We start from the raw sequence: 144,179 nt of genomic DNA on the forward strand, positions 1-144,179 counted from the left end.
CACGGGCAGGATACATTTTTCTCCACAGGTAAAGGGTACAATTTTATCTTTTCACACTGCTTTATTAACTCTCCGAGCCTTGGTCTTCGCGTTGAAATAATGTCTAAAAAATATAGTTATTTTTATCGTTTGTCGGGGCGAAACGAGCCCTACGAGCAGGAGAAAAAAACCTGTCTTTTAAGCTTGGAAAAGTTTTGGTTATGATTATATTTATCAATCACTGGTCAGTGCATTCCGGGTCACGCGATGGAAACATCTAGGGTAGTGAGTAAGACTAAAATGATTTGGTTTTATTTAACGGATATCGGCTATTTACTTATGCTCATTATTGTGCAGACACATTAGTCTACTAATCGAGAATTGAATCCATGTTCATCCAAATGTTACAAATGCGAAAGTGTGTCTATATGTTTGTTTGTTCCGTATTTTTTTTTTACCCGGTTCAACTTTTTTTTAACCTACCTACCTAATACTTATAAATTATAGATATTGTAGAATTGTAAAAGAATATACCTACTTAGTGTGACGAGGATAATAAAAAATTGTTCTGGGGTGGCGCACCTTTGCATGGCAATATATTTGACAGTAAAAGTGTTTTTGAAAATAATAGTTCCATTTTTAAACGCAATAGGGTCTTTTCGCCTTTTCGCGTCCGACGCCCAATTCGCGTCCAAACGACGGTACACTGTTTTACAACAGTGAAAAATAACAATACCGACACACCAATCTAAACAAGAGCGCTTCTATTGATGTTCGGACCTATGACAGGTACTCACACACAAACAAAAGATCTGTGCGTGCAACCCAAATTTAATGAAAAATAAACTAATCTTGCGTGTGCAACCAACAAGTGCTGACGCGCGAATCTGTTGTAAAAAAAATAGTAAGCAGCTGTACTTTTCACGGTAAGTATTTAAGGTGTTTATGTGAAATTTAGAATACTTTGTTATCCCTAGACCTTAATTGTGAACCACACTATAGGAATAACGATGTTTGTGCTTATATTTTTCTACTGACAGTTTTATATAAGGTGGACGCGAACTGGTACATAAAATTTATAAAAAAACCACTTTGCGTCCGCTGTGGACGCAGATTACTCTAACATTTTCTAAGTAAGATGTTTAATTAAATACGATAACATGGGAAAAACAATATAAACTTCCTATCAAGTTTAACAACATTAACATGCATAATATGATGGCCGATTTGCGTCCATATTATTAGAAATATAAAAAAAGATAATGAATGTCAAAAATCAGACTTGGACGCACAGTTTTCCTACATAACCCTATAACATTTTGCGTCCATCTTTTTATCACACGAAAATAATAGAGTTAAATTTATATAATTTTATTTAAACATACTCTTTATAACCTACCTAACCTAAAAATATACAATTATTATACGAAAATTATTTTATGTATTTGCCAATATTTGAATTTTGTTCCATTTTTAGGGATCCTTACCCAAAGGGTAAAAACAGGAACCCAGTACTAAGACTTCGCTGTTCGTCTGTCACCAGGCTGTAGCTCATTAATCGTGATAGTAAGACAGTTGAAATTTTCATGGATGATGTATTTCTATTGCCGCTATAACAATAAATATTAAAAAATAAAATAAAACACGGAACGCGCGAGTCCGATTCGCACTTGGCCAATTTTAAAGGCTTTGTACCGAAATGGTAAAATAGAATCGTATAAAGCCATCGACATGATATTCGAAATAATAGTGAATCTATTAATGGAGTTAGTTGGAGGAGAAAAAAAAAATATCCTGAAGTGCAATTTATGTTAACTTTTATGATATCAGCAATTAGGTATTAAATAAATGTTTTGATTAAAATCACAAGCTTCCCTTTTTATTTCCTATTTCCCTTCCTAATTATTTCTAAACAGGTGGACGCCAATTGGTCCACAGGCGGACGCAATCTGGATTTTGTGGACGCAAAATGGGAAAATCGCCTGTTTCAGCTATTTGTACCTGTGTATAATAAAACATCAGATGCGTTGTCCAAAACTGTGCATTAAACTTGACAAGACTATATAGGGACTACATTACAACCATATTTGATTAAAAAATACCGCACGGACATTTTTTTTTTCACGTTCAAACCTAACAACTCCACTAAGTGGACGCAAACAGGCGAAATTACCCTATGGCGAAGTTTTTTATTTTTTTTGTTCGGTCTTCTTCTAGTCTCAGAAACCAGCATGCCTAGATCTTAAGGGAACGGTTTCTGATATATTGCAGGAGACATTTTCTCCACAAAAGAAGCAAATGCAGTTTATTCACTTTCCAAGCATTGCCGCACAATAATATCCCAATAACATATAATACACTAGCTGTTGCCCGCGACTTCGTCTGCGTTTGATTTTGTTTTTAAAGTATTCAGTATCGCTAAGCCTTAAATGAGTATAGTTGTATATACATATAACATGTGACTGTCAATTAATTATAGACAAATAATTTGCAATAAAATAAAATAAAATGTGTGACTTTACTTAAAGATCTAGCTATCCTATCTCTTAAGTTGGACCAGACTGCTCACGGTGTGCCAATTTAATTTAAAATCGGTTCAGTAGTTTAGGAGTCCATCGCGGACAAACATCGTGACAGGCGATATATATATATTAAGATGTGTATACACCTGTGTAAAATGTGTGTATACTTATACCTGTTATCGTGCTATGCTTCATTAAATAAATAGAGTAGGTATTTCTTAAATATAGTTCAACGGGTACATACCACAATAATATTTTTGGATTTGTCGATATTTCAAGCCAGTTGCATGTACGATATGTCCAACTGGGTCGAAATATCGACAAATATACCTATCAGAATATTTATTAACGCCCACGATTATTGAGAATGAACCTTTAGAGAAAATATCTGGAAAATCTCAGTCGTACCTATTAACAACACTCGTAGAACGCTTTTCAGATAGCTCTGAGAAGGTCATCAGGTGTTTGGGTTATGTCTTTGCTATAAATAAACAGTGTGTTGTCTACAGGTGTTTGTGTTGCATCACTTTGTGTTATTGGGACCGACTAGGTTTATACATATCTGTCTAACTCTCTAGTTAATAGTTAAAACAACGGGAGCAATCAGTGCCAGTCCCACGCCTCGATGAAGAAGGAGGTGGGAACACCTGGTCTACACTCACAGCCGGTGAAAACCTTTTAGTAGTAGCTCGTCCGGGGTAGTACTACAGCCATACTTATTACTGCCGGTGTAATTACTACAAAAAAAGCGCATCAGCGTGAGGTACCAACTAATATCAAGTTAGAATGCGGGCGAAGCAAAACTTCACCACCGATAGTGAGTCTAGTTTATGGATAGCCCGAGATAAAAACCTACCGTCTAGGCAAAAGTCTAACCAAATCTAGGTCAAAGGTGGCAGCCCCATCTCCGAGTTTATGATGTAGGGAGCCAAACACTCGCTCATCTGAAACATATTTCATTATGACAGAAAAAGTCAAAGTAACCAACGGCCGAGGAAGACCTTGAGGTTCCGAACTACAGGTTCCGATGGAGAAGTTTACTCGACCAAGCCAAGGCCCACCCAGGGCAGTAGAGCTTTTGAGATTTGCAAACGAAATGGTCGAATGGGAAATATCATATTGCGACTGAACGCCTGTGAATGCTTAACTTTACTGTGCAAGAAATACGATTAAGTACCTACTTATGTCTGGATCGAGATACACAGAATTTATTTAAAGTTTTTATTACTCTGCGGTGACTCACCATTCAGTCACCTTGAATCCGCAGACATACGTACAGACGGGATTATAAATCACTATTGCCTAGCAGTTGCCTGCGACGTCGTCTGGGTACTATTTTTGTTTTTGTGAGACTAAAGGTATTTTCCTGCCGTAGTACTGCCTCCGCCTGCATTAGTTTGAAAGTTTACTTAACAACGAATTCAGTAGTATTTCAAGCTAAAACCGTCGTAATTTTCACTACCTATATGTATATTTGAAATAACTACTATTATTTTCTTTTTTTTTAATTTAAAATAATTATTGGTAACCTAATTAATTAAAATAATAATGCGGATATATTTGCGGAAAAAAATATTTTTTTCCGCAAATATATCCGCATTATTTAATTTCGCTGAATCTTGGCCATTTCAACCACAGGCTTTCACAGCTTCCTGTACCAAAATATAGAAGGGAATGAAATAACTTAATTTATGAGTTCTAGTTTTTTTAAGATATTATGTAAAATTCTAGCTAATATTTTTTTGTAAACAGGCATTCAATAAACAGACACTAGCGTTATACTTTTTCAATAGTGTAGACCAGTACAAACGTGTTATTGTTGTTTGTGGGGCGAGAAGCACGTACACACCTCGTAACGTGTGCTTTTTGTGGGAGTCATAAAATTGGGAATTTTCGTTAAAGCTGCTGCGTAGATTTAAACCCTGGCAACGAGCCAACTATAATAAGTTGGCCAGCCATAACAACCTATCAATATAAATCAACACAGGTACTTATATTTGTTATACATTTTTAATTATCATTATGAAGAAATAAACTACCAAATAATTAATTTAATATTTTATGATGTACTACTGGCTATATCTAGCTCAAAATATAACTAATACTATATATCCGCGGCCTACAATAGTCCACGGCTGGACTAAACGCAGTAGATCAGTTCCTGATTAAGCAAGCGCGGGGCCCGTAGTAAATTTTTTAAAAGCGCCCTTGATCTGTTATGGGTTCTTAAGTATAAAGTGGTAAAAATACAATTCAATACTCAATGCGTATACACATATCTAAAATGCAACACGTATTTGCTATCTATATAATTTTCTGGGTAATTAATAGTTTAGTAAATTACTATATGCGATGTCTGTATGCGTGTGCGTGTCTGTCTGTCTGTTAGTCAGTCAGTCAGTCAGGAAGAGATGAGCGGTATTAAATATGCGGGCCCCCTATCGCGCGGGGCCCGTAGCAATTGCCACTCTTGCTACGTGGTTAATCCGGCACTGCAGTAGATAGCATCAAAAGCATAGAGGAAGCTAGGAAACTGCTGCCCATTCTCGCGGGAAGATGAGATGAGGGGTGGTGACAATAGTATTCTGATCACATTCGGATATACCTATTCGGAGAAAACAATCTAGGTGAACGAATTTAATAAAAATCATTTGTTGTAAAATAAAACAATAATGCGAAACAAAAATCGGATGGTATTTGGTGTTTTTGGCAGACAAGACGCACTCAGCCTGCTTTTCTAAACGCATCCATAACCTTAATAACTTATAAAAGGCGATGAAGCATGTAGTCTCATCTGAGTATATGCTACTTCTACTGCTACATCTGGTAGTATAAAGAGAGAGTATTTTATACTCTCCCTTCTGCAGTGCCAGATTAACCACGTAGCAAGAGTAGCAATTGCTACGGGCCCTGCGGTACGGATTTAATATCGCACATCTCTGCCTGACTGACTGACTGACTGACTGACAGACAGACAGACAGACAGACAGACAGACTATAAAATACTCTTTATACTACCAGATGTAGCAGTAGCAGTAGCATATACTCATATACCTCATCTTAGGATTTAGTACTCACAGCATGATCTCTTAACTCCTACGGTATTTTATTATTGGGTAATGAGGCTGATATTGATTCTTTTTTCGTAATGCAGAAAAGTGCTGTTCGTGCTATATATAAAATGGATCCAAGCGAGTCATTAAGGGAAAAAACTAAAGAAATTAAAATAATAATATAACACAATTTAAAAATAAAATGGAGCGTAACGATAAGAATATTAGCAGTACAAATATAATCCTTGTGCAGTTTACTAGGCTACATAAAATTGCTAATTCATTCAAGGGAAATTGTATAATATTTATAACAAACTAGCTGTTGCCGCGACTTCGTCTGCGTTTGTTTTTGTTTTTCGAAAGACATGTGGCATTCAATTTAGGTGTAATTCTACTGAAATTTTTAAGTAGTGCATTCTTGTAAAAAAAAGTAAGTAATTAATCATTTAAATCGTTTTTCATTTGACGGCGTTATGGTGTAAAATCGTCAAACACTTTCGTCCCGTCTCCCAAAAGAACTGAGCTTAATTTCGGCATAAAAAGCTTCCTATCATCCCATTTCTAATACCGTCAGGAATATTTGTACACAGTTTCATGATGATCGGTTTCGTAGTTTTTGCATGAAAGCGTAGCAAACAAAATTACATTCACATTTATAATATTAGTAGGGATAGGGATAGGGATTACGAATGAAATCTTTGAGATGTCTCTCAATAAGTTAAAAGTTTATATAAAACGTAAGCTTATAGAAAATCCTATTATAATATAAAGGATTACTTAAACGAATAAAAAAGCTCGTGTATGAATAATTGCTCTAAATTCATAGCTACATATTAATTAATTAACAATGAGATGTTGATAACAAAAAAAATACCCGGCTAAGTTTGTGGTAGGCTCTTAGATCAGGGCGCTTTTGGGAACCGTCCGGTCCTACGTAGTTTTATCATCATCAGCTCAATTATATAAACATATATATGTATGAACGCTTCATAAGTGCCTGGGATATTTTTGATTTGAATTGATTTGAATCATGATCCTTCTTCATGATCAGCCTTTGACAAATGTGTAATGAGTATATGTTTGTACATAGGTAGGCTATATCGTAACACATTTATGCCAACTTTTAGTTATTTTATATATTGTTTTCTTTTATGTACAATAAAGACACTCACATTACATTTTATTTTCATAATTTTTAATTTCGTTATATAATAGTAGGCATTATTTTTATTCCTTTTATTGTTGTTTTAGTATAACTATTTACCTCGTACTTAGATTTGTCACATTTTCCTTCATACGTAGTTAAATGTTAATGTAAAAATCTTTCATATGTTTATATATTATATTTGTTCTGTGTTATTGTCCCTTTTTATAATTGTTTCGGATTCGGCGACGACGAAGATAGGGGGGCTGAAAACCAGTGCTGCGTTTTTTAATATGCAGCTATACTGAGACAGGAGCTGGCAGGAAGCTTGCCACACATTTTTAAACAAATGTATGATGCTAATGTAACATTTTGCACAAATGTGTGATAATAAAGACGATTTTCTTTACTTCAAACGGCTTGACGGCTAGAGTTTCATAGAACAACTACATTTAATCATCAGCTTCTACAATCAACATTTTAAAGCAGGGCTCGGAAACCGTAAAAAAAATTCAAACCGGTTTCGGTTATTTAGTATTGGAATAATTTCGGTTAACGTTTCGGTTTGGTTTTTATAACTGGTTAAACAGAGAAACCGGTTATTATATCTTAATATTTTTCGGTTTCAAAATCTTGATTAATAAGAATTGACAAAAAACTATTTAAAAAGATCGATAGTTTACTACTTTTGTGCTTTGCAGCGAAGTAGTACTCGCACGCGTTACGAACTAGGCTAAGCATTTGTTAAAAGGAACTAGTGCGTCTTGTATAAATCGGTTAATTTAGGTTTAATAAACGTTATGAAATCGTTTACTCAATTAGAAGAACAGCATTTCGGTTCCTTCAGTCATTTAAACGTTACACCGGTTATCAAACAACATTTTCGGTACATTAAAACAGAGTCCTGTTTTGAAGGCAGAAGTTGTTAGATTTTTACCGCCGATATAGGAAATAGACGAAGAGGCAGATAATTAATAGTAAAGGTTAATTATTATTTTTATCTACGCCAATTAGAGAGGCACTTTTGATACGTTCATACATACTTTTCCGTTGTTGTGAGGTGATAAGAAATTATACTTATTCGCTCATAGACAGAATAGTACAAACCAAGATAGTTTCAAATGCAACCTGTAACCCTTGCTACTAAGAAGACTTTACGCTCGCAATCGTAGCGAGGCTATACGAACGGCACAAAAACACTGCCTAACCCACAATTTTTAACTCGTTACGAGCAGGTTTCTTTGCAATTAATACCATGTTCCTGCTTTATCCCTAACTGGTCGAGCGATTACGTGTATGAAAACGTCTGTGTAAAATGTCATGTAAATAGGTCCCAATTACCCGACGTAACCCTAGTTACTGATAGTAGCTGATCCCCATTATTTCCTTGAGATAGGCTTTTATCACTTTGTTATAGATTGAATTTTTACTTCCTTAAAATTTTCAAATGACAACGTGAGATGGTGATAACAAAAATAACACCGGGCTAAGTTTGTTTTGGGCTTCTCTTCGACCAAAGCGCGTTTGAAACCCTCGTAGCTTTAGTTTTAAGTTTGCGAATGTAGTTATCGCCATCACTACTCACTACTATATACACTCATTTTGTATGTGATCAAAGCATCCAAAGTGCCATGTATGTGCCTAATTGAATAAAGAAATATTTGACATTGACTTTGACTTTGAAGCCATGTTTGCGCTGTAACTGTGTAGTTGTCGCGAAGCTGTTTTTTTTATTCTAAAATTTTAAGGGCAGGCAAATGCGCCATCTTATGGAAAGTGGAAAATGGTTACCTATTAATAGAGCAACATTTCGAAGGGCATGCAAAGGACCTCGCCCACCAAATTGCCGCTCTTTGTCCGTCAACCTGGGGCGTTGGTTAAGCCTCAAATGCCTGTAGTTACACTGGCCACCACGCCACTTCTGAGTGGCGTGGTGGCCGGTGTAACTACACCACCACACAGCACCACACAGCACCGCCACACAGCATTGCATTCATTTTCGACGGTCGATTGGCGCAGTGGGCAGCGACCCTGCTTTGAGTCCAAGGCCGTGGGTTCGGTTCCCACAACTGGAAAATGCTTGTGTGACGAAAATGAATGTTTTTCAGTATCTGGGTGTTTATCTTTATTTTATATAATAATTATTTTTGTATATGCCACCCGTTGCCATCTTAGACTGCATCATCACTTACCAGTAGGTGAGATTGCAGTCAAGGACTAACTTGTGTTGGAATAAAAAATATAAGAATATACTTAAGATGATGATCACCACTGGAGGTTACGGGACGAGGGTAGCGTTATTTTTTATTATTTTTATAAATCAGGGTTAATTGTTATTTATATCGTTTTCTAATGTCAGTAGGTATATATTACGCACTCCAGTGCACTTAATTACACAAAGCAGCCACCTGACTGCAATCGCTATTCTTGGAACGAACTCTGCGGACGCTGAGTATTCCACGGGCATGGATGGAGCACAATCAAGGTCATAAGACTGTTCTTACGCTTTAATTTTTAACTTCTCATTTTAAAGTAACATTAAAATTTATTTATCATAAAAATTTAATGAACTTTGAAAGGAGCACAATAGAAAAAAACCCCTTTTGTTACCAAGTAGGGGGTGTATGTTAAAATACAGATGCACTTACTATTTTGTGCCTATTTGCGGTGGCGTATTTAAAGATTAAACATAGAATGGATGTGGGCTAAACCACTAGCTGAATGGATACCAGTGAGAAAAGAAAAAGTCCAAAAAAAATGTCGTCAATTGAAATGGTGGAGAGATGTCTTTATGCAGAAAATTGGCACAGATTGGATGACTAAGTGTAGCGATCGGGATCTTTGGAAAAACTTGGGGGAGGCCTATTCTACTCTTCTACCTTAAATTGGACCTAAGAATAAGAGTAAAAGGCATCACAAAATGAACTTAATTTAATTTTTATCAAATAAATCCAAATTAGTAATGATAAGGAAAAACCTTACATCAGAAAAATGTAATAATGTGATAATTGGTAGTAGAACAAATGCTTTTTTATTTTTATTGTATTTTATTTATTTATTTAAAGATTGAGCGCCCTGTACGGTTAGCACAGGCAGGAGGTAAAAATTATCTCACCCGCTAATATCTCTCCCAGGGGATATAATTAACGTGTCTACCTGCTAAAGCACGGTAATCAGGGTGATGGAGAAGTTGTATATACACATATATTATTTGGATATTATTATCACTTGTGCGCCAGTGCTCTGAGAGTTGATAAAGCTGTGGGAGAAGACACATTTTTATCCTTCCACCGGGGAGATAATTGTCTCCTGCCCATGCTAGCCGTGCAGCAGGGCTAGCACGGGCGGGAGATAAAAAATGTATCCCCCGATTATATCCCCTGACAGGGGATATAATTAAAGTGTCCACTTGAGCGGGGATATAATTTTTGTCTCCTGTCTGTAATAGCCGTGCTGCAATCATGGCAAAAGGGAATAGGAGAACTTTTCCGCCGTTTATTGAATTGAAAACCTCTTTTGGGGCACCGCTTTTTCCGTAGGTAGTAAGTTAAGCCCTGAGGTGAAAGGCTCATTGGGTTAATTCGGGACCGCTGACTGTACTTGAGCGAGAAAATTGCATTCAGCTGCTCTTCGCTGTTGTGTCGTAGTGTTTAGTATATTCAATTCATGACTAATAATTGTCTTGTTTATTTAATAGTTATTATTGGTACGTAAGTACCTAATAATAATTATCTTAAGAATTATTTGGTTTAGGTAAATTGTAAGGTTCGTGTGTTCAGTGCGAAAACACATTATAAACATTAAAGATTATAAAAACTACAGTAATTGTTATCACTTCTGCCGTGCGGTCTTAAGTACTCACTCTTTTTTATTACACATTATTTGGATATTAGCTGTGGGAGAAGATAAAATGTTTTCCATTCCTCGTATTGAAAAATTTCTCCTGTCCAATCTAGCCGTAACCCCAAAAAATAATGAAATAAGGAAAATAAAAAAGACAGTTCTGAGTGAATTTATTCAATACGAGAAGCGCAGGCGCTGTATTATTCACATTAACTATAACCCAATTTCCCAACTGATGTTTTAAATGTATAATTTAGATTTATATTAAATCCTGTTTTAGGTAACTAATCACGATTTAGCTTTCGCCCATAGAAATTATACATTTTTCAAAGGTAAAAGCTCTAAAATTTTACTTGCGCCGCCCCTCGCAGCCTGCCGCCCCGGCCTCCATGGATGGTTCTATAGGTAAATACGCCCATACTTATTTGAGTCAAGACTTTTAAGACCGGTGGCTCAAGCTCTTTTCAAAAAGAGTTGTTATAATGGGTCAACGAGTCAACAAAATAAAAAAATTAACATTTTAATATTTTGAGGTTATGTCAATAAAAATGTACCTAAGTACGTAGTTGTGCAAAAGATTGACGAAATCAGATCCCGTTATTAAAGTAAGCGCAGGTTGGTTGTTGTATAGGGCAGATAATCAAGTCCGGTGGCAATGCAAGGATCAACACTAAAGATAAATAAACCGGATTAATGGCAACTTTCCACGGTGGAAAACTAAGATTCAGAATAGCCCTACAGGTAACCTCCACGCGTTGCACGCCTAAGTGTAGTAGGTCTCTTTGGACATGTTCAGGGGACGAGCAGCGTTAAGGTCTGTGGACCTTCAAACTATTTCTCTTATATAATATTGATGACCAGGTAATGACCTGACGAGATAAGGGTCCATGCGCCCCTTTGATTTTCAGCAGAGGGCACAGTTGGTGGAAGGAAGTAGGGGGACGAATGTTCTCGAGATGTGGATGGCTCGAAATGGGAATGGGATCCAGTCCCATTGTGGGCATGGGACTGGATCCCAGGTGGGCGTCAAAATCTAGCAGCTGGATTACGGAGGCGGGGTGCGGCTTTTGCTAATTGCCACTGTTGGGTATCGAACCAGTTTGGGAGGTTCCCTCCTTAACTTACCCATCTTACACACCGGGAATCTAAAAGACCACAGCGTTAATCACTACGCCAGGGAGGTAGTTAAAAAGTTCGGGCCCTTAAAAAAAGGTCAGGGGCGGGGCTAACTTGCGTGGGTAGATTTCACTTCCCTTGTCGGGAGTTCAAAACTTTACTATTTTTTTGTAAGGCTGTGTGACACGTGATGGTGCGTTGCTGTAAACTATGAACGGGATCTGCATGCACTAATGCTTCTGTACCTACCTACTATTATTATTATATATATATATATATATATATATATAAATGCACCAATTAAGTCCTAAATCACCTAAGTACTTGCAGGAAAGGTTAAACTTTCTTGGAGTGCTATGCAACTTGAGATAAGGACGTATGCTGACACTAGCAACATGCCTCTCCATTAGACGAAGTGCGTATTAGTTCATCACGTGCCTGTGCAAGGCCGAAGACAAAACCACTAGGCTATTACAGCCTATTATATATTAAAAATATACCTAAGAAAACTTAGTGGGAAAAAAATTAGTGAATTCATGAAAAACTTTACACTAAACTGATAGGCTCGCCAGTATTTCCTACATTACTGGCGAGTAACATTTGAAATGATCATCATCATTATTTTCAACCCATTGACGTCCGCTTCTTTTGTAGGACGTTCCAAACTCCACGATTCTGGGCCGTTTGTTTCCAGCGACTCCCCGCGACTAGTTTAATGTCGTCTGTCCACCTGGTTGGGGGTCGACCAACGCTGCGTTTACCGGTGTGGGGTTGCCAATCCAGCACCTTCGGACACAAACGATGGGATTAACAAGTAAAATCCAGAACGCTGAGGAAATCCGCCGCAGCTTTCTAAAGTTCTAACCATATTACCCATAGTTTTATATTCTTCATTTTTTCGAGGCTACGTAATTATTTGTCGACGCCCAGCTGCTGGGCATAGGCATTCTCGTTGGAGAAATCGTTTTACAGGATGAAGCCACCACGCGACTCCAATTTAATGTTGGTGACCTATGACAAGTAAGTTATTGATATCCCTGGACGACCGGCTTAACGTGCTCTCCGAGGCACCGCCGGTTGAAACTACCAGCTTTCTATTTAAGATAAAATATAGTTCTTTAAGTAGATAATGAACCTTCTATGTATAAATAAATAAATAAATAATAAATAAATAAATAAATATACTACGACAATACACACATCGCCACCTAGCCCCAAAGTAAGCGTAGCTTGTGTTATGGGCACTAAGATGACTGATGAGTATTTTTATGAATAATATACATAAATACTTAGAATATAAATATAAACACCCAGACTGACACACTGAAAAACATTCATGCTCATCACACAAACATTTTCCAGTTGTGGGAATCGAACCCACGGCCTTGCACGGTGTTGTGCAACGACTCAACGACTCAACTGCGCCAATCGGCCGTCAATATATATATATTGCAGTGATATATTTAATATAGCAGTTGCAGTGATATATTTAATATGGCCGTATATATTTAATGTTGCAGTGATAATTTACAACTTATATAATAATAATAATAATAATATCTTTATTTTATCAAAATAAACGTATACATTTCATGAGTGTGAAGCCCTTTCTCCTGCGGTAGTTAAAACTGTGTTACAGGAGACAGTGTCTTCCCTATATCTATGGTCTTATTAAAAAACGTTTGACAATTTTACAGGGAAAATTATATAAAGGAAAAAAAAAGAAATAAATAAATGAAAAAAGAGAATTATATAAATTTTTGGGGCGGGTGCTTAGGTAGGTACATTTGATTTGTTTGTGGGTGTGCGCGTGTTTGTATGCGAGTGTGTGTGCGTGTTTATATGCGTGTGTGTTTGTGTTTAATTTGTAATTTGTTTTAATTAAATTAGATATTCTTATGAAATATTTTCTCTCTGTGCCCTCATAATCGTAATCTTTTAGTCAAGATTAAATGTATGTCTTAATTTCTCTATTGGTCATGTCTTTTAAGGTACCTTTTTTTAAAAGGTTGTATAGGCAGGGTGCAAGGAAATTATAGTGTTTACGTGCAAAACTACTTTTTATAATAGGAATTGGGCATCTATCAATTCTCTTTGAACAGGTGGGTAGAAAGGGAACCGTTTTGCTATGGAATCTTCGCAATGTTTGAAAAATATACAATTTCCTTACTGACAGCACATCACATTTTTCATATAAGCGAGTCGTGGGAAAGGTAAATGGATAGCACATAATAACTTTAAGTAAAGCGCGTTGAGCCCGCTCAACCTCCAGCATTAAAGTTTTAGAGGCACAACCCCATGCGCAGATACAGTAACTAAGAATACATTCACCGAGGGTTTTATAAAGTTTAATTAGCATATCAGTATTGCAAACGGTACGTAAGGTTTTAAATATGTATATGAGTCTCCTAATACGCATACTGGTGTTAGATATATGTGAAGCCCAAGTCATGTTGTCGTCAATTGTTACGCCAAGGTATTTAACTGTGTTCGCTTGCATTAATGAACTGCAATCACAAGGAACGTTCAGAGTCTGATTACATGGGTAGCAATGTGCTCGTATTCCAAAGTCAATGGGGGTCTTCCTCTTTTTGTTTTGCTGAAGCATAGATATTTAGTTTTACCAGTGTTGAGTGCAAGGAGACTATGTTCTAACTATGAAATAATAATTCTAAGACCCGCATCAGCATGCTTATTAACCTCTTCCCACGTAGAGCTATGAAACAAGAGAACTGTATCATCAGCGAACATTATAATGTCACTACTGTAATTTGTTTATTACACAGTTCGTTAATGTAAATTAGAAACAGTGTAGGTCCTAAGGTGCTACCCTGTGGGACTCCATAGGAGCAATAATATGTATCGCTTATGGATCCTTCAACTCTCACTTGTTGAGTTCTATTGGTCAAGTAGTTTGAAAAGCAATTATGTGACAAACTTCTTATTCCACAGTTATCCAAACGAGACAGCAAAATTGAAATAGAAACAGTATCAAAGGCTTTCTGTATATCTAGGAATACGCCTACTACCAAATGCAAACTGCAATGGTACATTACCTGTACTGGCTCGATATCTCCTGCGCGCGAATACGAACCAGTGCTTGCCGACACGCCACAAGATTAGGACCATTGTAAATCACTTAAAAATGCAAGTCTATTAGTTTATATATATACCTTTATATCTTTTATTTGGCAAGCAGTCCCCTCAAGTCCCAGCTCTTACTGTTCTCACATATTATATGGCAAGCCGCCATACTGTTATTGAAAATTCTGTAACAAAAGCTACCTAACTATAATTTATTGATTTATTTATTTAAAGCACCACCAACAGAATCACATGCAATACATTGACATATGGGAATAACCTAATGTATTAGAAACACATATGTTTCAACTTATACAACATTCCTAATAACTATGTAAAAATAATAATCAATATAAAATCATAAATGAATAAAATCCACACCTACGGCTAAATCTGATTTCCAGCTAATATCTGGTCTGATCTGGCTATTAAGCTGGTATTTAACAATGTAGGGTTTCCACCAACGTAAACGCCCGCGGTGGCCGCTCTCAGTAAGTACATGATGACATGGAGTCGGCGTGAACAACTTCGTATTAGAAACATTAAAGAAAAAGGTTATACTGATAACCCCAACCTTACATTTCGACAACTTACTAGATTGTCTAGAGAAATGACGTACGCGAAATCTCTGACTGATAACGATATTTTTAACCCAATTAGAAAGATCTAGGTTTTTACAGATTTTCACATTCCACAGTCTTGTGCCTTGACGGCAACTAATCTCTGCGACTTGAAATAGTCTGTTTACCCAGACGTACACTTATGCTAAAATGTTTCAGGCTTACATTTCACGCGCTCATCGAAGACTTTGATTTTTTTTGATCTTCAGGTTATGTGGAATTTCATACGTATCATATATTCACTAATTTTGCGAACTAGTTGGATTAGACATTTTTGCCGTACATTTTGTACGGGTCCTAAAAGAAAACTGTTTTTATCATTCTTATTTAAAAATTTTGAAAAGCGAAAGTTTTCCATGAAGCATTCTGTGGAAAACAATCTCTTATCGTATTTGTTATACGCACAATATCTTATTAGTTACATTGACCCTTAATTAGATAGAGACTCCAAATTGTGGAAAAGGAAATAGCGTAACAAAAACTAAAACTTAGAACGCGTGGTGTTAATAATAGGTGGTGGACTAAAAACCCTCACTGCTGGCTGCTGCAGCATCGGTAATGAAAATCTACGTACGATTTTTCGGACCTAGGTGTAAGATCAAAGCTCCTGTCTACTCGCGTGATTATGATAAACGCCTTAAAGAACCGAAGGATGTACTAGAAAGATGGGCTAAGCACTTTCACGACGTTTTGAATCCGAGCACTCAGGTCGCCGCAACTTGCATACCTACATAAATTCGTTTCCGACCTTACTGACATTCTCAGAGATGGATGAATCTCCTAGTTTTAAAGAATTTATGTACGTAATCAAAAGCTTAAAAATAGAAAACACCGGGCTTTTATAATCTGCCCGCAGAGATATTCTAATATGGCGGTGCAAATATTAGTAAAGATTGGAAAAAAATCATCCATCCAATTGTAAGCTTTATAAGAAACGGCGATCTTTCGAAATGGTAGCTCTTACAGAGGTTTTTGTGTGCAGCTAACAAGGTTCTAGCTCATATAATTATTAGGCGCCTAAGCTCTTTGGCGAAACATATTCTGACGTGGGAAAATGTGGTTTTCGGCCCATTAGAGGCACTATTGATGCAATTGTCGTCGTTAACCAACTTCAAGAGAAAAGCCTTGAACAACAACATGACCTTTACATGTGTTTTATTGATTAAGAGAAAGCATTTGACCCAGGGACGCTTTATGGATTATTCTAGAGGTTGTTAATTAAATTTTCCAATGGAATGATGGCTCGGGTGCGGTGTGACAATAACTACTCGGAACAATTTCCAGTGACGGTGTCAAGCAGGGCTGCGTTATGGCTTAAGAAATAGAGTGCTATTTCTTTTGCAACCTTTATGAAAGACTCACTTGTACAACTGCTGTGATTAAATGACGCTAAATGTTAGATCGGATGGGAGGGTCTCTTGGGAATTGTCAAGTTTTAGAGAAAATGCAAAGTTCAACCTCTACCAGTTTTGGAGATTCTGTATGCTGCTGATGTTTGTCTTACGGCTGACTCCATTCAAACCCTACAGCAGTATTTTGACCATCTAGATGCGTCTTGTCTAAAGTTTGCCATAGTGATGAGCGTTTCTAAAACGCAGATACTGATAGAGACTGAGCTTAATGACACACGCGTTGGAGAAGTGTCATCCCTTCGTTACTTAGGTAGTATAATAAGAACAGAATCGATTAAGCACCTAAATACCCTCATGTATCACAAAAGCTGCTGCTTTCGGCAGGTTAAATGGGAGGGTTTGGACATCAGATAATTTACAGCTGAAAACTAAAATAGCGGTTTATGAAGCCTACGACCTATTAATACTTCTTTACGCTTCTGAAGTTTGGTGTTTGTACAAAACAGACATTAAACGTTGGACACTTTCCATCTCAAATGTTTAGGAGGTATAAATACTGCGAGTCAAGTTGCGGGCAATCACAAACTCTGAAATTCTGAGGAGATCGAGTATTGTCGACATGGAAGCTTTGGAAGGTCAACTCTGATAGTTTGGACACTTAGCATGCATGGATGACACAAGGCTACCAAAAGCAGTTTTTTTACTCTGACCTGCAATATACCTTGGAGCAATTATTAGGAGCAGATTGCCGTGCAGAGGTAAACATAGCGCAAAATAATAAGTGACAAATGTAAAACAAACGTCTAGAATACCTTGACTAGTACTTAACTAGTTAAGTACTTACTACGTCTACGTCTACACAATCCAAGTCAAGAATTGTGCTAAAAAAAACTTTGCCAAGTTTTTCATAAGTAAATTCCAAGTTTGATTTATACTCGTAGAATTCAGTTGCTATCCGTGGATTTATTAAACTTTCGTTCTTATAACTTATTGACTTTTTAAAAACATTTTTTTTTATTAGTACGTAGCGTTCAGACAGAAATGCCCCACCAATCCATACCTACTAATAACTGGGGTACCCGTTAATTTATTTAAAAAAAATCTTGTATTCAAATAAAGCGGGCAAAGTCAATCAGTGCTGGTTTGTCTACCACCATGCGGTAAATAAACGAGGCGGAGGGAGCGCGGCGTATGGCCGCTCTGGCAATAGATAAATATAGTATAGTATAAACCAGGCTCTGACTGTGTTTCGATAAAAATTGCGTCATGCAGCCCGAATCCTCAGACGCAATGCAAGTTCTAGTTTACTCATTTCCAATGCAATGTGGACAGAAAAAATAATACTAGGTACTTAGTTACTAGGTTAATAATCCGGGACGACATAACTACTATAGGACGATGTTTTAAGGTTCATATGGATCGTTTCATATAGACAATATCATGTTTCAATGAACATTCGGTGAGTTAAAAGTAGATAGACTATATACTTATAGCTGCTACTCCAGGTTTACATATTGGCAAATATTTTATCTTGAAAAACAATAGGTTTCGTTCGGAAAAGTGACGTACTTCAAATTCTCCTGCAAATCTCCAAAGTTGGCCAGTGTTTTATTGACTTTAGTCAACATTGCTTACCCAGCGTGGTATAAAATTATTTCTCAGTTATATTATATATATCTATATAGGTAGGTTAGGTACCCATAAAATAAGCTCAAACTCTCCCACAAAAATTTTGGTCCAGCAGTGGATATTCATGATGATACCTACCTATTGCAATGTCATATACGGAGATTAAGTGGTTTTTTAGTTGATTTTATCAAATATTACTTACGTCTTAATACAATTTGTGGGCGTAAGTATAATTTTAGGGCGTGATTGCATCATTTTCTTTTTGGAAAAGGTTACTACGTAATATGGTGTATATCGTACCTATTAATGTAAGCTTTCTTTAAATTAACAGTTGACTATCATTAATAATGGATTCTAAGAATTTAAGGTTATTCTGTTATCAAATAACGTAACTCATAGGGTAATGTTACATGAGAAAATGAGTTATACCTTGTTTACTTTTATATTTACTGAATAAGCGCTTGTAAGTATATAGGTATAACTGCGTCAATACCCATTGATTAGAATAGTCGGCATTTTTTTCACTAAGGTAGAAAGGTAGGCAGAGAATTAAGAACATGCAGACTACAAATATTAAAGCATCAAAAACCGCACTAGAGTCGCTTCTCGAACAAAGAGTTAGGCATTTTATGCCATTTAGCAGTTGAAAGTAATTTTTTTATCGGTCTGTGCGTTCTTTCCTGTTCTAAACGTTTACCATAAAATGGGGAGATGAGAAAAAGTTAGTTAGATAGCTATATTTCGCGGGTTTGAAGTGGGACACAACGTAGGTACTGCATACAATAATGGCTGAATGAGAATTATTTGTTTTCTTATTACAGTGTAGGTTGGGTTTTGACGACTTCCCTGGCGCAACGGTGAGCGCTGTGAATTTAAGTAGGAGGTCCCGGGTCCGATTGGCTGGGCAGATGGGAATTTTTGAGGTTTGGTCTGGTGGGAGGCTTTGGCCGTGGCTAGTTACCACCCTACCGACAAAGACGTGCCGCTAAGCGATTTAGTGTTCCGGTGCGATGTCGCGTAGAAACCGATTGGGGGTACTAGTACTCCCTAACAGGTTAACCCGCTACCATCTAAGGCATCAGCACTTACCACCAGGTGCTATTGCAGTCAAGGGCTAACTTGTAGTGGATTGAAGAAAAAAAAGGTAGGTAAGTACGTGCTCAAGAGATATAAGAGCACGGAATACATAGAAGTAGGCAGGTACTTATTAGGCTTTAGCGTTTATCTTATTTTTACTGTCTCATTGGTTTATTAGCATGATGCTATGAGACTATAAACCTACTAAACCAATGAAAATAATGAGAATGAGAATGAAAAGAAAGAAGATGACGCGATGATAGCCTAATTACAACCTGTCTAAATCTATAGAATAGAATAGAAAAACTTTATTGCAACGCAACACAATAGGAAAAACACAAGGAAAATAGTAATAGTACTTAAGGTGCAAAGGCGGCCTTATCACTAAAAGTGATCTTTTAAACGCAACCTGAGCGTGCGAAGCCGATAAAAAAGTAGAAAGTGGATGGCGCATGAAGTATCTAGCATGCTGGAGTAAGTATCACCAGGTCGTGGGTTAATTCTCAGAACTAGTGGAAAATTATTTGCCATTTGCTTCACCGGTCCACTACACGACACGGGTTTAGGTCGTAATCCAACACGCTGTCTGGCCAAGTTGGGATTGAGAACACGCTAGAGAACACTTTACGTTACATTACGATGCTTAACTTCACCGTTAAAGCAAGGGATATTTAATACGACCCAAAACGGAATGACTTGGTGAAAAATGGTTAGGAGAGCTGACCCCATAATATTTTCATATATATTCTATACTAATATTAAAAAGAGGAAAGATTTTTTGTTTTGTATGGCATAATTGTTTGAATAGGAAACGCAAATATAGGTTAGAGGTGCGTGCCGGGTATCGAACTCAGTCCCCTAGAAAGAGACGCTGATGCTTAAACCACAAGGTTATTTATTCTTAGAATTGTTTGTAAATTCAACAGGGTCTGAGCAGAAAAAAACGTAAACGTGTCATCTTACAACTACGCATTAAATTGTGCTTGGCAAATAATATATGTAGGTAGGTACTTACAAAACAACAACAAACATAATATTATTGTTATTTAAAAATTATTTAAGCGTTCGATTAGTCAACTACATTTACAATTACAATTCCTCGATTGTAAGCGAGCAAATCTTGTACTAATGCTCTGAGGACCATCGATCTCGTGGTAGCGAGAAGAATAACAAACAACACAATGTTTATTTATTGACCGCGTGCGTATTATCGGTTATCACTGGTTAGTAGGTACTTATGCCCACTTATAGGCCCGGCCGCTCGTTTCATTCATGTTAAATTGCAATAATAAATAATAATTAATGATAAATTCTTCCCATCACGTTAAAACTTGCTTACACTTTGTTCGTTCCTCGGACTGCGTTCTAGTACGTTATCCATACTACTTCTATAAAGTGTTTCTGTATGTCTGTTTGTTTGTTTGTTTGGTATCTATGTTTCGATCAAAAACTGCACTTATCTTGACAAAGTTTGGCACTGATATACCTAGTTTAAACATACGATACCATTATCTTTGGAACCACTGATTTTGATAATATTCTGCATAGCTCAGAACCTGTTGTAAACTTTTTATTCCGATACATCAACTGGGGACTCTTAACGCGTGATATAAAAAAAATGCCTTTAATCACTAATACCTATTACGGATATTGAAAAATTGAAAGGTAAGTAAGTATGTACCATATATGTATTTTTGCCAGGTTCTACTAGTTGGACCTGGCATAAATTTGATGCTTTTGTCTGGTGTATTTTCATATTTCATGCTAAACTGCATGCAAACCCGTACAAATGTGAAAACTGTAGCTCGCCAGGAAATACCAAAGGTTTTGGTTACTTGGCGAGTGTTACAAAATTATAAGTGTTTTCAGAAAGAAAAAACGCACGTTTTTTTTATTCCATTAAACTTTATGGTATCTATCTAATATACCTTGTGGTATTTGTATATATTAGTTAAACTGATATCAAAAACTTGTGCTAAGCTTGTACATGTACAAGTACTAAGCTACTGTACTGTCTAGTAGGTGCTCATCTAGGTAAAAAGGTTTATGACAGCAAATTCAATTTAAAAGGCATCCGTTTTTCCATTAAACACGGAGTTACATGCGGAAACCTAGAAGGCTTAGAAAAAGCTATTTCGAGATAGACAGGAGGCGTAATTATCAACGTGTTTAGATGATTATTAGTTTGATAGGGTCCCGTGAGGATTGACGACTGGCCCACATACGGGGGGCCGGTTTCAGCGTCGCTTATCTGTTTCGTTACGAGGTTCTGTTGATGTCGCGCGAATGCCTCTCGAAGACCCTCACATCATCGCATGAGAGACGTACCTAACTGCTCTATTAGGAAAATCTGGTGCGGGCCGCTGCGGCGGCGACGCCTCTCCAGCCTACTTATACCCGGACGCCCGCCCGCCGTCGCCACTCCATCACGATCCGCTAGCGAGAACACTGTACTGTGAACTGTTTCGTTTTCGCAACGTTGATAATCAACACGTAAATTAAACTTTGAGTTTCGTATCATTTGGTGACCATGACGCGGACACTGTTCATCATTTTGGTGGTCTGCACGCTTTCAGCCATGACTGCTGTTCCGAGACTTAGGGTGAGTACTTTTAAAAATAAGTTTTCCACCGGCAATTTTCAGTTTGTTTTTGTAACTCTAAAAGGGACTTGCGTTCAATTAGAGAGCGAATTCGATAAAAAAATATTCAGTGTTTATTAATCTCCATCTAGCCGTAACTAATTTTTGACGTTCTTTTCTCAATAATTTGGCAAAGCGAAGTTTATTAACCAGAAAAAATCTAAAATACCTTTGTTGATAGGTATTGTGAGGTGTATTTATAAATATTACAGGAAAAACAATTGTGGTTGACAGTTATTTAGAATTCCGTATTATGTAGCCTTTTACAAAAAAATAGTTATGCCCCAATATATGGAAGTAAGGTTATATTTACAACAATATATTAATAATAACCTAAAATAAACTATTTAAAAACTAAATAAAATCCAAAACGTCGTCGTAAATATATAGTATATAGTCCCAAACCAAATAGATTTATGAATGAAATATCGGGGCCCCGCGGTTTTAATTGCGTCCACTATAGCCCTCAGGGCCTCAGTTCAGCGTGATGCTTCATAATCTAGAACCTTTTTTCTTTATATAGGCTACCTAACGCTAAGATTTTTTATTAGACAGGTAGTTCCAGACTTACATAATTACATAATTTCCTGCATTTTAACACTAAGACATAACTTATCAGGGACGGCACAAAAATAAATAATAAATAACACCCATGCAACATTTATCAACATAATATTTCATCAATCGAGTTGTGCGCTTGTAATATTGGGAATTATGATTATATAGCTTCTCTGTTGAATCACTGAATGATAATCACAAATGCCTTTTCCGAGGATCTACTATACAGCTTTACCTTACCTTTTAATTAACACTTCTTCCTATATCACATATATCCGCAAATATTCTAGAGATGTGCGGTCAAATATCAGCATCGATAAATAAAGTGTCGATTGCACTGGTTCAGCAAGTTTGACCCAAGTAAGTAAATGTATGGGTGAATAGCTTTGGAGCTTAAAGAAGAATCAGGCCTCCGTTGGTAACTGAAATCACTCCGACTAACCGTATTCTTAGTTAACTCCGGGGTTCCGAAGAAGGTACCAACGGGGCCCTATTTAATATGCCTACTCATTATTTAAGCCTACACTGTCTGCCCGTCCGTCCTTCCGTTCGATTGTCTGTTAGTGGGCTGTATCTCATGAATCGTAATAGATACAGAATTGAAAGTCTTTATGTTTTACCCTATACCTTCAATTTATTTTATTTTTCACAGCAAAGTTTGTAAGGTTAGTATAGTTATTCAGGTATCCGTGAAAAAATCTGGTGAATATTATTGTATGGACCCACCAATGGACGTCCACTGCTGGACATAGGTCTTTTGTAGCGAGTTCCAAATACCACGATCTTGTGCCGCTTGGGTCTAGCCTATTCCTGCGACACGCTTGATGTCATCCGTCAACCTCGTCGGGGGTCTACGAAGATTGCGTTTACCGCTGCGAGATCGCCATTACAGCACCTTGGGACCCCAACGTCCATCGGTTCTCCAAACTATGCTCATAGCTCGGATACTTCTACACTAATTTCTTCAATTGAACTCTGAATCCGAAATTACAGCTGAAGCTCTGACCACTACTCACTAGGCTATCAATGTTACATCTCAACGATATTTGCGGTTATTAGTGAGTATGGATGACAAGTTTTAAGTAAAATAAACTATCGAGGTATTTATTATTGGTAGGGTGGCGGTATTAAGCACCTACGCTTCCCAAGTACCCATCCAAAAGCGCCTTACAACTAAACGTGGCATAACGTCGTATTTGTTACACATTGTTTTGTCACACATCAAATGCCAGCTCTTTTCAACTGACAGAGTGTTATAAAAAACGTAAAACATATATAACAAACCCGCAATATTTTTGTGGGCATTTACAAACACTTAGATATAACGGGAACTAGAAGTAGGAAACATAGACGTAACACGTAGACCGTCGGTACTTAGTAGGCACCCTATCTTTGCGTCATCGGTCATTACCATCATCTTTACATCATCATTACTATCATCACTGACCTACACCACAGCCTATTTTACAGAACTATTTCCACAAAGTGAAGAAGGATTGTCATAGTATATCTTCTTTACGCTGTACTGTTACTGTATAATATTATGGTCATAGAATTGTTATTTTTTCTTATAATATTACTTTTCTACGATCGTGTGCTTAAAAATTTTCGTTTTGGCTCTCAAAATTATGATCTTCTCTTGGAAGTTCTTTGTAAAACTACCTACACTGACAGAGATATTAATTATAATAACGTTTTAAAAAATTGTTAAAGTAGTCTCATTTGTCAACATGCCAACAAACGTATTCACCGCGCGGCGTGAAAATAGCATGTTTTGTTTGATCTTTTAAGTCGGAAATTAAAGTTCATTGAAAAATAAAAAATTCACAAGCCAATTCAAAGTAAATTAGTATTTTTAAGTCGGGTGATCGTCCGTTTATTTGTTTACAAAACCAACGCGTGTAGCACGCGTCCTCGGAAACGAACTGGTTTGCGTCCCGACCAATAAACAAGACTGTCGATCAGAAAGGAGCGTCTTGTGATTGGTCAGAAATTTGCATACAGTCGTTGTGTGTTTGCATGTTGTTCTCTTGTATTTTGAAACCATAGTCAGTATTGTTGTCTCTGCATATGTGGCTGTGGTAAATGGGAAATACTGCGAATTTTTGAACAAAGAAGCCCATATCATTAATTGTTTATTTCCGTAAGCCAGTTTTAAAACTGATTTCAGATTCTTGGTCATAAAAGAACCCTTAATTAAAAAGTAGGCATTACAACTTAACGAGTAAGTCTACCAACTTATAAAATATATGTACTTTTTGTTGTATGAATATTAAAAATTACTTTGAAGAAGTTGTTAGTTATATAAAATATCTTTTAGTAATAATATTCATGAACTATGTTAAATGATGGAAAAATAAAATGATAACATTCATAATTCCTAAACTATTTTACCTGATTTTTAAGAATGTTTACGTCCAGAATACTGAGATTTCTATTCCATTGGATAATATAATTGAATTGAATATAATGTTAAGAGTATCAAACAAAAAGCCCGCTTATCGTGACGGGCAATTAATTACCGATACGGAACCCTACAGAACACGTGGGTCTTAAACATATAAATCTATGCATGCCTTTTGTTAGGTTTAAATGTGGATGAGACGGGCCTGAGTTGAGTGGCAGTAGGTACCATACCTACGTGATGTCTGCCACGACTCGGGACAGCATCCCGTCATCAAACAATTTCTCCGAGACGATACCTACATGTACATATTGTTCCGCTCAGAAAAAATATAATAATAACGTATAACGTATATTCGGTTTACGGCCGATTATTGGAGTTGTCAACTACTAAAACTATTCTTCTCAGAACAAGAAGTGTAATCCCTATCCCTACTTCGCTATCCCTACTAATATTATTAATGTCAATGTAAGTTTGTTTGTTACGCTTTCACGCAAAAACTTCTTAACCAATCCTCATGAAACTTTGTACACATATTCTTGGAAGTGTTAGAAGTAATATAGGATACTTTTTTTTCCCGAAATTAAGCTCGGTTCCTTCAGGAGAGGGGATGAAAGTGTTTGACGATTTTACACCATAACTCCGACAAATTATAACCGATTTAAATAATTATTTTTGTACTATAGAGGTTATAACATGTGTTTAATTTTGCCCAAACTTTGTGTAGATCTGAATGTGTGGTTTCGAATAGAGGACAGAACTCCTCATTTAAGGCTTAGCGATACTGAATACCTACTTTGATTTTTTTTAGAACTACAACTAAATTGAATGCCACATCAAAAAACAAAATCAAACGCAGACGAAGTCGCGGGCATCAGCTAGTCTATTATAATTTGTTAAGGTATTTTAAACAGCAATTATATGGTTAAAACCTAATAAGTGAGCCATAGAAGGCATTTTTTTAATTATGTCTTGTCCGATTTCTGTTTCTCCGAAATTATAGCTACGTTCTCTATAACGCCTTGAAAAAAAAAATTGAAATTCTTCCACACGATAAGGTTTACCAAAAAGTCAAACATATTTATGATATGCGCAATAATACGTCACGTCGAGGTCGTCGGTGACGTGAACCCATAAGTTTTTCTTCTACGAACGCGGGTGAAGAAGTTTTCAATAGAAAAAAATTGGCGCTGCCACTTACCTAACCAGTATCGCCGCATTCTGTCCTGTCCTTTACTGAATTCTAAGAACTATATGTAAAGCCAATTATTATATTTTAGATTTTTGCTTTCATGATATATCCTTAGTAACCTCCACCTTTATGCAGAATTCTAAATTTACAGTTGGATGACCGCACCTGGACCTAAGCCAGATGCGTTTTTAGTGTTCCATTACAGGCGATATTGTTAACTTGTAAACGGAATAAGCAAGCATGGAGAAGCTTTATTAACACCGACTTTACGAAGCATAGATGTGCTTCGTAAAGTCGGTTGATCTACCTCGACCTTGGTTCGGGGATAGTAGATACTTTTGGTAGATGGTAGAGGAGTACAAACAGACTGACTTGACGTTTTAAAAGTGCTTATAAACTGTGCCTACTTGAAATAAATGAATTTTGAATTTTATTTTTCATGAGAGGGTAGACTCAAAATATAAGAGGCAGCGATCTAGCCATGCCGTTTTATACTAATAATAAAAAAAACTTTAACTATATCTTAAAATTTCGGAATGTGTTCAACAAGTTGAATAAAGGCCAACTGTGTTCACACTTACCTTTTTATATTATAAAAGCTAAGCTTAATTTGCTATACTCCGCGGAAAATAGGAGAATCTGTATGATGTAATTTAAAATTTCTACTTTCTTATTTTAAATCTATTTAACTTAAAAATTATTCATTCTAAAGTCAAAATCTCCATTCAATATCATTCATTATCGTTTAAATCAACAAACTGCTGGTTCTTATTGCAATTTTTTAATTTTTCTGGTATCTTGGCTCGTATCTCTTTGACACGTGCAAAGCGCGTCACTTCCTCGTTTTTATACAAACGCAGAGATATTTGACCTGTCCGACTCATATCTTCCCCGTTACCTACCGTTACCCGTTTAACTTTTTATTACTATAAATTCATATTCTCCCGGTTTTTTATCAAATATATTGTGATTTTAACAATACGCTTATAATTATTTAAATGATAAATATAACAAGCGGTGATAGCACATTACCCAATGCGCTATCACCGCTCGACTTCACTTTCGAGGGGCCGAGTTGCGTGCCTGAGAGTTCTACATAATGTTCTCAAAGATATGTAGATTCCACCAATCAGCACTGGGTGCACAATCCAGCGTGGTGGGCTACGGCCTTAACCCCTTCTATTTTTGAGAGGAGACACGTGCTCTGTTGTGATGAAATACTTATAGTATACAGATATACACCCCGACACTGAAAAACATTGATGTTCATCAAAATGTCAAAGAGAATCCAAATAGAAATTTGTGTCTCTGTAACAACAGACAGAAAGGGTGTACAGAATAGCTTTTGCATGCATGACGCTGATTTTCAGCTGAGGCCCGAGTGACATTACAGCAAATTAAATAGAAAAAATAAGTAAAGTGAAGCAGGTAATTTCCACTTAAGTAATACAACGCCGAACACACGAAGTTATAAAATCGACAATACTCTGTGTGTTGTGTTTTATCTTATTTCTCTGTACTTTTATTTGGTGTGCAATAAAAGGCGAGGTATTATTTGTTTTCTTTTTTGCCATATAGTATTTTTTTTTTGCGTACGAAACTTTCATTATAGCCATTCCGTAACATGCCAATCCATAATAATTGATTATCCTCAGTGAACAGTGTTTTGAATACGATACGAATTGGAATATAATACGATGAATGGAAAATGGCCCTTTCCTCTTAACGACTGAAGCTTCTTCATGTTATTGGTGATGATGGTATAAGCCATGCTTGCTAATAATTGATATCCTCGGTGAACAGTGATCCGTGACAGTGATGTCATCGTACGGCAGAATGCGACGCGCCCTTGAGCGTATCCGGCCGTCCGGCCGTCTCACGCCACATCGCTCTATTCTTGGCTAGGGCGCATGCACACTGGGAGCAACGACACGGTGGCGTTGCGATACACGTGGCCTCTTAGACTGTCCTTGATTAAACATATTCACTACTAGATGCAGATGCGACGATAGCGTAGTGTTTAGGAATTCGGCTTCACTTTTGAGGGGCCGAGTTCGAATCTCAGCTCACACCCCTTAATTTTTCTAAGTTAGGTGCGTTTAAGGCAATTCATTTATTACTTGCTTTAAAGGTAAAGGAAGAACATCGTCAGGAAACCTACATGCTTGATACTTCTTCATAATGTTCTTAATGGCATGTGAAGCTAGCACATACGAACTGCGCCAGCGTTGTGAACTACGGTTTAAACCCTTCTAATTGTGGGCGGAACCTCGTGCCCTGTAGTGGGACGGTAATGATGACTAGATGCACTGCGCCGCTGACCATCGTATCGCCTAAACAACGCCGTCTATTGAACCTAATTCGAAGTGGTATTTTTAATACAAAGTTACTAATTTCGTTTTTTTTTACTTTTCGGCATTTGTCTCTGGGTTATGTTTTCTTGCCTATATCATCTCAGTAAAAAAAAAGTAATTCAAGATGTAGAGTGATTTAGATTTTTAGCGAGACACATGCACTGCAATTAGTTTTTATAGACGGACACGGCAATCCATCAATCTTTTTGGAAAATGTAAATAATATTTTGAAAAAGTAACTTGAAAAACCTTGTTATAACCTATGTTATACCTTTAAATTTATATAGTATCTGAAAATCAGTTCTATAATTTATACGTTGCCAAGTCACAATCAGACAGTAATACATACTCTTAAGCTTTATAATATTACATTTGATGTGCACCTCAGGGTGATTTAAGCGGTTTGGTGTCAGTCGTTCCACTGTTCAGCGGACCTGGACTAGGTTTCAAGTAACCGGTTCTTTAAAAAGAAGACAGAGATCAGGAAGGAAACGATTTACTGAGCCCAGAGGTGATCGATATATTATGAGCCAAGCTTTCCTAAATCGGGAATCTACCAACAATAACATCAAAACAATCTTAAAGATGTTAGAAAGTGTTAGCGTATGGCCCGTCAGGAGAAGACTTCCAGAAGTCGATATACACAGTCGAAGACCAGCTAGTAGTAAAGTTTAATTAAGATCTGTTTAGCCGTTTAGTCGTGAAACATTACTATGAGCTTTTTTAGATATAGAAGTTAAGACCGACGGATGCCAAGTACTCCTTTAAAAACATCTTCCATCACTCATTTGAGTCAATGTATTTACGCTGCGTAAACAACTAATATTACAATAGTACACTGAACTCGTTAATTTATCTACCTGCTTATTTCTACACTTTAATGGTTTATTTAATTATTATTATTTGGATTCTTAGTCAAGCTTTTAAGCTTGCTTGGTGTAGTCAGGGCCGTAACTTAGTCATGAACCGAATCATTGTATGAATGGCGAAACCATACACATGGTCACGTGGACGATCGCATAACATGTAAACAGGAAGTTGTACCACTACGCAAAAGGTATTAGAGGTCGTTGACCGTTTTCATTCATAGGGTTCCCTTACCAAAATGGTAAAAACCCACACCTATGGTGCGACTTTGTTAATATTTCACTACCTCATATAAACGTCAGACTTTGTACTACTGGTTTTTTTTTCCAAAATAGCCCCGCATGATAAAAATAAAGTAAAGTAAGTATATCCCCGTTTGTAGTGAAAATAAAACTAAGTATTTTTAATTGAAGTGAAAACTTCATTAACCGAAAAACAAATGGGTTCACGTCACCGATGACCTGCGCCAGACTAGTGATGCTTAGTATAGCGTCATGTAACTACACATATATTCGCACATATATTTACACTAATACGTTGTATATACCCACTCGAATGTATCATAATATGCGTTTTTAACTTTTTAAGATTAACCAATAGATTCCATTTTTGATGTTCTATTCTTTTGAGTTTTCACGTCAAATCATTAACGTACGACGAGACAGAATATCTCTTCCTGATTATAAAATAAAAGCACACACACACACACACACACACACACACACACACACACACACACACACACACACAGACACACACACACACACTTACACATGCAAATACACACACCCACTCACATATTTGCATGCTTGCATAATTACATTACATATTTTATAAAAATTCTAAACATTAAAGAAAAAAAAAGTATAAAATTATGAAATGTGATAAATTGGCTAAGTCATGTTATCAGTAACTATATGTGTAAACTTTGTATCTGAAGGAGCGAGACCTCCAAAAACAGGTCTTCCAAACTTAAATGGAGGTCTTAGCCTATTTTTTTTGTAATGAAATTGAGGTAACAAATAAATTATTTTTTCATTTTCATTTTTTTCATTTTCACGTCAGTCCGAATGACTGCCGCTTTTTTTTTCAGTTGCAATAAAGTTGAACGAGACATCTACATATACAGATAAATATTTCGGAGGTGTTTGAACATTGAAGCCTGGCTTACTAAGTATAAAGTGCCGCTGTGTTTTTTTCGAAACAGCGGGCACCCTTGCAATCTCTATTACGTCTAAGTCTCTCTACTCAACTCTAATCAACAGCAATACAAATTTATAAAATTATACAAAAGACTTGTAAACCTGGCCACCTAACACAGGTTTCCAAAAGCTTATAAGTTGTCAAAATTATGCTGATATAAATGATTCAGGAATAGCCTCGATTATAGGTATATAGGATAATACACTGGACTTCGACGTTATGCCACGTTCACGTTTATTTGTAATGCCCTCAATGTTACAAAGCAAACACAATGTGTGTTACATTCTTGTCTTTTAACTAGGTCCAATTCATATTGCAAGTGGAATTAATTATATTTATATTAGTAGAAAATACCTACCACCTGTTGCATATCGTGTGGGGATATTTTCAAATAGAAGTCATGCCCTCGCATCGTGATATGACTATACGTCACAAACACCACCTTTAAGTATTAAAGCCTATACGGTTGAGAAATGGCGCTACAACTAAATTCGATAAAAATATAAAATAGCTGTAGGCCTCGCTCGCCTAGTTCTTAGAACTTATCAGGTTTGCGGATATATCACCAGGGGTGGCTATAGATACTTTCGAGTAAAAAAATCCAGTAAAAATGTATCATCATCATCTACCGCAGCTTTAGCGTCACATTGCTGGGCACTTTTCTCTCACAGGAGATACGGTTTTAGAAAAGCACCACGCTTCACGCTGCTCTAATGCGTTATTGATAGAAACCATACCGACGCCGGCACCGCTAATTTCCTCACTCCAGGCATGTACTGAAAATTCTTTAAGACAAAAAATAAAATATGTAACATAACCCCAAGACCTCGTGAACAAGTGAACCAAGAAGTTAAACATGCTAACCAAAAGATACGAAGCAGATAATAATGTATAAGTTTGCCCAGTCATTTATTTCATTTTAGGCACATGTGAAGTAATATTGCTTCAATGCTTATATATTCAAGAGTAGGTTGCTATTTGACGCTTTCAAAATAAAACAGTATGTTCTTAAAAGTTAAAAAAAAAAAACATTTTTTATTTTTTTATAACAGGCCCTTAGAAAAACCACAACAAAAATTGTAAGCAGTTAAATATCACTATCTGGCTTTTACAGCGTGCTGATGACGCACTAAGCTTTTGTTGTGCTCAAAGGAGACCCGTGTCTTGTAGCGGGCTGGTATTTGGAAATGGGTTTTGATGAATAAAAGATTAGTGATTACTGTCTGAGCTCCAGTGAATGGAAAGTATACACTAACGGCCAATAACCCTTAGATTAATCGGTGTACACGTATCCACTACACACACAAATATTATACGTAGGTAACTAATTAAAAACTGAGAGAACAATATTTTCTTGTCAAAGTTCAATAATTAACGTTTACGCTTCGGGTGAATTTGACGCAGTTATGCGACACTGATTAAGATTCTCCGCTTGCCCTTTGAGACATGCTTATCATTTACTATGTAGTTATCATATTCGTGATAGCTATTCAAATACTTACATACAAATACAACGTAAAAGCAAAAGGATAAAGTAATCTATATCTATCTATTAATAATGTATCTATATTAAACTGTACTTTTAATAAAGCTAAAAAATCCCTTTTTGTTTATTAGTACGCGTTATTTGTATCTACGCGCTATAACGTTCAGGAAGTCTTCGAAAAAAAACGAATATTATTTAAACTAATTAAAAAAAACAATTCTAGTTAGTATTAACTAACTAAAATTGTTTTTTAGTTTAAATAATAAAAAGAGATTTAAAAATATCATGAGTGTTAAAAATAGTCTCAACATTTGTCTATTTATATTCACTTATAAACGCAATAAAGAATAAAAAAAGTAATTTTAAGTTGGAGAATCATCGGTGTGCGTAAATTGACAGTAATACCCACCTCAACGCATCGCTTATGAGGCGTGCAAAAACAAGCATAAAAAATTGGTTGTCTGTAAAGTCGGCTTACTGACGATAGTTGAACGTGACAACGTCGTAAGAAAATACTGATGGAATGGTTTCATTTTTGACGAATGTTATATTTTAATACTTATTATCCTATTCCGGTCTAGAGGAATCAAAAAAATGAAATATAAAAATTGGTCCAGCCGTTCTTGACTTATAAATAGTGTAACTAACACAACTTTCTTTTATGTACTTATATAGATATATTTTAAAGCGATGACTTATTTTTTTGTTTGGTGGCAATCTATATTTAACGGCTCATCTGAGGTCCTAAGGTGGGGAGGGGAATATTTATAGTTTTGTATGAACTGCTTTATGACTGATAGTTTTGAGAGTGGAAGGGTTATATCCAGACCAAATTTGACTTTTGTGAGGTTTAATATTATTTCTTAAAAGAAAACTGATGATCTCCATAGTTAAATAATATGCAAAATTATAAAAACAGTCCCTAAAAGTGCCCCAGGAATTAAAAAAAATAGAGATGATTTCCTTTTGTTTGATGGTTATCGTTATTTAAATGGTTTAGGGTATTTCTAAGAATCTTACTGAGATTTATGTTTCTTTTTATTCCAGAGAGCTATGAATCCTGAGGAAGAAGAAAATGAAACACCAAGCTTCAAAAGTACTCGGGGTACGAGTATTATATGTGCACCGCAGACTCCCTGTGCGTGGTATATTTACAACGCGTATTCCAAAGTAATCTCCTCGAACATTACGAATTCATAGTAAGTATCAATTGGAAACTATGAAATACCCGGCTTCCTGGGAGTTACTAAAACCCTAGGTGGCCACCATCCACACACACATGGAATTAAATTCACCGGTGCTTTTCTAATGCAATGCCCATGTGGCTCATATCGGGAGAAACGGTTCCCCAACCTCGTTCACACGGTACCATATGCCACAACAAGCTGCAGTCTTCCCGGGGTTGCACAAAGAGCAAGCAGTCAGAGCCCTCACTCCGAGGTCCCATTGCCCGGGACAATTGCATAGTCGATTCGGGATAGGGTTTAGCGCCCCCTCACCATCTTCGTATTCGAAAATAGGAGAGAGTGAAATTGTTTTAGGTCACATGAGGTCACATTTAGGTTGCTGCTGTATTGTGAAAAAATTTTTGAGGGCCCTCTGTAATCGTTACTGATGCTATTTTTCATTTTTGTCTGTCTGATTGGCTGTATATCAAATGTGTTTTTTTGTTTGGTTCTAGTTGTGTTTGTGGACCTGGCACAACATGTGAGATAAGTGAAAATGATGAAACTGGAAACACGTATATCTACCGATGCCGAGAGACGCCGGAAAGCTAGCGAGTGCAGGAGTATAATATGAGGCATGTTTCTGTGAAGAAGAAGAAGACTGTAGGTTCTTATTCATCAAAAATTTGGTAGTTCAACAAGTCATATCCGTGGATCGAAACACTGTAATGTCAAAGTGAAATGGAGCTAAGGTTGCTAATTTTATATTCCTAAATTCTGTATTAAAGCTATACTCATTCTTATTTTGTAAACGTTCTACCGAGAGCGCTGATTTTAGGATATGACGAATTTCAGTTTAACAGCTAGGTACTGTTACAGTGTTGTTCCTTAAAATCGATTCTTGGGTTGCGAGCGTTACATCTCAGACAAACAAGCGAGAACGTCTTAGGTAGTTAATGGACAGTTTCGTTTATACTCAGAGTTTGGGATAAGTGCAATCTACAACTTTCAGGGTTTTTAAATGACCCTCGCTAGCTATCTACAAAATGGCCAGTTTATTGTGAAATCAAAATATGCGGAGCTATAAAAATTAGTATTAACTATAAGAAGATTTTTTTTTCCGTAGTGAATAGGACAGTGAAATATAAGCTAAGAATTTTCTATACATTTTATGCCCGGTTTTTTTATCGCTTACCTATTATTTTTTAACTTATTAATTTGACGTTTTCGCAGTTGTTTTAGAGGAAATCTGCCAAATTAATTTCAATGTTAGTTAATGGATATCTAACTATTAGGTCGTAAGTTTCATTATTAATTTATTTGATTAACAATATGTAACAAACCCTTGATACTTATATACTAAGTAATTTGAAAGTCTATTTTATAAATAGATACTATTAAGCCAGGGTTAAGTATCTACACGTGAAATTGTTGATGAAATTAAGGGCATGAAACTAATTTAGTAGGTATCTAATGTAAATCTGACTTTAGGCTAATCTGACTTAGGTGCTTAATCGCATTATCAGGTCACAATCAGACAGGAATACATACTCTCAAGTTTATAATATTACATCCGATGAGCACCTCAAGGTGATTTAAGCGGTGTACTTCGTGGGCATGGAATTCCTGATTTTCCGTGGGCTTGTGAAGATTCCCGATAATACATAATAGGTATGCCATTCTCCAAAAAGAAAGCTACGGGTACATTACCAATGTTCTTAAGATTAGTTCAAAAATTTATACTGTAGATGGCTACATGGCGTTTATAGTTATTTTAATATATTATTTATAGGATTATTACTACAACCGAAATTTCAAGGCATTCTGTCATCCCTCTTTATTCCTTCTTCTACCGGGCCGGTTTCAGCTTTTCAAACTTTTGCTCTGTTGTACGTGCATGCCTCATTATTAACCTAAATGCGAATTCCAGTGTCTCTAATTTCCAAAACATAGGACTTTCATACAAACATACGAACCCTGTTTTAACCCGTTTGGGGTTTGGAAAAAAATAAATTCTTTACTGATGTATTATTATGTACTCCAAACAAAACCTATTTCCTAAATTTGTCAGGTTTGTTGACTTAGTTATTAAAAAAACCTGTAGAAACCCCTCTTTTACTAGCCTTGAAAGGGGATATCTAAAAAAAAAGGGGATATCTAAAAAAAACGGCTAATTTGGGTGTCTCTAACGCTACGTTCTAAATTTTAGGTTTGTAGACTTAAGAATTAAAAAAAAGTAAAAACTCTCATATTTTAACATCCTTAAGGGAGGGATTTTCCAAAATAATTTACGCATTTTTTTATATCTAACTTCAAAAACAAGGACTATACAAACTTCCAACCCCTATTTCATAATTTCATATAATTTCTCAAAACCGTTTATTACCTGACACAACCTTTCTAGAAGGAATCTACCTTTAAAATTAAAAGTTTGTAGACTTTATAGTTCCTGAGATAGTTCCTAGTGGGTTTCTCTCTTATATATTTAAATAATTTTAATACATACTTAATTTAAGTTATTACAATTTATGATTAAGAAAATAATTAAATATCTGTATTATCAAATTGTGCGTAGGAAATGATTGGTAGGTACAACACACCGTACCTACAATGAACAGTCGGATGTTCAAAGTCCAAATTGGCATAGAATACAAAAATGGTTGGCTTTTGCTGGAAAATTGATGCTCAAAGTTGGTGAGCCCCTTTCGGCATAATCCTACCGTCGAACAAACTGTTCGATCTGCGGGCACCGAAGTCCGGACGAACGTTGTACTAGTAGTGAAAACGTCGAGCGATTCGTGCAACTTTAGACTTTATGTACATGGTGACAGATAAAATTATACACAGATAGACAGCATAGTATATAATAATAAATTCTTATACTATAAGGTGAGGTGACACGTCTATAGCCGTCATCATGGACATCTATGGACGCGTTATTCTCGTGAACTATGCTACTACTACTATATTCCGCCTTGAGGCCAAACGTAAAGCGAAAGCCAAACCTGCGTCTGTTCGAACACGAAGTTCGAAGACGAATATGTTTATCAACAAAATAACAATCTACTATTACATTTTACTTTATACTGAACCATTAGTAACCTTACTCTAAACTATTATCTGTTGTGGTGAAAGTTTGACATTTATAGTGGAAGTGATACTTACACATTTCTTTTACCACATATCAGCATAAATTGCCATGTTGTCTAAAGTTATTCAAAATACACAGCTTTGATCGTAGCCACTGTGTGGATAAGGAACACCCATTGGTACGTTATTACGTATTGGTAAAAAAAATTATATGTATTCACTAATATCGGACATTCACAGTAACTCTTGCGCATAATATCGGACACAGAAACATGTTTAATTATTGGTTAAAATTTATGAAGCTTTCTTCGTCTCTTTCCTATTCATTATTACATACGAGGCCTGCTGTATTTATTTAATAAATATCTATTTGTAAAGTAATTTAATTATTGGATACAATTGTCAAAAGTACTTATTAGATTTATAGTGCCTGGTTTTATACATACCTAATTAGGTGGTGCTGTGTGTTGAAATGCCAGGTTACATAGCCTTCAGCGAGCGTTCGCGATGGTGTGCTGGCGTTTTCACCTTGTCAATGATCGTAAGGCTCACCAATGCGTTCGTGGTAGGACACATTTGTTTGACCTTGCCATACTGAAAATATGTTGTCGGCGAACTCAGAAATACAATTAACTATAATTTTAAACTAGCTGAACTCTGAAGCATTTAGCTGTAGACCCGTTTGATATTCGAATTGGAACTCTTATAGAAATGCAACGTTCCTATATTAAAAATTCAGCTTGAATGAATGAATTTTTATACTTAGTTTTTTAGAAACAGCACCATCTTTACGGCATAAAGTTATCTCTCGCTTTACTGAATAATCTATTAAATTTACCCAGGCTGAGCCACACCAACACACAGTGGGTAGATTTAGTGTTTTTAAAACTTGTTAGTTTATATCTTACGCATGAAATAATATTAACCGTCTACGGACTAGTATACCTTCTATACGATATATAGTATAAGAATAGTACATTCGTAGCGTTACTATCCATTTCATTTACGAGTAAAATAAATAAGCACGTCATTTTAAAGTTCCTATGTTGATTGTTGTTGAGTGAACCCGCACGGCAGTGAAACATTGTTTTAAAATATTAGTAGGGATGTAAATAGTAAAGCACACTACTTTTCAAAAAAGTATTTGAATTCCAGTACTTTATCGATTATCACATATTAATACTAGGGTACTTAATAACTGAGATCAACAAAAAGGGAATACACCGGCATCAGCCACGTGTCCGGTGTCCGTCACTGAAGTGTCAATATTTTTAAATATTCGGTGACGTGGCAGTGACGTGACTGAACCGTGACGTGTGTATGAAATGTGCTTTCAGAAGGATGGGGATCGACCACGGCGATTTCCTAACTCTAGGCTGGTAGGTAACTAGGTATAGAGAATTACTTGACAAAATCCCAATGCTAAATAGAGTGTATGAAATTCATTTTTTGTAAAAAAAAATATATTTTATAAGAACAACTTAAATAATCGTGAAATTAATGAAAAGATTTTTTAAAACTATTTCATTTATTTTGTAAAATGCTTTGCGACAATGTTCGGCTTGTTTGTGAGAGCACCATACCTAATATTAATTTGTGTTTAAACATTATTTAAAGTATTCTTACTTAAGATTAAGTAGGTAAGTGTCTACTGTACACTAGTTTCTAGTGCTTTTGTTTAGTTTGGTAACATAAGATATAATTACATACAATGTTAAATCGCCGTTAGTGTTAGTATTTGATTTAAATAAAAACTTTTTAAAGGCTATATGTATTTTTTTTCTCATTTTCCATAATATTTTATCGAGCGAAGCCGTTGGTATTAATTGCATCTTGCAGGTCCGACCATCCGTCCGTCCGTCTGTAGAATTCAGAACTTGTGAACGTAGCCCGCGAAATAAAGGTAGGTACTTGAGTAAATAGTATCAGGGGTCATCACTATAGAATAACATACTGAGACAAACTGACAGAGTTCGATCCTTGTTACACAGCTCTCACTGCTTAAAGCAGTGCAGTAGCAGTTGCATAGCAGTGCAGTTGCACTGCTATACAACAAAACGTCGTGAGGAAACCGGTATTACTAAGAGTTTTTTATAATTTTCTAAAGGCGTGTGGAATCTACCAATCAGCACTGGGCCAGATTGGTGGACTTAGCCCTAAAATCTTATCATTCTGGTAAGTCCGAGTCAGACTCAGACAGACATAGTTACTAAAGTTTATTGTGGTATAATAAATAAATTAAATATACATAAAAATATATTTTTATGTGAGGTTTGCTGAGTATCAGAATCTCATGAGAGTAACATTAACACCGTATACATTTAATATTCGGATGATACTTTTCTACCAACAGAATAATAGTCATCCTACCATAATTGCTGTTACAAAGGCATATAGGGTACCATATGGGTATATATTATATTTTTTATTATTGTGGGTATATATTATTCCTTATGTGTGGGTGATAGCCTTGATTAAAAGCGTACATAACTCCCAAAAGTTAGAGGTGAAAGGGAAACCAAAGCCGTACCTCACTAAACTATCACCTCTTCAGGTAAGTTAAATGCATTATTATTTATTATTCCTATTTGATATAAAACTTCGGTGCATACCTAAACAAGAAACTAGGCCAGTAATTTTCCATTAATAGAATATTGAGGGTAGTTAACTTTTTTTTGTAACAAAACGCGAATTGTACAATGTTATATTATACAATGATGCGTATTTTCGAAGTACGAATCGTGAAAGAACTATTTATTTTTTCAACATCCGCCTTATTACTGTTCCGTAGCTGGGCACAGGCGTCCTGTTTTGGAACGTATCGTAGCGGGTTGACGGGGCTTTATTAGCGTTTCACTACTACTATTAGTTTGTGATATTAGTAAAAACCGAGGCCAATTTTGTAACGGGACGACCCACACCCAGGGCATCCGTCATTCGGAAATCCTACACAGGCGATGCCTTTTTCGTGTAAGTATGTCTATTTACCTAAATCGCATGCCATCCGGAATGTTTCCATATTATTATTCTAAAACTGTAACTGGAAGATTTCCGTACATTTAATACATTTTGACCGGGGGATTATATATAATCGATACCGAGTCCAAAACAGAATTTAATTTAATATTTTTCTGTCTGTCTGTCTGTCCGGGCATCACGTGAAATGGAATGAAATTTTTTATCAAATTTCTTCATAGCTCCGTTTAATTTGAACCGATTTTAATAATCCTTTTTTTTTTGACAGTGTGTACTATCAAGCATGTCTTATTTTACTTAGGATCTAATAAATATTGTCGGAAAAAAAATAGAAAATATTTATATGAAAAACAGTACAATAAATCTTTGGAATCCTGACCCCTAAACTAGGAAATCCCTATAATATAACAACTAGGAGATAAAGGCCTAATCTCTTCACAACAGCAAGTCGCAAGGCATCGACAACGATCGAATAATTTCGTACCAACCTACTAATATTATAAAAGCGAAAGTTTGTGAAGACGGATGTATGGATGGATATATGTTTGTATCAACTAAAATAATGACAATTTACTAATTAAGTATACAATGTAAAATAATAGTAGGTACAGCTAGCCACGATGATTATGATGTAAGCATCAGATCTATTCTAGCTTTTCGATTGACTCATACGCGGACGAAGTCGCGAGGGTCCGCTAGGTGTATAGTGTTGACTCGCTCAGGCGAGCAAGTGCCAATTCGTGCAAGACCTGGGTCGTTTCCTGGTTTCTTGTTTATTACCACTACAATTTAGTATTAGTCTGCAGTCTTATCCACTGGTAAGTGATGATGCCGTCTAATATGGTAGCGGGCTAACCAGTTTAGGGGTATATTAAATCCATACCTCTCAGCTTATATGCGTTTTCATAGCGGAACGCTATATCGCTTGACGGCACGGTTTTGTCAGTAGGCTGGTATCTACCCGAAGACCATACCAGGGAAATTTAATCAAACCCGAGAACGAGAACTCATGAGACCACAGCTCATCACTGCGCCTGGAATGTCGTTAAAATGTAATCGAAATGCTATTATGGAAATACGCGTTCTTGCAAAAATATTATATTTTGGGGGTAGTTTTCGTAATGCTCCTTTCAAGACACGATTCATTAGCAGATCTACTTTGTGTGGTCGTGGCTATATGTGTGTTTGTGTGTAGCTTTACATTGTTGTATAAATAGAGCCCCGCGCACTAGAACGTTCTTTTGCTTTTGAGTGAAGTTGGGCGGAACACGTCGGGCAAAATATTAAGTTTTTTAATTTCATTAAAAAGTATGGAAACCTATCAATTTAATTTTAATAATATGGATGAAGGAAAGTCCATATTTACGACGGCAAGTGATAGTCAAGCAACAAATACAGCGGCTACTGTAAGTTATTTACAAATACCTACATTTTAGTCAATCCCTACTAATATTAAAAAGCTAATTAATGTGTGCTTGTTTATTTGGTAGTTTTGTAGCAACAGAACAACGGCAGCCATTTTGTCGCTACCTACCAACTTTACTCATAGTTTGTCTTCGCCTACGTAACCTACTTGCGAATAAATAATTTCTGCGTTTTAAGGGTGGCAATGGACTTTTAAGAAAATGTTTTAGTAGATATGTTATTTGAAACTAGCGGTTTACCGTAAATTGGTCCGCCTACAATTTTTAACCAAAATCTAAGAACCATTCAACACATTTAAGGGTTATTTAAAAAGCACTTTCTACTGGACAGAGTGAGAATAGCACTACTAAAATCTGAACGTTAGGATTGGATTAATTATTATTTATTGCTGGCGTGACTCTTTCAAAATTGCTACTTTGCTAAATTCGGTAAGCAAAAAAAACTTTTCCTGCTGCATGCCATCTCGGTTATTTTTCATATCTTAAGAAAATACGAGGGTGCCGGATTAAGGAAATAGAACGATGTACTTAGTCTGAAGGGTTTGCCGATTTTAGTACTTGGTTTATACATAATGTGGCCCTATCTGACAATAGTTTGCCGACTTAAGAAGTTAAGTTTCTCATTTACTTCCTAAAAAAATTTAACGTTCTAGTAATGCTCTCATTCTCTATCCTATTATAATATTAAGGATTATTTAAATCGTTTAAAAAAGCTTGGGTGTGAATTGCTCTAGCTTCATACCTTAATATAAATTTACTGGAAGATGGTGATAACAAAAAAATTAATAAAATTTTTAAGTTTGTTGTGGGCTCTTCTAAGACCAGGGCGCGTTTTGAACCTTCGTAGCTTTAGATTTAAGTTGGCGAACGAAGTTATCACCATCCCGTTACAATTATGTAAAGAAATATGTATGAACGCTTCATAAGTGCCTGTGATAGGCCTACATGAATAAAGAAATTTTGAATTTGAATTTGAAATTTGCTGTAGTAAAACAATAGTTTATAATATAATAATGTACTTTTAAAATGAATTTAATATATACTTGCTTAAACATAAAGCAGGCATTAATTTTATTAAAAAAAAAATGATCAGAGTATTATATTTTTAGATATTTAAAGCTAAACAGTTTATTTGTATCCATATTTGGATGCGTTCGGGACTGGGTCCACCAGTTTGCGTTTTTTATCCCGTTTATTTAGATGGCTTATAAGCTGTTTTTTTAATTTAGTTTTACTTTTAGTTTTTATTGGTCGGAGTAACTAAGCACGGATGGGATAAGACGGACAACTTTTAAAGATGTTTTAAACTTATCAACAGGAGAGTTTTGCACCATCAGACAATAGAAACTCCGGCATCGGTCAAGGGAGCGTGTTTTCTCCGTTAGCGCCGCCGTTCCAGAGCCGAATTACTGAAGATCTCATTTCCATGGTGAATCCGCAGGAGCCCCGAGCGGGCGACATTGGTCAGCTATTTTTGTATTATTAGTGCTTGGAAAGGTTATCTTTAGCTTGAATGTACCACAACCGGGCATTAAGTCTTCTAGAGGGTCATAGAGGTTAAGTCCACCACGGTTTTCAAGTTTCGGTTGGCGGGATTCATGTTTATTCTCACAACCTCCCTGGCGGGCAGGTTCAGGGGCTATTAGAGATTTTTTTACTTCTGGTCTGGTAATTCTTCTCTGGTCATGTCGGGCAGGAGGCTCTTACTCATGGGCCATTGCTAGATACCATTCTGCCGATGAAGACGTGCCACCAAGCGATTTAGGGTTCCAGTACGATGTCGCGTAGCAACTGCTTAGAGGTATGGGTAGTAACTGCCATACCGCTAACGCATCTTAAGACTGTGTCATCTCACCCTCTAACAGACGAGATTGCAGTCAAGGGTACATTAGAAGAGAGTCTATATCTGTCAATGACACCCACTCTGTTCGGATGTGGGTTTGGTCGGCTTTAATGATTATTATCACATATTAGTGACGATAGCTGGCACGGGGGAGATACCAACAATTTCATATCTCCGGGCTGATATTCTCAACAGAAACATCCAATCCCTTTCTGACCCGGAAATCGAACCCATAACTTCTTCATTCGTAGTTAATTGCGTGCATAGAGGGTATGCAGATCATATAAAACTAACAAAATCTCCAATACGAGTTATAAATAAGGCTTAAGGGTAGGCTTTTTATAACTCTTACAATGCCTATTATTAAGTTTTTTTTTAACTCTTACTGGAGATATTCTTCATTTTATATCATCTGCATTCCCTTTGCATACCCTCTATGCACGCCACTGTAACCATTATACCAGCAACACAGGTGGGCAAAATATTGGAAGGAAAGTTAAACCAATTTTTTGCGGATCACCCTCGTAAAGAATATCCGACAACATAACTGTGTGACAATGACATGGCAGAAATGTATGTTTACGTCGAATTTCGTACGCAGGTGGGTTGGCAGTTCGAACACAAGCTCTTTTCTCTCACTGCCGGTAGCTATAAATTCGTGCGACATATTTGTTGACAACAATAAATATGTGCTAGTGATACAAAAATCCGAACGTCAACTTTATGTCAATACTCCAAATATTTGTGGTACTTACATAGTTAACCTTGTTTTTATATGTATAAATAAATTAATAAATAAACCTTGTCAAATCGCCGGCTTGAACATGATGTACCTACGGATGAAGTCGTGTAAAATTAGATTAACGTAGGTAAATACTGCTTTCTTTTGTAGCGCCGTCTAGCTCTGATATTGATGAAGTACTGATGAATCTACGCATCAACAGCTCTGATTCACTTTTCGAAGATCCAGCGGAACAGAGTAATCACAACTTTTTCATGGGTATGTAGATGCAGATATTACTAACAATAATACACCTAACTCTTACTCACGCAAAAATTCATTTTGTACCTAAACACCGGGGGACTGCGCGTTCACTAGGGGTGTAAATAAAATATTGTTATGTATATGTTCCTAGGTATAGCAAAATGATTTTTTTAAGGAGATAGCTCAAATCCTGAAGACGGACCGTAATTTTTACCGGGATATAAAATATCCTATTTTAAAAAATTACGGCTCCAAAGGCAAAAAACCGAAAATAGTCGCGGGTTATTTATCCATTTAAAAGTAACACTTCATAGGCAGCATTGTTTTAATATTATAAAGCTTTTGAGTTTGTTTATTTTTATCTTTTATATTAAGCATTAATTAAACAATATAAAAGCTTGGGTTTGAATTTCTCTAACTTAATAGCTAAATATTAATTGACTTACATGGTGATAACAAAAAAATGCCCGCCTAAGTTTGTTGTCGGCTCTTCTTAGACCAGGGAGCGTTTGGAACCCTCGTAGCTTTAGCTTTAAGTTGTCGAACGAAGCTCTCACCATTACACAATTATGTAAACATATATGTATGAACGCTTAAAAGGTGCCTGTGATAGGCCTACAGGAATCCTATTTGAAAAGCCCATTTAGGCTGTTCATAGGTCTTCTCTCCACACTGTTTTCCCAATGTGGGTTGATACCTACATATTATCTTAGTAGTTGTAACTTGGAATTAAATAAATAAAAAATAATAATTTGACGGCCGAATGGCGCAGTGGGCAGCGACCCTGCTTTCAGAGTCCATTTAAGTGGGTTCGATTCCCACAACTGGAAAATGTTTGTGTAATGAACATGAATGTTTTCAGTGTCTGGGTGAATTATAAGTATTTATGTATATTATTCATTAAAATATTGATCAGTCATCTTAGTACCCATAACACAAGCTACGCTTACTTTGGGGCTAGATGTGTGTATTGTCGTAGTATATTTATAACTTGGAATTACTGCTTAGCTTGCTATAAGCATGAAGTAAGTACGGATAATCTGGAAATATTTTTTGAACCGACTCTGGAATTAGGTAAACTGATGTGTCAAATCCGCGTGATCTGTATACTCTGTAGTTGTGCACTCTAACCACTACACCAACGAGGCTGTTTACTAATGAGTATTTAGAATAAAGTATTTAATTTTTTAATGCACCTATAAACGTTGTTTTGGTAAGTTTGTAGGTATCGAGTGCGAGCTTTTATTATTCTCTAAAATGTTGGCTTTGATCCAAACACTCACTCATTGTATTTCTGTGTTTTGCAAAACTTCCACCTCGCGTAGATAACTTGTCCCCAGTAAAATTTACGACTTTGTTGGGAAATAAATCAACTTTTTAATTTTATTAGGTTCTAGATCCGAGTCTGTTGCATCGGCGCCTGGGAATATTTGGTCTGAAAATTCCACTCCAAAGAATAACGAGATGTTTGACAACTTCGAATTTTTCCTCAAAAGTAAGTGGTTTTTCACAAAATTAACTATCTACCATTTGTAAACAACAGGTAAAGAGTTGATATTTTTTTTTTAAGCGCGCTAATGTCCGAACTCTGAAATGAAAAATATTGACCTTGATCATCATAATCATCATATAAACCCATAACCCACTAAAGGGTCTCCTCCCCACACTGAGAAGGGCTTAGGCCGTAGCACACCACGCAGACAGAGTGTGGATTGGTGGACTCCACAGAACGATACTAGGCATGCAGGTTTCCTCACGATTCCTTTCCGTTCAATCAAGTTAGAAAAGTCAGAGAAGCTGGTATTCGAACTCTGCCCTCCGAAATTGAAGCCGAAGACACCACTTGCCTATCAACACTCCCCTGATCTCCAGATGCGATGTGATTATTATAGCCGCCCATAAACATACGCCGGCCGCTTGTATCAGTGGGCGGCGACCCTGCTTTCAGAGTCCAAGGCTGTGGTTCGATTCCCAGAACTGGAAAATGTTTGTGTGAAGAAAATTTATATTATTTATGTATGTTATTCATAAAAATATTCATGAGTCATCTTAGTAACCATAACACAAGCTACGCTTACTTTTGGGCTACATTGCGTGTCGTAGTAAATTTATTTATTAATTGATTTTTCTGAAAAAACAGCTTTGCAGGCTTCGGTTCCTTCAGATTGAGAGTAAATAGGCATCTTCCTAGGCAAGTGCAGCTTGTCCTTCTGTTTTCACTACACCGTAACTGTTGATGCAGTCTAAGATTGTAAAGGGTATATCATATATGGTAGTTATATTACCTATACCTCTTAATTGCTTTAAGCGACTTAATAGCTTGGCGACACGTTTTTGTCGGTAAGTTGGTAACTAGCCACGGTAGAAGCCTTCCACCAGACATACCACTTCTGCTAGGTTGCCTGGTACATATCACTTTTAAGCAATAATACCCGCTTATACTCTTGTGTAATACCTACTTCCTATGTTATTTCTCGTTTGATTACTTTGATATGTTTGGTGTACAATAAATATTTACTTTCAAGATGACTGTTTCATCATCGTCAGGCTGCAGTCAAGCCTATCACCGGGGAGGTATATTTAAAAAGAAAACCGAAAGAAATATATCGGTAATATTATGATAATTGACCAGCTGTTGCAATGAAGATCAAAGCCTCGAGCTTGAGATTGCAAAACAATAAATTGAGAAACTGGTTCAACGTCAGTGTCAACTGTCAACATAACTGCACATAATTAATTATCTTTGGAAAAAAATTGGCGTCCTTTTTTCTCTCTGTCCTCACTATTATGGACTTAGAGATAAGTCCTACGCTGCTCCAATGGTAAACTAAAATGTATCAACTTCATTCCTTTAAAGCGTTGTCTTCAGCCAACACCTACGCGTCAATGCTGACTCGTGAGCAACTGTCGGTGCTACAGTCCATCCGCCCAAGCTTGCTCTTTGAGTTTCTGCAGGAAGTTGCCAGAATACGCACTGAGAAGCGGATGCAGAGGGCACTACCGCATGTACGTATGAAATCTTGAAATTTTCAATTTACCTTTATATACAACGTGTAAATGAAAACGAAAATAGTACTTCACAGGCTTTAGAGGTACATTATATACTGTCTCTGAAACTTACCTATCTGTGAAACCGAAACACTAGTTTTTGACTAAATCACTGCCGTAGTTTTTAATAAAAGAAATCAAATACATCCCTAACATCATATAGTAATCAAGTCACTTTGTAAGTACGCGTCACGTAGCGTAGGTACTATGAACGTGTCGGTATTTTATCTTTGATAGAGTTGTCATAAGTAAACACTTTCAATTAGTTTGTATGAAAAATAAATATGCTTTTTTCGATTTAATATTTTTTTAGGGTGATTTCTTATGCAATATCTAAACTTATACACACAGTATTTCATAATTCGGTTAACTTTGCATATTGCCTATTGCCTCATTGGTCTAGTTGTTAGCATGTAAAAATGTAATATGTACGGTGACATAATTATGGCATTAAGGCGTCTGTCCCGGTTATTATCACTCACTTTCGGTCATAGTCGATAAAGCCCACCAACCCCCATTAAAGCTAGCGTGCTGGGTCTACGCTCTCCTATGAGGTGATTATGAATATCTAGTATTTCAAAGGTAAGGGACAAGAAGTTTCCAACTTTATAAACTTATTTCATGTTAGGAGTGCGCATTCTGTAAGAATAATGGCGAGAACGAAGAGAATTACTCGTCGCACGCGCTCAAAGACTGGCGCGGACGCGTGCAGTGTCCCGTGCTGCGAGCCTTCCGCTGCCCTCGCTGTGGAGCTACCGGAGACCGCGCGCACACAATCAAGTACTGCCCGGCCAATGAGAATGGTAAGTCTCGCTGATAATCATAAAAAGTTGTTACGGTGTCACCAGCAAGTTGGGGCGCTAGCATGGGCAGGTGACATTTTCCACACGGGGAAAGGATAAAATGTTTATCTTCTCTAGGTTTTACCCACTCTCCGAGAATGGGCGCACGAGTGGAAGTAACATCCAAATTGTGTAATTTTAAACGCGAGTAGGATCGTGTATTGTTATGTGCATAAGTAATCACCTGTCTGAAGATATAATTGGGAGATAAAAATTTTGCCTTCTGCCCATGACGACCTGGCAGGAGTTTGCTTTAAGGCTCTATCGGAAGCAGAAGGTGCGTCGTCAACGCCTTCGCGCCAAGGGCGCCTTCTGGGAGGCTCTGACCTTGATTCATGGTGACGTTTTGTAACATTCTACGAAGTTTTTGTCATTAAACAAGGGCTTACGCCCCCGTGAGTGAGATTAAAACCCACGCCCAGATGTACTAGAAGTAGGGGACTTCTTCTTGGCCGACGAAGGATGCAGAGGTTAAATTCTGTGTGGTCCTAATTAGGACAATTCGGTACCCGCTTGTCCATTCTATCCCAGTACATGATCGACGAGTTCACAATGCGTTGCCATCGAGTGGTAAGCGTTCTAGGTGGGGTAGAAGTATACGGGTGGGTGGGTGGCGTTTTTCACTCTTGGACCATTTTCAGTTTTTATAACAACACACCTTTCTGCTTTAATTTGAATAGAGTTGGTGTTGAGCGTCAGGACATCACGCCGTTCCTTTTTTAACCATTTTGAACGAACCATAAGAAAAACGTATATGTCTATGATTTTCAGGCATGGATCGCCAGGGTTCTCTGCTGCGACGTCGCTTATCGTCCAACTCATTCATACTGGGCGAGAACGGCAGAACCGGGTACTCGGCGCCCTCCACCCCGGCCCAGTCCCCGTCGGCCACCTCTGCTTTCAACAACTCTTCCTTTTGGTCTAACTTTGGCGTGAACTAAACTTTGAAAGTATCTTTAAGTATTGCGAATTTGACAAGTCAAGTGTCCATTATACACTTTACTTGTGTTCACAGATATTTTCCGTATAATTTATGTATAAGCCAAAATGTATGGACATTTTATAGGTTCATTAAATCTAGTTTTTGATAATTATCTCTGATAATGTATTACATTTTGAAGAGCACGACTTAGGAGCTGTTTCATAATTCTATGAGGGCTACTAAAAAATAGGTATATTATACCTATCAGTTTGTTATATCTAAATACTTACGATAAGGTATAACGCCATGGTTTTTTTACATTTAAAAATATTTTTTACAATTACTTATAAACGTTGTAACAATATACGTCTCATATTTGGGTCGTCCGCCAATTAGCAAAGGAATGTTTACTTTACTATTTTCAAAGTAGAAAAGTAAACAGCAGCGACATTAGTTGATCGAATTAAATGGTTCAATACTGAAGTATGCTGGACATACTTTTGTTGAAATGGTCCAAAATCAACAGGCTCTGACGGCTCAACTCTTTATTTTGTTCTATTTTAATTTTCATTGGATTTCATATTATTCCCCAACTTGTTTGCCTTTTTAAACAAATTAATTTATAATATTTCTTAATAAACTCAATTTAATCATTGCAATCTAAAATTTTCAATCGAATTTATTGTTAATATCTAATAGTTGATTAAATTATAAATGAATTCATGGAAATTGCATAATTTTCATCAGAACTATTTACTGCAATAAATTGGCATTATAAATTGTATTAATGTATTTTAGCAGCAGCTTCACCAATGAAAATAAATTTTCTTTTCTTATTTACCTGTCATTTTCGGTGTAGGGTATCTTAAGTATTCATTTCTCTTTTTTTAAATAAAACTAAGCATTAATTTGTTTTTTTTTTCTCGGACCTATTTTTTTGTCATATGATAACTAACAGAATAATTTCTTATATAAACTAATTTATTAATAAACTTAAAGTACATTCTTGAGCTTTAATCGACTGACAAACTACATACTGACTGGCTGATACTTTGATGGGGAATTAAAGGAAATCTGTAATTAAAAAATAAATATAAGTGTATATAATTTTAAACACTTTATTGAAAATACAACTTAGTAATAATGATTAATATACACAAACATCATAACAGGAGTATTGTATAATATAAGCAAGACACGATTTTTAACAATATTTTTATAGATACATTAGAACTAGGGTTGTAACAAAATATTATAGCGGGTGAAAATTGTGCGATTGAATTTACTTTTATAACACGTATAGTTACTTTAAAATTAACTTTTGAGGGGATTCACATAAACAGCTAGACCTAAATATGTTATTTTTTAACACTGAAGAATAACGGTTTGGTATTTTAACGTGATGGCCACGGGACAAATCGCTATCGATAAATGTATCGTTAGCCGCGTCACCGTTGGCCGCTACGGCGTGGCATATTTCCATACATTTGTCAATAGACGCTTCACTGGTCGCGTCGCGCGTCTCGTGGCCTGCCCGTAAAGTGGGTCTCCCATCCTTATTTTTTACTTCTCTACAAGTTAGCCCTTGTCTGGTGCTAAGATATTAACTGGGGCTAACATATTTGGGGTGGAACGGAACCCCTAATCTCTGTTTGTATGCGACATCGTACCAGAACCCTCAAACGCTTGGCAGCACGTCTATGTTCATCAGATAATTTATTAAGGATTTTTTTTTTAAACTTGACTAATATTCTCTCTTACTCTCTTTTACGTTAATTATAAGCAAGCTGCAATCGAGAAAGTTGGTACACACAGCAGGCAGCATTTTTACATTTCCAATATCAGTTCACTCAAATACGTTGAGCTATTTAAGCTATGAGATACAGACTACATTATATTTTTAAAGTCTACATTATAAACCGAATGGAACGTTTATTTCGCTCACTAGTTAAAACAGAGATGGTGTGGAATTCGTTACAACCCTAGCTAGCACTGGTTCCGCAATTTCAGTACCACAATTCCCTCGATGGCACTAAAATCTTTCAACAACGACTATTGATATTAATATCGTGGATTTTTTTCTAGTCTATTAATATCAACCATGATTGATAAACTAACAGATTTTATCAACAAGGCTTAACGGACATAACGTTTGTTTATATATATATATATAAATAGTCATAATACGACATGAATCTAAGTGTCCGTTCATACAGACCGGCTCGGACAGAATCGGACGGTACTCTTCTTTTAACACAGACCTCCGGCGCGCGTACGGTTGGAACTGGCCGGAGCGACCAAGTTTTCTTTCACATAGACCCGCTGGAGCGCGAAAGAGTACGCAAACGAAGCTGTTCGGCTGCGCGAGAGCGGAAGAGCGCATCATCAAAAATCATTCGTAGCCGGTCGGCTCCTTTTATTTTTTCACACTAACCGCGTAAGGTTTGCTCTTCGGCATTCTCAATAACAAAACAGGTGATATGTAAAAATAGACCTTATTTCAACTATCCAACACTCTATTTTAATCGCTATCAAAATCTGCTCTCCGGTCCGAGCCGGTCGTGTGAACGGACACTTGGGCATTTAAGTTAAACTACTGACACAATTCAATAATTTTATAACAACAATCTCTATAACATCACATTAGTATTATGTAATTAGGGCTATTTTTTAAAATAGTTAGATAACCTAACTAAGGCTTAATTTTGGCAACTCTCTTCTTTACATTTCTCTATTGCAGTCAAACCATTCAATTTATTCCTCAGTTGGTCGTTGGAAAAAGGCCCTTAAAATAACATCTAAGTAATAAATTCATCGAAAACAATTTTACATAAATATGAATAAGGGGAATATTGGCGCGATATTGCGCCCCAACAAGAAAGAAAATCATTCATTACCGTACGTTTAACTTATCATTGTTAGTTAAAAGTACAAATCGTAGGGATTTCTTGACCACTACGGGCCTTTTAAAATTACCTTGTCTATGTACAGATATTGGGTGCTATAATAGATTTTCCCTCATTTCGGTGTGCAAGATATTATGTTAGCCAGAAATTTACTGCACCAGTTCCTGTTTTAGCTTCGTAATTAAACTAATATTAATTATTATTAATTCAATAAAACACAGTATTTATTTTTTTAAACACATTCATAAGACAATCACAAATGTTCTGGTACTTTCCGCAAACAGTAGGAATGTTTAGGCTTATGTTTTAAAGGAGTGTTTAACACATTTGAAGAAAAGAAGAAAAAATGTGACTGCAATAATTTAAACATTAGAAGTAAGAATAAACTTACAGTGCAATATACTAGGTTACATAAAATTCATAATTCGTTTAAAGGAAATTGCATACAATTTTACAATAAACTACCAATTGACATCTTGGAGATGTCTCTTAAAAAGTTCAAAGTTTGTATTAAACGTAAGCTTATAGAAAAGTCCTATTATAGTATAAAGGACTACGTAAACGATAAAAAAGCTTGGGTGTAAATTATTGCTCTAACCAGGTTGCTCTTCTAATAATTTAAAATGACATTGTGAGATGGCGATAACAAAAAAAAAAAAAAAAACACCCGGCTAAGTTTCTTGTGGGCTTCTTCTTAGACCGGGACGCGTTTGGAACCCTCGTAGCTTTAGTTTTATGTTTACGAATGTGGTTATCGCCATCATCTCACTACCGTGTAATTCTTATGTACGCATCAAAAGTGCCACCTGTGGGCCTACTTGAATAAAGATATTTTTGACTTTGACTTTGACATTTTGTAAGTATACCAATATTGGTATTAAATTTGAGGGTTATTATGATAGATTTTAGTTCGTTTCAGCGTGCAAGATAGAACCCTTCAGAGAAACCCATTACTCGAAGTGAAAATTAATTGAATAAAATAAGTATTCGCTTTATAAAATTGGTGTAAACAATGCACATTGACAATAATTGGCAAGCGGAAAATAAGGCAAAACATATTTACAATAAAAACGCTTATAACATATAAATAAAAAAAATATTAAGACACTACATTACAATGAGATTCAATTAGGTAATATTTTTAAATACACAATTTAGGAATTTTTTGTCGTTGTAAATGAGATTTAATTGGAATGATTTTGAGATTTATATAGCATTTTGTCCATTAGTCCATTATCATTATCTCACACTTCAAACTTTCACACTTGCTCGTTACGTGGACGTAAATTATGTGATAGTAATTGACATTACACTATGTCTATGTTGTATGTATTATATAAGTGTGGTAATTTCAATTTATCACACTTATTTCAATAATTAAAAAATTAGAGATAATTCTTTGAAATTGCTCTTTTAGATAAACTTTTTGATGAAATCACGAAAATTACCTACTGTATTAAGTAGCATATTTTACTTCTCGATTAATCAAGGACGGCACAAAAATAATAGTCCGGTAAATTCAGACATTCGAAGGTGCATAAGGTCCCAACAAGCTGAAAATCAGTAAAATTGTTCAAAGCATAATAATAAATTATATTCAAGTCAAAAATTTTACCTTTAGACCAAAATTTTGTTGTGAACAATTTTACTGATTTTAAGCTTGTTGGGACTTTATGCACCTTCACTCCCATTTTTTGGTCTAAATTAACCTGACTATAATACAAGTTGGGAATACTTAAAATGCTCCGTCTGTTCACGTAAATATTACTAAGTAACATTATCTAATTTTATGGGAATATTCCAAGTAACATGGTCGAGTGAACACAGGAATGTAAACGTAGAATCTATTAAGGTAAATAAAAATGGAACATATGGTAAGGGTTTTAAAATTGGTTTAAAAGATTTTATTCCATTATATAAAGGTAAAATACATATACCCTCAACTTAAGTCTGCTTTTTGCACCAAAGATTTGCGGATAAGTAGAAAGGAATGTTTGTGGAGCCAATAGAACTGCTTCATTTTCATAGCTAAGCCATGGCCCTTCTAATCAATTTTTTTTCTAACTCGTCATATAATGTAATTTAATTGTTTTAGAGTAAAATATGTTCGGTTTACCCCACCTGGCCCCATTTTACTAATTAGTAGAGCGTTAAATATGATTACTGAAACGATATAAAATGAGTCATCCCGGAACTGTCCGAAGGAACCGTAGAGTTCTTAAGAGCAGCTATATCCCAAATCATAAAAACGTATGTGGTGAAAGTAACATATCGTATGTTACCCGTAGGGTTAATGGCTCGCGTAAGAATTTCGAGCAAGTCTATGATTGGTAACGAAATAGTTGAGTATACTCAGACATCAAAAAACATTATACTCCTCATTGAAGGAAGGAATAAAACGGACATAGTCGCTAACTAATAATAACATGTGTGTTAGAGGGTAACCGCCTACTAAGAAGTTAATTTTTTCAATAACTTTTATTTCGTGCATCAATTTTTTATGCAAATAGAAATTAACGCCTTGTAAAAACCTCATATGTGATCTCCTTGGGCTAAGGTATTGAAATTAAAGCAGCACTCCTTTATCTGGGTTCCACACACATCTCTGCCTATGTATTCGCACGTATCTCCAATGCAAAGGCAGCTTTATACTGGTTACTAAGCTAATCCTGTACTCATACATATATGTATATATATATTTCTATAATCTTTGGTTTAAATATTATATAAAAGCACATCACATCACGGCTTACAATATGGCTTAAAAATTATAAACAATATTACTATTTAGGGGGGCTGATTTAGTAAATGTTTTGACAGGAGGTCGCGATTTTTCATAGGACACAAATAAAGGCGATTTGCTGTCAATTTTTACAATATCAGACCCCAGGTTGTTATATTAATTTGTGTTGGAAGATATGGTTATTAAGTCTTTATTATAAGGAATTTGGCAGCTTTTATTAAATTAATTTTGATTATATGAAGCCTCGAAAACTTGTTTTAAAGAGATCAATTTCACAGTAAATTTTCAAATAGGACTTTATAACCTACACAACTTTTAAGTTGAACATTTAATAATATTTATAACATTACCTACGCCTAGTTTAATATATGTAATACGAAATTCGTTATTTAAAATATTCCGAGAAGAAGCAGTGTTTTTTTTTTATTTATTTTAATTCTACTAATAATTCTGCCACCTATTTAATATCGCGTTATTGTAATTTTAAATGTAAAAAATATCATGTGGCAATCTTCGATCAATAATATACCTTCAAATACAACACGTATCAGGAAGTTATTTTTAGTTTTGGTTTTCGTGGATTAAAGCTTAATTTGCTATATATATAATAAAATGAAAATCAGTACGGCGCAATTTATATTTCTTTCAATCTTTATGTGGCCTATAAAACAGATCTTCCAATATGTACTCTCTACGCAAGTTTCGCTCTGACACCGGAGCATAATAAGAAGACGTGGACTTTACAGTGAAAAAGTGTTTTCCGTTAAATCACATCAACGTATCTAATTAAAAAAAAAAAAAAAACTATATTTTTTTTTTGATGCGAAGGTGTCTTTTTATGATTGTTACCTACGAGTATGTTTAGCAGAATGGTTGAACCAATTTCGATGAAATTACGCACAGGGATAGCTTGTATATTACAGACAGGGGATACTTCTTATAATAGAATTGCATCAAGATTTTGCACAGGATTTAAAAACAAACAGATACACTTTTTTAATGTAATAATAGTAATAATTTAATTATTTCATATAGAAAAATGTATACAGCAGGAATCTCCTTATGAACACAGTGATACTTTATTGATTTGTGCGCAAAGGAGTGCTTAAACACTCGCACAAAAAATAAAAAAAAATAAAGTATTAGTATGTATAGAATGATCTATCATATTATTGCGATTCATCATATTATTCTGACGGCATACTACAGAATTCCGCTAAGTAACGTCTCACCGTACAGATTCTCAACGTTCAGTTCAGCAAATTAAATAACGACCATCCAGTGCTTCTATCCAGTACCCATATTGGATAGAAGCAGGCGTCACTTCATTTACTTAAGTTGGTCGGGGACCAAATGTGTAACGCCTGCTTCTGGAATTAAAAGTCCGGTTTGAACCTTTCTTGCATTTGGTTGGTAATTACGTAAAAAAGGAAAAAGCTAAAATTATGACAAAGGCAATAAGGTTCATTGCCAATAGCTTTGTAACATCTGCTAAGATCCTTAAGTGCCGAGCAAAAGTTAAAAGTCAGAAAAACTCCAAGCAAACCGAAGTAACAACGCGGGCGTGCGATGCGATGCGGTAGGTCGGGTACCAAATGTGATCTATAAGTAATTCCTTTTAAAATAAACTTATGGGTACAGTTAGCCTAATATATTATTGATCGAAGGTAGCAATGATTAATATAAATTCATTAAATGATGGGCAAATGGAAGAACAATAAGCACTCGATGATGAATAAACATTACATCACCACAACAGAGTTGACCATCATCAAACTTCATCATTCGTCTCGCCACCACATTTGCAGGCGCCGAAACTTTTTCTCCATACGTCATTCAATCGTTTGTTCACCTGAAATAGACGTGAATGAATGAATGAATGAATACACTGTTATTGTACACCACAGAGAAAATTTACAGAGATACAAATACAAAAGCACAATAAGGTAGAACGTACAATTTGACGTAGACATTTACTTCTTAGAGGAAATTTTAATAATTGGAATGGGCATAAAAACTAAGGTTATACACAGGCTGCTTTTTATCCCAGGAAATGGCCGAAGCGCTTTTATCCCAGGAAAAGGGACATTGCCGAAGATCTGTTTGGTGTGGAGTATGAGGATTGAAGAAATTATTAACTACACCATACAGATTCTCCTGCTTTTCGCGGAGTATAGCAAATTAAGCTTGTATTTTCATAGCGTTCTTTCTTAATTCTGTGGGTGGATATGTTTTAACTCATTGTAAGGATACCTTCGTTGTTGTTATGCCTCGCACGTACGAGGCGCTCGGGGTGCGAGTGAGCCAGCTGCGTGTAGTCGCGGAACACTTCGTTGTAGGTGTCGTCGTTGGACGACATCTCGCTCTCCCGCATTTCCTCGTTTAGCTTCGTTAATCTTAACCTGTACAAAAGCATCATTGACTCACGTCCGCCTTCTATATTCAATCTATCTATAGGGGTCTACACATTACCAAACTAGATGGCGCCACAAAAATCCTGCATCGCGCTAGCGAAGTGTTCACAAAAATTGACTATAATATACAACTTCCAAAGATGAACGTTAGGACCTCGGTCCTTGAGCACGATCACCCGCTTGGAGGAAGATCTTCCTATTGTTACTTTCGAGCGTACATATCTATAATCTGTTGATAAGTTGCTTATCAAAGTTGTTATTTGTTAAGAAATGTATGTATATTTTTTGACACAACAACGTTGCTAAGTAATATATCTATAGATTACGGATGGATTGGGTAAAGAAAACGGTCATCAGTAAGTTGAAGCCATATAAATCGTTTATAATAACAAGTCTCTATGCTTTGTTTAATAATAGGCATGATGACAGTAACAAAGCTGAAATATTGTATTTATGTAATGATATATGATTCACGTAAGAAAAACGTGATTTTATTTACATACGACGAGTGAGATTTGTGTATCCATATTTTTATTTCCACAAACTAAAACTGGAAAGTCTAGCGCTTTGTAATGACAAGTAAAACGTCAAATCCAAAATGATGACGTGACGTCTATAAAACTTGTAAATGAAAACCCCTACTGTGAACTATCAGAATTATCATACTAAATTAGCATGGAAATGCCCTTTAACACTTTAAGTATAGAAAACACATGTCCCCGCATTACGGCTCCTAACGGCCGTACTACTACGCGCACGGGCCAGCCCGTCATATATTTCTTATTTCTGTTTTCCCAACTGCGTACACTATAGTCGTAAAAATGTAATAGGCCCGTTTTGACATTTGTGCAAGACCATAGAATGCAACTTGGAACGAAACTGAAAGAAACAATAAAATAAAAATCAATTACATACAGTGTTTTAAAAAATACGTAAATTTTTTTGGGACGTTAAATAATATGAAAGAATATATCGCGAGTATTCTTTTTGCGCTTACTTTATAGTAGCATGCAATTTATAATTCTTGCTAAACGTTCCGAAAACAGTTACGTTCTCAGTCTTTTTTTTTTATACTAGAGCTGTAACCATTTTTTTACTGAATATCGAAATTAAATATTGTGTAGTTATCTTTACTGCAAATAATGAGCTTAGTTCTCAAAATGGGTTCTAAACAATGAGTCTCAGTTAATGTATCTGACCAAGCGGCACATGACTGAAGCGTCCCCGCGCGCACTGCGCAGTTTTTCGTTCCTCCATCTTGTAAAGTTGTCTGTGCGCTTGTTTAAGTTTGATATATATTGTTTACTATTACGTTAACTATGGCTCTTCTATTTTGGACATTAATTTAAACATAGTGATTTGACACGATTTTTGTGTTTGTTGTTATATAGTACTAACTCTGTTTCAACATGTTGAAAAGTGGACGTATAATCAACAGCCAGTCACGCGTATTGGTTGTGAAGTTAAGGAATACTTTGAACGAACGAACACTTTACAATACATAATAATATCAATCAAGTACTGATACAAACTTGAATTGATTTATCGTGAGTATCGAGTCCCGAGTCTTATGGTTCCATAACTAGTTAGGTCGCGATGACAAATGTCAAAACGGGCCTATTACATTTTTACGACTATAGTTGGTTTAGAACGTTAGAGGCAATATAGTTTTAGATAACAATAATAAATACTAATATATATTATGATCAGCTATATTAATGAATAGATGATATAAAAATTAAAATCAGTCGTCTTGACAACTCACAGAGTAACAATATCGGCATTAGCATGTCCGACGGCAATGTCAAGCGGCGTACGTCCATCGTTGTCCACGAGGGCTTGGTCCGCACGATAACGAAGCAGCAAGCATACCTAATGAAAGGCAATCAGATGTTGAAATAGTAGATAGCTTTCTTTTTAATTAATGGATGGTGTAGCTAATTTTATTTAAATTTAAATCTGTGTAAATATTTACGATGTAAGGGCACGTTCCCTCAACATCCGATTTTAAAGGATCCATTTTAACTGATCGCTACTGGTGGTAATATTCGCACAGCATTTACAGGACCGATTTTAACAGATCCGACTTTACTGTACTTTCGTTCTTCAGTGTATCGTCTACTTTCTACGAGTATGGATGTATAAATGGCGGCTGTGTTCAGCACACCGTACCCCGCGCACCCCCGTGCCACTGCCATGCATCTCGCGGTTTCGATCCATTAAAATGGATCAGTATTTCTGTCGTTACTGGATCCGGAGTACTGTCATGTGTGTGAACTGGCACATACAACTACATACACTAAAACATATACGTTTAAACGGACCTGTAAAACGGATTGCTGCTTATTTTGTCGGTTAGGTTTTTTTTACTGGATTTGGAATACTGTATTCTGTGTGAACTCGCTCATAAAACTACATACGCTAGTAACATATATGTTTAAACGGACCTGTAAAACGGATTGCTGCTTATTGATAAAATATTAAAATGTGGTCAGTGGATGGCTACGCATTTCCGTGGTGTCACGTGGTACAAGGTGCCAGCTGAAAATCAGCGCTGTATGCTCACACTGGCGCATGCAGCACAATGCTGATCCGGCACCTTTTTTCTAGGTTGTGCCACACATAACATACGTGGTGTCGTTAATATTGTAATGAGTGGCGCAATGTAAATAAATTTTTTTCTTTCTTTCTATTTTGTCAGATAGGTGTTTTTTACTGGATCGGGAGTACTGTATTCTGTGTGAACTCGCCCATAAAACTACATACGCTAGTAACAAATACGTTTAAACGGAAATGTAAAACGGACGTTCTATGTGAACGCGTCCTTACACGATAAATAAATATTGTAGAAGTCATAATACGGTTTTGTTCTTAGTAGCTCAAAACCGTATTACCGCACATCGAGCTGAGTCTAATTCAATTGTTTTTCGAGAGCGCGTAAGGCTGTTTATGCGCTCCATCAGACCCATTATATTTTTTTCAAATAATTTTAAATCCAATCGTACAAATATTATAAATGCGAAAGTTTGTAAGGATGGACGGATAAATGAATGTTTGTTATTCTTTAACACAAAAACTACTGAACCAATTTCAATTCATTTTAGGAATATTCCAATTTGAAATTACTCAACACGTGTTACATAAAATTTTGGAGTTCAACAATTTTTATTAAAGAGCAGCCCAGCTTTTGCAATTTGATTCATCGGATCGACAGGATCATCGATACATTGAGTTGAGTTTGGAGTTCAAAGTTTCCATCCAGTGCGTGTTTACCTGTCCAGTGTGACCGGCCTCAGTGGCTAGATGCAACGGTGTCATGCCGTCGTCGTCTTGGGCGTTCAGTTTGCTGCCGTTCAAAAGAAGAAACGAACACGCCATCACAGAACCCTGGAAATATATACAACGTGAAAATGAAAACCGAAATAAAATGCGCGTGTCGGTCTTTTATCTTCATAGAGTTGACACAAGAAAACATCCCCCCCGCTCAAAAGCTGGGTACGCTCATGTCTTCCGATTTTAAAAGTACACAAACTTCTAAGAACAACACTAAGAACCTTGGGTATATAATTTAAAAGTTATCGAAGATGACTTTTGACTTTTGTCAAAACTTACAGTAAGAGAACGAAATTTTAAAAGGATTATTAGGATAAAGTGTACGTACGCTCAACACGGCCGCGTGCAGTGCCGTCCGCTTGTTTGCGGAGGGCTCGTTAGGGTCGGCGCCCGCAGCCAAAGCGGCGCGCATTACACACACGTTGTGCGCACGCGCAGCCCGGTACAGAACCGCGCCCGCCGAAAGCATCGACATGTCTTCCGCGCCTGGCAGACATTTTTAAAATCAGGGATAGCACAGGGGTCGCTTTTGCACCCTATCTCATAAGTACTGACTTAGTTTTCTTTTATTTCGTTGCAATAAAGTTAGTATCCATCTAAACGGCCAATTGGCTTAGTGGGCAGCGACCCTGCTTTCTGAGTCCAAGGCCGTTCGTTCGATTCCCATAACTGGAAAATATTTGTGTGATGAACATAAATGCTTTTCAGTGGCTGAGTGTTTATATGTATATTATAAGTATTTATTTATATTATTCATAAAAATATTCATCAGTCACTTTCTTAGTACCCTTAACACAAGCTACGGATAATTTTGGGGCTAGGTAGCGATGTGTCGTATTATAAAAAAATATTAATAATTGCTATTCAAGTCAACAACTTATTTATGGCACAGTGGTGAGTTCTGTGGCCTCATAAGTGGGATTTCTCGGGTTCCATCCAATTGGCAATTTAGGAAATTATAATTTTCTTAGATCTGGTCTAGTGGGCTTTTGCCGTACCCCTAACGGGTTCGCCTACTACTCACAAGCAAAAACTTTCATTTTACACCACAAAATGTACAGAAAAGCAATCACAACACAGCGTAGTATATACAACTTTGAGCGTATAAAATTTGGCGTGTATACATCTATCTATGGCATGTGGTAACATTCTAAGTGACACATCAATATTTACTCCTGAAAATTCCAAGTTGATAGATCCACCGGTATTAAACGCAGAGATTAAAGCAGCTGTTTCACATGCTATAGCAAAACGCGATAAAGCATTAGAAAACAAACAAGCTAATATGTCTTCGGGTATAAGTTGTTTAGCAGAAACCATCACGCTGTGATAATCATCAAAAGAGAGAAATACCACTTTGCTCAGACTGTTAACAGACGCGGCTCGGGTGTTTTCTGATAGTCTCTACGCTGACTCTGTTACGAGGAGAAGCTATCTTATATGCTCAGTGAAGAAAGAGCTAGCTAGCTATAATTATAGTTTATGGCGTATCGGTACTAACCCAGATCGTCATCTTCTCCTTCAGTGGAATCATGGTCTGAAGGCAAGCTGAGATCTACGGCTCGTTCACTGGCCAAATCAGTGCCTATTAGCAACACGGGACTCCCTTCAGACTTGCTGGAACTTTCTGATACTGTGAAGGAAAAAAAAAAACGCTATATACGCTAAGTTAAGTCCACACTACAACTCGAGAGTTAGCCTAGGTAAAATCACTAAACATAGCTGCACGGCATGGGCAGGAGACAATTATATCCCCGGGGCAAGGATGAAAAATTATCTTCTCCCACAGCTCTCAGACAAATGGATATAATATCCAAATAATATATGTGTAATAATAAACGGGGGTAAACTTTCGCTATTCTATGTTTATGTTGTTGCTTTAGCAGGTGGACACGTAAATTATATCCCTTCTCAGGGGATATAATCGGGGATATAACTTTTATCCCCTGTACACTGGCCGTGCTAGAAGTTTATAAAGCTAAAGAAGTAAATAAAATAAATACATAAATAAAGAGTATATGTATTTGAAAGCGAAATACAAAATCTATTTTCCTAAAATTTATGGCGTCGTTAAGTTTATCGATTATAATATGTAATTTTTATAATATTTCTTTGTAATTGAATACAGTTTGGACCGCGGGGCACGAATAACTAGTGGTTCTCCGCGCCTTCGTCCACGTTTGAACTGATAAGTAAATGTGTTCCATACAAAAAACACATTCTATGACACACCGCATTGCATCGTCCGCTTTTAGGCCGACTTCTAAGAGTGTAGCGTGATGTTAAATAGGTTATTAATTTCCCCAAGAATTGACCTATCAAATGCTTTTTAAATTCGCCTGATTATTGCGAAATTGAGGCATTCTAGAAAGTAAACTTTTATTTCACCCCTTAAGAGATGAATTTTTGATCATGGAAAATATATTTTATTACCAATTTGTCAACCTAAATACCAATTTCGGCGATAAAATGGCGTACTTTTATAACTTTCATCTTTTTATTTTGAGGTAAAATTAAAACATGTCAAATGGCCTTCTATTGGAATTGGACTATCACATACAAATTGATTTTCTAAAATCAACTAACTTGTAGCTACAGAACTAGCGTGTTAGCGCGACTATGCTTACTTACCACTGGTGTTGCTATTTGCATCACTTTTTTCATCCTTGATTGTTTCCGGCACAGCAGGTGGAACGCGGACTCTGGTAATAAAAAATATTTTTATCACCTCCTGAACTAAATTTGACTGAAATCTTACTGGCCTTTACAGTAGGGAAAATTCGATTGAAGGATAGCAATGTATATGGATGGATATGTAGATAGATAGATTTACAGTTCTTGAAATTCAAAGCTAAATTAGATAACTGGTTGGTAGATAGGTGTTATTACTCTATAAAATAATTCTTTGCCATGAAACATTATTCGTATTTTTAATTGTAGATTTTGAAATATTACAAATATAATAATGCTAACAAATTGCACATATGCCATTCTTATTTTAAATATATTGCAATTGAATGGTGAACAATATATATAGAATAAATTAATATAGATACTTTAGGATTTACATGTCGTAGACTGCGACTTAACGTGTATATATTACTTTTTAATGTTTTAAGCAAATAAATTAATTTGAATTTCAATATTTTTACCTCCGCCTAGCTCGTCGAACGGACCACCGCCTCCCATTTCTGAGGGGTGATTCCTGGAGGGAATCAGCCATGGTTGAGTTGACGATATTTTTCACAAACGCCAGCTTCACGTATTTTGCACGTATCCATGCTTCACGCACCGAACTGAGTGCAGATTATTTTAACGTTTTAACACTGTTATTGGAAATAATGCATGTGTATCACAGGGAAGATTAAAGATAGAAAAGAAAAAAAAACACAACTTTAGTTTATATATATATATATATATATATATATATATAATATATATAGTTTATAATAAATAAATATATTACGACAATACACACATTGCCCCCAAAGTTAGCGTAGCGTGATGAATAATTAATAATTAGTGAATTGTATACAGAAATACTTATAATATACAAAAAAACACACTGACACTGAAAAACATTTTCCAGTTGTGGGAAACGAACCCAAGGGCTTCGAGACAGAAGGCAGGGTCGCTACCCACTGCTCTAACTGGCCGTCTAGATAATTGAGGAATATTTTTTTAGTTAATTTAAGAAATTAGATGACTTTTTATAAAACTTACGTATCACATTCGGGGGAGGCCCTCCTGATAGTGGTGCCGTCTGTATTCGCCTCATATATTAAATTCACTATTTTATTCCCTAACTCTGCCATTACCTGTGCGAGCAAAGGGTAAAATGATCTTAAAAACTTTCCTTCACTAGTTTTAAATTTAACTGTACACTTAAAGCACTTTCATTACTCGAATAACTAATAAAGGAGTAAAATGTTTCAAGTTTGTATGTATGGATGTGTGAAGTTATATAATATGTTTGTATGTGAGTGCCCAAAAAATGAAAGAAATGTTTCAGGCTTCAAGTAGGTACGTTGCATTTATATAGGTTGGTACGAGTATATAATATGTTTGTGTACTTTTAAATGAACTGATTCTGAAATATGGTGTATCGAATTATATTATTTCAGATTATAAAAAGTATAGTTAAAAAAGTAATAATGTAGACACATTTATGAATCCGAAAATTAGTACATATAATAACATTGTTTTCCAGCTAAAAAACTTACCTTTATTATATCTGGCTCCCAGTCGTCTAACGTAAGCGATCTCACTTTGCTAACGTGAACACCCAAGGAGCGATGTATTCCCGAACATTCTAATGAAAAGGAAATGATTGCGTATGAAGGGTCAAAACAAAGGAAGCAAAAATATTGTATTTGGGTATACACAAGAATATTGTTTTAATATAAAAAAACAGCTACGAGATTACGAATGGTAGTGCAATGACTATAAATATACTTTTTTGTTTTATTTAAAACAAATAAAAAAATATTAAAACAAATAAATAAATTAAATGATTGTAATTGTTTTTTTTCTTTAAAAGATAGGTTTACATTATAAAACAGGTAAGAAAAACGGGTTTTATCAATACGAAGCTAAAATGATAATGGGCAGGAAACATACACCGGAGAACTGATGCAAGTTAGAGTTCCAATGTGCGGCGACCAGTACACTGCACTTTATACATGCAATAAAATACAATAAAGCACTACCTGCCCTTCACAATGTATCCTTAGAGCAATCGTTCTCGGCGCATTTTCTTAGATAATTATTTGCGTGTATTTTGCATTTAGCATCATACTAGAGGTAAGTTTGTAATTACTAGTTTACCTATGCACAGAGTGATCCCGAGATTAATACTGGCCCAACGTGGATTGGGACTGCCGCAGTCACAGCAGTAATTATTTCCAGGTATACTCAGCAGCTGTTCCCATATTCTGCAAAACATAATTTTCCTTCATACGCAACTCCAACTGCGGCAGTATGAAGCGGAATGTTACGTACACACGTAAGTACTTTTAGAAACAGGCTTGCTGAGAAGAAGAGCGGCACGGTGATAACGTATCTTGCGACAGGCGTAAATCTTGCAATCACTGCTGTCAAACGTCACTTTTGTTTATTTATTGTATGGAAAAGTGGCGTTTGACAGCAGTGATTGCAAGATTTACGCCTGTTGCATTCCTGTCGCGAGATACGTTATCACCCTGCCGCTCTTCTTCTCAGCAAGCCTGTTTCTAAACGTACTTAATAACCCTGCGGATTTCATTTAATTAATTATTTATTTATTTTTCACCAAAAGACATAACGCTAAAAAAATGTGTCGAGTTCGAATCCCAGCATGCAATTATAACTTTTCTAAGTTATGTGCGTTTTAATCAATTAAAATATCACTTGTTTCAACGGTGAAGGAAAACATCGTGAGGAAACCTGCATACCTGAGAGTTCTCCATAATGTTCCCAAAGGTGTGTGAAATAGACACTGTAATCATTAACAATATGTTCTTATGTAATGACCGATGACAGTCCCTTTCACATAAAGCCATGTGTGTGCATATGAATGTGTGTGTGCTGCATATACATGTGGTTTTCGCTGTGCCATAGTGATGCGTGACTCAATTTCAAATCAACCCAGCGGTTGTTATGGTTGTCACTGCGTATTTATATATTTAAATGGCGACCATGTACAGTTATTTGAAAAAGTATTAATATCTTGCAAAGTAGTAGAACAAAAGTAATTCGTTATTATGAATACTGTAATTCTCTTTCGGTTTACTTTCTCGTTTTTCCCCTCGCGACTTCGTCCGCGTATAATTCAACCTTCAAAGATAGACATGTACTATAGCGGACTTTTTTTTTGAACTTTTTGAAGGGAACAACTCTGTCATACATGAGTTTATCGAAACTTTAACCGTTTACACAGCGCATGCAGCGGAAGCTCTCAAAAGGAAAAAGAAACCGCGGTTTTTAAACATTTTTCATTACTGCTATGGGTCCTTTTGGTCTTATCGTGATTATATATAGCCCATAGCCTTCCTCGATAAATAGGCTATCCAACACTGATAGAATTTTTCAAATCGGACCAGTAGTTCCTGAGATCATCGCGTTCAAGTAAACAAACAAATTCTTCAGCTTTATTTTTTCAGTATAAGATTGGATATAAAAATAAAACGATGATTTACCTAATTTTCTTCATAGCAGGCGAAACGTTAAGCCTGTTGGTCGAAGACCTAGTGTCGTCGGGCACCAGCACCATCTGCGAGTCAGGGTTATCGCGGCTCTGGCCCTGTTGTATGGCCGACCGGATGCCATTCTGCAGCGCTGTTATCCAAGAGTTCAACATCTCTTCAGAGTCCGCTTGGAGCATGTGACTTCTGGAGACCAATAGTACGATGGATTGTTAAACATTTTATTATATATTCGGAACAAAGTTTTCAATCGCAGCTTAAAGGATTTAAATCGTAATAACGGTTTTTAAATATTATAATTAGTATAATTCATATTATGTGTTTAACTTTCAAAACGTGTAAAATAGATAGGTCTATGTGTGTTGGCTGGAAATTCATAATTAGGGTTGGATAATTTATGAGGATATAACTATAATATCTCACTCGATTTTGGGACTCTCGCTAAGACTCGTCACGCTGCCCCAACGCGTGTTAAATCACAATTAATCTTGTTATGAATATTCATATACATTAGCATTATTCAGGTGGGAGCTGCAAATGATATTAAAGACGTAAGAATTTATCTTTAAACTTACTTGGAAGGTGAGAGGACCTCAAAGCAGAATCGCCTCTCGCCATCAAGGACCGGTTTGACTGTGCATAACCTTAAATCTTCCTCCATCACCGTGACATTAAGTTCGCCAGTTCTCTTCCTAAAATGCGATTAACGGATTAATATGTGTCGACTTTTGTTACAGTTTCTTTCAGGTGACTTTTCGGGGCACGGATTTCACTGACACCTTTATAATAAGTACAACTTGTCATTATTATTGTGCGGCAATGCAAACATTAACTAATAAGTAACTAACTGACTGTTTGCATTCTTACCTACCGATTACCGCTGATGATGATGATGATGATACTAAAGATTCCGTTGATCCAAAAATTTTTGTAAAATGACAATCGTTAAAGTAATACAAATAGGACGACTATTATGGACTATACCTACCTATGGGGAATTCGCTTAGCAAACTTTAGATAGCGTTCGGTTGAACGAGCGTTTGTCACACAAGAAAAGACAGACATTTTATTGCAAAAAGAACAGTTTGATAAGCATTACTAACGATGTGCCCGCGGCAGATTTTGTTTAGGAAAGAATGTTTAAAACGAGGCTAATTAGGTCCATTTTACTTTGTGGTTTTAGTGTTTTGAAACTCGAAAACGAATATACAAATCACGCATCGTGTAAATTTCATTATAAGTAGTTCTGTCTCCCATTATGAGAGTTAGTTAAGATATAATTTAAATAAAAGGGCTTATTTTTAATAAAAACATATTTATAGATATAACTTGCAATACAGTCGAGCAAAATAATTGTTTTCCAACGTCACTGAAGTCACGATTCTTTTAGAATTAAGTAAAAGAGATAATAATTATGACTCATTCTACAAATAATTTACATAATGGCAAATATCTATTGCAATTAAGAACGATGCGCTTTGCAGCCTTTATTTGTTTGAATTCAGAATTTTGCAAGCCCTTATGAATACTTGGATTAGATTCCAAAATACAATATGGAGTTGTAAAAGTAGAAAAATAATATATAACATTTGAACGGTTTTGCAAATATTATTACTCATCAAAGCGTCACTAAGCAAGTCGATGCACTGGCATGCACTCACGTTCAGCGTTTACGATAAATCAATAAGCACATAAAGTACATCCTTGATAATATTTATTTTATTTCTTAGTTTATTATATACTGCGTAAATTATGTTAATTCGCGAGACCCTGACCTCTACTGCCGACGTCCCACTTAACCAGCCTTCAAACTCAAGCGTGACGAGCGCACAGACTGTAAACAAACAGTAAACAAGCTCAGCGATGTATGAGAAATATAGTCTTCCAAATAGGAACGTCTGTTTAATATTATGAGGACAGAGGCCGCGATAAATCATTTAATCAATATACTACTATTCTCATGACCTAGCTAAACATAAGACCTACAAAAGCTATAACATAAGACCTACAAGTTGCCAACCCGTCTTCTTCATACAAAAGGTATATTTTGATGGTATAATAGGTACACCAAAAGAAAAAGTAAATAAATAAAATATTTTACTTACATAATTAGGGATATGTGTATAACCGAACAAACACCAGTAAAGTAATTGAAATCATAATAAATATTGTGTTAGTTTTAAACAAAAACATGCCTAATTTTTCCGATAACTTAATAAATGGTATATTTTTAACTCACCTGTACACAAGCCGGTTGTCGTAAAGATAGAACCATCGCCTGTTCCACGTCTTAAAAGCATTAGAAGTCCGTTTGAACAAATACCCCTGCATCCGAGGCATGTTTTTTAAGCAAGGCGTGCTCAAAAGTCCGTCTCTATGCTCCCCCTCGGCGGCAACAGATTTGCAACTCGGCAGTACTGTATCCTTACTATTGACTATCGTGTGCCGGTTCTCCATCTCCTTGTCGAGTATTTTTGTATCGTTACGCATTGTTGCAATCTAAAATGTGCTCATTAGTCAATAGCTGGCATTAAATTGCTTTTAAACGATTAATACTTTCTTAATTGGTTAACGATATCAGAATACATAATTATTAGTAAATAGTGTTGGACATTTTTCGCGTTTTGTTTATTAATTGTAGGAGAAGAATTGCATTTTAGGATTCCGTACTAGAATGCGCCAAACAAACCCTAATTTGCTACATTTCTCGCCCGCCACATTAATAATACATTAACTAATAATGCCTATCGACTGAATATTTGGAATTGTTACAAATAATGCTTCTTCAACTTAAGGAAATAAATTGCAATAGCGCTACCGCTAACAATTTTAAATGCAGTATTTTTTAATAGAGGGGTCTAGGTTGGTATCATAATATAAAACGGCTCAATTGGTGCATTCTTAATAGTTTTTCTTTAAGCCGGTGCAGTTTTTATTGTTCTACACAACTCCTTCGCCTTTATATAGGAAGCAATACTTCGCAGAGCATGCTAGGAATGCTTCCAGCAACGTACCTGTGATGTACCCTGTGCCCATCAACCTCAGGTGAAGACAACCGGCCTTCAACAATGCTTATGTTCCGAAAACAACATTGCAAGTATACAGCTTGGCGGCAGAAATAACCATGGCGGTAATTTTATGAAAATTAAGCTTAATTTGCTATACTCTGCGAAAGGCAAGAGAATCTGTATGGTGTAATTTACAATTTTTTCAATCCTTATACTCCACACCAAACAGATCTTCGGCAATGTACTCTCTACGCACGTTTCGCTCCGAAACCGGAGCATCTTCAGGAGATGTTGACTTTACAATATAATTAATTGTTAAGTAAATTGTAATAATTGTTATTGTAAGAATATATCATGGATTTATGTATTACTTCCCCGGATGAGCTCTGGTCATGAAAAGCTCTACTGCTAATGTTCTTATGTGGCGCAGGTTTTAAAAACTACCTAAAGTGGTTCGTTGTTAGTACAACTTGTCATTCTAAATAACTATATAGGAAGAAACACTCGGTGCACGAGACGGACTCGCACTTGGCGATTGAGGATGATTGAGGCACATATACTACCTACGTGACATCATGCAAAAAGAAATATCGGTTCCGTTGATTCATGTAGTGAAGTAATAAAATATAGATTACCAGATAAAAAACAATCTTCTTGTTACAAAGTGTTTTTAAAACATAAACTTTGTTCTTATTAATTATTATAGACTTTCTAGGTGACAGATTTATAATAATCTGAATTGATTACCTACGATGCATCGCACTTTTTGAAAGAAGTGTACATTTAAGTGTTCGATGGTCTTTAGTAGCTAATGGACGTCCATTGCTGGATATACTATATACTGTAGGTATTTCTAAAATCCAAAAATAATTGGACTGAATGATAAAAAACTTTGAACCTTTCGGTTGTTTCTTCCCTGCGAAACTTGATGATGATTTTCTGGCTATTGCGACACTAACGCATAATTTCTAATTATGCGATTTTATATATACTTTAAAACATTTTTTTTCTTGCATTTAATTCATTTGGATCATAACCGTCTCGGATAAAAAAACGTTTTACGGCTGAGTTACAAACTCAGCTTTTCACTTCTATTGCGAGGAAATTCCTTGCAAATTTCCTCGCAATTCGATTCGCGGTTCGATTACCGGGTCAGAGCAAAAGTTACTTGAAAATTATATTTTACTTAAAAATTAAATTTCACACACACACTTTTGAAATCATTTAAAATACTGAAAAAAATATTATTTTAAAATGTTGTGAGCTGAAGCATTTTTCTTCTTTTTTGTTTTTAGATGTTGGTAAATATTCTTATTTCTCTTTTAAGTGCAATCATAACATCGTAGTTCAATTATTTCACGTCCATATTGCTGCAAATATACATAATCGTTTGTATGAGATCACGTTTTAATTGGTTTTGGTCCGTCACGTACGACGTAGCCTCTTTATTTATTATAATTGCGTATAAGATGACCCCTAAGCCTTAAAGGTTGCGGAAGCCTAATACGACTTGAGAAATATAATTGTGTATTTATTGGAACACGCTTTCATTTGCGCTGCCGTTTTAACTGTCATACGTACCTAACGTTTATATCTGAGCGACATATGTATACAGTTTGCTAATGGGTACCGAATAAATAAATAAATATTATGTATTAATATTTAACTTGAATTAAACCAGTTTGAGGCTTCCTATTTTTTTTTTATTAATTGTTAAGTAAAAAATAAATTAATACTGGAAAATACTCTGGCTATAAAAGGTTTTTTATAAATGAAGTAAATACCTATTCGTACATTAATATTTCATATACATAACAAAGCTATTTTATAAGAAGAACTAAAGTATAAATATAAGTGTAGAACATCGATCACTAATAAAAAGGTGTAGAAGTATATTTTATTTAAGAGTCTACACAATTGAAACCATACTCGATAATTTATTTTCTTTTTTGCGTATTTTTGTGTCACATCCGTCATAATGAATTAGAAATCATTTTATGAAGCCTGATTCATATAGATCGGATAAAATATATTAACACATCACAGATATACCGTACATAAACTGTCAGAATTATGATAAAATAAAAATATCTCTTTGGGGTAGGAAAATAAGATGGAAATTTATGTACCTACCTCTTCAGCTGTGGATTTAAGGAAGGGTTCCAAGTCCTCAGACAGATCCGCACCTTGATGATGGTAAGTGCTGCAGGCTTGCAAATATGACAGGAACTGGAACGAAATAAAACTTTTAAAATTGAAAATTAAAATGAAATGCATCGCTTTCGTAAATGAACATATCTGAAATTGAAAAGCTGAGAGAGCTTAATTTTCAAACATGTTAATTGTTGATGCCAACCACCTAAATAAAATATCACTAATACTTAATCGAGTTACAAAACATTTCAAATTTCAAATTACGTAGGTATACATCGTTTTTTTTTACATACACAAAGATTTACATACATTTTTTATATACATAAGAATCTTTTTAGATATGGACTATTTTTTCTTTTGCGACTTGCGATCCATTAACCCACTTGGCCTTGAATGTAAGCACACAAACGAATAACATGGTTGTCACCGCGTATATTTTTATGAAAACTTTGTACCTACGGTTATTTCTCCAAAAATTTATCGATCCCAGGGAAATGATTTGGAAGACACGATTTTACCATTGCCATTTTGTTTGCATGATCCAACTATGTATATGTTATTTCTATAATATAGGAACAGCCTGCCAACAATTTACAGAGCAACGTCACGGTGGGGCTAGGCCCTCTTACCTATGGGAGAGCCTCTGCCCAACGATGTGATATATAAAGCGGATGATGATTGACTAGCCTAGAAGTTAGAACACATTTCTTATTTAGTGTTCCGTTGTTAAAATTCATGTATACCAATCATCAGAGCCGACAAGTCTGCAGTCAATTTGCCATGCAGTCTGCATGGCAAATTCAGAAATAATTCAGATTTATACTCAACGCGGGACATCCCTTGTTGTGTCATAGCCTGTTAAAATGTTTGTGTGAAGTATGTAGTACCTTTTGATGTGTTTCAAAAGGTCGTAAATAATAATTGCTCGCTTTTGTGGTCCCTAGTATCTGAAGGTCACTTGTATCGAATAAATATTCATTCAACATAATCATCTATCATTGATCATTATCAAAAGCAAACAACAAACAAAGCGATTACTATGTGAAAGCACTTGAATATTCAAGTGGAAATGATAGCATCATATAACTCTTTTATGGGCCTTCCATCTAACTTTTCATAAATATAAATTAATCAAATAGAAGTGGAAATATAACTTATAAACAAAGCATCTATTTAAAATATTATTGTTGTCGTTTTATCTCCTCCAATAGCTCTGGGTTCTGGGCCGGACCGAAAATCGAAAGGTTGTATGTAGGCTTATATTGGTATCATCATCATAATTATATAAAATTATCAACCGATTACCGGCCTTCAAAACATTCTTGATTTTTTGCATGTAGTTGGCGTGTTTATTTCCATACCATAAGCTCTCTTTATTATTAATTTTAACTACTTTCAGTATAATAGAGTGAAAATGTTGCACGAAGACATATTTAACAAGTGCAAGATTATGCACTAAAAATCCAAAATTAAAATATATTTTCAAAATACTGACCTCCAAAATCTCAACAACCTAACAAAAACCGATAAAAAACAATTATTTTTTGTAAATTGCACTAAGCTTTTTTTTAAAATATTAAATACGTATTCACCCGTATTCAACCGTAAATAATAGCCACTAATCGAACACACAATTAACTGCACAATCCATGGTAATGTTAAAAAAAACATACGACACTTTTATTTATATTCGTAATATAATAAAATAGATTTGTACACAACAATGCGATACACCTGAAACGAACTGTCGCGTCAAGGTGCCGTAATCGGATTGCGAATTAGTCACTTGGACAACCTTGCGATTGGCGTGCCACGAAATCTATCGAGCATCGGTTCGCTGTAATCAATGACTAATCTCAGATACTGATTACTGACAAACTGTGATATTATATCGCAATGTTTTTATAATTTCAATATAATATTTGTTTATAGTATCTTCAAGTTGATAATAATCGTTTAAACTTCTCAGCGGCGTAGCTACCGTTAGAGTAGATGGGGCAGTGCCCCGGGGCATTCATTTAGGCCACCATGAACAAAGTTTCGTAAAGTAATAACTAATCAAAAAGGAAAATAGAAAACTACCATCTCATATTTTGCTTCAGGTTTCGGCCGTGGCTTGTTACAACCCTATAGACAAAGTCGTACCGCAAAGCGATTTCGCGTTCCGGTACAATGTCGCGTAGAGACCGATTAGGGCTGAGAAGGTATATTCGTAATAAAATAAAATAGATTTGTACACAATAATGCAATACACCTGAATCGAACTGTCGCGTCAGGATGCCGTGATCGGATTGCAAATTATTGCCTTGGACAATCTTGCGATTGGGTATGGGTTTAAAAAACCTTACATACTCCCTAACAGGTTAGCCCGCTACCATCTTAGACTGTCCCATAACTTACCACTGGGTGAGATTTCAATTGCAGTTAAGGGTTAGGTGGAATAAAAAGAAAAACATGAAAACTATTTGGCACTTTAAAAATTAACCCTTTAAGGAAATCACAAATTTTTTACACCTCTGGCTGCGTCACATAAACCGTTATGTGACAGGGTGCAACTGTGTTGTCACGGCATGACATTTAGACGGTCTCCTGGGTTTTGAGTTTTACTTCAAAAAATATAAATTCCTATTTTAATTTTTAGGGAATTTATATTTTATGAATTATTATTATATTTTCTGTATTGCCTTTCTTTTGAACCGGTGGGGGGCTTTGTTATCTATCTCCATCTCTATCTGTTCCGGCGTGTCCGGTGAGCCTACCGTAAAAGCGAATTAACATTCCGGTGTGATGCCATGTAGAAACCGATTAGGGGAGTGTAGTTAAAAACAAACATAACTCTTAAAAGTTAAAAGACGCGTGCCGGACATCGACCTCCAACTCTCACCCGAAATGGAGATCGAAGCTCTTACCACTTCATACAAATGCTTAGAAATCTATAAGTAAATGACGTCAAAGCGACCAATTTCGAGCGCAGCAATAAGAAAGTGCAACTCGGTCATTGGGCATACTACGAAAACATTTCGTTATGATTTACGAAGTTAGTGACGACGATCCATCATATGACTGTAAAAATCCATTAAATCCGTTCTCGTTTCAGTTCTTTGCCCCGAAAAACTTTGTGTACAAAAACAGCAGCCTGGAAATGACAAAACCTTTGTGTGCTCTTAGTAACGGTGATTCAAAAGTTTTTATATTTCACGTTGTTGTGTCGAAGTAACCTCCAGAAAAAGGTATTTCATAAAACTAGGCTACTCTTAATGATCTATATTATTTTTTTATACATTATTTTTTTTGTGTATCGACCCATTCGCGGCCCGCTACAGGGCACGGGTCTCCTTCCCACATTGTGAAGGGTTGAAGCCGTAGTCCACCACATTCGTCCAATGCGGGCATTGTCTTCACACACGTTCGAGAACATTATAGAAAACTCTCGGGTTTCCTCACGATGTTTCTCTCCACTGTTAAATCATGAATGAATGAATGCATGTATGTTATATATTATTTATAATCAGTTATGAATAACCATGTTATATATGATTGCTTAAAACGCTCATAACTCAGAAACAGACAACAGATGCCGTGCGTGCCGGGAATCGAACTCGGGCACGCAAAAGGAAGCTGAATGTCTTATCCATAAGGCTATCGCCGATTATGACTGACATTGCAAAGATTCGGCACAGACACACATAAACTTATCGGTGCAACACATATTTTGCGTCTGGAATTAAAAATGGAAGATAACGAAATGTCTGTGTACCTACTTTGTTAGTCTCCTTTGTGACTTCACAATAATCGAACAAAGTAAACCGATTATCAGTGGTCTTAAAACGTTTGCGAATTTCAAGCAACTAAGTCAGTGCTTAGAGGTACTTAAGGAGCGTAGGCGCTACTTCTATGTCTTCTTTAAATGACGTGCGGCAACAATTACGAAATTAGTCTCAGTTTTTGAGCTATAATAAGTCTGTGAAATTACAGTTTTTATTCTGGGGCTCGTGAGTGTTTTTAACATGTTCTCATGGTTAAAAAAACTTTTTGTGTATAAAGACTAATGTTTTGTCTTACAACTACTATTTTATTCTAAATATAAAATTCAAAAAAACATCTAAATTCATTTATTTAAAGTAGGCCTAATATAAGCACTTTTGAAGGCAGATTCTACCGAGAAGTAACCGGCAACAAACTCAGCAGTTGCTCTTTTCCAACATTTTACTATCTTGTATAGAGAGATGAAAGCGGAACCGGATGCTTCCAAGCGACATTGTCATTAGGAAATTCATCAATTTTATAGTAACCTAGTATTGGTAGGTCCAAAACTCCTTAGGAATCATATTATATTATACCTACTCAATCCCACAAATGACTTCTGTACCTTTCGCAGACAATATGCAGATGACAATAATTTATGACCATTTCTTGTAAGTCGACTGTTTATATCCACTTTTTGTTTATATAGACTAATACCCTGTCTTACAAATACTATACTATAAATATATTGTAAGGCTACTGTAAGTGATCAGATGAGGTCCAAGTCAAGCGCTAAGTTACCATTTATATAACTATATCAGTCTGTAGTTATTTTTATAACCTTAACAATCGATACACCCACGCAAGACGACCTGGTTTGTCGTAATGAGTTCATTCACTAATGAGAAAAAGGTGACGATGGACTTGGAAGCCATAGAAGACCTTGATTTAGTTCCTTTTGATTTATTTGTACTTATTCTAGTGACATGTAAGCCGGGATTTGGTGTTTCGTCTGTTTATCTGTGGATTTACAGTTAAGACTACAAAAAAAGCCATCAGATCCGATTACAATTAAATATTGCTAAAATGGTAATTTAATCGACTCGGCAAAGCTTTAATTAAGAGACGGCAAAGCTATCTTTGAAAATAATGAGTCGTAATACCTTGTGGGACCAACTGAGTTTGGAGTGTTAGAGACGTCAGAAATTGTGAAAGAACTTTTCAAATTTTATAATTCTACTGTAAAGTATCTATTATCACTTCGCAAACTTATAATAGAATTTTTATTATACGACGTTTCATCAATTATTTTTATTATAGTATTATATTTAAATGACTCCACTTTCTTTTATTATATAAATATTTAGCCTTGTAATGTAATATAGTTTTAAAGATCTAGTTTAGCATTTTACAAAATCTTGTTTGCTTACATATACTTACATTTATACTTTATATAACATTCTGTAACCTCAATTTATCATCATCATCATATCAACCGATAGACGTCCACTGCTGGATATAGTTCTTGTTTAGAGAGTTCCAAATTCCACGGTTTTGTGCCGCTTGAATCCAGCGGCTACCTGCGACGCGCCTAATGTCGCCCGTCCACCTAGTCGAGGGTCGACCAACGCTGGGCTTAAAAGTGCCGGGCTGCCATTCCAGCATCTTCCTCAATTACCAACCGAAATTCATAACCTATTATATCATCTCGGTTGAGAACTGAGACTACACAATATAAACAGTAGTTTGATGACCTTCATACATAATATCTGATTAAATTTATATCACATCGATTCAGAAAATGCCTGCAGGACGGTAGATAAGGTACGTACTGTAATAATAATATCTGGGTACAAAATATGTCTTAACCCAGCGTCGGCGCCTCTATAGAATAAGTCACGTCGATTGTAAAAAAGCAACAATACAGGTGTATGTTACGCAAACAACTGTTTGTATGAATTAGACGGAAATGCGTGTCTCAGTAGCACAGCAATGAACATAATTGCCGACACGGCTATCTCGCCGAGTATATCTTATATATGTGTTTGTTTTAAAGTGCGTTGCTCATTTATAACTAATGCAACATAAGTAAAAGTACATATAGATACTCCTAATACTAGTAGGTATAGGTTAAATTCATTAAAGGGTAATAAATTTTATATTATTTTATAACAAATCAAGTCATGAATATTTTCACAAATATGACGCCATACCCATCCCCAATCCAATCGTCACCTAGACCGAGGTAATTACTGTCTTCCGTGAGGCGTCCGTAGGCCGACAATTTGATTAGCCCCACGGATTATTTTTGATTATGACGTGATTATTACGGATTGCCTAAATAAGTAGCTTCTTATAAAGAATCCATCGATCTCAATATCATGGACTTGTGGATTGTCTCAAGAGTTCGTCTCAAATAAATAGTGATGATAGAGGTTAGGACTTTAGCAACTCTTTCGGGGAGAAAGAGTATAGCCCCCCGGTACGTCTAACTTTTTGTAGTTATGTGTCTTAAGCATAAAATATCACTTGCTGCATGCCTGAGAATTCTCCATGTTGTTCTCAAAGGCGTGTGAAATCTTCCAATCTACACATGGCGAGCTTGGTTTACTACGGCCTAAAACCTTCTCGTCCTGAGAGAAGTTCCCAGACGCAGTGGGCAGGTAATGGGTTGATTAAATAATGCTTACCTAGGCACACTAGGACTTAAGCAGCTAGCCATTTTCTCATCTTATACAAATAGGACAGAAAATTTTAGACTTAATTACTTGTATGTCAAGTCTCGAAAGCGAAGGCGGCAAACTTTTATCAGGGTAGCACAAAATAGGAAAATAATTCAGTAACTCCATAGATATAGTTCTTGATGACCTGCCTGTAGCGGTGACCGCTGTGGTTATAAGTGGAAGGTCCCGGGTTCGACTCCCGGGCTTCGGCAATTTGGGAATTCATAATTTCTGAATTTTCTCTGGTCTGATCTGGTGGCAGGCTTTGGCCGAAGTTACCGCCCTTTTGATAAAAACTTAGAGATTTAACGTTCCAGTACGATGTCGGGTAAAAACCGATTGTTTAATATAACTACAATACAAAAAATTAGCTCGTTACCATCTTAGAACATTATTATCCAGCTGGCGAGATTGCACTGAAGGGTTAACTTGTAGTGGAATCCGTACTAATATTATATATGCGAAAATATGATTGCTTGCTTTTCCTCACTAGATTTTTGGTATAAAGTTGAAAGGACGGAGAGTAACATAGCCTACTTTTTATCCCAGAAAAACAATCGGTTCCCAAAAACTCGGAAGATGAACGCAACAGCTAGTAAAAAATAAAACTAAACTCACGGTGGCCAATACGTCGTGTCGCTTGCGTGCTTGGAGCATGGTAATCTTGTGAACATGGTCCAGGGCTGTGTGCCGGAAACAAGAACGGGTGGCCAGCAGGAGATTCATCACTTCTTCCGCATCTGTGGGCTTGTGTCGCGACACCTGCATACACAGTTTATTTATTAATTAAACCCACAAAAAAAAAATGCAAACCCTCTTTTCACGGAAACCGCATACGATAACGCACGGGAGGGGCGAGAAGACCAGCTAGTCTATGTGCACAATGGACGATCAATCTCGCAACTGGATCGCTCAGACCCGATCGTCCTATACAACGAAAACCGAAATAATACTTCACAGCTTTAGAGGAACATTATGTACTGTCCCAAATTATTCTTCACAGGCTTTAGTGGAACATTATGACAGACAGTAGTCTCTGAGACTTATCTGTGAAAACGAAAACCAAATAGGAAATTTGAGTAAGCTGCCATAGTTTTACTGAAAGAATCAGAAGAAGAAGAAGAAGAAAAAGTCTTTATTGCACATACAAATATAAAATCAGGTTAACAAAAAAAAATATATACATCACATGCAAAATTATTATTCTAAAATGTGACTTTATTAGTACGTAGCGTAGGTACTATGTGCGTGTTGGTCTCTATCTTCAATAGGGTTGTCTTGCATAACGGGACAGTGGTGTATACTCACAATAAGTAACCATATGAAGTGAATGTAATAACTGTTTTAAAAATGTTTTAGGCAATAAAAAATTATAGTGTAAAACACCGTTGTTTGTTTCAATAGCTAGCTAATAAATAATTCAATTACCTACCTACCATTCTAGATAAAAACCTACTCGAAACCATATTTGATTTTGCATAAAGTATTTTGGGACAAGTATTTAACACGTTTCTGTTTAATTACCTGCGAGTTCCTATTTAAAGCTATGTCCAGATCATTAGAGATTTTATCGAAGTGATGTTTGCTCTCTTTCACACCCTTGATATCTCTGTAAAAAACATGCACAATTACATTGTGTCAACAAAGCGTTAACAGTTGTTTGAACTTAACCATTATCAATAATTATAATTACTATCAGTGTTGTATATGACTACAATGTTTTAAAATTAACTTTATATATTATGTTGATAATAATCTTAGTCATAAATACATTTTTTTTTTATTGAAAACCTGAATTTTCATCTAGTCGTACTCCTTCAATCTTAACTCATTGATTTTTTTATATGTTATTTAGCTAAGTTTTTTTATAATAAGCCACGAATTATAGTTCTCGCGATTTATTTTACACTATGCACTAAACAGAACTAGATGAAGTTTCCATTTCTATAATTATTTGGCCGATTGGCGTAGTGGGCAACGACCCCGATTTCTGAGTTTAAGGCTGTGGGTTCGATTCCCACAATTCGAAAATGATTGGGTGATCATCATAAAATTTTGCTTGTCTAGGTATTTTTAAGATTCTGTATATTTGAAATATTTATGTTTATTGTATTCGTAAAAATATTCATCAGTAATTATTTAAGTGCCAATAAAACAAGCTACGCTTACTTTGGGCTAGGTGGCGATGTGTGTAGTCGTAATTAAAGAAAGTACCTATAAGTAAGTAAGCTGTCGAAATCAAAATACCATAAAAATCTGGTTGGTGATTTTTTCGTAATTCCGTTACAACCTTGTCAGATAGGCTAACAAAAAGACAATAGTTCTGATACCCATTGCTTACGTTTAGACTATATCATAACATAAAGTTAGACCGAAAGCATACCCCTGTGAAGATGGAGGCGGATTTATGGCCATAGAAAGATACCAAATCAAATGAAAAATGGTGGATGTTAAATTGGATTACTATTTCGTAAATTGACTTCCCTGGATCTTTGAAAAGAACGTTAGTTACAGAGATATTGCAGGAATTTTATTCGTTCAGTGAATGCACTATAATATAAACATTACTGTTGGTCTTCAGTAGTAAAATCTAAATATAAACTTTTCTCCCTATAATTTACGACACCAAGTTTATTTAAGATGACAGGTAGATTTATAGCATGATACACATTTCCTGTAATTTATACTTGACAGTGCATACAAGAATGAAGTCAGTACACTGAGTTATCTATACTATTAAAATCGAAGCATCTGTTTTTTTTTCAATGAGATAATCTCTAGAACTAGTAATAGGTTCAGACAAAAACTTTTTCGTATATAACAACCGAATTTGTGAGGAAGCGTATGGAATGTACGAAAGCACATCTTTTTTTTAATTAAAATGATAATACTGAATTTCACTTTTCATGATTTACAAAAATTCCAGACCCAAAGTGGTTAAATAGGGGATGGAATATAACTTAACCAAATGTGTTAATGTCAGGACATAAGAAGAAGAACATCATCACAGATCTTGAAGATGGCTATTTAACATTATGCCCTATGAGCCTATGAAAACAAAGTTATAAAGTGCCGAGGGTCCGGCGACGCGGTTGTTCAGGTATGTTGTGTTTCTACACGATATACCTGATCCCAAGAGAGTGAAAGTTTTTTTTCATAGAACATGCAAATGCAACACAAAAGCAAATAGAATATCTTTTTGCAAAACAGTTCTATTTTCAGTCTCATATTGGTTTGTGTTTTTTACATTGAGTTGAGATAGTAATTATATTAAGTTTAAGCTAAAACTACTGCATTGTTGTGTTTGGGAGCCCAGTGAATCTCATTAAAACCAACCTAACATATTCTTAAAATAGTTTTTCTCTGTATCCAGGGTTCCAATAAAAACATTTTATGAATGAAAAAAGAATAATCAAGCTTTGTTTTATTATAACATTGAGCAAGATACAAACATATTCGTAAGTGGCCCAAGATCCATACTGTGCTGGTCATTCTCCTTTCAACCTAGTTGAATTCAATGGCTTTGGCACAGAGGATCTGTTATAATGCTTTACTTCCGTAGTAAGAGAATGTGTTGTGACAACAGTAATCTTATCTGCATCAAATATTTAAATGCTGGTTAAGATACATACACTTTGATAAAAGCAGTGAGATTCTTGAGTATGGTCCTGGAGGCTTGGTCCAGCAATATGGAATGGAATTTGGTCATCTCCTGTAGTGAATGAATCATGCGATTTAATGCTGACAGCACAGTTGAATCCTCTGTGAAGTTGCTGCTCATGTCCCATAATGCGTTTGTGAATGTGCTGGAGGAAAAATACAGATTATTGTTCTGTGGTTGGACGTATACAAAATATATATGAATGTGATTTTTTAGTGGCCACCTAATGCCTCCAGAAACCATGGTGCATAGTGCATACACAGAGAGACACAGGAAAGTTTAATTGAATTAGGTTTTATTTTTATTGCTATTGAACAACTGGAATATTTCTTTATTCAAATTTGCATTCTTTAAATGCACATAATATAAAAAATGTTTACATGGTAGTGGAAGAAAAAACCCACAGCAATCTGAGCTGAGGTTTTTTTTTAATCACTATCTCACATTGTCATCTAAAACTATAAGACTTTCCTACAAACTTTAAACTTTTGAAGAGGCAACTTCAAGATTTCAACTAGTAGGTTGTAGTAAAATTGGATATGAATTGCTAATTTTATGTAGTAGTATTGCACTCCAAGTTTTATTTGCTTCTAATGGTCAAATTATTTATTGCAGTCACTTTTTTTCTTTTACTTAAGAAATTATATGATTATATATTAATTATATATTAAGGCTGTCTATATTACCCTGTTTTGTCTTTGCAAAGCACAGTCAACCAGATTTGTTTTTGAATTATTTTGCTAGAATTGCATTGGGTAAGTTACACATGTTATAGTAATAGTATTGATAAATCATAAAATGCTAATCGATTCTATTTTTTGTTTATTAAATACAATAGTATAAGTTTAAGCTTTGTGTTGTGTATTATTTCTATCATTTGAGAGATGAGAAATAAAATAATATAAATAATTACCAAAAAAATTACAAATTTAATATTCATTCCTATCATAGCAAAAAAAAAGACTATTTAGCATGAATAATAACAACAACAAACTTACCTTCTATGACTCATGTAAGTTTTTCCTGACTCTATCATAACAGAACATGTCTTCAAAACTTTGTCGAGCTTCTGCTCCAAAGCCTCAATGCTAGCTTCTTCAGTTTCCAGCTGCTCCCTATAACCGCATGTTATACGATTTATCACTTGGTAAACAAAACACGTACCGAATTTCACTTTCTATTTACAATAAACTTTCATCAAATAATCACTACCTTACCTGAATTTAGGGGAGTCTCTTAGACATTCATCAAAATCTATTAAAGGCTTCATCTTAACTGTTATTGTGTGTATACGTTAGATGTTTAGGAGCAACTTTTCATTGTCCTCTGTTAATTTCGCTATCGACTAATCAAAAAATAATTAGGAATATGAGGAAACGAAAATCACAATCCAAAACCATTACCAAACTGTTAAATTACAACACAGATAACAAAAATGGTTCCTTCTTTTCAAAGACAATGACAGCGTCAGATGTAGTGTTAAAATCTGCTGACGTGAGGGTTGCAAATGAAAATAGTTATACAAAAAAAATTGACACATGACATTGACAAATCAAAGTAATATAACATCTAATCTGTGTCAGCGTTGTAATGAGAAACAAAAAATTTGAAATCGTGTTTTTCCGCGGATTTTGTAAAATAAATGGGTTTTTTTAATTGAAGATATTATAAATCTAATGAAGGTTTTTTAGGAGCTCTCTAATTGCAGCAATTATGAATAGTTATGATTAACACCAATCTCCAAGTCAATAACAGTTATTCGGCAGCGTGCATACAAAAAAGCTAAATAGCACAAATCCGGTTCGGCATTTGTCTGGCTCCAGTGATTTAAAAGAAAGGTAAAAGAAGAGAGAAGAAATGAAAAAAATTGGCGAGAATACGAGTAGCTCTAAGTCATCAGAAGAAAGGAAGGGACTGCAAAATGATCATTTTCTAACTGTTCTCCTCATTACCCTTGTGATACCGTTATCAATGTCAATGTGGATAATTAATTTAGTTTATTCGAAATTGATATTAAATACTGAAGGTTTTGATGGTAAGATTTTGCTATGCATATTTTCTTCATAATATTTTCTATATTAGTTAGCTAACAGTTGATTTGGATGATAACATACATGCTCTATTATTATTTAATCATATTCAGGAGCACCTACATACGAACCGAACTGGTCTAACTGACCTAGAATAAATGAGTTTTGGTTAAAATAATTATAAGCTCTGGTAATAATTTGTGATGCATGAAATGCAACATCATTAGCTGTGGGAATGATATTTATTCCGCAAAGAAACCTACCTGTCTAAACAACTGCAAAGTTTAGCAATCTATAATTACTAATGTAATGTAAAATAACTATAGCAATCTACAATTACTTAAAACATATTCAGGGTATGTCCGCAGCTAATTGAATTTGTTCAATTGCATAATGTGCTTTTTACAACTTAATCCTAGAAGATTGAAATAAAAATTTAAAATTTTTCAGAACCGGTAGTGATTGCACCAACTAGATGGTTGACTTCGTGTGTCTTACCTATCACAGTAGCATTATATGGATACAGAAAAAAGAGTCTTAACATTAGTGGAGCACTACTTGGATTAATTGTTGCTTTTGTTCTTACTCTTTCTAATTACTGCTTTCTAATAGACTTGCTAGTTTTCTTCCTATCTTCTTCAAAAGCTACAAGGTTTAAACCCCATCTAAAAAAGAAGATTGAAGAGGATTTTAAAGAAGGTATATCTTCCATTTTAAAAATATCTTTTTTTACCAATATTTTAAAGATAGGTTAGTTATTAATAAGATTGTTTAAAATTGAATGACAAATTGGCAGAGAAAATAAAAGGAAGTGAGCAAAGTGGCTGGGGTATACCTTTGGCCCTTGACATTTTTTTGTTGGTCTCAAAAGGGAATACTTTATTGCTGAGTCTGTAATAATCTGTAGTAGTGCCGAAGCTTGAATAGATTTGAAACTAATTTAGTGATTAAATCATTATTTATTACTAAAATTGGTCCCAAGCACTAGTTGAACGCAAGACCTCCAACACTTCCTAGTGCCCAGTGCACCATGTTACACATGATAAATTAGGAACAAGAATTTCATGTTATTGTTATCCTTGTGGTTACTAAAGGATTTCCTGTCCATATTCCTGGCCAAAACTTTCCAGCCCAATTTATGACCTTTCATTTTTAAATATCAAGTTGAAATCCTATATGAAATTGAATTGTAAGTAATTGTCATTTTTGAATTATGTATTGTCACTTCAAATACCAATATCCTTATACACTTAAAATTAATGTTGTCTTAACATTTGCACAGTGACTAGCATCTATGTATTAAACACTAGATGTTAGACCAAATGTTAAATCTACTACTTGTCAGTTAAATAATTGAAAAACACATTAAGTTTATTCAGGTATTGCTGATTTGTTGTTGTAAAGTTTACATGAATTGTATTGGGTTGCATGCATTAAGCATATTTCCACAATACAATTGCACAAACAAATGGACAAAAGACTGTTGGAGATTTTATTTTTACTTATTACAGATATGTTCGCTGTGACAAAAATAGTGTTTGTGTGATATTGTTTTGGTGTGTATTTACTCATTGTGTTTGATTTAGTTATTCTTTTCAACCCATCATACTATGTCTTCCAGGTGGTCAAAGAAATTGGATTCAAGTACTATGCAATGGAGGCATGGCTACTCAGCTAGGACTTTTATATTTGTTAGATGTTGGTGCTTCAGAGAGGCCGATAAACTTTTTGAAGGATTATAGAGCATCCTGGTTGAGTATTGGTATTCTAGGTAAGTATTTTATTGATTTAAATTGATATGCTATTTAACATGACTTTTTCTCTATATTTTATGGAATAACACCAACATAATATGTTTTATAGTTTCAGAATAGATATGTCTAGTTTCAGTCACAATATTAATTTTCATTTTCAGGTGTGTTTGCATGTTGTAACGGTGACACATGGGCTTCTGAACTAGGCACAGTCTTAAGTAAATCTGACCCATACTTAATAACAACAGGGAAAAGAGTGCCTAAAGGAACAAATGGAGGGATCAGTGCTATTGGTACCTTAGTCAGCACTTTGGGAGGACTTGTTATCGGGCTTGCTCATTACTTAACAATTTTATATTTTGCTGACAGAATGTTACTTAATTATGCACCTCCACAATGGCCTTTAATTATATATGGAGCATTGGCAGGTCTTTTTGGTAGTCTAATAGATTCATTGTTAGGTGCGACTTTGCAATATTCAGGTGAGAATAAAAAAAAAATATTAAAAGTTAAGCCTAATGCTGAATACAGATGATAACAAATGAGGGCAAGCAAAAGTCAATGAATGAACATAAAACTATAGAGATGTTCTAAATGTATAGAAAGTAAAAGACCCTCTTCTCATATTTGGCCGTGCTACATTATGCACATAGCATTCTTAATCAACTGAATCGGAAAACATTTTGATGTACCAACAACAAGAGTATGCACATTATGACCCAAATGTTGATGCATCTTCAATAAAGATTTACAGTAGTGTTGACCATATTTGCATGGTTACAGTTCTATGTAATAACAGTAGAATTAATAAATAAATAAATAAAAATAATATTATTTAATTATTATTTATATTTATTATTTATTTATATTTATAATTTTAACAAAATATCACCAATTTCAGTTAAAATCTTAATTTGTTTCCTTCTTATTCCAGGTTTGGATAAAGATGGAAAGATAGTATCTCATTCCAGCTTAAGTGTAAAGCATATAAGTGGAAGAAACATTCTGGATAACCATAGTGTTAATCTGTTATCAACAATTATTATGGGACTACTCATGCCAACAATTGTAAAGAATTTATAATAGTTGTTTTATATGTTTTAATTTATTCGAATATATTTTATCAAGAAAGGTTTATATGTTAATATGAATTAACACTAAGTTTTAAATTATTTTGAATGTTAAATTGTAATTTTTAATAAATTACTAAGGGAATTAAGTACTTAAACTTGAGCTTTATTTCGAAACAAATTATTAAATAAGTTTTTAGAGAATACTGCTGCATCGAAAAGAGTGTGATTCTAAGATAACTAGAAATCCTAGAAATAACCTGCTTCATTACACATGAGATTAAAAAAGGCGACTTTACACACTCTTATAGTGTGCAAATATTGGTCCCGGTTATAGTCACTTGTGATGATAGTCGTTAAAGCCCACCAACCCGCATTGGAGCAGCGTGATGGGTCAATGCTCTAAAAGCGTATCCTATTAGAAACAGACTGCGGATGATACAAGATGATGTGATGTAAAAAGAGCGCTACCAGTTAAAAATTAAAGTACTAGTCTAAATGATGTTAGATATTGAGCCCAACTATTAATTTATTTGTTAGTCCTTTTCTTCAAAGGAGAACGCTTTCTTTAGCTATTTTAATTTCGTATAGAGATTTGTGCACTTTGTTTTAATATGATAATCTTTTATGATATAAAGGACGTATTTAATGATAGGAGGAAGAATTGTAACTGAGTCATCAGCGACGAAAATGTGTAAGGCGGCTTATTTGTAAGCTCTCTGTGACTACACCAGAATTGGGCACCACTGGCTAATTTAATTTAAAGTAACTAACAACTTAGTAAAAATGTATTAATGAAATAGTTGGGCTTGATTGCTAAAATAACAGCACAGGCCACAAATAATATAAGCACCGGAATGGTACTAAAATAAATTCTTTACCCGAAAATACTCATCACCTAACAGTCTTGGCCCGACCCAGGGATTCGAAACCAGCCAATTATCACTAACATATTATAATGTTTATAACAAGTAATACTTTACAAATAATTAATCACTCAAATCGGCCTAGAAATCTTGTATTGATCTTGTATTGGAATTACCTCTACCCTCCATAATTGGAATTTAATTAACCGCTGCTAACGCAAAGTCATAAGCGCCAAGCGGTCCATAAGGTCTCTGATAGTGATGTCTATCTATCTCGCTCTAGCATACGGTTGTACCATGTTCTTGCACTGTCTCATCTCATCGCCGATCTTTAGTTATATATTATATCTATGATACACAAAAATAAAATAAAAAAATATTAAATACATTACAAAAATCAATTTGTTTAATTAAAAATTACAATTCTAGTTTTTGAATCTCACATTGACAACAAAATTATTTTGAATCTACTACCAACGTGACAAATTGCCACCTGACACTTCAAAGCTGTCTGTCAAAGTGTGAAAGTGTCAACTGTCAATTTACTGCTCAATTCGATTCGAGCTAAACATTTCTTTGTTTACGTACAAATTCATAATAAAAAAAATTATGAGTCATTTAATTTGATACCATATATTTCGATGATACAGTTATAGGAGCGTTGCATTAGTTGCTAGTTTTATACAGAACTTAGGTACTGCTACATTTATAACGGTGTTATGATTTTAGCCTAAATGATGGCACTGCCTGTGGAAGAAAGTTCAATGTTAAATGATGATATAGAAAATGATGTCACAAGCAGTCACAGAAACCTAGTTGTTAACGAAAGAGGTAATAACTATTAGTTATTGATAATACAGCACTTACAGTATTTATTACTGCCTTTGTTTGTAGCTAATTAAAATGTAAATAGATCATTATTATTTACCTATATGTTAGCCAGCAATGATAATTCAGCGATTCTTGTACAGTGGAGCTGAGATAATTAGCTTATCTATCAATATAATAGTGTAGTCTGGTTATTACTATTCAGCAATAATTTTCATTCCTTGTTAACATTAAATGTACATACCTACAAAATGTATTGTTAAATTTATAGATTTTCCTGCATCGTTGTAGTTCAGTGAGAATTGAAATTTTTCCATGTGGAAATTGTATGAATAGCATGGAATATTGTCCATACAAGTTTTATTCAAATCCAATGCAAAATATATATTCCTTATCTCAAGTAGGTAGATACACCCCCTAACAGGCTTTTTTGCATATTGATGTGACTGTTTTTCTGAATCACTACTGGTAAGGAATGCTGTTTCTACTGAGAAGAAACTGGCACTTATAGTACTTGTTTGATAGTGATATTTATGGAGTTACATTATTTCGGTTTTACTTTTAAAAATTTGTCATAAATAAAAAAATAGGTTTGCAATATGGAACTTCATAATATATATGTAAATATCATTTATTTGGCTGTCCTTTAATGATGTTCACACAGGAGAAGCGTTTTAGAGTAAATGTGGTAAAGTAATGAAGACTGAGATTGAACAATATGACACTGATAATCACATGTATTACTGCCATAATTACTCTCAGTTTTATTATTATTGTGGTTGCAATTTTTAATTTTTAAAAATATCCTAAAAAAACTCATGTGATGTAGCCCCATAGTAAGTTCATTCATCATATCAACATAATGTCCGCCCACTACAGGGCACAGGACTCCTCCCATAAAGAGAAGGGGTACAAGCTGTAGTCCACCTCGCTGGCCCAGTGCAAATTGGAGGACTCCACACATTTGAGAACATTATAGTGAACTCTCAGGCATGCAGGTTTCCTAACAATGTTTTCTTTCACTGTTGAAGCAAGTGATATTTTTAATTCTCAAAATTTGCATAGCTTAGAAAAGTAAGAGGATGCACTCCTCTTACTTTTCTAAGTTATGCAAAGTTTCTAAGTTACCTGGGAAGTCTCTAAGGTCTAAGGTATCTAAGTTATCTATCTAAGTTGTCTGGGATTCAAACTTGGCCCCCCCCTAAAGAGAAGTTGAAGTCCCACCCACTAGGCTTTCAAAGTTCATTCATTGTATAGTATTCTTAATAATAACTGATAATTATAATGATAATAATTTGAACAAAATTTTGTCATTAGTTGAAGAGACAACAGGATGGATCAAATGTCGAACAGTATTGGGTATCATGGGCTTTTTTGGCTTTGCCAATGTATATGCTATGAGGGTAAATCTCTCTGTAGCCATTGTAGCAATGATAAATTCAACAGTACCACTACCTTCAAATGACTCCACATTAGATGTATGCCCATCTACTGGACCCAGTAATACAACAATACCAACAGTGAGTATATTAATATTCTAGATCATCCGCATCATCATCCTGTCAGTTAATTTCCCACAGGCACAGACCTCTTCTCTCTAAGGAGAGGGAGAATTAGAGATTTAGACCCTCCACTCTGCTTCAATGCTGCAGATGGGCTGGCTTTTGTTCATTGTTGATAGCATGCAAAAGCAGTGTAAAGTCCATTTGCTTATATACGGTGTTGTACCGTTGTGCCTTGCCTTCTTGGCCCGTGCTGCATTTTGTCAAATACCCCGCTGCGCTATCAAAGGATGACGCGTGCGGCGTATATACGCTGGAGAATTTGGCATAATATATCGAAGTTTCATCCGTACAAGTAAATGGTTCTGTTTTTTTACTTTGGCAGAAGATGTTTTTTCGTACTTGGTGTAGTAACTAAGTCAAACAGATGTTAATAGATATCGATATTTTAGTATGGATTTAGAATGTAATGACGTTGGATCCTTTATTATAAAAAGGTACAAAATGAACCCAACACTTTGCGTGATGAAAAATATTGTCTATTTCACTTCTGTATATCTATCTTTTATTCAAATTTTCCTTTGAGTTGTCTTTATTATTTACATTCGTATCTATCATAATACCTTAAAAATATAATGGAATAACAATTTACTCAACAAAAAAGTCACACAAGCTACTCATAAAACGCCAAATATACAAAAAAAAGTCTCCTGCCAGTGTACCAACACTATAATTGAAACTAAATTCATATGAAGAAAAAAACAGAAAAAAACTATAATTGTGGTCAAAGTACTGGGTTTGATTCCTTTGAATTCCTCAATCAGGTCTTGTCTGGTAGAGGTCTAGATACAAATACTCGAGCCTTATTCCTTCAGTTCTGCATGTTTCAAACTTGTACTATCACTTTCCAGTTAAAGTTATAGTCAAGTCATAGAAAATAAACTTGTCATAACTCATAGATTAAAAGAAAATCCTACAAATTAAAATAAATAAATTTAAAGTATGTTATGTATTTATATTTTAAGAGTATTCATTCTTTTTTTCCTGTATTATGTAATAAAGGTGTTTAAATAAATGTTTTATTTTGAAAATGAGTTCTCTAACACATTTGGATTGAGGGTGAATGAGGTAATATTATCTTAAACAATGCTTTTTGTTTACATGCTTTTATGTTCATTACAGAAACAAGGTGATTTCAATTGGACTGCAGAACAACAAAGTATAATATTAGGATCATTTTTTTATGGATATGTTTTGACACAGGTAAGTTAGGTATAGTGACGGTTTTGGTGACTTAGATATATTGATTGAGAGTTTAAAGTATTAGTTAATTTAATCAATAAACATAATCATTGAATTTTTTTTATTTTTTTTTATTAACGATAGGCCAGCGTTTGACGACAATCATGCCCGTTAGAAAGCAATGATGAGGTCTAGGTTGGAGCACGCTTGCCTAGAAAAAGCCTATTCGCTCTAGCCTTAAAGGTACTCAAATTATACGTGGCAGGAAACACAGTTGCCGGGAGGGCGTTCCACATCTTAGCGGCACGTATCAGAAAACGTTTCGTGCGTGTTGATGGAATATCAACCACATAAGGATGCCACCGCTCACGGTGTCTCGCTGTCAATCAATTATTTATTTGAATCAATTATTTCCTCAAAATAAATGAAAGAGCTTGTGAACTAGAATGCCTATTTACAATTATGTATTACATTTTAATACTGTGTAGAAAATTTCAAGGCTAAAATTTAAAAGTCCTACATGTGAAATCATCGTGAGAGATTAATTTCAATTCTTATACCAAGAAATACTTGGATTTTATCCTCCGGTACATCAATAATTACACTGATCGCTAATAACTAGTTGATGTGGGAATAAATATGACCTAGACATAACAATTGCGATAATTTTGTTAACCCATGTTATTAACTATATAATTTATACCAAAATTTACATTTCTTTGCTTTTATTGCGAACGTATTGTTATTACAGCGAAGCTTTTTGGATTTATTTTGTAGATTCCAGGAGGACGAATAGCAGAAATATACGGTGGTAAACTCGTTTACGGCGTCGGTGTTTTATTGACGGCAGTTTTCACATTACTCAGCCCAATAGCCGCGTACACAGACTTTAAGTTGTTCATTGCTGTGCGCGTTCTTGAAGGTTTGGGCGAAGGTGTAACTTACCCCGCCATGCATGCAATGCTTGCGCGATGGATACCACCCTTGGAGAGGTCAAAGTTTGCGGCTTATGTTTATGCAGGTCAGTGTTCTTATTTGTTGTCCGCGTCATAGTTAGTTTGCTACTGAACTTACTGAAACCCGCTTGCGATGGTACGGTCATATGATGAGTCGAGCTTATTACCGTATTCCTAAAACAGTTATGAATATACAAGACGGAAAAAGAGTCAGGAGGTCCGATGGCGACCACTAAAAACCTGGCTATAAACAATGAAAGATAACATTAGAGCGAGCAACATAATAGAGGAGAAATACTAGGAGGGCTGACCTCAAATAAATTGAGATAATAGCCAAGAGAAATGAGAGAAATCATAGTTAGTTTACCAAATCGATTGAGATTTGTATTGATAGTAGGTACAAGATCATATGAAATGCAGACGTTTCATATAGACTGAAACAAATTAAGGCATACGCATACAGAATGTTTGGCCCCGGCTTTCGCATTCTGTGTCATGTTTCTTAGTATATAACAATTCGCCTTTGCTATCCATATTCTTCTTTTTCGAGTTTCTGTTAAGGTTTTGAAATAAGTTGCATTTCGACCGTTAGCAATTTATTGTGACCCCCCCTGTAAAAACCAGTGTATGGAAACTGTGCTATGAGGGAGGGCCGTGTCTAGCAGTGGGATAGGCTAAGAATGATGAATATTGTAATTTACAGTTGAAATTTCTTCCTAGGCTCAAACATAGGCACGGTAATATCATTGCCGATATCAGGTTGGCTTTGCACACTGGAGTTTGGAGGAGGCTGGCCTCTCTGTTTCTATTTGTTTGGAGGGCTGGGTGTGGTTTGGTTCATTGCGTGGATCTTCTTGATATACGACACGCCTCAAAGACATCCAAGGATATGTCCTAAAGAAATTGAATTCATCACTCAAACGATTGGGCCGCAGGTAACGTTGTTATTTTGTAAAAACATTGATATTCAATTGTGTATTTATATAAACTTATAGCTTTCCCACGCGACTAAATTGTGTAATATAATATTATAGCTTTCGCACGGGACTTTGTCTGCATTTATTTGCTTCTGAGCTAAACAGTGTCCTACGATTGTTTTCAGGGTGTTAAGTCTGTTTACAAGCTATATCTATGCAAAATTTTGTCAACATGCTTTTATGCCGTAGATTACCTATCTACCTACTAAGTTTATTGCTATCAATCCCGCGGGAACGGTCCCCGGGTGATTTTCCAACTTACCAAATTGTATCAAAACAGCTGCATTTGATACCGGTATACATATTACGTACATATCATAATGATTGTAAAAAGCTCGCTTAACCGCCTTGGAGCATCGTGTTGGTTTTAAACTCTAAATCTGTGCCCAGCAGTGGGACGCTAATTGGCTGAGAGTGATGATAATAATAATAGAGCAGACATAACCTCAGTTGTGTGTGTGCTAGCAGTGATCCCAGATAGGCAAGAAAATAAAATAAAATTGCTTTGGAGGAGGACGATTTCAATTCGACTGTATGTTTTTTTTGTATTTTTTTCGTATATTATCCGCAATTCGCTATTTGATAGAAGACAATATATAAGTACACTTTAATTGTACACAACATAAATATGAAAAAATGCAAATTAGTTAGAAGGTACAATATGGCGGCCTTATCGTTACATAGCGAAGATAAAAATAAACTCATAACTAAAAGTGATAAATTAAAAATGTAGTATTTATTATATGGATGAGGTTAGAAAAATCTTCTCCATATTAGATTCTCAATTCGACTGTATGTTTATTTTGTAAATTTTTGTTATGTACTTATGAATTAAGTACTTATCCGCAATTCGCTATTTGATAGAAAGGAAGATGTAGGAATGAATACCCTTTTATTGTATCTACCTACACAACATCAATATGTAAAAGTGCAAATACTATACTCGTAGAAGATACAATATGACGGCCTTATCTCGACATAGCGAAGATAAATATAAATTCGTAACTAAAAGTGCTAAATTATTATTGTAGAGTAATATGGTTAAGGTAACAAAAGACACTAAGAGTACCTAGAATTATTAAATTATTGTTGTTATAATATTGAATTGCGCGTAGCATTATCACTAAAGTGGGACGCGGTGATTCACGAGTGATTCGCGTTACGTGTAAGGTCACTAGAGATTCATGTTTTTGGGAGCACAGTTATGTACAATTGCCTTTTGTTTATATTATGTTTGTTTTACACTAAATGATCAGCGTGGAATATATAATTTCCTGTTTTCGTGTAAGTCAATGTTAGTCTAGGTATATATATATACATCAATATGTGTATTATTAGTGTGATATTTACATATCCTACCACTGAATTTTCTGAAAGAATTTGATAAAATTGCATAAAACTTGAAAGCGTACTTGCGTACATTATGAAACCAAAATTAACTATTCACATTTATTATTTAAATGTAAACATTTATATTAAAAAATGCTTTCGTGCGCAGTCAAATATGCCAATGCAATAGAATAAATCAATATAAACAAAACATAGGTTATAAAAAACTATCCTCGGTTTCGGTCGCGTATACGGTGTAGGAACTAGGGCGCGTTTGGAACCCTCGTAGCTTTAGTTTTCAGTTGACGAATTTAGTTATCGCTCTCACATGTAATGTACGCATCAAAAGTGCCATCTATGTGCCTATTTGAATAAAGTAATATTTGACTTGACTTTTAACTATTTTTGCTTATTACACTTTGTCACTTACTAAGCTATTGGCAGGAATTTGTTTGCTTACTATACGAAAAAAAGCTAAAGAGTTGGTTTTTTTTTCAGTATGATTTTAAATATCTTCGTGGTATTTGATATAAATCCAATTCTAGAAGTAAGCTATAGACTATAGGCCACATACCTTTTCAAAACGGAGACGGCCGGGCGGGCAATGCAACGCGGATGGACGTAAAGTTAATGTTTGTTTGGGACAGAAGTTGTACGAAGGTGAAATGGCGGGGGACCGTCTCCGTATAACAAATTAAAATTATTGTAAATGATTATTTGTCATAATAAATAAATATATCAACAGCGTGTGCTCAACGAGAGTCGATAAAAGTTACCGGCAACGTAATATGTAATTTGTGTCTTTTAATTGATTTGTAGGAAACATTAATCACACAATAAATGATAAGTCACAATAAGATGGATGAATAAACATTATCAGCTGATGTGACCTTTTTTATAGGCTAAATAATATTCTCGATTTGATTATGAAGTCATAAAAATATGACTCACATTTTTAGTAAAAATATAATAAAATAGGCCGAAATGATTTCCGTTCGATGCCGCGTGTAAATGATTAGGGGTAATGGTTTAATATAACTGCCATACGGGTTTAATATAGCAATCAAACCGGTTAGGTGCAACAGGTTAGCGTGCTACCATCTTAGACTGCAACATTGATGTTGCAGTCATCAGATGAGATCGCTGACAAGGGCACAATTTTCGTGAAAAAAAAAACGTACTCAGAATGTGTTCCTGACATGTCGTAATTGAATGTATGGTGTAACTCGGAAGTGCCTTTGGTTATCATTAAAACTAGGTATTAATAAATCAACTTCAATTTTGTTTTTAAATAATTAAGCACTAAAATTCATGTTACACACCTATTAAGGTCTCCTCTCTCATAGAATAGAGGGTTGTAGAGCATAGACCCACACCGCTGCTCCATTGCGTATTGATGGGTTGTTTAATGTTATGTTAAATATGAAAATAACGGAAAAACTGAGGAAAATACTCTAATTTATAATGGTGGGATAGGCATTTTAAGAGTTATGAAAAGCCTACCCTTAAGCATTTATAATTCTGACTGGAGACTTCTTCATCTTATATCATCTGCATACTCTGTGCATACCCTCAATGCACGCCACTGGGCATAAGGCTTGTAACAGCGTCACTAAGGGCGAGCGAAGCTAAAACGAAGCGAGTTGAGTCCCAGGGAACGTCGACATCGGGTGAAGTGGCAGACTTCAATCGGGTGTCTCTTGTAATACTCGAACCATATATAAAGTCAAAATCAAAAATATCTTTATTCAAGTAGGCCCATAGGTGGCACTTTTGTTGCGTACATTACATGAGAATAACACGGTAGTGATAGATGATGGCGATAACCATATTCGTAAACTTAAAACTAAAGCTAAATACTTAGGGTAACGTCTGATAGTTTAGTTTTGTTGGACTAGAGTTTAGTCTGCTTTTAGTCACTTCACAAGTAATACGTGCTACAAAGTGCTGTCTTGTGTCCATCAACCTAAGACGTAGGTTTTAAGCCTCATGTGCCTGATTACATCGGCAACCACGCTCTTTATACGGGAACGCAGCAATGCTGCTAAGAAATACGCATTGCCGTAAACTGATTTATTTATTCACAAGACACCAGCAATTCAATGTAACAACTTTCATTAAAAATTAAACAGAATCCATAAAAAAGGATCAAAAATTTGTAACTCTGAGTCGAAAATTATGTTTAGTGCCGTCACAAAAATCAATTATAGGTGTAAACAGCATTATCATTATTATCTCCGGTCAAAAAAAAAAAAAGAAAAGTCTTAAAACTTGGACTAAAAACTTCTACATCCTAGGTCCCTGAACGAGCTCTTTTACAAAAAGCTCTACAACTACTACATTATTATTTGATTGCATTGTGTGTCGTTCATCAGATATGACATTGTAGTCTTGCTTTTATAGGACGAAGAGACTTCAATATCAATACCGTGGTGCAAGTTTCTCACTTGCCTTCCTCTGTGGGCGATTCTGATTGCCCAGTGCGGCCAGTCGTGGCTGTTTTACACGCAACTCACGGAATTGCCGACATACATGAACAATATACTGCACTTTGATATTGTTTCCGTAAGTATAATCTTAATTTTATTCAATTTTAATGTGAAACATAGCAATAAGTAGAAATATTATAAGTAAAGTAGTAAAGAGTTTAAACCACCTTGAATACGTTTACTAGTTTTTCCCGCGACTTCATCCGCGTTTTTTTTTTTGGCAAATGTTAGGCTTTTCAGGATATATATTATTATTCCTCGCTGGAGGATTTGGCAGCGATCAGGCCATTGATGATAGGACCCGCCATGCACTGGGTGGTCAACACCTTGGCGAGAGTGCGGTGAATACGCAAGTGAACCCCGTGCTCTCACTTATACTCGTAGGTCTATCGAGGACCACACAGAGTTTTTAGTGGGTGCAAGTCCCACATAAGTACGCCGTTTCCCCCAACGGAGTGCGTCAGGCATTTTCTCTGTAATAAAAAAAAAGGATATATATTATTATCTACCTTCATGATTTTTTTTAAGCAAATGGAAGCAACTGTTTTTCAAATACTGAGCACATTTAATTCTATTCTATTACTTCGTGATTAGGTTAAGGTCTTTGGTGAAAACTGCTGTGAAACATTTATAGCGCGTGAAAAAAGTGTATCAAAAATTCTTTTCCGACACTTTTTTCATCACTAGGCACTACATATTCCTTTTCTCTGGGCGCTTTTTACTCAAAAATTACTAAACGGATTTTCTTACGTTTTTCACCAATGGACGGAATAATTTACGAGGAAGGTTTTAGTATATTATTTCCATTTATGTATTTGTTTTTCAGAACGCGCGACTATCCGCGTTGCCATACCTCACAGCGTGGGTGGCGGGAATTTTGATCAGTATTTTTGCTGACTGGTTACTCGCGAAAGGCTGGATTTCTCGGTTGAACAGTATGAAACTATGGAACACTGTTGGTAAGTTGATATTTCTACTTATGATATTCGAACAGCTGTCATTTTGTTGCTGTCAATTACACCACTTAGAACACAAATTTTGGTGTACTTTACTACACAAGTTTAGCTGCCTCTAGCTCCTCTGCCTCCTTTGGGTACTTTTTGTATAAAGTATTTTAACCCTTTCTAGGTTAATAATTTTTCGTCGCCACTAAGTTATTCGGCTTAGAAAAGTTTTAAAGTGGTTTTTACCAAATTTATCTGCCTGACCTCCAATCAGATCTCCATCGTTAGCTTTGAAACATTATTGTTATGTCCATAACTATCTATAGTTGTAATGTTACAAAAATTTTAAAATTGCGGCCATTTATAACATACACCATAAATGGGCGGGTTTTGTCGATAATATTACGTTTATTTCTCGGTTATTAAGTACACCTGCTCGTCAACAAAACGTAGTTCTGCGTTAAAGATAACACCAGTCGCGTTATCCAGTATTTTTTTTTCAGCGGCGTTTATGCCTGCATTTGGGCTCCTGGGGATCGCATGGGCGGGCTGCGACCGCATAGCTGTTATGGTGCTGCTTTCCGTCACTTCAGCCTTTGGTGGCGCCGCCTACGCGGGTATGTATGCTTAAAGGAGTTTACATACCAAAGTTGTGACGAAGGTACCTCCTTACACGTTGGTTTATCGGCGGCACGAAATTAACAACTTCCAAAAACGTCTAATGCGACTGCCCAGCGTGGTGATTATGGGCAAATCCTTAAGAGACCTTTAGTTCAGCAGTGGACTGTTATAGGCATAGGCATTTATGATGATGTTGGTCACATTGTACATGCGCGAACTTCTAAGAAAGACAACTTCAGGCCAGCAAATTTTAATTTACATATGTTTTTTATATTCAGTTTTTGTCCCTTCAATCATTGCCACTTCACCTTAAAACTCGCTTTTCTACGAATCTCCTGATTTCTCTCCAATCTTGGGATGGTCTTTATTGCAATGCGCAGGTTTTTTTTTACAACTGGACCTTGCCTTTTTCATAATGGAGAAGGGTTTAAAGAGCGTAGGCCCACCACGCTGTTGCAATACGGTTTGCTAGGCTTTATCGACTATTATCACAAGTTTATAATAATACTTGGACAAACAGCCTAACTGGCTTGTACTGAAAAATTCTTTAACTGAAAAACACTATATCTGATAATTTTTAGCCCGGCCCGGGATCCGAACCCAGGTCCTCTTAACTCGAGGGTAATCATGGTAACCATAGATAGACTAATGAGCCTGTGTTAATTATTCCAAATTCTTGTTCTGCCAGGTAACCAGATGAACCATATCGACTTATCGCCGCAGTTCGCGGGCACAATGTACGGCATCACGAACGCCGCTAGCAACATCTGCGGGTTTATGGCGCCCTACGTTATAGGCCTCATCATTAGTGATACGCAGGTGGGTCCTAAATTCCAAAGAATACTAATGCCCGCTTTCACTAACGACGAACAAGTTAATGCCTAAATAACTCATACAACAATTCCTAGGCATACATCATACGTTCACCATTAGTTATCACCTAAGAGTTGGTAAAACGTTTTTTGTTCTATAAACATTGTCTACATCGTTAGGCATTCTATTTAGGTAAGGCCTAGCTTTAGTGAAAACGGGCATAGTTCATACTATACGTACTAATGTTAGCGGTATTAGCCTAGTTGTTAGAGCTTTGGCCAGGGTTTCAGGATGCCGAGTTCGATCCCTGGCACACACCTCGAGGTTCTTAACACTTTTCAGTGGGTTTGTTTTAACAATCTAAACTCTATGGTTCGCGCTTCACAGCTCGGTGAGTGACAGGGACGCCGTTATACGTTAGAGCGAGATAGCAGTATTAAAATTAAAAGATTTTATTCAGATACGCCATGCGCGTTGTTCCTTATTGAAATCATAAAAGCCCTTAGGGACAGCATTAAAAACATAACTTGCCCGTCTATATGATGTATTGACGTACTTGATCTTTCACTAGTAATAAATAAGGCATAGTCGAACGAGTGGTGTGAAATATATATTTTATATCCTGGAAAAGCATTTCTGAGATATGAATACATATAATATAATTTATGGACTGTTCTCACGGTGTTAAAAAATATAGCCTTCGAGATCTATGCCTCACACGAATACTGAAACCTTTACATACATTTCGGAATAAATAAATAATAATACTATGTTGACGGTAATTAAAAGTTTCAGTTTTTCTTATTAATTTATATTTAATTTTAGCAAACCTTGGGGCAATGGCGGGAGGTGTTCTACTTGGCTGCCGCTATCGACCTTGGCGCTAATCTCTTCTACTTATTCTTTGCTAGCACAGAGGAACAGGTATTGTGAATCTTAATTTCCATACTAATATTTGTTACAGCAATGGTGTAAAGTGAGTTAATAAAGGGTTCCTGACGGATTTTCAAAAAAACGACAAATAATCGCGGACGAAGTCGCGGGCAACAGCTAGTAAAATAATATTTTTTTAATTTTAAATATATTTAAATACTATTATAAATGTGAAAGTTTGTTCTTTTGTCTGTCCTTCCTTCTCGCCCCAACCAATCAAATTGATTTTGGCCACAGAGTTAGTCTAAAGGACAGAGAGTAACATAGAATACGTTTTATACAAGGAGAACAGACTTTTCCGCGTAATTTGTAAAAACACGGAAGAAGGACACGTGCAACAGCTACCTAGTTCAATAGTGGTGATAGCCCAGTGGGCAGGACTTCGACTTCACTTTCGGGGCGTCGAGTTCGAATCCCAGCTCGCACCTATAACTTTTATAAGCTATGTGCGTTTTAAGCAATCCAAATATCACTTGCTTCAATGGTGAAGGAAAACATCGTGAGGATACCTACATGCCTGAGAGTTCTCCATTATGTTCTCCAAGGTCTATGGAGTCCACCAATCAACATTGGACCAGCGTGTTGGACTACGGCCTTAACCTCATATCGATATGATGATGATTGTGATGAATTGTTTCAGGACTGGTCTCGTCCAGAGATCGACGACATGACTATCTCGGCTCCCGTGGAAAGCCTCCTCTTCCCAGAGTCGTAGGGCTCGGCCTCTTGCGGTGCTGACACCGCTCTCTAGACTAAGGCCTGGACTGAGTACACTGTACAAATGTGCAACGTGCTTTATTCCATTGTGATACGTATTCCTCTTTTGTTATTTGTTCGCGGTCAGATGTTAAATCAATTTAATATTAATGACGTCATTATACCAGTATAGAAATAAATATGATACCTTCGATCAAAAATGTACTTGATATGCGGTCTGGCATGAAATCTAGCAGAAGTCACAGGTTTCATATTTTATTGATTACTTTCTAACTATTCTTAATATGTAAACAATATTTTCATTACTTTATAGTGTAAAGTATGTTTTAGAAATATAACAAAAACAAATATGTCAAAATAAATAAACACAAATAAAATAAAAAGAGATATTCTTTATGAATGATTGTTCGGCATGTAAGAAAAAATGGAGTGTGCTAAGGTTAAGTTGAGTGTATGAGAATATTGAATGTAACTTATAATCTCTTAGGTCTTTACATAAAATAAGATATTACGTAACTTTTATTGTTTATTTTGTCTTATTTTCATTATTTTTATAGTGAAAAAACCCATTGTTTTTGTGCTTAACATAGAGTTAAGTTACCTTATTATTTGTGAATGTAATCTTATTTTTCAAACATATTTTTTGACGCCTGACAGCACTTCTAGATATTATTGATCGAAGGCGGAAGCGTACGTATAACAGGCCACGTGATGCCGAGTGGCGGTACTACCTAACAAGCATAGAAGTTCGTATTTCATGAATAATAATATTTTAAACCAACTATAATATAAATTTATGTATGATCATTTCAAAAGTGTTATAAAGTAGGTCTTCTTGAAATAAATAACTGCATTTTACACATAATATGAATGTGCCCAGGGCTCAAAGATAGGGCAAGCTTTTAATATGTATTTAGAAGGTCTTAAAAATTTGTTGTTTCTATATCTGTTAAATTTACTGTCTATGTTAGCTCAAAAAACCGCACAAGACATAAGAATAAGAAAGAATTTGTTTGTTGGGAGGCTTCGGCCGTAGCTGGTTATCGGCAAAGCTTTGCCGCTAGGCGATTTAGTGGTACGATGCCGCGTGGAAACTGTTTAGGATTATAGATTTAACTGAAGGCCTGAAAAGGTTAGCCCGCTAAAAAGTTAAACTATTTTATCAGTAACCCTCAGGTGAGGTTGTAGCGATATAAAAAAAAAGAAGTTGTTAACCAAAAATTTTAAATTACGCAGAGATTCTGCTTTATATTGTATAAATAAACATTCATATCTTACGTGTATTTAAAATCGAATGACTTTTGTAGCATATTTTTATTGAATTATTAATCGAAAATCTAAAAGTTATGTTTTATAATCGTGGTGCTGACGCCGAAATATTTATGATATAATTCTAGGCATAGAAAATACCTCTATTGATTTGTCTTAACACGCGTACTGTGGCGTGGGTTTGGGTGGCGTGCTAAAAGTATGTCACTTCGTTAGTTTTAAAAAGATAGTTTTGAAAAAATAGATGTTTACCGATTCGAAATTTTCTGTCAGTCCGTGCGTTTGTTCCGGCTTGTCTCTGAAACGGCTGGACCGTTTTCGTTGCAGGAAGGTAACATAGGCTAATTTTAATTTTTGAAATACAATCTCTTTTGGGCTTAATGGGACTGAGAGTCCCAAGTTAGGGGGAACAAGATGTAGCGTTCCGATACGATGCTGCTTAGTAACCGTAGGGGTACGGATTTAATATAAGTTCCATACCCTTAACAGTTCAGCCCGCTCACATCGTAGACTGTATCATCACTTCGCACTTAGAAAGATTGCAGTCAAGGTCTAACTTGTAGTAAAATAAAGGAAAGCCTCTAAAAGCGTTTTTAAGATAACATATTATGTTATAGAATGCAAGTTTATATGAAAAAAAATCTGTGGTAAAAATTATGCGGACGAAGTCGCAAGCATTCTTTAGCAAAGAAATAATTCATTCGTATTCCTTTTTACCTAAAAGTGGCAAACCTAGTGTAGACATTTTTTTAGATTAACTTTTAAGTATATAAGTATACACTATCTGACCCGTGCAACTATGTTGCACCAAATCGGTTATTACCGGAAAACACAAATAAAATGACATTTTCTAAAAATGAATCTTAGCTAGATCGATTTATCGCACCCGAAACCCCTGTATACTAAATTTCATGAAAATCGTTGGAGCCGATTCCGAGATTCCAACTATATATATACAAGAATTGCTCGTTAAAAGATATAAGATTAATAATTAAGTAAAATTTCGATTAAACCTATCTTACCCTTCAGGAAGATACTCGTGATCCAATACTAAGTGATCTAGTTAAAGGATATTCACTGTCTCTGTCATTTTTCGTTTTTCCCTTTATGGGCAATCGGTAGAAACATTTCTGCGAGCATACTTTTATAAAAATTGGCAAAAAGCGAGTCAAACTCTAGCACTAAGAATGATCCAAAGCCAATAACAATCGACTGCTGAACTAAAGGCCTATCTTAACTTGAGGTTTTGCCCACAATCGTCTGGACAGACGGGTTGGTGATCGCAGTAGACTGTATTAGGAGCTGTTGCCCGTTCTGATTTAATTTCCCTTAGCCGCCTCGTACGACACTCGCTGGAAGAGGGGTCGTGGCTGTATTCTGATCGGCTGCCATCAGCCGGCACGTTTAGTGAATTGCGCAGTAAGTTTACGTATAAATATTTATTTGGTCATCGCCTTAAAAATAAAAAAAGGTGTTTCTAGGGTTCCGACGTCATTAGTAACTTTGTAAACGTTAATTACTGACTAGCTGTGCCGTGTGGTTTCACTCGCGTTAATTACTGGACGCTTAAAAATCTTTGCTTTATGTGTCAATTTATTTAGAAAGGTGTCCACTATTTAGCATTACGCTGTTCGGTGACGCGGGTGAAACTGCTAGGCACAGCTAGTTTGAAATAAGTCATTGCCTTTAAAAAAAAAAAGGTGTCCCTAGGGTTCGGACCTCATTAGTAACTTTGTTTGTAAACGTTTATTGCTGACTAGCTGTGCCGTGCGGTTTCACCCGCGTTAATTACTGGACGCTTGAAAATATTTGCGTTATATGTGCCTATTTATTTAGAAAGGTGTCCACTATGTAGCATTACGCTGTTCGGTTACGCAGTTGAAACTGCTAGGCACGGCTAGTTTGAAATAAGGCCATAACAGTTTATGAAGATTTGTATTGTCGAGAATAGAGTTCTGTCTGTGTAGCTCGTGACAGAGCTCGCCATGTGTATTTCTCCCACAAAGCAGCATTGCTGTATTCCGGTCTGAAATCCGTGGTTGCCGGTGTAATTACAGTCACATAAGCTTAACATCAACGCCTCAGATTAATGGACTCAGGTCGGCACTTTCCGGGACGTGTCCTTTGCATACAAAGTGAAAAGTGCCAAAGGACCACCTGCTTGGACCTTCAATTATTACTAGAAAAAAAAGTGCGTCTAATAGTCGAAATACGTTGGTGCACCAAATACTAAAAACGGCCAAAGATTTTTTCCACTTAGATTACGAACTATCGAGATGCTTTTCTCAGGTTCGAATGAATAAAAAAAATACTATTTTTAAATATGAACTTTAAAAAGGAATGACTATTATTGACTGATTGGTAATATAATTTTAATTGGTAATTGGTAAGATGATAATATAATATTAACCATATGTTACTGTTACGTGTTATTTGTAGATGGTTTGATGTGGCAATTCATCAAAGTTTGATGTATAATGACTCTTAAATTGCTTAAGGAAAAGGGTTTTGAAGTTTGGCTTTCCTCGCTCCATTGTAACATCTTACTAATCTCTTCATTGCATTTTAGTGTAAAATATGATCAAAAAAAAAAGTGCGACAAAACAAAAACAAACACAATAAAAAAGGATTTTCTCTATGTAGGTGTGTTTTAATATTTATATAAATCAATTTTATAATAAACTTTACACTAAAAAGTAACAAAAAGATTGTTTACATTATAAGACAAGGCAGAAAAAATAGGCTTTTTGTAGAGTTATATTGTGTCAAATCTCTATAAAATATTGTTTATATATTATAATGTATCGTTCAAGTCTAAATAAATATCAAACATATTCTCTATAAATACCACATAGATTGACTTAGAAGGTTGATTTAATGTCTATCTAGGATAGTATTACCTCTTGAACGTTATTTTAGAGCCAATTCGTTCATTTAAGGAAATACATACTATTTTTTATTGTTAAAAAAATAATTTGTATTACCCAGTTAAATTAAAAATAGTCTATATTTAATATTTTATAACTTGCATGTTGTACAAACTTAACTTCATCATAAATAAAGCACCAGTACCATAATTTAAAATTAAATACTCGTGTCTAATATTATGAGCCCTTATATCTATTTTATAAGGTCCTAGTTACGAGGAAGTTTGATGAAAAATATTTTATTATATTTTTCATATGGAACCCAAATATGCAGATAAGACTGCATCGGTCCAAAGGATCCTAGAAAATGTTATATAATCATTCCAATAATTAAATTATATTTTAAGTTAATAGTGAATTTATAACAGTATTTATAAAAATATAAACATTTTTAATCATATTCTGGATAAACTACAGTCGTGCAAAGCAAATATTATTAACTTGTAAAAATTAAAGTACACGAAACCAAAAATCCTCATAAAATCTGGCCGCTACAGGATGGGTTGCTGATGTGTGTCAGTTGGTCATATAAAACATAAACAGATGACATAACCTGCTATGGTTTTTAAAAAAAATGTTTTTTTTTACATTAAATTTTGCGCCAAATCACGAAAACTAATCATCGAATGCGGAAGTGTCTGTGTAGCAACCTGGCAACTTGATTTTGGGCAAAGAGTTAGTTGAAAGGGCGGAGAGTTAGTTGAAAGCGGGAGAGTTACATAGGCTACTTTTGATCCCAGGAAAACAAAGTGGTTACATGCTACTACTACTGCCAGGTAATCATGTATAATGATTTGTCATTTTAAAACAGAAATAGTTTATTATATATCTAATACTTTTTGTAACAAACAATTGCGTGATAGATAAATGCAAATAACTTTAATATTTACAAAAAGAATATTGTAAAATATTTGTGTTGATTGAATGTTCGATTTAGAGAGGTGCGATTGGGTTAGAACTTGACCTTTGTCAGCTTTTGGTAATCTTGAGATACTCTACTCAAATTTTTGTTATTCATTGTTCTTAGGCTCAAATAAAGTTGAAATGTGCTTGTCATATTATGTCATAAAATGTTGTTTGCAGTGTGGGTCGCGTGGGTAAAAAATATAGAAAAGTATGCTTTATGTCAAATACCATAGGGCCCACAGTAAAATGTTTTAATTTCAGCTGGGACAGTGTTAAGTATTGGCTTAACACCGACTCGGCTGAAATTATAACTTCGCACATCACATATTGTGACGTGCGAAGGTCATAAGACGTATGGGCGACAAGCTAATTCAAATTCATACAAATTGTGATTTTATTCATTTATGGTGGTTGTAAAAATGGTTTTTGAATATTACGAATCGTTGCGTAACCCTACACGAATTTAATTCGTGATTAATATATTAATGATCCGAAAATAACCTAATGCAATCGCCCTGCAAGCCAATTAGACAAGTGTCATCATTGTCTCTTACAGCGTGTAGGTACAAAAAATTATCCATACGTGTTTTACTTGAATAACATTGTAAATATTCAATTAGTATATTGGCGAGAATCTCCTAAACAGCTGTCTAATTTTAATGTCATATAATCTACTATAGTTTTAATCGACAATAACAATGTAAGTATAAAATATACTGAGACGAAACATAGACAAAAACTTTGCTGACTTTAATTTATTTTTGTACTCATGACTTCAGCATTAGCTTGAAAAGATCAAGTTTTTTTTCAACTCTATGCTAAAATCGTATCATGTACCTAAAATTATTTACTAGATATGTTTATATAGGATTGTAAAATGACTTGCCACTGTTTGAAAATTAAGGAATACCTACTCAACAAACACTAAGAAGAATGTAACTATGTATTTTTGTAGAAGGCATACTAAAATAAATTTTCAACAAAATTATCGTTATTTTATTTTCACCTGACGCGCGCACAGATTAATAATTTGTTTCGTAAAACGCCAGTGGTGTAATAATGGCACGTTAGTTTTTTGCTCCTAACATTCGCTTCGCTTTGAGAAAATTATATGTTACGTGTATGAAATAAGGGTTTGAGCGAATTTTTTGGCGGCAATCTTTACACTATCACCGTCTTCCGCCCGTGGCGATCGTAATTACTAAGTGTGAACGACCGCGAAAATACTAATATTTGTTTTCGACCCCGAGCAAATAATTTTCTCACTGGATGTAACCATCAAGTAACAAGGTGTGCTATATAATTACACCAGATTATTATTTTAAACGTGCTTCTCGCAAAATTTTGCAATCGGCAGGTGCGACATTTTTATAGTCCGCACTACTCATAATGCATCCAAATCCCATTTAGAGCTCTCCGCTTTGGGTCTAAGGGCTTTAACGATTATGATCACATGTTTGGCATAATAACAGACTTTGACAGGGTTTGAAAAGGGCTAAGGGTGGACAATATGAATGAACTAATGGGCTGGTAATGAGAATTTCTCTTGACATTGGCATGTAGAAAGTGACAAAAAGTATCGATATTCATTTCTACATTATTTTTTTACTGATTATAAAATATCGTATTTGAAACATTTTCGATACTGGTTTTTTTACCCTTATATCGGAAAAATATCTATTTACCGAAAAAAAAAAATGTTATATCGCTACGTCGTTATTTTATCCTAGTCGTTTCTTGACAGATAATCCTAGTACTGGTAATTTTTTTCCTTGATACCAGGATAATTTTTACTGATGATCTGAAGTAATACTTAATGATAAATAACTATGCGGTTTCTGGGAAGAGGCCTAATCTCTCTTGCTTTTAAGATAGGTACTTAAGTTTTATGCCGCTGGAGCCATGGATGCCAAAGAAGCTTTACATACGTTGGCGGTTCGTATAAAAGTCGGAGAAAAAAAACGAGAGATACATTTTTTAATGCGCAGAAACGCTAGGTTACCAACCACTTAATTAAATCCAAAAAATGTTCTAAATATAACTATACTAATGCAAGGTTCGGATTTCTTTCTGTTTAATGGTCTACCTAGGTATATTATCTAGGTAATTTTTTAACTATGCAGAAACCAGCAGAAGTTAGGTAATAATGCCAACCAAAAAAACAAAAAGAACATCATTGTATCAAGTTTGGAAGTTTTTCCTAAAGCGTTCTTATTGTTTTTCTTATTTTTTAACGATGAAGCAGTTAATATTTTATGCTCCTATCTTTCTAAGGGTAAACTTTCTTCATAACTTTAAGTTACGACTCATATTTTGTTAACATAATTGGCCAGCGTAAAATGCTATTATACGCGAAATGTTTTTAAAACTTTCAACTCGATATTTTAAACCTTTATGCAACGTCATAAAAAGTGCCTCAACAAAAGTCGTTATTGAGAAACCCTTGCATTTCACCATTAACAATGTTCGTAAAGAGATTATTTTCGCCAGCGCGTGTTGGCAAATATTTTGGCTCTTATTGTCCTTTTGTCCACTGCCTTCAACCCGTCAATTTTACCGTAAAATTTAGAGGTGAAATTTTTACGAGTCGCTAAAGGCTACTATACTGACAAAGCTTAACGAGTTGCGCGGCGTGTTTATGACTGTATTTAAAAATGTTTCTGTATAAACTCTGCTTCGTCCCTTCGCCGCATTGTGCTATATTGTTGCAGGCAAAATAACGGTTAGAGTTTGGTTAAGACACGATTGTTTGTTTTGTCACAAAAAGAAGGTAGAACTGTCTGTCGGCAATTTCTTTGTGTTCTCTAACGTATTAATTTAAAGAAAGGAATCTATGAGTGATGTCTCTTGCATTCGAATTGCGGCAAAGTAGGTACACTCCTGGTGAACGATTACCTACCTACTTATTGTGCGTGACACGCACCTAAAAGTATTGTTGCCGGTAGTGACTTTACATCGTCATAAATTCGTGGTGAATCTAAAATGAGAGTTAATCAATTGAAATAACCAAGTACCTACCTACGGAGTTACTTAAAATATGTGGAAATGTATTAGCGGGATTGAAGAGTTTACTTAAATTTAGGTTGGGTAAAGCCGTGGCCGAAGCCGTGGGTAATGGTTGTTTTTTTTCAGATGCCCCTCCCTGGAAATCTCGCAGAAAATGTATGAACTCGCTTAATCACTAATCTAAGTGTAAACGGGGCTATTTTCTAACTTTTGAAGAAACTGCGCAGTAACACTGGCAAAATGCGCATTGCAATGCCATAAAACCGAGCAGTGAGCAAGCGCTACAGTCGCCAGTGCAACAACTTACTTTTTCAAACTAACCATAAAGCAAGATCATTTGCGGCTGTTTTAATCAGTAAACTAATGCAATCTTTGGTTTGCACAGTCACAAAACTCTACTTATACCTAATGCTTCGCGTAAATGTCTGTGATTAGGGTGTATGACAAAACAGATCCCACTTAAAAAATCTAAATTGTCCCCTATAAGCCAGAAGCTGGGTACGCCCATGATCATAGTAAAAACTAAAATTCGAAAATTATTTTTTCGTTTAAGCTTATTACGGGCAACTTTGAAGCGCAGTGTGCGCCTCTGTACAGCTATGAAGAAAAAATTAAATAAATAAATTATAAGAAATTGTAAGAATCAAAGTTGTAGTGTATGGGTTTAGGTACTAAAGAAATCTAGAGCTACAGAATTAAGAACATACTTACAGAAATCGCGTACACGACTAATATTGAAGCATCGCACATCATACCATTTAGCAGATCATTTTACCTCTTGTGTTTTTAGCGTTCACCATAAAATGAGGAAGTGGGCAATAGTTTGTGAGCTAGCAACATTCCGCGGATGTAAAGTGAGACGTGGACGGGTTTTTTTACTGTTTTTGGACACAATGCACTGCATACAATGAATGAGGATTCTGTTTGTTGTTAATTCAATGTCTAGAGCCTATGTAATTTTTTCGAAACGTTGACATTGCTGACTTAGCCAAAGTAAATAATTTTGCCCTTACAGTTGCGGCTAATGCAACAGCATTTTGATTGGTTTGTATTAAGAATATACCTACCACTAAATGCTGGATGCACGATGAGAGCAATAAAATTCTGGTCGGTTATGCAATATAAAACATTTATTCTCGCTAATTGTACCGGGCTGTTTATTTGTCTTGTCAACTGTACATTTTCTGTAATATATTCTAAGGGGAAACAACTCACATTGTTTTCATCGGTATCGTAAAGTTGCTTTGTATTCAGAGACCGCTGGCTCTCGGTATCTCACTAACAGGCAGTGCTAACAATAAATTATTTTGACAACTCTATTTAGCACTAAATTATGCTCACAATTATAATGTTATTTTATAAATATTTGGTGTTCACAATCCATCTAGAGTTATCTAATTATTTCGGACTAATTTGTTGCAAACCCGAGCTTGAGTAGACTAATATTAAATAATAATAAATACTACAATACACATCGCCATCAAGCCCCAAAGTAAGCGTAGCTTGTGTTATGGGTACTACGATGACTGATGAATATTTTTATGAATAATATACATAAAATACTTATAATATATAGATAAACACCCAGACACTGAAAAACATTCATGTTCATCACACAAACTTTTTCCAGTCGTGGGAATCGAACCCACGGTCTTTGACTCAGAAAGCAGGGTCGCTGCAAACCTCGCCAATGGGCCGTCTAAAGACTGTAGTTGTACTGACTGACTGTACAAGTCCATTGCTAAACTGTAGTTGAGGCTCTAAATTTAAATATTCCTATCAGTGAAACATTTAAAGTCTGATGACGTTGAGAGAATCATGGTTAATATAATGTAGTTGCTATACTTTTTTTAACTCCACGATTATGCGGAGATAGTCTAGTGGTTAGAGCTTCAGTCTTCTTGTCGGAGAGAGCAAGCTCGATTCTTGGAACGCATCTCTAGCTTAACATATTAACAGTGAAGGAAAACATCGTGAGGAAGCATGCATTTCAGAGAGTAATCCATATTGTTTTTAAAGGCGCGTGAAGTCTACCAATCCGCACATGCTCAGCGTGGTGGACTACGGCCTGAAACCTTCTCATTCTGATAGGAGACCTGTGCCATGTAGTGGGCCGGCAATGGTTTGATGATTATGATGGTGATACTTAACTCATCGAAAGTTTCTATATAATCTTCCATACCTACCGTATCGTATATATTGTATGAATATACATTAAAACATCTTTGTTTTCTGAGTAGTAGTATATTACGAAAAACACATAACTACGGGGAAATAGAGTGTCGTAAAATACCCCATTGTGATATGTGTGTGATATTAGGACATCGAATATCATAGTAAAATATGTAGAGCACTAAAATGTAGATATATATAGATATATATATACATTCTAGGTAAATATATGTTATTACATTATTAACGTAGGTACCTCACTCATTGATTATTTATTCAACGACAATTTATTTAGGTTCTGCGGTTCTGTGGTATTACAAAGAATTTAAAAGTAAACCCTTTCTTGTCTTTTCATTTTTATTGCTACCGCGACGAATGGGTACACCATGTAGCTATGTTTGTACATTTGAATAGAATTTCTTTTGTTGTTCGTATTGAGTGGCGGTGCAAGCGGGCGGTGTAACTAAAAGTGTCGAAGTAAAGAAAAAACCACAGAATAACATGTCTTATTTAGTCATGGTAAACGTGCAATTGTTTAAAAGGATATCCTTAAGAATGTTTTTTCGAAGTCCATTGCAAGTTGGACTACAAAACTTTTTGAATTAGGTACCTATCGGTTTTAAGAAATTCTGAATGGCAACTCGGAATAGGTAACTGACCATCAGTTACCTACTCCGTGTTGTCCCTGTATACAAAATTTAATGAAAATCGTTGGAGCCGATTCCGAGATTCCATTTATATATATACAAGAATTGCTCGTTTAAAGATATAAGTTATCTATGCAATAGAATTAGATACTCTATGATTAGTAGGAAGATATGTACCTATTCTTACAAGTCTATTATTATCTAATGTATAGTGGCCTCTGTTTTGTTTTTTATTCTCTTAAACACCGGTATTTTAGTGCTATGAATAAACAAAGACGTTATCAACAAAAGACTTAACAGTATTTGCTCTATTTTTGGATCGTAAAAACGTTTAAAATAGGGCAATTTTTATTGTACAGATGACTGGCGATGCTAATAAAACGAAGGTTTTCAAACGGGCCCAAAAAATTGTAACAGTTCTCTTTTAAATAAAAACACAAAAAAGTAACGGTACTTAAGTAATCTTTTATTTTTTACTGCGTTTACATGTTTGCTTTGAATTTAATTATGGATTTCATGATTCAGAGTAACTGCCTAGGGCATGCCTTCATGTTTAGTACGTCTGACCGACGACGACCCAGAGGTTTGCACGTTTGACTACAGATAATAAGATCCACGGTCAGGATAATTTAAAACTTTGGTAGATATAGTCGTCTTGTCTCGTAAATGGAATTATCCAATTTGCTATTTAGCCGGACGATTCTACGTACAGCATACAGGTTAATCCCCGATTTGTAGCATAGAAAACCTATTCATATAATGCTCGTCAGATACCTACTTTTATCCAAGCAAAGCCTAGTCAGGAAAACAGGACGAGACAATTATTACACTGTTTTGCGAGCAGGCACTTTACTACTGTAGCTTCCTGCGGGGCGTCTATACCCTAAGTTCCTTATTTATATATTTTGTAAAGCGACGGGTCAGTTCAGCAGTATTCTGCCACTTTCAACTGACGGCGCATTTCAAATGTTCGAGTGGAAAAATGGACTGCGAAAATATTCCCATGTTACTCCATTTTGTTATGCCCTTAAGGAAGCCGAAGTCTTCACGAGAGAAAGTCACGTTCCACTGTGTGGAGATTGCCTCTTTTGAGTAATCTAAAAAAATCTAAATCTTTGAATTTTTTTGGCAATCTAATCTATCGCCAATATACTCGCTCGTGTAGGTGCAGCCTTAGTTTGTTTTTTACTTTGGGTTATCTGATGAACTTACAAAGAAAAGAATAAAACTTATTACTATTAAAAGAATATAATATGAATGTTTTCACTATAAATAACATTTTTCATCACTTTTAATGCGTTTTCACTATTTAAATTATAAATAGGCTCCCTATTAGAAGTGAAAACTTATTTTCGACTTACACTTTTAATTAATTATTTATTGAAGATTGCGAGCGTAATATCTTATAAGTAGTCTTCAATCTGGCATGGTGGCAAAAAGATCCTATAATAGTTATAAAAAATGTAGGTCAGGTATAAGAAGTTTTGTGTATGCATGAAGTGGATGTCAATGCGCGAAAACTTAGTTTGCGGATGCGAAATGGATTGCTGACTACTCTTTATGAACGTCCAGAACTACGGGTAAGTTCAGTTCAGTTCAGGGCGATCAAAAATTTAGAGACTACTAAGGTAGGTATATCTTCGTTAATATATGATGATCGTTTACATTCAATATTCAAATGCCGTAAGACATTCCGGGCATTGGAAAAGTTAGCAACGAAAATTTGAATAAAAATCCCAGGCGTTGCGGGCACATAATAAGAGCGGAGGTCTGAGCAACGTTTGCATATGCAAAGCGGTGACTGGGAGCTTTGATGTTGCCGACAGCGACAGATTTATGCCTAACATTAGAGCTGATGGCAACACGAGGTGATGTCAGCGCTCTGAGATATTTGAATAAGGCTAACTGAAGACTAAGTTATACTTTTAGCAACTTTTGAAGCGAACCTTCTTATATGATACTAGCGTTCATTTGCGACTGTATAAAGTTGCAAGGCAACGCTATTAATTCCATTAAGTTTTCCATTCTTTCTTCCGCTATCCTATACAATACTCACGGTAGGTATGGAGCAAACTTTTAACAATTAATCATTGTAAAGTCATAATCTCCCGGGGATGCTCAAGTTTCAAAGCGAAACGTGCGTAGAGTTTACATCGTTGAATATCTGTTTGGTGTAGAATATAAAGATTGGAGAAATAATTAATTTCACCATACAGATTCTGCTACATTTCGCTGTGTATAGCAAATTAAGCTTCATGGAATTCCGCAAAGTACCTAACACCTGCTTCTTTCCAATAACCAATCGTTAGGCATAGAGTTAGTTGAAACGACGCGGTTTAACATAGGCTACTTTAAATCCTTGAAAACATTTTTGGAGCACAATTCTTGAGAACGTTCACAGGAGTATTCGTATTTTTTATTTACGCAAAATATCGTCCTTCCGTCACGGCGTTTGGTTGCTTAGTTAAAGCACGACTTTTATTCACTGCGGGTAACACCGCAAGGCTCAGCTAGTTGCCAATGATCTAAATACAATTAAAAAATTTGCGTGTATGCTTTGTACTGCCACCCACAACGCTACTTTCCTTAGTCTAACACCCTGAATACGCCATTGTGTGCACGTAAATGTAACATATAGAGGCTTTCAGTCTACGATGTCACTTGTGTGACCTTACGCGGCGGACCAGGGCACGCGTCCGCCACACTCAAATGCAGTCGCGTGCCCCAGCTTCCACCGATGGCTCCCGACGCGCGTCGCATCTCACGCCAGTCGTGCGTCGACCATCGCGAGCGCCGCACGAGCCTGTGTGCACGCGTATGCTATGACAGTTCTGAAATACGCGCGTGTTTAGTGTTTGTACCATGGTGACGGGTATCGGCAGCCCTCAACAAGGGGTGTCCAACCCCGCAACCAGCCAAGTGATGCAGGAGCAAAAGAAGACGAGCGATAATAGAAGGGTAAGCAATTTATCCCTATTCCTAATTATATTATAAATATGTAACACTGCTTTAACATAAACCTGCACAGGATGTAGCCATACTTATAAACCTAAATATATTTTTTTATCCTTAAACAAATATCTACGTTAAAATATTGTCTTTATTTTATAATAACACATTTAATTATTCTGAATATTGAATAGTGATTTATTAACAACCTGTAAAAAAACTAAAAGCATGTACGAGGTATGGCAAGCATACCTAAATTAATGTATACAAAAGACATCAACGCGTAATCAAATTAAGTAAATCCGATTAATTGTGTAAAGAATTGATAACATATTTATTACTTTTATTTAAATTTTTACCATAGGCAATTTTAAGTGCGTGCTAATTAATACGTTAATGATTACAAAAGTATAGTTGACTAGCTTTTGTCCGCGGCTTTACTCGCGTTTATGTAGATTTTGCTAGTTCAAGTTGTCATTTCCTAAAAGTTACTTTTCGTAGATAGAAAATATTAGGCAAAATAAAAGGAGGTGAGCTAATCGTACCCATAAACCAATGAAACTAAATAGGTATATATTAGTCTTTTAAGCTGATCTTTTACCATGATATTATCATGTCACAAAAACATACCTGCATACCAACATTACCCGCATGACAGTTGTTTGAAAGACGACACAAACCTATGAAACAAAGAAGGTCTACCTATCTAGGTAGGTATGTGTATACTTTTGATAACTTTATATTTTGTTTTCTATCCGCACGTAAATTCTCTTTGTTTAGCACGTAAATGCAAACTCTACAAATAAAAGCGTCACATTTGTACAGTATTGACAAACCTATTTCTAAACATAAATTGATTTCATTTAAAGGTTTAAGGTGCCTGATTTTTCAATCGATGAAAAAAACTCATCTGAGATATCCAATTAATAAATAGGTACACAGTACAAAACTCACTCACATTTATTCCTCATAAAACGATTGACTAGCAATGGATTAAAAATTAAGTGGTAAAACAGTTGGTTGGTAGATATATAAGGAGCAAAACTTAAAATAAATTTCATACTATAGTCAGATGGGTAAGAGACACCTAACTGCGTTATGACTTCTGGTTGTGTTAAAATTGTTAATAGTCAACACATCGTGTCAGATGGACGCCGTGAGTCATGGCAGTGGGCAGCCAGTGGGTAGGTATTATAGCGGGCTAATTATCGTGGGAATCAACTGGCAGTAACGCCCACTACCAAATGATCATAACTGCGGTAAGAGCCACTGTCGACAACTGAACTGACCAATAGTGTTGTGACTGTATGTGTTCCAACGCATAATGCGCTGAATAAACTATTATTAGGTTAGCGATTAGCGCACAAAGACGTATCTATTTAATCAGTCTTCCAACGATCACTGCGAACATTTTTATCTTGGCCCACTCGTCGTTGATACCTGATTGCCATGTCACCCGATTGCCCTGGTCCTTTCTTCAAGAATCACCATAAGCACATACTTCACAACCAGATCAGATCAATAATGCAACTACGACTTCAAATACTCTACTACTGACCACCACTACTGATCACCATACCACACAGTACCGCGGTGTCGACCGTTAAAAAAGTACCACACACAATCAGAAAAAAAAAATGTATAAATATTGGTGAGTTCGCTATTGCATAGGTAACGCGAACGGGCATGGGAATCTGTAGGCCCGTGAAACTTTATTACCAACCAACTTTAAAACAACACACAATCCAAAGAAAGAAGGATAGAACATAAATACTGGTACCTACGACCTCACAACGTACTACGGAAAGGCAAGGAATCTGTAGGCCCATCAAACTTTCTAACCACCCAAGTTTTGATAAATTTGAAAATAAATAGCGTTATCAAATATTTTTTCTTTAGATTTGCATGTGACATACCTCTATCAACGAAGCATAGAGTTCTAGTAGGGGCTCGTTTCGTATACGTAGCTATAAGTAGTCAACCCTGCACGCCAGACGGGCGCCGTGAGTCACTAGCGTGGGCGGCAAGTGGGCACTCGTGGGCTAATTGTCGTGGGAACGTACGCGATCTCGCGCCCACGAATCGTAGTGCACATACCAACCTACTATTTGCAAGTCTTATAAAAACTATTATAAACACATTTTTTTTGATGCTGACATTTTATGAAGTTTTCCATTAGATTTGAGTTTTAAATTACGTCTTTGTGTTGGCACTACTTACTTCATCCTAATCATGCTATCGTAATCAATCAAAAATTTTAATCTACTAGTAATTGCCCGATTAAAAATGAATACAACCAAGTCTCTTCTGTAACGATGCCATTTTTATTAATAAACCTATATTTTAGGACTTAACATTTAAACCTATTCATTCTTATCTTACACTTGCTATATAAATCAGCCGTAATTTCTCAGAATAACTAGAAATTTAATTAACACAGCTATGTCAGATATAAATCAAAAATGTTCATAACGAACAATAATAATATATGAGAGTGTAATAACTGGCGGCGACTTCGTAGCTCGTAAACAAGGCGCGTGGAGGAGGAAGCTATTAGGAGTAGGCGAACAATCCATCATCGGGCGATAAATATCACTATGCTCTGTGAGATTAGACGGGCGGCGGGCGGTGCGTGCTTGCGCCTACGTGCACCTCGCTTCCTCGCCGCCCGCCTACGAAGTGAATAACCATAGATAACATAAAAACTTTGTTGACACACCACAGAGGGTTCTTATTGATTGTGCATTAACATTTTTATCATGGTGCTGAATCTCTAGTGCTTTCAGTCGTAACATTATAACATTGTATGAAGAATTCAAAATTTACGTTCATCGTCAAAATGCATTTCGTGCGCAGTCAATAAATCAGTTCTATAGTCTACTAGGAAGCGGTGATAGCCCAATGGATAGGATTACGACTTAAAAAGGGGCCGGTTCTTTTTGGCACTATTTAAATCCGCAATGGCAGATTCACATAGCTCCATTACAGCGCTGTACTGAAAATGCTCTTTATATCATTCTACTAGAATACATACATTCTTGCATAATTTTCTGTATAATACATACATCGATGACATCCAACAAGACCAGATAAATGTCAAAAAATGTCCTTTGGTAGTTTGCCTGGTAGAGATCGCTTTTAAGCGATGAGGCCGCGTTTTGTAATTAAATTTTTTCCTGTTGTGTTTGTTATTACTTACGTATGGTGCAGAATAAAGCGTGTTCTGGCTACTGGCCTATTACGGTCTAGGCCGTGTGTCCATCACGCTGGTCCAGTGCGGCGTATTGGTGGGCCAACGGCTTTGAATACAACATGCAGAGCTCTGAGGCATGCAGGTTTCCTCAAGATTATTTCCTTCAACGTTTAAGCAAGTGTTATTTTAATTGCTTGAAACGCATATAACTTTAAAAACGGGTACGTGCTGGGATTCGAACTGGGCCCTCTGAAAGTGTATCCTAACTCCTAACTAACAATAAAAGCTATGACCGCTTATATCAAAAAAGTCCACTGCTAGACTAGTTCTTTATTTCATTTTTTACAGCAAATATATTTACTAGACTCGCTGTACTGTGGCTGGATGTAATGCGAACTCGGTATAACATAAGCGATGCGATAGACGCCGCGCGACGCGTGCCGGAAGTGGGCCCGGCGTCCGCTCCCACGCCTTGGCACGCGTCGGCGCGCCGCATGCCAGCGCCAGCAACCGCCGACTCACCGCATGCTCCGCCAACAGTGCCAACTAACGCTATTGCGTTCCACAGACGATATTTCTGGCTGTAAGGCCGTCTGTAGTTTCGAATTATTTTTACGCCTTCTACATGACACTTTACTCTACATATTGTTATTGCACCATCATCACTTCCTTCCATGTCTGAGATTGCGGATACAGTTTCTACGAGCGAGCTTTTTTCATTTATGTTTACAGAGGGTGAAATGTGAGAATTTCTTTCTACGTTTACATATTCGATCAGGTGAAAGTTAGCTACGATTTATATGGTATATAAATAGCGCAATCTAGTGTCAAAGTTTTAAACTATATGGAGCTACTTTGATACCATGTAAATTGTTGATAACTAGCTAGGGCCGAGGCCTTCTACCAGACCAGAGATACCAGAAATTGTAAATTCCCAAATTGCCTCAGCCGGGAAGCGAACCCGGGACCTCCAAATTAAAATCACAGGCTTATAGTATTGAGGCAATAGTTATGCACGATCATAGCTTTCAAGGTTATTTCTAGAGATGGCCGACTGATTAACATCATATGGTTATCGTCGTTACTTCTATTATTTAATGCTTTACAGGTTTTCGAGTTTGTTGCTCACAATAGTGTCACACTCTTAAACATACTGACGTCAAATTCAGTAAACTTAGAAAGAAGGTTTCATCGATAAGAAACTGTCATCATGGATCTTTGTGTAAATAAATTGTGGAATTGGCGTGAATTACACTTCAAAAGTTGGCTATTTGGTTAAACCCCATTTTGCTACATCTCTAATATCTCTGCTTTCTGATTGACATGTCATAGCAGAATTTTCAATAATGGTTTGATCATATATAAGCAATTAATTGACACCTCTTTCATAGTTGTACATCGGGCCCAAGATTCTATGATGTCCGTCTCCTTTACATCAACCAATTTTCTATGTTCAATCCTATATAGGAGAACTCAACAGAAATGATGCACGTAAATGCCAATTTTAAATTAGGAACAATAACATAGGTAAGTAAGTACCTACCTCCTTCCCCTTCTCTATGTAAGTACTTAGCTATTCCTGGGCAAGGTGTAATGAGATATGACAATATACGTTGGAACAAATATTATATATGCGAGTGTTTTTATTCTTTTCCACAGCAGCGTAGTAAAGAATCCCTCAGTGCCTGAAGACAAAAGTCTTCGAACAGTGCGTGTTCCCAGTGATGACCTATGGCTCTGAAACATGGTCGTTAATTATGGGCCTCATAAGAAGGCTCGGAGTCACTCAGCGGGCGATGGAGAGAGCTATGCTCGGAGTATCTCTACGCGATCAAATCAGAAATGTGGAGATTCGTAGAAGAACCAGAGTTACCGACATAGCTCAACGAGTCGCGAAGCTGAAGTGGCAATGGGATGGCACATAGTTCGGAGACAGGATGGATGTTGGGGTCCCAAGGTGCTGGAATGGCAGCCCCGAACTGATAAGCACAGCGTTGGTCTGCCCCCCAACGAAGTGGACAGACGACATTAAGCGCGTCGCAGGTAGCCGCTGGATCCAAGCGGCTCAGAACCGTGGAACTTGGAACTCCCTACAAAAGACCTATGTCCAGCAGTGGACCTCTATCGGTTGATGTGATGATGATGTAGTAAAGAAGCAATGGTCGATCCGTTGCTTCGTGTTTGTTTTTGTGTACGATAGAAAAAGTGCTAGATTGCCTACTTAGTTAAGTTACATCATGGGAAATTAAACCGACACCGATTCAGTCGCCGGAAAGCTAGTAATTATATAAAACTTAGTAAAAGTTAAGTTAAAGTAAACTTCCTTCATTATGTCAATGTCATATAAATAATCATAATTATTTGCACCTCGTGTGACGAATGTTACACCAGATATTCACACAAAATCATGATATAGCATGAATACTGGGTAGATCCAGAATTACGTTTCACACTTTGGTTATAAGGTTGTAATTCCAATAATTGGTCATAAAAGTTATAGATAGATAATTATTATCACCACTCGTATTTATTGGGAAAACCCCTATGTTCAGCTTCCAACTTCCAACGGCTGAAAGGATGAGATTATGATGAAATTAATCTTTACAAATGTTAAAAATGCGAAGGTATGTTGTTTGTATGTTTGTCCTAAACTAAGCACCCAATTGATTAATAGAGTTAGTGGAAAGGACGGAGAGTAACATCGGGATACACGTGATTTGTAAAAAATCGTAACAAATGCGGGCCACAGCTATAGTGCTAATATAATTCTGAAACTTAAAACTAAAGTGACAAGGTTTTCGAAAATGATATGGCCTAGGAAGAAGCCAAGGTATTCTTTTTGTTATCAATTACCATATGTAATAGGTAGGTAGGTTTGTTTTAGACACACGTGCGTTGTGACGAGACGTGCGACGCGGCAGCCGGTCGGCAGCGGCGCCTCGATCTAATTCTGTACCTTGTGACGTCTTACGTAAACCTCAAGTTACGTCTGGAATTGTGATTAGTATTGGCTAAAAATTGACAGACATTTCGCTTTAGGTATTGCGTTTTCAAATGATGTGTTAGTCTACTCTTTCACCAACGCTGCATTGCTAACCTGTAGCTGAAAACAGCAACAGTCCATCAGAAATAGTATCAAGTGCCCGAGTAGCTGTAAAAAAAAATTATTACTGCGCGAAATGTCAGCGTTACATCTTTGTTTCGGAATTAAATGGCTGTGACATACAGACTAACCGACATGAAATAAGAAAGGTTCCTTGTTCTACCCAATATTGACGAAATATTGCGTTAAAGCGATCTGTAGGCAGTATGCAGAGTAGAAACCCTTTAGAGGTCAGGGTTAACAAATTGCCATACCCTTCCTCAGACTATATTGTCATTTACCGTTGGGTGAGATCCCAAACATTGCCCTAATCACCAAATTGATACTAACAAAATTACACTGAATAGTTTGTAAGTAAACTTAAACTCAAAACTATCTGTATTCAAGCAGATCTCTAGAGGTCACTTTTGCATTGAGATAATGTTATTTATTTATTTTATTTATTTTACATCTTGTTAGTACGGCAGGGCCACTCACACTAAATAGATAGAACTACATAACTTATGGATTAGACATATGAATGAAGGATGATATTAATATAGTGTACTATAGTGATGCTCTGTGAATATCGAATTAAAGGTCATTCAATATTCTCCAAGTATCTCAACAATTCACGGAACAATGTTGATATGAGTACATTGGATAAATTAAAACTATAAAAAAACTACAGTATGTTTAAACACGCCTGTCTGACCGATTTGATAAATTTTCAATGCTTACTTATATGTAATTAAATGGACTAACGTTCATTTATTAAGGGACGTATATTGATTCCTACTCTATTTACTTGGCTTTAAGTATGAAGAAATACTACGGAGAACATTCAGTAAACAGTAAAAAATAACACAAAATAACCTATCCATCACACGTACATAGGTCCTTCATTTGCGCTCTACAAAATAGGTACAACTTAAAACACGGCACCGCGTTCCGCTAATCCTCATTGTATTCAAAACCGCATTGTTCTGTCAGCCGCACACACAAACTGACATCACGAAGATAACACCGTGTAAGATGGTACTTGTGCCCATTTTCCAAATGCGTTAGCAACACCATATTTGCTCACGCTTAAAATGTAGAGATAGCCATACCTTATAGTAAATTTGAATTGAAATATACAAACAACGCGTTGTTTATTTCAGGGGGTTGTAGTGGCCGCACACTACCGCATAAGACCCCCTAAACATAGTACTGGAAATGCAAATAATGTACTACAGTTCGCTCTTTCGCATGCGTACGAAGCTGCAGATTTTATGCGACAATACATTTTACATAGGTGGAGTCAATCAAATAGAGGGAGTATTACTATACAAATTTTTTAAACTTTTCTTTTAATTTAAACAATCATTTCATAACTTTTTGGAGTAAAGTAGGATTTAAAAATATAAAAAAAATAACTGCGATAAAGTAAATAAATAAAAACATAATAAAAAAAGATTTTCTCTATGTAAGTTTGCTTATATTATTTTTATAGCAGCTTGTAAATAAACTTTACATTAAAAAGTGACAAAAAAGATTGTTTACATTTTAAGACAAGTGGGGAAAAAATGGACTGTACATACAAGTTCCATGGTATCAAGTAACCTGGTAGGTAACTTTATTAACCTAATTTCTAACTTTGAAATTCAAATCATCATCACTCAGAACTCAATGGATGTTGCCAGATAATGACAATCAACAAAATTTTAAGGAGATGTGAGTAGTTAGGTTACTTTGTCGAGATTAAACTGGGTTTTTACGTACCGTGAAAAAATGTGAAATATATTTTCTTTTTGCATTCGCGTCATGGGAGTGGAATTACATTCACTTATCTTGGAACTTCCATCCAAGCTGATAATTATTTATTATCCTGTGACACATCAAAGATTGCGTGTCAAAAGTCGTCGCAATTAAATTATATTCTAGTTTTAGAGAAGGCTCACAAACTCGCAACAATTAATTTTCCTCACGCTTACCAAGGTTGCATGTCTAGCACAGATATTGTAATTATAACATTCCGATTATCGCAAATGCTAGGTATTATTTTCTGAGCTTATGTTTTGATACATATTACGAGTATAATATAGTAATGTCAATTTATAGTCGCTATAAAATGGACTTTAACCTTAATTTGCTATATTCCGCAAAAAGCATAAAAATCTGTACGATGAAATTTATAATTCTTCAATCTTTACACTCCACGTCAAACAGATCTTCCAAAATGTAATCTCTACGCATGTTTCGCTCCGACTCGGCAGCATCCTTAGGAGATGTTGACTTTACAATTAATAATTGCTCAGTCAACTTATTTAGCAATTATTCATTGCATCGTTTACAGATTTTCCTGCTTTTATGATTAAGCTTCAAGGAATTCCACAAAGTAACTTCTGTTCCTATCAAACATTGTCGATGTTATTATTCGTTTGTGATGACATAAAATATATTTTTTGTGCCTACCTACTTAGTTAGATCTTAATATTATAAAGTATTAGTCGCTTTTGTATGTTTGGTCATGACTTAGTTTGCAATGCATTATGAGGCCTAGGTGGAAGCGCAGTTTCCTTGAAAATATCCACTTACTCGTGCCTTGAAGTTATTCAAGTTTTACTTAAGTGACAGGGAACCTATATTCCGGGAAGGAGTTCCTCAAGAACTCCGGTAAAATAGTGAATACTATTTTACCGGAACGGCTCAGGTTCTTGAGGATAGTCAGATTCTTTACTTAACTATTTGCTATTCTCGATCAAAATATGAGGTCCGTATAAAACATTTTATATGAGACCGCACGTTCAGTTTAAATTGCTTATTGAAGTATCTGGCGATAACATATCGTGATCGTGCATGAGGTCGGGCACCAATGTTATCTTACGTCGCGCGCCGCTTTACGAAGCCTCACTTGTTGCATTGAATGCATCTGTTGCGAAAAGCGCTGCACAATTCATTGAAATTATCTTAATCATTAATCAAAAGTGACTTTTTAGCTTATTTGTACATATAGGGAATTCATCCGTTCGAAGGTGTGTAATATTTATTAGCAACGAATTTAAATTAGGTTTTCAACTCTATCAGGTAAGGTACCTACATAAAGTACCTATGTTTTCTGAGAAAATAACCTTTTAAAATATTATACGTGTGACGCGTATGTTTAATGCTAATGTATAATGCATTAGACATTGGTAAAAGATATGTACGTTTATTTTAAAAGGGACCTAATAGAAGTTACCTTACCTTTTGAGGTAAACGTACATTTATACCTATTTATTATTCCTATTTAATATAAATGTAATAACATTTTTTTCTTTCGAGCAAATTTCGTCTTTGTAATAATTAGTGTGAGTCTGCTTTTTGGCACTAATGTAGGAAGCAAATCTAAAAAAGTAAAGATGGCGGCTGAGAAATCATACCAACTGACCAGCGCAACACGCAAAGAGAGAATGTCTTAGAGACACCAGTAAAATTACCGATGAATACATTAGAAAAAACATCATGCAAACAATAACAAAAAATGTATAATAAACAACTAGTTTAGTTAAGTTTTTTTTTTTGTTTGAAACCTAATAATTCCTCTGTTTTGCTTGGACTCTAGAAGTTTTTATTATTTGGAGAGCGATGATTACTGCAACATAGTTTAACTACTCTGACCTCTAATATATACTACTAAAGTAGTTTCTTGCCGGCTCTTCTCGGTAGAAGCTGCTTTCCGAACCGGTGGTAGAGTCACTACAAACATACATACTTGACGTTTCAAAAGTGCTTATAAAGTAGGCCTACTTGAAATAAATGAATTTGAATTTGAATTAGTGGTCAGTGCTTATTTAGGATCATCGTTTTCACGTGTTTGCGTAACCATTATTGTTTTTGTCCTAATAAACAACTTAATATATATTTGTTATCAGCAATCTGTTGTCGGCTCTATAGTCGTATTTTTAATTAAACGAAGTCAACTGACGTTTACTGTGTTGTCGCTTTATGATGAAATAAAAATAGTGTTGTGACAAAGTGAATCCTGAATGAATGAAGGCGAATGAGTCGCCGCGCCGCGTTTTGTAAGAAGCCGACAAAAAACTGGTTGTTATAAAATAGAAATAATAGTCTTTTATAGTTTTGAAATGATTAACTATTTACACACATTGTTCATTCATCTGATTGAAAGAAAACAGAACGCATCACTATTACTTTAAACATGGCAACATTATTTTACAAAGTGACATTAGCTACTGTCAGTTGGCTTCGTCTAATTAAAAATACGACTATATGCTCTATGTATTATTTTATTGTAGATGGAATATTTCTTTGCTATTCTTTTCCTCAAAAGTATACGATCCGAGCATTTTACTTAAGTCGGTATTTACTTAGGTAGGTACATATATTTATGGTAATAACAACCATTTTGTGAGCATCCGAACCATTCTCAAGGCACATGAAGCTACTACGCATGTCTCACAATAAGACAAGCGTACATTGTCATAGTGAGTCACGTGCGGCGCGTGACGTGGTGTCACGTCGCGCGCCAATCGCGGCCTTCACCTTGAGCGCATGCTCATTATCGTGGATTAATGGATGCTTTAGTCACGCGTTTTGCTTGCTGACAACCACTGAAATCCGTTGCGGATGAAGCCGCTGACTGATTTTGAAGGCGTCAAATTGCGTTGATAAATCAAAAGGGCCATAATTTCATAATATCATCCCTATCATAAATATACGAATTTGTTTACAAAGAAAATAATGATATAATATTGGAAAATAATGACATTGATAGAAACACACAAAGCTACACTAGTAATATAGGCCATATTTTTTTTTAATTTAATGCAGGTAATTTAACGCGGGTAATCCATTATATCTATTTATTTATTTGTCTAAATTATATATAGCATTGCATATGTTCAATATTTAGTCATTTTGTTCACATATATTAACAAACATACGTAAGTTTTTACAAGACGATAGAATTGCTACGTTAGCCCACAAATAATCGTAGTTCCGCTAACAATGTCCGCTTATGGCATTATATAGCTCAATACTTGAACATAATATTGGTGGTAATCCTGTATTTGTTTATTTATATTTTGATCGCAAACAATCATGGAGAAGAATATGTATTGTGTGTACAATAATCAATCTCAACCAGAAGCAGCTAATTTTTTATAATACAATACAGTATTCGGTAGGTATTATAGTATCTAAAAAATCTTCCCTCGTGCATCATAATCATTATCATAAAGTATGATCTCCGATGATCTATATAAAGTTCTCATAAAATTGGAATAGGACGAAAATTAACGAGCAAACATCTTGAAAATATTCTCTGTTTATGGACATTACGACTTTAGATAGTTTTGCTTAAATGTTTTCCTTTTTGTTACAGAGCAACAAACCTATAATGGAAAAACGGCGGCGAGCACGCATCAACAACTGTTTGAACGAACTGAAGGCTCTTATCCTTGACGCTATGAAAAAAGACGTACGTATAAGCAATCGTAAGAGTATTAATATGCTATTTAATATTTAATATTCTGGATTATATTCAATAGATATTTAGGTACATTAATATGTTTTGTTTCAAAATTTGGTTTTGTTTCAGCCGGCACGTCATTCGAAATTAGAAAAAGCAGATATATTAGAAATGACTGTAAAACACTTAGAAGGCCTACGATCTGAAGGCGCTGGATCTCCAGATAGGTTCAAAGCTGGATATAGGCATTGTTTGGCAGAAGTTACTAAGTTTTCTGGACTAGAGACAGGATTGAAAAGACGTCTAGTACGGCACCTGGAGGGATGCGTCAGTTCACCTGGTGCACGACCATTTGCTGCACCAACTCCACCCTCAGATACTGAAGACACCGTCTCACCTTCCCAACATTCCACCATTTTTATTTCAGGTAAAGCATCTAGTCTAAATAATTCATATTAGGCTCAAGTAATATTTATAGTATTTACATTGATAAAACATACAGTACAAAAATAATATGGAAATAAGATCGAATATGTATTTTCACCGTACTGTAAAGGACTTTCGTTTGTGATTTATGATGAAAATCACAGTTTAACTTGTGAAAACCTGAACAAATAAAGAAAAATCTTATTTTGCTTTCTTTTTACAGCTGGACCTGGGTCTGGAGTACGTCTCGTCCCAACAAGACTGTCAAATGGAGACATCGCACTGCTCCTACCAGCTGGCGTAAGTGCTAGTACGCTAGGCACCGTACCAACGCTTGTACCTCTTTCGCCAAGAGATGTCTCTTCAACATCGTCGGAGCCCAGGTGCTTTTCCCCAGCCAGTTCAGGGTGGGAAACCCCTCCTCCTCCAACAGAAGAACCTGCCCCATTAGCTTTAGTAACAAGAAGACAATCCCCAGAAGAAAAACCTTGGCGACCTTGGTGACAATTCATTCCCCTACTTTTTTAAACTGTGATCTGTGATATTTACTTGTAATTGTATAATATTATGCCCGAGTGATAGATTTTAAAAGTTCCTATAAATAAAACCTGTATATAACATTAATACTATATTATTACTTTAAAATAAAAATGATTTGCTTGGTCAGTATAACTTGTGTGATAATAAATAACACATTATAGGTGATTGTGAATAAATTAAGCAGTAGTTACTTTTCTAGTGTTAGTCTTCCCTAGGAATAAGTTAGGTTAGATAAGGTTGTACATTTTTTGATGACATCTAAGGCAGTATTTCATGAAAAGGGACGATTGTCCAATATATTAACAGAAATAAATATATTTTATATTATTCATTATAATCGCACTCATGTAGGTACTTAGTACCATCTAATTTTAAAATATGTTCAAGCATCCCCATAGTTGTAATAAAGTTTATTTTAATGTGTAGAATTCAGCTTCATTATTAACATTTCCGTTAAAAATGTATAAGTACTTACCTTAGCAGTTTTACAACACATATTAATCGTCTGAGTATTATTATTTAATTTCGGTATTTATTCTAATGTAGTATTTAATTTACCAAACTTGCCAAAAAGTGCAAATAATAATTTTATTTTCCTTCTGCAAATTGCTGTTTGCGTACATTTATAATCTGACGACAAATTAGAGTGTGTTAATCTAATTACATATTAGTTTAATTAATATAAGGATAACAATATAGAATTCTGCGTGCCTTATACAACAAAATCGTATAGTCTTCCAATTCATAAATAAGTTGGCTTACGTGAGATGTAATCCAGTTATATAACTTGTTACTGCTTAAAATGAAGATATAATTTAATAAAAATGTATATATAAACTTAATACATGTGTTACCATAATAAAATATTAATAATGTCTTCCTTTGCCAGTTACCGATTTATGGACAGTAAAACCGTAGTACTTCCTTATTCAAAATACATTATTATCATATTTACCAATAAGTTCGTATAATATTTCTAAATGTTGTTTTTGCAAATAAACTGAGCCCCTAAATCTAATTTTCGTATTAACAGCTTCGACAACGGCTTTCCTAGAAAAATAATATTCTAAAGGCGTCACAACAAAAGTAAAAATATTACGCTAACTCCGGTTATATGACGTTGATAATTTATTTGTAATGTTACACCACTGACGTAATAAGATACGTCAGTGGTGACGTATCTTATTACGTCAGTGGTGTAAAATTTAACATCCAGTGTTGTAAGACACTAACAACACTGGATGTTAAATTTGCTGGATATTAAAAAAATAGGGTGTCGGATTATTCCATTCTGCACCTGATATACTCACGATATATTTACACTTTCTAATTTGAAAATAGAACACTAATATAAAAATAAACCGACAGGAAATTAATTAAATTTGTTAGTGAATCTTTTTATTGCATGGGTATAAATAATTTGTATTTAATAGAAACCCTTCTTCTTGACTATAAATGTAAAATAAAAATATTTTTAAAAAGACCAGTTCTAAAAAGTATTTTGTAATTTATTTGCTTACAAGATAAAGATAAGATATTTTATGTGACAACAAGTTTTGAGTATGTTTAAGTAACTAGATATTATGATAACGTGATATTATTTTAAGATAACTTAAGTTGATTGTACCTAAAAGACAAATTAATAAATATTACGTACATTAGTTATGTACTTATTGAGTTTTATTTAATCAAATATCTAATTTGGAGTTGCCGAATGGTGGAATCGTATAAAGTTGGCTAAGTGCGAGTTGGTTTTGTATACCAAGAGTTCTGTACAAAGGTTACATATAAACCGTACACATATAGTATCAATATTATTAAGATCGACCTTAAAATATCTAAGCACGTTTCTTCTAAAGAAAGATTTTACTTACAAACTTTTTATATTTTTTTTGCTATATATATATATATATGTATATATATAGCAACAATATAAATAAATACGTATTCTGTGGAAATTATTATTCTGTACCTACTACTGTTTATGAGAAGAACCGCTGTCGAGGTTATGTAATAAATAGGGTCCCATTCGGAGCCTTCGGGTACGGAGCCCTAATAAGGCTAAGGTACTGAGGATTTTCATAAATAATCCTCAGTTTTAAAATTTTCAAAGTTAAAATAGTGGAGGCTGTTTTATAAAGAGTTAGTTTGGTATTTGGTATTTTAAATACTTATCATTTACTATTATCAAAATGAAACTGAGACCGCCTTAAAAGGTAATTTTTAAGGCACTCAAAAGATCTTCCTTTTCTTACTACTCTTTTTAATAAGTGAGACGGCAACACGGATTTTAGAATTTTTGTATACACTTGTGTCAAAAGACCATACTTCGAGGCAAATTTCGTAAGAAATGCATTAATTAAAAGATTTACGATACCTATTATAAGAAGAGTAGAATAGAAAAATTTAATATTATAATTGGTTTTTGAGAAAAAGGGCTTTGTGACTCGGCTAGGCCGTTAGACCGAATTGCAGGACTAAACAGTAATATGATTAAACAGCATGGTACGAAACAACACCTACATAACGGATTAATAATACGGAACCCTCAAATTTACCTACCTACCGGTAGAACGAACATCCATGGTGGTCGGAAAACATTGTCAAAAGCAAGCGTTTTATTACCTATATCTGTTTGTTTGCACTGTACGGGCACTAATAGCTGTTATTGAGTTACTGCACTGCAATTTGTTTGAACCATCACGCGCTGCAAAATTTATTATTTTTGAGCAATCGTGCCACCCTGGTCGCTTACTAAATAACAACCCTTTTCTTGCAAACGCAAATTTATTGCAGTAATTGAAGTTAATAATATAGGATTATTTGTATATTGCGTTGCGTGTCTCTGAAATATCATTATTTCAAACATGTTGAAAATTATTGAATACGATTAGAAATCTCTATAGAATTTTCTAAAAATTTGCTTTCGCATTCAGTTAGTTGGAGCCTACGAACAAAACGCTTTTTAATTTTTATTCCACTACAACTTCGAAGTCTAAGATTGAAAAAGGATAACCTATTAGGGATATCGCAGTTATACCTATTAAATTTATACCCGTAAAAGATTTCTGCGCGACATCGTACCGGAACGCTAAAACGCATGTCGTCACGTTTTTGTCGGAGGGATTTGAACTATTCATCACCAAAGCCTCCTACCGACAAACTGTGACATGCCGTATATTTTTATATGAGAATAAATTAACTTATACAATAATTAATACACCAATCTATATAAAACGGCAAATTTCTTAAGGTTATGAGAAGAACCGCTACAAAAAAAACACGATTTCATGCAATAAAAAAAAAGTCTTAACATATCTAAGGTAGATACTAGATACTTGAATTGTTGGTTCTGGTATGTGCTGGGCTTGAATCAGCTGTACAAATTGGCATGAATATTTATATTTCCTTAACGTTTTGCTTTTCAAGTCCATCTAAATAAGTCTCTTCGCAAAAAAAAAACGATTTGACAAAAACACTTACGTGCTTTATTTCTTTATTTATTTTAGAGCACTAGCACTTCATATGAATTATAATTATTATGCTTTCCATAAGAATTATATCCACCTTGACATAGTAAACTATTTGAAGTTCAGTTTGTGTTTGCGAACAAGATGTCATTTCGCTTTAAGTGTCTGAGAAGTTAGCTGACAAGAAACTGGATACGAGGATAGTTTTGAAATATTTTTCATCGTAAGATATATTTTTTTAGTACAAAATCAGTAAAATGTGCAACACTGAAACTCGTTTCACGAGGTCCTGGGTACGATTCCCATGTGTAGCTTCGTATTTAGATAGGCTAATAGGCCGTACCTTACAGCAGTTACTACGCCAAACACCAGGCTGATTATTATTGATAGAAAACCCAAAGCATAACAATTTTGGCCTGACCTCATCCCTAGAAACGAACCCATGGCCTCATTGTTCGTAGTAAAACGTGCTTATTAAGCAACAAGACATTAAAATAATTATAAAAAGCTTTTCCGGTATTAAATCGCATTGAAATACTTGTGAGATAGGCATAGTTTTGTTTACACTTAAAGCTTATAGGATGAAATTTTAAGAAAATCGAAAAAGTCTTTCTTACAATAAAAGGTACGAGTACATATTAGTATTCCATACAGGTTTGTCTAATTATCCGCTTATTATGTCCACAATAAAAATTTATAAGATGCGTAATGAATAAGCAATCGCTTCTCTAACGACCGCAGTCCACTGCCGAAGACATAATAATTGAAATGTATTTTTTTATGAATTTTAGGAACATCTGTCGAGCCACCCAAGTCGGGAAGCTACAGCCATTGAAACGTACCGTTTTTGCAAGCAATTTAAAACCCCGGTAATTTTGTTAATAGTATATGTTTTGGAGATTTTAATTGTTTCCAAATTCCCGTCTCGATTGTGAAATAACATGAATGGCAGAAGCCCGTTGAATAACGCGCAGAAACAACATCTTCTGTAGGAAAGCTAAGTTAAGAAAATCAATGGGTTGAAAGTTAATATGTACTGAAAAAACTGTAACAATTAGAATATGAAGTAAGGGCCCATAGATGTTTTATCGAAGTGACCACAAAAAAACACGTTTGCTTGTTGGGAATCGGCCGTCGCCAGTTAATACCCTACCGATAAAGACGTAACGCCAACCTTTCAGGGTAGATACGATGTCTCATGTCGCGTGGAAACAGATTAGAAGTATAATAACACTGAAATGCCCTCAACAAGTCAGCCCGCTACCATCTGAGACAGCATCACCAGCCACCACCAGGTAATATATCTGGCAAGAGCTTGCTTAGTAGGATAAATAAATATACTTAAGTAAAACTAAACAGCTACCTTTTTGCTTTCACGTCTTCGAACCTGCCTCGGAAGAAGAAATGTGAAGAAGGAGTGTAATTCTACAACAAATTACCGACCTACGGAGTTAAAGAATGCAAAGTCGTTCAACATTTTTAAATGCTAACTGAAATATTACACATCTCATTCGTTACTCAGTGGTAAAAAACTCTCAATTTAGCATATTATATTTTGGTGTAGGTTTATAATAAGTACTGTATAACTTAGTAAAGCTTATTATAATATAACGCAGTAGAGTATTGTTGTTTGTATCTTTATATTTTATGTTTATTTAATTATTATTAGGCAGTAAAAATCCAGTTGCGGCTATAGCCCAGTGGGTAAGGCTTCGAATTCACTTTTGAAGGGCCGAGTTCGAATCCTTACACCTCTAACTTTTCTAAGTTATGTGCGTTTTAAGCAATTTAAATATCACTAGCTATAACGGTGAAGGAAAACATCGTGAGGAAACTTACATGCCTGAGAGTTTTCCATAATGTTCTCAAAAGGTGTGTGGAGTCCACCAATCCGCACTGGGCCAGCGTGGTGGACTACGGGCTTAACCCCTTCTCATTGTGGGAGGAGACCCGTGCCTGTGTAGGCCGGTAATGGGTTGACGAAAGCTTGTTGTGCTATCTAGCAAATAAAGTACAAAGAAAAATATATAATTACTCAGAATTAGAAATGTGCGTAGAAAAACAGCAAAATGCTAAATAAAAAAGGAAGAAATATTTCCGCGGCATCGGACCGCACTTTTTGTATTTTCCGGTTGATCAGTTATCATTTGGAAAGCGATCGGTTCCTTGGCTTTATTACCGATCATTCAATCCGGGGAATGCGTGTAGGCATCGAGTTGCATATAAATTGAAGTTGTCAAGCGAATCGGCGGCCCTCATGCAGTTCTGAGTGACGGCTCCTCGTTACTGAAAGGTCGTTGCTTGCTCGGTGTCATTCTTTTTTCTTGTCTGTCCGTATCAGTGACGGAGGCCAATTAATCAGTGTTATGACGCGTGACACGACGTAATGAGAGTTCGGAATGGACTTTTATATGGCGTCGTACGAACCGTCTATTATGGCTGTAAGATCTGCTGGTAATTACAATGATCGATTTGTTTCTTTGATATGATCGATTTAAAAATAACCTTTCGAATGCGGATAACGCAGTGTTATTATATTCCATACAGCCCGTATACTCGCGATGTCACTTGATGAACTAAAAATCCGCGACAGCATATGCCTATATTTTAAGGTTGACTTATACGCGGACTTGGACGCGAGGGACCGCTAGTAGATAAATAAATTATCCTCGTATGAGTATCATTATCATTATCTGCACAAGCGGTGGTCTGGACTCTGGATAATGCATACTTAGTTCCTCGTTTTTGTAATACACTTTTTAGTCCATCCAAGTTTTAATAGAGCCTAGGTGGTCGCTGACGACGATGTCCAAACTTTTTTGAGACCACCTTTAGCGAATTATTCGCAGCATTGTTGGTATACCTACCAATTTTTTAACGCTTTTCCTTTTAATGCAATGGTGGAATTTAACGTTTAAATCTTTTAAAACCTATTATGTGAGTATATCAATTACAAATAATTAGGCAAGCTTTATATAAAATGCGACGGCTTTGTACACTTCTATCTAATCTTAGTAAGTATAAAATGCATTTTAAAAGCAAATTAGTAACCGGGACTTAATCGACGTGGATTTAGGTAATTTAAAAATCTCTAAGAATTTGGAAGTGCTTGTGAGACAAAAAGTAATATTACTCCAGGATGCAAGCTATCATCGTTATCCGCAGCCTATTAACGTCCCACTGTTGGGCATAGGCCACGCCTTGCACAGGAGAGACCGTTTTAGAGCATAGACCTACCACGCTGCTCCAATGCGGGTTTGTGGGCTTTAACGACTGTTACCACATTTAAGAGTTATAATAACCGGGAACGGCTTTAGACGGGGCGAGCACGGCACGGGGGAGGCTGACACCACCAACTTCCTAACTCCGGGCTGGTGCCGAAGATTCTTTAATAAAAATACACAGCACTTTATATAATTTCGCCCAAACGGAATTCGAACCTAGGACCTCGTGAACATGCTAACCACTAGACCAACGAGGCAGAAACAAGCTATATGTGTGTTGAATTTCGTAAAGATCAATTGAACGGTTGGGACGTGCATTGACAACAAATAAACAAACAAACGGCTCAATATGGTAGATAGGCCCTTTTGACACCGACAGTCCTCTAGGCTTCGTTAAAATTCGAATATTAATTTACATACATATATATCTCGAAGCGTGGGGAAAACGTCTTTCATTATTCTTCTTCACGTAGTCAGATAAAAAATCAGTGTAAGGGAACCCGAGATGGGGCACGTCAGGGCCGCACGTGCGGCTCAGTCAGTACCGCTGTGGGTGGTGAATCTGTTGTTTTACTTTTTTTCTTTTTTCCTCTCTAAGTTGACACGTGATCGCCATGTAAACAACCTCGGCGTGTTGTCGGTTTAATAGGGCAACCCTAATAATCCGGAGTTTTTAAAGCGAAGCTTCCTAAAGTATGTTAGGAAGCTTCGTTTTAAAAACAGGAACATTCGGCCAATAGTTGATACTACAATTAAGTGAAGAATCTTACATGCTAGCAAAACAATGAAATAAATCTTTGTTTTTACGTAGATATGAACAAATTCTTAAGCTAATATTAGTCTATTTTGTTTAACTTATCGTACCCTCTCTCGCAGCGGTAAGTGCTGTGGTTTTAAGTTGGAGGTTCGATTCCCAGCAGGGCAATTTGGGAATATAAAATTTCTGAATTTTCTCTGGTGTAGTATGGTGGGATGCTTCGGCAGTGGATAGTTACCACACTACGGACAAAGACGTGCCCCCTTTAGCGATTAAGCGTTTCGGTATGATGACGCGCAGAAACCGATTTGTGGTATGGGTTGAATATAACTGCCATGCTTCCTAACAGGTTAACCACCGCTAACCGCTACTAAGATAGTAGACTAGACTGCATCGTCACTTACCACCAGGTAAGATTGCAGTCAAGGGTTAACTTGCATAATGAAATTATACATGTGTTCGAATATTTGTATATTAGTTACTTAGATGCCGGAAGGAGATATTCGATATTTTAACCAATTCCCAAAACAAGGAGGGCTTGTTTTTGTTTTCCTTCTCGATTCGATGCATTTTTTAAATTTATAGTACCAGTTCTGCGTCGGATTCCGAGCTGCTTCCTGGCCGATTCGAGTGATTTTTATTAAAAGACGGGTTTTTTATTAGACTCATTAGAATTGATCTAATTGAATTTTCGAGACAACCTTTGGTCTTAGCACTTAAAAGAAATACGACAATTCATTTAAAACCCCGACTAAAAATTTTGTTCAAAAGAATATATTTGTATAAAAGATCAAGTAGGTTTTTTGAAGTTGGGTCTTAAGCTTCCACTTCCACCTAAAATAAAAAGATTTTAAGTCTGATTTTTTTGTAATAACTAAGACATCAGATTCAGACAACTTATACTATTATTGAACCTATGAAGTTCTTAAAAGCCAAAAAATATATATTTTTCTTTAAAATGAAAAAGTTTCGCCTTACGAAAGTATGTTTTTCTTAGTCGTTTAAAATTTTGGTATAAAATAATAAAAAGAAAATCTAAATACTGATAATTTTGGTAATGTTTAATTTTGAAACTGAACTACGAAAATGTACTCCCCAAAAAAATTATATTATGTAATTAATCATTATAGAGGGGCCCCATGACCACAACTTTTTTGTATTGTACCAGTCTATTAACTAGTGTAGGGCATTTTACCCCTTGCTCTACCTTAAGCACGTCCGATCCTTACATACCAATCCACCATCACATAAGAACGTAGTCCAGCGCAAAATTGTCTTCGATAAAATTAAAACAAAAAAAAATCAGGAAAAAACAGCTGCGTGACTACAAAAGCTTGGTCCATTTTATGTAAATAAAATACTTTAAATAGCTTTTATAACTAGGTAGATATTTATTCGAACTACTCGCCTAATTGCCTTTTAAGTTGATTTTATAACAAAACAACGTACCTAATTGGTACGAATATTTTTAAAACTACTTGAAAAAATTATACTTACTTTAACAATGGAATTTTTACAAGCACCCCCAATATGCGAAATATTTGTTTCGCTTCGTTCATTAAAGATTTTATCTCTATTCTGCAAAGCTTAAGTAGTTAAGTTGAGGTCCCGATTCATTCCAAACATGCCTTCGATATGTTCAATGTCGATACAAAGAAAGAATCGATTTTCGCAGCGTGCATTAATCGTACCAATTACGATCGCGTTCCGCCGATGGAAGGTAAGCTATCCTTTCAAATTAATTGAACTGATTAACCAATTCAATTTAACGTTGTTTAGTTTTTATTCGCGTTGCTCGTGAGCCAAGTAGCGATGCGAGAATTATCGACGAACACCAACCAATAGTTTAATTAAGATTGTTTCGATTGTTCAAATCACAAGGAAATTAAGATCAGTATGACGTTTACCTTTCTAAAGTGCACCTTAACATCATCCAGTGGTTTCCAACTTTTACTGCATCGTGTACTTTAACCCCCATTACAAATAGGTACTGCATAAGAACAGCACAGTTAAATACTTATTCCAATAACTTACAAACGTAAAGTTTGTCTTTAATTAATATGGCGCTTATTTTACTCAACTTAAATTTAAAAGGTTTTATTAACAAACGTGGCATAATATCGCAAAAGGTAAACAGATTTTTTTACCATTTCAACTAAGGGCGTCTGACTAGTGTGATAAGTCAACGCTTTATTGTATAATGTTATCTATTTATTGAATAAAAATGAGTCTCAATATCAGAACGGCTGAGCCGATTTGGCTAATGTAGGTTTGAAACTTTTCGTGAAAGGATTAAACGATGAGAAAAATACTAATAACACATAATTCTTCTGTACGTGTGTTTGTCACCTAATTCGTTACAGCTGAACCGATATTGGTGAAATATTGTATATTTCTATGGGTTCCTCGATGGTTTGAAAACATTATTGGAACCGATAGGAGCCGCTGTAATACCGGGCAGGACGTCGTCTGCTAGGTCCGCTAGTTTAAAGAAGTTATATATTAAACAACGCAGCTTCGACGCTGCGACGACGCAACCCACTAATGAATCCAAGCTCTCTCAACAGCAGCTTTCAAATGTTAGATCATGAAAACACTTAAAATTACGTTACAAAATGGATATCGTGCGTAATTAAAATGATCTAGATAAAAACAAAAATCATTGAAGACGTCAATATTTTTATCTGATAATTGTAAACCGATCTGTCATCTTAATACAAAATTTGCCACGTTCCTAAAGTATGCATTATGTTATAAATTCGGTTGCCAACTTCCCGTTAAAGTTACTGAATACGGGAGCAGATCACAGCCGGCGATTATATTTTTTGCCCTTTGGAAACCACCGGTAGAACCGCATTTACCGCAAGTTTGTTTATTCTTTTACCAAATACGGAATAAGGCTTTTTTTCTTAAAAGTACTTTAGGTGGGCTGTGTTCGACGAATTTCGTATTTTTACATTTCGCAGTTATCGGTGTAATCGCGTTAATATAGCCTGTGTAGAGGCCATTACTTAGGGCGACGCCTCCGTACAGAATGGCGGCGACATTTCGATGCTTAATTACCTCTCTGTTAATGCGCGCCTTAAAATAAAATGGCCAGACGGAATTTTATCGAGCGGCGATGTCGACAAGTTCGCCACCACGCTGCCTCTTAAGCAAAGCGAGATTTTTTTCTAATTTTATTTTTCAGGTTCGAATCTTTGAGGGAATAAAAAAAAGTTGCCCGTCATGTAAAATTTAAGTTACCTAATATATAGAATATTAATAACAAATTAAAAACCAATAAATAAAATGAGTAATTAATAAGAACAGTTTTGTTAACAAATTAATATATTTTACTGTGTTACCAATACGCACATGGGAGTCGAGGGCGGCAGCATGACAACATAAGAGAGCGTTATGCCGTTTTCCGTGACGGAATATGCTGGTGCATATAGTGGCACGCCAATAGATGTTTCACATCCACAAGTATTTATTATTGTTTCGCTTCTACTAGTTATATCTACTTGTTGTTATCCTTCTATATATTCTTCCTGCTTACTAGAGTACGCTCGAAGTTTTTAATTGTTACTTAATCCTAATCCTAGGTACCCAACTTATTACAATAGGCATTAAGAAAACATATCTACACAAAATATGCATACTGTTTGCTAGATACCTTTGACTAATTTCCAGAAGACAGATGACTGAGCACGTCTCACGGTTAAAGGTGAACACGGTGGTATCTACTCGTATTTTAATTTTATGTGTAAAACAATTTATCTCGGTATAGCTCCACCCGCGGCGCACAGGCTTAATTTTCAAGCTGATTTAAGTTATAAACTTGTATTGATGTAAATTTTAAAAGAATCATCATCAATGCCAGCCTCACATGTATATAGGATTTTTTTATGCATATAAAAATTTCGGAACTTACAGGATTTGAACCTGCAACTCTTTGTCAATCGTGAGCTGAGCGCTGCTACGATTCTCATACCATCGATGCCTAAATTAATATAGGCCTTAGAGCGAATGTAGCTTCATCTAGAAGAAACCATTGCAGTTTCGATCTATTTTTGAAAGGTTCATATTACAATATTCATAATTATTTCATACGAGAGATAACACATTGGTTTTATCATTTTATATTTTGATGTGCATTTTAAAAATTTATAAATTTGATATGATTATTTGAGTTGAGGATGGCTGAATGGCGCAGTGGCCTGCTTTGTGAGTCCAAGGTTTGATTCTGTGAAAATAATGAACATTGGATGTAGGTGTTTATAAATATACAATAGGTATTATTGTCACGCAAGCCCTTCTTTTCTGCTTCTATGGTAGTACCACCACTGCTCTTACTGCTGCCTGGCTGAACCTGGTGTTCACTCAAAACCCTGCCTATTGTAGTGTAATAAAGAACGGCACAATTTAAATTTGTATGATTGGTGGCGCTTGTCGCTTGAAGTGATCTCCTCGAGAGAACCTTTGGGTTTGCGAATCTAATTATGTTTGATGATAAAATGCTTATTTCAGTCGCAAAGTAGCATTTGCTATAGCCAGGCGGCATTGTTGTGTTTCGGTCTGAAGTGCGTTGTCGCCGATGTCATCACATAAACCTATTACCGGCCCACTGCAGAGCACGCGTCTCCTCCCACATTTAAGAGGGGTTAAGGCCGTAGTCCACCGCGCTGGCCCAGTGCGGATTGGATTGTTGCCGATGTAATTATAGGCAAATCGCCGCAGGTTGATGGACACAGGGCACCACTTCGCAGGACGTGTCCCTTTATTTATAGGCGATGAGTTTCCACTTACCATCAGGTAGGACAAATATTTGGTTCAGTTGGTACTAAAAAAAATCTTATACTTTTTCACTGTTGGGAGGAGCTGTTACACCTTACTGATAGAGACTTTACGTGCTGCGAAGCGATGTAGAGTTCCGACATTTACCTATTAAGGGTATGAGTTTAACATAAATGCCACACCCCTAACATGTTAGCCCGCTACCAACTTAAACCGCATCATCATTAATCAGGTGCCATTGCAGTCAAAGTCGAACTTATAACGAAAATAAAATACAAGTTACAGACTAACACTACAAATTCATTTTAAGCAATTTAAAATAATTCAAAGCAAATGTATAAAAAACTCATTAAATAGCGGCTAAAATAAGCAGCTTTTGAAAGAGATTCTGTGTGCTATAATCTAAGTCTTAATCTGTTGTGTTATAAATAAAAAAAAAGTAAGTAAGTACGTACAAGTAACGCGTAAAATAACAAGCTATGAGTTGGCTGCATGTATTCCAAGTCCAACCTTTCGCGTGCCATACGCGCGTGTTTCTGTGGCATGAGGAGGATGGACTCGTCACGAAACACGCAAACTGCTGGGTAAATAGTAACTACCTATAGTTTGAAGCTGAACAATTATGCTGAATTGCATCAACCGGCGTTATGCTTATGGATTTCTCCTATACAGGCTTTGTGAACAATAATCCACTAAACTAGATTTCGCTCACGCTCAGTTCGTTTTTCACACAAAGCAAAACATAGCGACCTGTGTTCTATTAAATAGCTACCTGTATGCCAAATTTTAGCGATTTCACCGAATTGGGTAGCTCGACTTCACTTTCGGGGGGCCAGCACGCACCTCGCACCTTATTAAAATATCACTTGCTTTAACGGTGAAGGAAAACACCGTGAGGAAACCTGCATTCCTAAGAGTTCCACATAATGTTCTCAAAGGTGTGTGGAGTCCACCAATCAGCACTGGGCCAGCGTGGTGGACTACGGCCCTTCTCATTGTGGGACCTGTGAGACCTTTTCTCTGTGTTTTCTCTGTCTGTGGGCCGGTAATGGGTTTATGTGATAATGATCCCAAATTTCAGGCCAATTCGTCTATTGATGTTAGCTGTGCGTTCATAGATCATTCAGCTTTACATTCGACTGCTATTGCAATTGTGTCTCAAGGGTCGATCAATGACAAAGTCAAAGTCAAAGTCAAATATTTCTTTATTCAAATAGGCAAATAGATGGCACTTTTGATGCGTACATTACATGTTAAATATGACGTCGATGTGTAAGTGAGTTGATGGCGATAACTAAATTGGTCAACTTAAAACTATAGCTACGAGGGTCCCAAACGCGCCCTGGTCTAAGAAGAAGCCCACAACAAACTTAGTTATTTTTTTTGTTATCACCATCTCACATTGTCATTTAAAACTATTAAAGAAGCAACCTGGTTAGAGCAATAATACACCCAAGCATTTTTATCGTTGACGTAGTCCTTAATACTATAATAGGACAAAAACAAAAAGCAATGCACGATTCGTTCTTAAATATCATTGTGAAATCCATTACGGTGTCCGCTAAAAGCATTATAAAGTATATCAAGAGGTTTTGTTTTTTTTTTCTAATGGTAATAATTGACGGGTCAAGCAGATGAGAACTTGATGCTAGGTCGAAACTCATGCTCTATATACAGGGTAACACTTAGCATGACAGACATGGGTCACGTCCTGCAATGTCCCGGTGTAGTCTATTAATCTGAATCTTAAGCAAAACAGCAAAGCTGCTTGGCGACAGTAACGCTGCTTGGAGACAGCAATAAGCATGATGGTAGGATTTTTTCGGAATAGCTGTCACAAAAAGCTACGGCTACGGCTATTTATTTTTATTTATTGTCAAAAAATTTTTTTTTTTCACAAGTAGGAACCTACTTCTTCTCATTAATTGAACTGCCAAGTCTCTTATTATAATTGTGGTAGCAGATTAAAGCTCCTGTAGTCGGACATGCCAACGAATGAGACAGTTGCAATATAAACTGAATCCTAATTTGTCGATGAAGGTTTCTGCGACCTTAATTTCGCGTGTGGCGTGCGCGTGCTCTCGCGGTCGACGGAGGACAGCCCCGTCACGAAGTGTGGCTACACTTCTAAGTTCCAATAATAATTATACGCACGCGGCACGACAGTGATCTAATGCTTTTCAAGATGGTTACTGAATGACGATTGCCTTTAGCCGGAAGAACTGCCGAGTTGGTTTAGTTCACCAAGTTGGACAGCAGATCACGAGGTATTAGTTATAGGAAACTGGTGATTTTCATCCCCTTGCTGTGGAGAAAAAAGTGGTCAACCCAGATAAATTTTAACTATATTTTCAGCATCTTTTATTTATTTTCGGGGTCTAAAAGTATCTTATGGCTATCTCTAGGATGCAAACTACCTTTGTGAAAAATTTGACCACGTAATTACGTAACATAAGCTGTTATATAAATTACCTTCGAAAGGTTTCCGGGCTACTTTTACTGGACCAAAAGTCCTTGGGTCCTTAGACTATGTCCAGGATATAAGTTACCTCTTTATGCAAAATTTCTCTAAGATTGGTGGTGGTTGATCCCGACATAAGTACGAATTCTCAAGATTGTAAACTGTAAAATGATTTTGAAAATGATCTGCTGAGTTTCTTGCCGGCTTTTCTAGGTACAATCTGCCTTCCGAACTGGTGGTAGTCACTACAAACAAAACTAGGCTTACTTGAAAGTTTTTTTTTTTTTTTAGCTAAACATGCCTTGTGGAAATACTTTGTTGCAGCTAAATTAAGTCTTCACCTTGACTATATTTCTTGAAAATCATGGCGAGTTAGAATACTTACTGGTTTGCTGCAATTGATATCCATATATTTTGATGATTCAACAAAAATTTGAATAATTATGACTAAGCGTTTTCTATGCATCATGGACCATGGCTTATGTATTAGATGAATCATTAAAAAGCCATTCCAGACAATTCTTACTATTTAAGTTTATTGTATCTTGAGATTACAAAAAAAACATATTAATAAAGAAACTAATTTAACGTTCCCTGGGAATTTGTCTATCCCGGAAATTAGTATATGTTTATCCCGGAAAAACTTACGGTTCCTCATAAAAAAAAATGTCGGAGCAACAGCCAATATTTTAAAAACTTTTAATTTGTATCCTATTGATTCCTGTCATACTATTCGTTAAAAAACCTATCCTTGAGTTATAAAGCTGTTTTATTTTTATTTCAACGCTGAAGAAACCGCGGCGTAAAGCTACTAAAAAAAGCTAATAAAAGCGTCGATAAAGCTTTTCCCTTGGCCCGCACTTCTATAAACTACATAAAGTCTTTGTTTAGCGCGTATAATTAATCTTGAAGATAAGACGCGTAAAATTCACTTACACTATTTAAAAGATGGACACGATCTGGTTTAAATGTAAAAAAAGGGTACAGATCCAGATAGTAAGGTATCGTAGGTGCTATTTAGCTCTCGGGGCTCCGACTTCGTGACTTACCGCTGCAATAAGAAATAAAACGCCCACGCGGCTTTAAAAATGTTAAAATAAATAAAATGCACACGTCTCGGCTTATCTGCGTTTGCGCACAGCGAGGACAGTGCAGGACGCACGTGCAGCCCGGGGTCTCTTTTTATTCCTTCTGTGAATAGAAGACTAGATTATGTAGATTATATACCTATTATCCAGACTTGCCTATTATATTTATAAGGTTTGGGACACACGCAAGTTATTAAAATGCATGCATGCAAATGCCAAAGAATCTCACTACTAGAAGTGTATTTCGCAGATAGCCCCATTTTGTTGTTTATTATCTTGCAGTTCTAGTTAGCTCTCGGCAGAAATCTCACTGTTAGCATATGATGATGCACTTCAAGGGGCAGAGGGTTGCAGGTTGTTTAGTATGTGTTAAACCCGTACTCCCAATCGGTTTGTACGCGATATCGTACCGAACCGCAGCAGCACGTTTGTGTGGATAGGACGCGTAGACCCTACATAATTATAACTATAATATAAGAGGGAAGAAATCTTTTTTCGAGGATTTTTTTAAATATGTAACACTTCAAATATATTAAAAAATAAACTCCTCGAAAAAATAATCGTCGTCAATGTCTAGAAGCAATGTCTAGAAGTGGATTTATATAACATATACAACACTTATTTAACACATATACAATACTTTTAGACATAAATATTTTGGAGGCGAAAATACGGTTTTTCCTTAGTTGAACTCTTCACAAACAGATCTATGTTTCAACTTTATGTAGCCGAAAATCAAAGCAACTGATCACCAAATATCATCGCAACTGGTATACTTGATTTTTTTTCTCAAATTAACTCATGGTCCATCTCTACACCGATCCTTGTATTTATCTTTTGATTTTTATTGTTTCAAGACAAATCATCTCAGTGTGTGCATCACCTTCGTGGCCTGTGCCAACGACAGGTACGCGCGACGACGACCTGTCTGATACACAATGTGGCACTTACACGCACTAATAAAGCGCTGAACGAGTCGCGCTACCGTCATTCTGTTAACTTTTTGAAGCCAAAGTAATACCACCCAAACGTCTTTAGACCTACAATACGTGAGTTACCGGTAATATAGTGCAAAATAAACCGATTTCTCGGTGCCGATACGTTACATTTTTCTAAGCCTTCTTTTTTGAATGCTTATAATTAGGTTTAGGTTTAAGGCACAATGAATGTTACTTCGTTCCTTGTATTTGTTTACCGTATAGTTTTAGACAGTTGCATATCATTTCAGTGTGTGCATCACCTTTGTAACGTGTGCGCGTGACGCCCACTGCATCGGTCCGATACATAATGTCAAATGTATGTGTATGTACACGCACCCATATTGCACTAAACAAATCGGGCTACCGTGATTCTGGTAATTTATTTTTAAAGCCACATAGCACATATCCCCCAAAATTCTTTATACGATATAAATATTAATCTCGGTGCGGTTTCCTGAGCTTCATTTTTGGTACGCTTGAAAAACTAGT

At 35.7% G+C, this 144,179-nt stretch overlaps 6 protein-coding genes across 7 annotated transcripts; 5 read left to right on the forward strand and 1 right to left on the reverse strand.

Annotated features, from left to right (window-relative positions):
* Positions 1–21,825: 21,825 nt before the first annotated feature.
* Positions 21,826–38,148, forward strand: LOC120628527. The gene is made up of 3 exons (XM_039896908.1): positions 21,826–22,021; positions 33,172–33,323; positions 33,806–38,148. The coding sequence occupies exons 1-3, from the start codon at positions 21,950–21,952 to the stop codon at positions 33,900–33,902; spliced, it is 321 nt and encodes a 106-aa protein (XP_039752842.1). The 5' UTR covers positions 21,826–21,949; the 3' UTR covers positions 33,903–38,148.
* Positions 38,149–40,554: 2,406 nt separating this feature from the next.
* Positions 40,555–49,328, forward strand: LOC120628819. The gene is made up of 7 exons (XM_039897443.1): positions 40,555–40,762; positions 42,099–42,243; positions 43,516–43,623; positions 44,999–45,103; positions 46,466–46,614; positions 47,285–47,459; positions 48,270–49,328. Exons 1-7 carry the CDS (start codon positions 40,667–40,669, stop codon positions 48,437–48,439), a joined length of 948 nt encoding a protein of 315 aa, XP_039753377.1. The 5' UTR covers positions 40,555–40,666; the 3' UTR covers positions 48,440–49,328.
* Positions 49,329–52,156: 2,828 nt separating this feature from the next.
* LOC120628821 (arf-GAP with coiled-coil, ANK repeat and PH domain-containing protein 2) lies at positions 52,157–82,706 on the reverse strand. The gene is made up of 20 exons (XM_039897444.1): positions 82,506–82,706; positions 82,287–82,403; positions 81,260–81,433; positions 79,152–79,236; positions 78,246–78,389; positions 71,140–71,235; positions 68,238–68,497; positions 66,574–66,690; positions 65,993–66,184; positions 64,644–64,750; positions 64,040–64,128; positions 63,540–63,634; positions 62,969–63,112; positions 62,448–62,518; positions 61,318–61,449; positions 60,145–60,302; positions 59,757–59,870; positions 58,249–58,355; positions 56,323–56,471; positions 52,157–55,921 (listed from the first exon to the last, which is right to left on the reverse strand). The coding sequence occupies exons 1-20, from the start codon at positions 82,556–82,558 to the stop codon at positions 55,902–55,904; spliced, it is 2,424 nt and encodes an 807-aa protein (XP_039753378.1). The 5' UTR covers positions 82,559–82,706; the 3' UTR covers positions 52,157–55,901.
* Positions 82,707–82,846: 140 nt separating this feature from the next.
* LOC120628985 (transmembrane protein 19) lies at positions 82,847–86,289 on the forward strand. The gene is made up of 5 exons (XM_039897694.1): positions 82,847–83,323; positions 83,769–84,017; positions 84,940–85,089; positions 85,234–85,554; positions 86,007–86,289. The coding sequence occupies exons 1-5, from the start codon at positions 83,146–83,148 to the stop codon at positions 86,153–86,155; spliced, it is 1,047 nt and encodes a 348-aa protein (XP_039753628.1). The 5' UTR covers positions 82,847–83,145; the 3' UTR covers positions 86,156–86,289.
* Positions 86,290–87,566: 1,277 nt separating this feature from the next.
* On the forward strand, positions 87,567–100,670 carry LOC120628848 (putative inorganic phosphate cotransporter). Its single transcript, XM_039897487.1, has 11 exons — positions 87,567–87,839; positions 89,154–89,356; positions 90,521–90,601; positions 91,358–91,601; positions 92,257–92,471; positions 96,246–96,407; positions 97,158–97,290; positions 97,779–97,892; positions 98,585–98,715; positions 99,535–99,633; positions 100,283–100,670. The coding sequence occupies exons 1-11, from the start codon at positions 87,743–87,745 to the stop codon at positions 100,355–100,357; spliced, it is 1,554 nt and encodes a 517-aa protein (XP_039753421.1). The 5' UTR covers positions 87,567–87,742; the 3' UTR covers positions 100,358–100,670.
* Positions 100,671–114,068: 13,398 nt separating this feature from the next.
* On the forward strand, positions 114,069–128,400 carry LOC120629030 (protein hairy). 2 transcript variants are annotated; one of them, XM_039897767.1, is made up of 4 exons: positions 114,069–114,244; positions 125,879–125,974; positions 126,095–126,392; positions 126,615–128,400. In XM_039897767.1, exons 1-4 carry the CDS (start codon positions 114,149–114,151, stop codon positions 126,893–126,895), a joined length of 771 nt encoding a protein of 256 aa, XP_039753701.1. In that variant the 5' UTR covers positions 114,069–114,148; the 3' UTR covers positions 126,896–128,400. The 2 variants fall into 2 exon arrangements, with proteins under 2 accessions (XP_039753701.1, XP_039753702.1); XM_039897768.1 differs by lacking the exon at positions 114,069–114,244 and adding an exon at positions 125,552–125,677.
* Positions 128,401–144,179: the final 15,779 nt, after the last annotated feature.

This window comes from Pararge aegeria, chromosome 13 (genome assembly GCF_905163445.1).
Source record: "Pararge aegeria chromosome 13, ilParAegt1.1, whole genome shotgun sequence".
Classification (NCBI taxonomy): domain Eukaryota; kingdom Metazoa; phylum Arthropoda; class Insecta; order Lepidoptera; family Nymphalidae; genus Pararge; species Pararge aegeria.

Bases quoted from the DNA above. Each gene is read 5' to 3' on its own strand.
- LOC120628527 (XM_039896908.1), top strand. From the start codon at position 21,950: ATGACGCGGACACTGTTCATCATTTTGGTGGTCTGCACGCTTTCAGCC. The intron at 22,022-33,171 runs GTGAGTACTTTT...TTTTTATTCCAG, and splicing joins CTGCTGTTCCGAGACTTAGG to AGAGCTATGAATCCTGAGGA. The intron at 33,324-33,805 runs GTAAGTATCAAT...GTTTGGTTCTAG, and splicing joins TCGAACATTACGAATTCATA to TTGTGTTTGTGGACCTGGCA.
- LOC120628819 (XM_039897443.1), top strand. From the start codon at position 40,667: ATGGAAACCTATCAATTTAATTTTAATAATATGGATGAAGGAAAGTCC. The intron at 40,763-42,098 runs GTAAGTTATTTA...ACTTATCAACAG, and splicing joins CAACAAATACAGCGGCTACT to GAGAGTTTTGCACCATCAGA. The intron at 45,104-46,465 runs GTAAGTGGTTTT...ATTCCTTTAAAG, and splicing joins CTTCGAATTTTTCCTCAAAA to CGTTGTCTTCAGCCAACACC.
- LOC120628821 (XM_039897444.1), bottom strand. From the start codon at position 82,558: ATGAAGCCTTTAATAGATTTTGATGAATGTCTAAGAGACTCCCCTAAA. The intron at 66,691-68,237 runs GTGAGTTAAAAA...ATCGCATTTTAG, and splicing joins GACAACCGGCTTGTGTACAG to GAAGAGAACTGGCGAACTTA. The intron at 60,303-61,317 runs GTTAGTACCGAT...AATGTCTGCCAG, and splicing joins AGGAGAAGATGACGATCTGG to GCGCGGAAGACATGTCGATG.
- LOC120628985 (XM_039897694.1), top strand. From the start codon at position 83,146: ATGAAAAAAATTGGCGAGAATACGAGTAGCTCTAAGTCATCAGAAGAA. The intron at 84,018-84,939 runs GTATATCTTCCA...TATGTCTTCCAG, and splicing joins TGAAGAGGATTTTAAAGAAG to GTGGTCAAAGAAATTGGATT. The intron at 85,555-86,006 runs GTGAGAATAAAA...TTCTTATTCCAG, and splicing joins TGCGACTTTGCAATATTCAG to GTTTGGATAAAGATGGAAAG.
- LOC120628848 (XM_039897487.1), top strand. From the start codon at position 87,743: ATGATGGCACTGCCTGTGGAAGAAAGTTCAATGTTAAATGATGATATA. The intron at 91,602-92,256 runs GTCAGTGTTCTT...ATTTCTTCCTAG, and splicing joins TGCGGCTTATGTTTATGCAG to GCTCAAACATAGGCACGGTA. The intron at 92,472-96,245 runs GTAACGTTGTTA...TTGCTTTTATAG, and splicing joins CTCAAACGATTGGGCCGCAG to GACGAAGAGACTTCAATATC.
- LOC120629030 (XM_039897767.1), top strand. From the start codon at position 114,149: ATGGTGACGGGTATCGGCAGCCCTCAACAAGGGGTGTCCAACCCCGCA. The intron at 114,245-125,878 runs GTAAGCAATTTA...TTTTTGTTACAG, and splicing joins AGACGAGCGATAATAGAAGG to AGCAACAAACCTATAATGGA. The intron at 126,393-126,614 runs GTAAAGCATCTA...TTCTTTTTACAG, and splicing joins TTCCACCATTTTTATTTCAG to CTGGACCTGGGTCTGGAGTA.